At 43.2% G+C, this 144,179-nt stretch overlaps 2 protein-coding genes across 5 annotated transcripts; both read right to left on the reverse strand.

Annotated features, from left to right (window-relative positions):
- Positions 1–3,842: 3,842 nt before the first annotated feature.
- Positions 3,843–36,960, reverse strand: fastkd2 (FAST kinase domains 2). Of its 4 annotated transcripts, none has more exons than XM_048535141.2 (12): positions 36,901–36,960; positions 35,047–35,841; positions 31,003–31,106; positions 26,917–27,025; positions 25,107–25,230; positions 20,978–21,117; positions 15,708–15,883; positions 12,400–12,563; positions 10,736–10,960; positions 7,919–8,012; positions 7,308–7,422; positions 3,843–5,035 (listed from the first exon to the last, which is right to left on the reverse strand). In XM_048535141.2, the coding sequence occupies exons 2-12, from the start codon at positions 35,779–35,781 to the stop codon at positions 4,958–4,960; spliced, it is 2,064 nt and encodes a 687-aa protein (XP_048391098.1). In that variant the 5' UTR covers positions 35,782–35,841; positions 36,901–36,960; the 3' UTR covers positions 3,843–4,957. The 4 variants fall into 4 exon arrangements, with proteins under 4 accessions (XP_048391098.1, XP_059503045.1, XP_059503046.1 ...); XM_059647062.1 differs by having other exon boundaries at positions 36,816–36,921; XM_059647063.1 differs by lacking the exon at positions 36,901–36,960 and adding an exon at positions 35,926–36,231 and having other exon boundaries at positions 7,919–7,994.
- A 7,842-nt stretch (positions 36,961–44,802) lies between these two features.
- Positions 44,803–107,430, reverse strand: tspearb (thrombospondin-type laminin G domain and EAR repeats b). Its single transcript, XM_048533827.1, has 12 exons — positions 106,838–107,430; positions 100,125–100,345; positions 94,918–95,156; positions 92,905–92,995; positions 86,283–86,439; positions 78,687–78,818; positions 73,753–73,985; positions 72,272–72,458; positions 63,679–63,908; positions 54,527–54,714; positions 46,238–46,339; positions 44,803–45,703 (listed from the first exon to the last, which is right to left on the reverse strand). Exons 1-12 carry the CDS (start codon positions 106,920–106,922, stop codon positions 45,550–45,552), a joined length of 2,019 nt encoding a protein of 672 aa, XP_048389784.1. The 5' UTR covers positions 106,923–107,430; the 3' UTR covers positions 44,803–45,549.
- Positions 107,431–144,179: the final 36,749 nt, after the last annotated feature.

The raw sequence follows: 144,179 nt of genomic DNA on the forward strand, positions 1-144,179 counted from the left end.
AAATAGGCAGTTATAAGCAAGTAATTAAGAAAGCTAATAGGATTTTATTATTTATTGTGAGACAAATGGAAAATAAAGTTGGGAGGCTATGCCTTAGTTCTACAGGACATTAGTGAGACCATATCTGGATTATTGCTAAGAATATAGGTCTCCTTTTTTGAGGAAGGATTTATATGCATTGGAAGAGCTCGTAGGCAGTTTACCAAACTAATACTAGGAACCAGAGTTGGGTTTTGAGGGAAGATTGGAGAGGTAACGCTTGTATCCATTGCAGTTCAAACAAATAAGAGGCAACTTGATTAAAACATAGGAGATCCTGAGGGGTCTTGGCATAGTAAATGTGGAGAGCATGTTCCCCCCTGTGGGTCAATCTAGACCTAGGAGTCACTGTTTAAAAATAAGGGATGGCCATTTAGATACAGATTAGAAGAATTTGTTTCTCAAAGGTCACAAATCTTTAGAACATTCTACCTCAAAATGTAGCGGAAGCGGAATCTTTGAATATGTTTTAAGATAGTTTTATTGATAAACATGGTGGTGAAAGATTATTGGGGTAGGCAGGAATCAGATCAACCATGATCCTACTGAATGACAGAGCAGGGGCAAAGGGTTTTCTGTCCAATTATCTACTGTCTAGATTACATCAAACTTCAGATCCCTGCCTCAGTGATGTGACAGGCTTTCGGATACTGGCTCTCATATCTTGTTCACGAAGAAATGGTTAGATCTTTTGATTCTCTTCAGGTCCAGATTCTTCCCTTAAAGTAGCTGTGGCTTATTTGGCAATGAGTCAGAAGATTATGAGTTCAAGTCCAAAAGCCTTGAGTTCAGAATTGAGGTTGTCATTCCAGGGCCAGGGCTGAGGCAGTTCTGTTTACTGTTGGAGGTTCCGCCTTGGACATGAAACATTAAAGCCAACGGCCCTTCTGCTGTCCGAGTACAAGCAAAACAACATCATGACACCATCTCAAAATAGAAGAAATCTCCTAGTCAATATACATTCCTGAACCAATATTGCTAAATCCCAGGTAATATGGTCAAAATCAATGACCTGGCAAACTGATTCCCAAATTTTTTACACTCTAACAGAGTTAGCATTTCAGAACGACGAAACCGGGTGCAATGCATTTTGTGAAATCCTGAAAGGTGGGTTAAATTTCTTTCATTTACTTGCATTGATTAGCATTTACACAATTTGCATTTGTTACTGCTAATTTATCAAAAGTTCATTATATTTTTAAAACAAGTGTGCATTTAATCCACCTTCTTCTTATTCCAGGAGTAAAGGAATATGGAAATGAAATTAGCTCCCAGGGAACACAGTAATGAACAATTTTTATTGGATTGGAGATAGACTTGTAAGGGAGTTCCTTAGGGGTCAGTGTTAGGACTCTTGCTCTCCCTGATATATATTAATGAATTAAACCTTGGAGAATAGGGTACAACTTCAAAATTTGCAGATGAAACACCAAATTGGAAATGATATCGCCTTACTGTTACTGAAAACTGGGACAGCTCATCAGCACAGGAGAAGGTGCTGCAGACTATCTGCACGGTCAACTATTACTCCAGTCATGTTGAATTATCAAGCCACTGGAAACAAGACTGGGGTTGGACAAGGTCATTCCATCTCCATTGTAATCAAGAGAGACACATTTTTTTTGTGTGTACACACCACCCCAACTCCTTCACATTCAACTTTATCTCAACTAAAAGAAAGAAAACGTACTTGTTTAAGAAAGAATGCAGGGATAATCCAGGAAACTGTAGGCTGGTGAACTTGGCGCCTGTGCTGGGGAAGTGCGTGGAAAAGATAGAGAGACAAGATATTTGCATGTTTGGAGGAAAATGGACTGGTTAGTGACAAGCAACGTGGTTTTGCCAGGGAAAGGCCATGTCTCAACAATCTGATTGAATTTTTTTAAGGGGTAACGATAATTGATGAGGGAAAGGCTGAGGATATATTTTATATGGACTTTGGTAAGGTTATTTGATAAAGTCCCACATGTCAGGTTGGTACAAAAACTAAATTCACACGGGAATCAGAATGGCTTAGCTAGATGCATAGAAAACTGGCTTGGTCATAGAAAACAGAGGATAGTGGTGGAAGCAAGTTTTTCAGAATGGAGACTGGTAACTAGTGATTTTCCACTGGGGTCAGTCTTAAGTCCTTTGCTGTTTGTAGTGTATATAAATGACCTGGAGGAAAATGTGTTTCAGAGATAGTAGGAACTGCAGACGCTGGAGAATCTGAGATAACAAGGTATAGAGCTGGATCCATCTTCTATCCACCTCCCCCTCTCTGCCTATTTACTTCAGAACCCCCTTCCCCTCCACCATTTCTGAAGGATCTTCTATCCACCTCCCCCTCTCTGCCTATTTACTTCAGAACCCCCTTCCCCTCCACCATTTCTGAAGGAGGGTCCAGGCTCAAAACGTCAGCCTTCCTGCTCCTCTGATGCTGCTTGATCTGCTGTGTTCATCCAGCTCCACACCTTGTTATCTTGGAGGAAAATGTGGGTGGCCTGATTAGTAAGTTTGCTGATGATACGCAGATTGGAGGAGTTGCTGACAGTGCCAAAGATTGTGCAAGTATACAACAGGATATAGATAGATTTGCAACTTGGGCACAGAAATGGCGGATGGAGTTTAATCTAGACAAATGCAAGGTGATGCATTTTGGAGGTTCAAATTTAAGTGTGAATTATATGATAAATAGCAGAACCCTTAGGAACACTAACATTCAGACTGATCTGGGCATGCAGGTCCACAGTTCCCTGAAAGTGGCAACACAGATAGCCGAGGTGATTAAGAAGGCACATGGCATGCTTGCCTTCATCAGCCAGAGCATGGAGTACAAGAGCTGACAAAACATGTTGCAGCTATACAAAACCCTTGTTAGGCTGCATCTGGAGTACTGTGTGCGGATTTGGTCACCACAATATCAGAAGGACGTGTAAGCTTTGGAGAGAGTACAGAGAATGTTCACCAGGAAGTTGCTCGGTCTCCAGGGCATTGACTATGAGGAAGGAATTAGAAATGTTTTCACTGGAGAGTCAGTGGCTGACAGGTGACCTGATAGAGGTCCACAAAATTATGAGAAACATAGATAGGGTGGATAGTCAGAGGCTTTTTTCCAGGGTTGAAGTTTCAAATACAAGGTGGCATAGGTTCAAGGTCAGAGGGGGAAAGTTTAAGGGAGTTGCGCAAGGGACGTTTTTCATGCAGAGAGTGGCAGCAGCCTGGAATGCACTACCAGAACATGTAGTGGAAGTGGGCACATGGAAGACAGTCAAGAGGCACCTAGGTGGGTACACAAATAGGGAGGGAATATAGGGATACTGATCGAAAAATGGCAGGTTTGTTTTTAAGATTAGTTGGGGCACGATGGTCAGCACAGGCTTGGAGGGCTGCAGGGCCTAACGGCCTGTTCCTGCGCTGTAAGTTTTCATTTGTTCACTCTTTACTATTCAGCTACAAAAAGAGATAGGAACAGCCATCTGGAACATATAAGCTGCACTAGGTATGAGAGCAGTTCTGGAATCATCCCAGCGCAGAACTGCCTTGCCTTGGTTGTCAGAGACTTATGGCGATACAATAATCAACACTGAGGCTTTCACAGAAAGTCAATTAGCAGAAAGGCATCAGCTCACAGGGCTATCAGCAGCTTACACACAATTCCAATTAAGGAAGCCAAAGTGTCAGGTGAAAGACAGGTACTGGCATTTCAAACAGCTTAGCTACGTTCCGTAGGAGCGAACACAATTGCCTCATGGCTATATGACTACCTTTGTAAACAACACATTTGGCACAGCTGCAATGAAACTGAGAGACGTAAACTATTATATTTTAATATTGTTTATTGCAAGTTTGTTTTCTTGGGATTTAAGTTGAACAAATGCATTTGTCTGTGTGTTTGGCGTGAACATTCCCTGTTTAAAAACAATACAATCCCAAGCAAGAGTTCCTCAGGAACTACCTGGAGGGGAATTGGGGAAAACTTTCCAGATTCTGACTTTCATTGTCAATCCATGCTGAAAAGCACTCTTAACTTGTGTTGTTAACTAACTTTTGTTTGGCTTTATTTTTTAAAACAAAGACTGCAACATTGCATGCTTATACTATAGTAAACGATCACTTTGGTCATAAAAATACAAAAAAATTACAATCTATCCAGCTAGGTTCCTGTTGAGATTCAGACTAGTCTGGTGTTAACCTCCTGTAACAACTGGGGTGATCAGATCATAATACAATCGTCCATACATAAGCTCCAGCAGCAAGTAGTCCTGAGAGAATCAGAGACAAATTCTTGAAGGAACTGGACACACTACAAAAGGAGGACAAGCTCACTATGTTGGCGATCTTCGACACATGGCTTAAGAGCTGACTCTTGGGCATGGGATGGTGTTTCGGGATTTGAAATTTGGCTAAATGCAACAGCAACGCAACATGCTTCTCCCAAGTCCTTACAATCATGTAAATACATCAATCACCAACAGCATCTTTACGCAGCTGGTGAAGTATAATAACACTTGGATGTACACAAGGTCCAAACAGTGGCTTCAGACTAGACTTTATCATTACTCTACACAGCAACATAAAAAGTGTTACGATCAAAAGGATTCTGTGCAGTGCAGTGTTCTACAGACCACGTGATGCTATGCTCCCAGATGAAATTTACTATCTCACCAAAAAGAAGTTCAGCTGATTCACTAAATCTGTCTCACACATGATTATAAAAGTAAGTGGAGTATATCCCTTCACATTTCGGTCTGAACTGGAGATCAATGCGAATCCACAGTTTCAGGATAAGCAACAATTTAGTTCAATTTTGGAATATCTGTTCTCGCAGGCGCAATAGCAGCACAGACCAGTTGAAAGGAGCAGAGCCTCCAGGAGCAATCAATTCCTTTGTTTTGTTCCCTCGATGCTAGTGGCACTGATTCTCACCACCCACTCATTCAGTGAAGATGGCATTCTTCAGGAACCCAACTCGTTCGTCTTCAGATAGCTTCCCGAACTCGTGTTCTGAGACCTAGAATAAACAAACAGAAATTGGTGAAAGAAAATCCAAGTCAAAATACTGAAGGAAGACAGCGTGCATAGATGGAGGCATTTCGGCCCAATGAGTCTGTGCTGGCTGTTTTGAAGAGATGTCTAGTTAGTCCCACTCTTTTCCCATGTCCCTGCAACTTTTATCCATCAAGTACATGGTCCCCAAAGGCAGCCAGTAGATAAGTGAGAAGGTGCAAAAATATTTTAATGTGAAAGATTTTTTTCTTTAGATCCTGCTGTTTTCTTTACACAGTACTCTCAGCATCCGTATACCCTCATTTTAAGGGGAGGCGATGGCCTGGTGGTATTATCGTTAGCCTATTAATCCAGAGACCCAGGTAATGTTCTGGGGACCTGGGTTCAAATCCTGCCATGGCAGATGGTGAAATCTGAATTCAACGTGCAAAAAAAAAATCTGGTATTAAGAATCTATTGATGATCACGAAACCTTTGCGGATTGTCGGGAAAACCCATCTAACTCACTAGTGTCCCTCAGGAACATCCTTGCCTGGTCTGACCTACATGTGACCCCGGAGTCACAACAATGTGGCTGACTTCCCTCTCACATGGTCTAACTAGCCACTCAGTTCAAGGGCAGCTAGGGACGGTAATAAACGCTGGCCAACTAGCAACACCCACATCCTATGAGTGAATGAAGAAAAAGAAGTTTCGAAGTTCAGTGGTTTAGGTTATCAAGCCACTCGTACTAAAAAGGAAAGTGAAGTGTAATCACTGATGTAGGAACATGGTGTCACACTTCATGCACAGGCAACTCCCACAACTGCAGTGAGATAAATGACTAGATAATGTGTTCCAGTAACACTGGTCAAGGGATGAATGTTGGCCACATCATGGTAGAGATAATTTCCCCGTTATTCTTGAAAAAGAGTGCCACAGGATATTTTATGTGCATCTACCATCTGATCGGCTCAACTGCAAGATGGTATCTCTGGTGGTTCAGTGATCCCTCAGTACCGCACTGCAGTGTCAACCTGGATTTTATGCTGAATTTGCCGAAATGGCAGTTAGAGAATTTGAAGTCAACTAATGCAAAATGTGTCCGGAAATAAAATGGCAACATTAGTAAATACGAACGTGGAGCTATTCGCTTGGGGTAAGAAAGCCCCATCGGATTCACTGGTGTTCTTTAAAGAAGGAAACATGCCCTGCCTCCTTACCTGGTCTTGTCTACACACGACTCCAGTCCTAAATTCGATGTTCTCCAAGTAGCCTAAAGAGGCACTTGGTTGTGTCAAACCATTTCAAAGGCAGCAGTGCACTGTCACTTTCTCAGGGCAACTGAAAATGTAGCCTTGCCTGTATTGCCTCCAATAATAGAATTTTTAAACAATTTGCATTAATGACCCGGTTGAGATCGCTGTGCGAACAGTTGTTCTTTTGTCAGAAATATTAAACCAAAGTGGGGGTTCTTCTGGCAGACTCCTTTGGTCCATCTGAGCAAGCTGGGCATATGAAATGAAGGAGTTAGATACAGTTCTCATGGCTAAAGGGATCAAAGCAGGAACTGGATGATCAGCCCTGATCGCACTGAATGGTGGAGCAGGCTCGAAGGGCTGAACGGCCTATTCCTGCTCCTCTCTTCTACGTTTTGCATGTTTCTAAATATAACCGGTCAATTGCTGGATGTCAGGAAGCAATTCTTCTTAAGAGGGTAATGAAAATCTGGGGTTCTTGCCTTCCCCACAAAAAAGCTATAGGGTCTGAGTCAATTGTAAAACTGATATTAATAGTTTTTTTTAATTGGGTAAGGGTATTAAGAATTAGGGAACCCCGGTGGACAGTTGATGCGGAGGGATAGGCCAGTCATGACTTGACTGAATTGTGGACCAGGCTCAAAGACTGAATAACCTCCCATGGTTCTGCAAATCAAGTAAAATCAGAAAAGGCTTACAGGCTCCATTCCCTAATTTCCTCAGGGGTCCGAGCTCAGCAGCACCTGGAGAAATGGGACATGAATATGTGGGCACACTGATCAGCATGCGTGGGCACTTGGATCAGCTGTGCAGCTACACAGCTTAGAGGGAATGTTGGTTACAGATAAGAGAGGGCTTTTAACTACTCATCTATATTAATTGGCAGATGACATCCAAGGCAATAATTCCACACAACATGGAAAATTCTTTTACTTGGAGAGTTATTGCTACAATCGGAACATCAGAAAGTGGAATTTTTTTTGAGTTTTACACAGATGAGACAGGCCACAACTCAAAGAGGCCATTATAAATACTCACCAATACCACATGGTACCCGAGCACCTTGAGATGTCGAATCTTCATTGCCAACCTGTCTTTGGGGTGAGACGTGCCAAAGCAAAAGGCAGATACTGGAGCACAAAGCACAGCCACTCTGCAAGGTACAAAATGATAATTATTACTGACCGAAATATTTCAATGATGTGACAGGTTGATGCTAATACAGTGGACTTTGTTTGAAATAATTACCTCTTTTGCTTAAATCAAAATCTTTCATTTTTCTTTCCCCATGACATTCCCCACCCTATCAGTTACTGATTTGCTTTGTAATCCCTCTTTCTAAATGAAAGAATAAAGGTGAAATCTGTTGTTCTCCCCAGTCTTCAAGATAGTGTCTAGACAGATGAGAATTACCACAGTAATGTACTAGGAAGCCAGAGCACTGGATTGCACCTTTAACCAAGATTTGAATCAATTGTTTGAAACTTTGAATTACAAGCATTTTTTGTGACAATGGCATAGAAAATGTTGCATATGCAAGTATTTGCGACAATCCAATCAAAAGGCATTTCAAACCCAATTGTATGTGACCAGGTAACAGGTTCACCAATACAACTGCATCAATAGATTTACAAGACAGTAATCCTTACCGCTGTATGTCACTGTCACTGTCACTGCCAATCTCATCATCCTGAGGAATGGGGACCACATTCTTACTCTTTTGGTCTAAAGCAATCACATAATCTTGATGGGAACACAGGAAACAGAGATTATCTTGGTAGAAAGCAGTTTGGAAGAGTTTTCATATAGTTTGTGTATTTGACAAAAAGAAACGTTATTTACATTTCTACTCCTAGTCCATTCTTTTCCATTGAGATTTGAACACTCCTGTAATGCACTGCTTGCTTTCGTTATTTACATTTCTACTCCTAGTCCATTCTTTTCCATTGAGATTTGAACACTCCTGTAATGCACTGCTTGCTTTTAATATATGATAAAGTCTCATATCCTCTCCATAATCAAGACCGTCCATTTGCAAATCCATAAAATCGCTCACCTCTTCTCCAGCCTCAACCTCTCTGCTGCCAAAACTTTCATACAAGCTTCTGCTCCACCCAGAATTGACTCTGCCATGTGACAAGATTTCTGCTGACTTCTGCACCCTTTCTCAATGGTTATCCTGACCAGCAGTGAAAATTTCTTCAAGCGCCACACTTCTGGACTGCGCTTGCATTGGCTCTGTGGAAGAGGAAGCCGCTTAGCCCTACAGGCCTGATGTTTGCCACAGATGTGCAAATCTTACCCTTTCAACTACATATTCAAATTCCTTTTGCAAAAACATTTTGCACCTGCCTCCAACTCACTGTGGATTCCAGACTGTAACTTACTGCATTAAAGAAACCTCGTCTCCCCTTTGATTCTTATTGCCAACTACTCTAAATTGGTTTCGGTGATAGTAGAAATTAATCTAGTCCCTTTTACCAGCATTTGTAGATAGTAGGGCTGGATGAACACAGCAGGCCAAGCAGCACCAGAGGAGCAGGAACATTGATGTTTCAGGCCTAGACCCTTCTTCAAAAATGGGGGAGGGGAAGGGGGTTCTGAAACAAATAGGGAGAGAGGGGGAGGCAGATAGAAGATGGATAGAGGAGAAGATAGGGGGACAGGAGACAGATAGGTCAAAGAGGCGGGGATGGAGCTGGTAAAGGTGAGTATAGGTGGGGAGTTAGGGACGGGATAGGTCAGTCCAGGGAGGACTGACAGGTCAAGGAGGTGGGATGAGATCAATAGGTAGGAGATGAGGATGGGGCTTGAGTTGGGAGGAAGCACATGTTAGGGAGGCAGGGATGGTCTGGGCTGGTTTTGGGATGCAGTGGGGGACAGGAGATTTTGAAGCTTGTGAAGTCCACATTGATACCATTGGGCTGCAGGGTTCCCAAGCGGAATATCCTACCTATTAAACTCATCCCACCCCCTTGACCTGTCCGTCCTCCCTGGACTGACCTATCTCCTCCCTAAATCCCCACCTACACTCACCTTTACTGGCTCCATCCTGCCTCTTTGACCTGTCTGTTTCCTCTCCACCGATCTTCTCCTCTACCCATCTTCTTTCCGCCTCCCCCTCTCCCTATTTATTTCAGAACCCCCTTCCCCTCCCCCACTTCCGAAGAAGGGTTTAGGTCTGAAACGTCAGACTTCCTGCTCCTCTGATGCTGCTTGGCCTGCTGTGTTCATCCAGCTCTACACCTTGTATTCTGAATCTGTATCCTTTATTATTGATCTGTTACCAAAGAGTCATAGAGATGTGCAGCATGGAAATAGACCTTTTGATCCAACTCATCCATGCTGACCAGATATCCTAAATTAATCTAGTCCCTTTTACCAGCATTTGGCCCATATTCCTGTTCGTATATCTATCCAGATGCCTTTTAAATGTTGCAATTGTACCAGCCTCCACCACTTCCTCTGGCAGCTCATTCCATATAAGCACAAATATCTGCATGAAGTTGCCACCCCTTAGGTCCTTTTTAAATCATCCTGTCTCACCTTAAATCTATGCCCTCTATTGGACTCCCCTATCCTTAGCTATTCACCCTATCCATGTCCCTCATAATTTATAAATTTCTGTGAGGTCACCCTTCAACCCCTGATTGCTCCAGAGAAAATAGCCCCAGCCTATGCAGCCTCTCCCTATAGCTCAAACCCCTCAACTCTGGCAACATCCTTGTAAATCTTCTCTGAACCCTTTCAAGTTTCACAACATCTTTCCTATAGCAGGTGACCAGTGTCCTGTACTGCTGCAACGTGACATCCCAAATCCAATACTCAATGCACTGACCAATAAAGGCAAGTGTACCAAAGCCTTCTTCAACACCCTGTCTACCTGCGACTCCACTTTCAAGAAAATAAAGGCAGTTCTGCTATAATGCGTGTTTGATTAACATGAATTAGCTGTAATGTGATTGATGAATGGTGGATGCTGTTTGAATAACACAAACTTTCCGCTGTACAGCCAAAGCGATTTCCCTATAGTGTGATTTTCTACGGAGATTTTCTATAATGTGAAGTCATGAAAGAAAGCAACAATCATGTAATATGAGACCTACCTGTACACACTCACACCCCAAGGTCTCTTTGCTCTGGAACACTCCCCAGGACCTTATCATTAAGTGTATAAGTCCTGCCCAGTTGGAAGCATTTTCTACTTATTTGCTCGATCAAAACTCCTCATTTTTGAAAAAGCCTGTGAAGTCTACTTTAATCTTTTCTGTTTAAAGGAGAAAGATCTCAAGCTCTTTTGTCTCCCCACCTGAATCCAGTTCCATATCCTTGTCTCATTCTGACAAGCCAGCTCTCCTCCCACTACAAGTCCTAATATCCCATTAGCAAAGATTGGTGGAGACTTTCTGAGCCACAGTAAGAGAGTTCTCAAGTAGGTGCTCACGTTTTAAAAAAAGTTCAAATACCTATAAAAAGGAAGTTTTTCAACATCAAGCCCTGCTGGTACAGGCTGCTGTCGCCCAAAATGGTGTCCATTGTTTTCTGCAGCTCTGCATTTACCGAATGACTGGACAATGAGGGATTGACAACTGTGGTATTTACCGGCGGCCTGATGAAGGATGGATTTTCTAACTCCAAGCACAGATTGATGCACTGAAGCATCTGCTCGTTCACTTCACAGTAGGCACTGGCTAGAACAGATAAAATTAGAGAGTGTCTAGAAGCATTGATGAGTAATTTTCATCGCGGTTTACTTATACCTCAACAGAAATGATCGAGGTTGTTACAACTAGAAAGCCAAGTGGTGAAAATATTTTCTCTCAGAGGATCATGTGCCTTTGGAATTTTCTTCCTGAAAAGGTGGCAAAAGCAGATTCCTCCAATGTTTCGAAAGCAGAGGAAGAGAGACTTGTTAAGCAGGGGACAATTGGTAATCGAAGATAAGTGAGAATGTGGATCTGAGGTTATACCCAGATCAACCACCATTTTGTCAGATGGTGGAGCAGGCTTAATGGGCTGAATGGCCTATGTCTACTCCTTGTTTGTACAACAGAACTGGATCTAATCTTTACACACCGAAAGTGATATGTATTTCAAACATGCATCTCCTAACCTAAACAGCACAATTTCAATTTATAGGAACACGAGTGAATTTGCAATGAAATGTCCAGTGATACATTTAATAATTAACCCAGGTGAGCATTCTCTTTCACCCAAAATAATCCTCTACTGGATATTATTACCATTACAAATGTGCTAAGGTTGTGTTAATGCTAGCAAGTTGAGCATGGAAGTGGTTAGGGGTTAGAGCAGAGGCAGCGAGTTTGTTCTCCAACGTGTGAGGAAACTGGGCAGTTGCACACCCAGATTTACAGTTTGCACAAAGCTGTGTGGCATAGTAAGAAATATGATTGAAAGCAGAACGTTGCAAACGGACACAGAATTTAAGTGAGCCGGCTTGATGGCGAAAGATGGAGTTCAATGTGGGAAATGTCTGCGATCATCAACTTTGTTCCCAAGGAGATTATGGAAAAGGTAGTGGACAAGTACAATGCATGACCAACTGCAAATTGAGCTGAAGTCATGCTACATTTACATAAAGTCCTTATTAGACCATGTTCAGTGTGCTATGTATAGGTCGAGACATGACATCATACCTCAGGAAAAACTGGGGGCAATCAAAAGTGTCAAAATGAGGGCTGACAGATTTTTGTTGCGTAAGAACAGAAAGGCAACAACAAACAGCCGCGGTCAAGATCAACCATGATCTAATTCAACGGTACAACAGAATAGAGGGTGTGAAAGCACTCAGCTTGTTCCTCATAATTCGAAAGATTAAAGTCATTCTAGTTGCAGAGAACACGTGGGGCTGCTCTCTCATGACAGCGAGAGAGAGAGCGAGAAAGAGAAAGCGAGAGAGAGAAAGCGAGAGAGAGAAAGCGAGAGAGAAAGCGAGAGCGCGCGAGACAACTGATGGTGAGTTTAACCTGAGGGTCACCCTATATTGGGTGAGGTTGAGGAGTTGGGTCCTTCGTAGTACTCCAGCTGGCAAGGGAACTGAACTCACGCTGCTGGCATCACTCTGCATTACAAATCAGCCATCTAGCCAACTGAGCTAATAATCACTCACCTGATGAGCAAAGTTCATTTAGAACGTCATCCTGGAACAGTTGGTTCAGAGCAACCTGGGGATAGTGGCGCATCAGACACAAAGAATAAACACCACGGAGAAGATCCTGCGAAGAGCACTTCGACAAATACAACTCAAACACATCACTTAAAGTCTGTAGGAATCTGTGGAGGGGTAAGGAGACACAGAAAAAAATTCATCTTCCAAAACCAGTCAAACTGCCAGGGCCAAGTCTGACAGTGACCGTGAGACAGCAAAGCAGAGATAAACAGTGCTTCCATGTACCTAAATACACATTCAAAGTTTACTTTCTCTCCACATTTTATTTTTGAGGTTTCCCTACTTATTACCTAAAAACGGTTGCACAAGAACAGGTCACTGCACCCAAATGGTCTTCTCCCAGGGATTAAAGGGGTAACATGGATACTTTTGAGCTGAGAGACACAGAGAAGGAAGTAGCTGCTGGTGGCTGTTTTTCAGGCTGGACAGCTGTGTGTGCAGAACTATTCTGCCAGGGCTTTGCAGTGGGAACAACATCTTCATTAATATATATGTATTAATCACCTGGAATTGGGTAAACAAGATATCATTTCTAGGTCTTCAGACAGCACCAAACTGAATTGCGGAAGCAGTGAGCAGGACAGAGCTCAGGAGGCACACAAATGTAAAGTGGTTTATTTGAGCGGGAAGAATGATCGTAAATCATAGAATCCCTACAGCGTGGAAACAGGCCCTTCAGCCCAACAAGTTCACACTGGCCCTCAGATCATCCCACCTAGACCCATTCCCCTAATCTACACATCCCTGAATACTATGGGCAATTTAGCACGGCCAATCTACCAAGTCTGCATATCTTTTGGAATGTGGGAGGAAACCGGAGTACCCAGAGGAAACCCGCGCAGACACAGAGAGAATGTGCAAACTCCACAAAGACAGTTGCCCGAAGGTGAAATTCAACCCAGGTCCCTGGCGCTGTGAGGCAGCAGTGCTAACCACTGAGCCACCATGCCAATGAGAAGTGATGTAAATCTAATGGCATAATTTTGAGAGAGGCACAGAACCAAGGCGTTACCTCTGCAATACCCTGGTTCACTTCTCTATCACCCCCAACACTTCATCCCCCTTTCATGGCAGTTTCTTTGCAATCGTAAGTGGTGTAACACTTCCCCTTTTAAACCCCCTCCCTCCTCACTATCCATGGTCCGAATGCCCCTTCATGGTAATTTACTTGTACAAAAACAGAGAAAAGCTCTGCAGGTCTGGTAGCATCTGTGAAGAAAACAAAATCAGAGTTAATGTTTCAGGTCTGCTGACCCTTCCTCACCAGACCTGAAACATTAACTTTGTTTTCTTCACAGATTTCTGCCAGACCTGTTGAGCTTTTCCAGCAACTACTGTTTTTCATCCTGATTTACAGCATCCACAGTTCTTTTGATTTTTATTCAGTAATTTACTTGTGCTTCTTTCAATTTAACCTATTGTACTCACCGTCGCAAATGTGGACTCTGCTACATTGAGGAAACTAAATGCAGGCTCAGTGGCCACTTCGTGAAATATCTCTGCTCATTTTGCAAGCATGATCCTGACTTTCTGGTCACCTTTCACTTTAATACATCACCTTTGTCTCACAGTCGGATTTCTCTCCTGGACCTGCTACAGCACTCCATGAAGCTCAATGCAAACTGGAGGAACAACACCTCGTTTTCTGTTAAGGCACTTTACAGCCTTCAGGACTCAATAGTGAGTTCAACAACTTCAGACTATGAACTCTGTCTTCAGTTTTGTTTCCCCTGCCTCTCACCAACACTAGCAATAATCACTGGGGTCAGGCTTTCTTGATTTTGCTTTCTGACATTAACACCTAGCCTGGACCTCTCTCATGTCCCAAAACCATTACCACTCATTTTGTTTTTATGATGCACGTGAACTCTAAATTCTCTCATCCTCCAGCCTTCCCTTGATCAGGCTACTACCAACCACTTGAAACGAGAGATGATGGCCTAATGGTAGCTTCACCAGACTAGTAATTCAATCTAATCCTCCGGGTTCAAATCCCACTACGGAGATTTAAATTCCTTCATAATAGCTGTAATTGGAAACTAGTCCATTGTGGCTATGAAACTAACAGCAACTGCTTTAAAGACCATTTGGTTCACAAATATCCCCTAACATCAATACCCTGTCTGGCCAACATTAGACTCCAAACTGAAAGCAATGTGAGTGACCTTAACAACCCTCTGAAATGGCCTAGCACAACACTCAGTTCAAGCATCTGCAAGACATCCAATGAAACAGCAACATTTTATGAAATGAGAAGGATTTTAAACTATCCAGGACCAAATATCTAAGAAGCAGATGTGGCCTTAAATAGTTCAAATAGGTTTGTGTGTGTAATTACCAGACATCAAAATTTACTTCAACAATACTACTTTTATATAATGAATGTAAGGAGGTACCAGTCAGATTCCCTCATGCTGAAGATGATCATTGGCTGGCACTTAAGTGTGCAAATTTATTTGCTGCTTGTCAGCCCAAGCCTGGACATTGTCCAGATCTTGCTGCTGCTGCATTTGGATGTGGAAGGCCGCAGCATCTGAGGAGTCATGAATGGTGCTGAACATTGTACAATCATCAGAGACTGTGCCCACTTCTGATCTTATGATGGAGGGAAGGTCATTGATGAAGCAGCTGAAGATGGTTGGGCCTAGATACTACCCTGAGGTAGTCCTGCAGAGTTATCCTGTAGCTGAGAAGACTGACCCCCAGCAGCCATGACCATCTTCCATGTACCAGGTACGGAACCGATGGAGCGTTTTCACCTAGAGGTTCTTGTCCACATTAGCCAAAATGCGTACAGGAATACATGAAGATGCTAATATTTTAAATTATCATAAATTATTCAGCTCGCCTCGTTCAAGGCACTTATTTCAGGGGCAATTAAGAATGGGCAACAAATGCCTTGCCAGTGACACCCACATCCTATGAATGTCTAAAAAATGACCTCCACCAACTAGTCTACAACAGGTATACAGAAACAAAATCTGTATGTTGGTTATGTTTTCAGCTGCAAAGCTTAGCATTCTCCCTGCAGACCTCTTGGCCTCTTCACCTCTATCTTCGTTTGAGACACACCTCATTACCTATTTTTTGATTAATTTTGCTCACTTTCCCTCGTGGTACCATGGTGATAACACACCCATGATGCACCTTGGGATGCTTGGTTATATTAGATGATATAGGAAAATAGCTGCTGTGGTGTTAGTGCATAGAAGACTTGAACAGACGTCACATAAAGCACCAAGACTCACTGCTTGATCCAACCCTCATCTGGTCGATGGTTCAGGAAGGAATACACACGAAGCACTGACAGCACATCCTTCAAAGTTAGGGATTCAGACTTTGCCAGTATAATTTGTGCAAATGCATTCATCAACTCGATATGGCGAAAGCCGAGCTCCGAAAACAGCACTAGGAACAGAATTAGCTAGAACAGAGAACATCAAAATAATGGTGAAGGTATGTACGTTCATCAAGGTATGAATTACATTGAGGAGCAGTGGAGCATTGGTCCACTCTCGGTGTAAGCCAGTTCTTAGTCAGAGGGCTCCTGATTTCATTATCTTTAGTATGATTGAGTCTTTCTTGATATTAGTCCTGAATGGCCGAACTCTTAACTTTAAGGTTACGCTCATGCTCTGAAGTTGGGCACCAGAATAAATAGATTCTCTCCATCTAACCTATCAATTCCTTTTCAGATTTCAAATAGCTTGATTAGACCCCCTATCAATCTCCTGTGGGGCTGGGTCTGGATGGAATGCTCTTTGCAGAGTCAGTGTGGACTCAATGGGCCAAAAGGCCTGCTTCTACACTGTAGGGGTTCCATGCCTTTATACTCAAGAGAATGCAAATCACATTGTACAAACCTTTTTTTCATCAGTTAACCCTTTATGACCTGGTTTTGCACAAACATGAGGTGCTTTGGAAAAATCTACCAGGTGAAGGGTGTTTCAGTGAAGCACACAGGACTCCAAGAGTTTTTTTTTACTGCACCTCAAACATTACTTCAACATGTAGTTTCTCAAATGACGAAGGGATTAGATTATGTGCGAGTGGACAATTTATTTCCATTAAATAGACTAGGGACGATTAGGAGGTCACAATCTAAAGGTGTATAAAATCAGATCTTGGGTTTAACATGAGTTAGTGGTCGTGGAGAAGAGCAAATCTTTCAAACAGGCTGTTGACTTGGTGAGTCTACGCTGCCACTGAATTCCTTCAAGCAACAGCTGGACCTATATGGTGATAGTAATCTTGTTCGAGGTACAGCGTAACGCTAATCTGGTCCACAGTGATCTTCTGGATGAGTTGTGATTGTATAATGGCATGGGAGGGAAATTCCTTCAACTCAACCCTCAACCTGCCACTGGCCTAACTTCATCTGGTTTCTTGTCTCTCCTAGAGCATTGCATGGGTTCAGACAAGGTGGAGCACAATTAATGTGGGGCCAGGCTGGACGAAGCCTTGAGTCTTTTGTGCACCACTGTACATCTGAGAACTCACCACAAAAATGGATTTAATTGATATTACACTTAAATATAAACATCTGCTCATTTTGCCCATTTCTCACTGTTCAAATTCAAACAGGTCTCTGCTTTCCCCAAAGAGGGCAAGGAGAAGGCAGAGCATGGGAAAGAAAAGGAAATCATGACTACTGAAGAGTGGCTATCTTAGTCTGAGACTTTGGAGACAGAGCAAGAGACAGTCAGATGAGAGTCAATTGATAATGAAATCCAATCTCTGAGAGAGGTGCAGGGACAGAAAGATAAAGTCAGAATTCAATAGTGCATTGCAACTACTCTCGTTTATTAATTGATCTTGTCTTGTAACCCGAAAGCTAAAAGAGTCAAGAGATTAAGGTAAAATTTTACAGTCACAAAAAGAAAGTTGGGTTTATTTGAACCACAACACCAGGGTGAGCACTTGCTGCACAGTTTCAGTGTCAGGCTATTTGGAATGAGAGATGCCTTTGAACAATGGTCTGTTTTCTGCCGAGATAGTAGGTACTGCCAGTGCTGGAGAATCGGAGATAACACGGTGTGAAGCTGGACGAACACAGCAGGCCAAGCAGCAGAGGAGCAGGAAAATTGATGTTTCAGGTCAAGACCCTTCTTCAGAAATCGTGGAAGGGAAGGGGATTCTGAAATAAATAGGGAGACGGGGGAGGCGGATAGAAGATGGATAAAGGAGAAGATAGAGTGAGAGGAGACAGACAGGTCAAAGAGGCGGGGATACAGCCGGTAAAGGTGAATGCAGATGGGCAGTTAGGGAGGGGACAGGTCGGTCCAGGGAGGATGGGCAGGTCAAGGAGGTGGGATGAGGTTAGTGGGTAGGAGATGAGGGTGGGGCTTGAGATGGGAGGAGAGGTTAGGGAGGTGGGGACTAGCTGGGCTGGTTTTGGGATGAGATCAGGGGAGGCGAGATTTTGAAGCTTGTGAAGTCCACATTGATACCCTTGGGATGCAGGATTCCCAAGCAAAATATGAGATGCTGTCCCTGCATCTTTCGTGTGGTGTCACTGTGGCAATGCAGGAGGCCCAGGATGGACATGTTGTCTGAGGAGTGGGGTTGGGGGTGGAGAGGAGTTGAAATGGTTTGCGACTGGGAGGTGTAGTTGTTTGTTGTGAACTGAGCGTAGGTGTTCCGCAAAGTGGTCCCCAAACTTCTGCTTGGTTTCCCCAATGTGGAGGAGGCCACAACAGGAACAGCGGATACAGTATATCACCTTAACAGATGTGCAGTTGAACATCTGTTTGATGTGAAAAGTCATCTTAGGGTCTGCGAAGGGGGTGAGGGGAGGTATAGGGGCAGGTGTAGCACTTGCTTCAGTTGTAGGGAAAAGTGCCGGGGATGGTGGGGCTGGAGGGGAGCGTGGAGCGGACAAAGGAGTCATGGAGAGAGTGGTCCCTCCGGAAAGCACTTAAGGGTGGGGAGGGAAAAATGTCTTTGGTAGTGGGGTCAGTTTGCAGATGGCAGAAATATCGGAGGATGATGCGCTGGATTTGGAGGTTGGTGGGGTGGTACGTGAGGACTTCTGTTTCGGTTATTATTGCGGATGGGGGTGTGAGGGATGAGTTGCGGGAAATGCAGAAGACATGGTCGAGGGCATTTTTGATCACTGTGGAGGGGAAGTTGCAGTCCTTGAAAGAAAGAGGGCATCTGAGATGTTCGGGAGTGGAATGTCTCATCTTGGGAGCAGGTGCGGCAAAGGCAAAGGAATTGGGAATAGGGGGTGGCCTTTTACAGGAAGGTGGATGAGAGGAGGAATATTCTAGATAGTTGTGGGAGTCGTTAGGCTGAAAATGGATATCGATTTCCAGGTGGATGCCAGAGATGGAGACAGAGAGGTCCCAAGAGGAGAGAGAGGTGTCAGAGATGATCCAGGTGAACTTAAGGTTGGTGTGGAAGGTGTTCGTCAAGTGAATGAACTGTTTGAGCTCTTCGTGGGAGCACAAGGCGCCGCCGAAACAGTCATCAATGTAATGAAAGAAGAGGTGGGAGATAGGGTCAGTGTGGCTTTGGAAGAGGGATTGTCCCACGTATCCTACAAAGAGGCAGGCATAGCTTAGGCCCACGCGGGAACCCATGGCCACCCCCTACGTCTGTAGGAAGTGGGTGGAAATTGAAGGAGAAGTTGTTGAGGGGGAGGACAAGTTCGGCTAAACAGATGAGGGTGTCAGTGGAGGGGAACACCTATGCTCAGTTCACAAAAAACAAGTACACCTCCCAGTCGCGAACCATCTTAACTTCCCCACCCATTCCTCAAACAACATGTCCATCCTGGGCCTCCTGCAGTGCCACAACGATGCTACTCGAAGGTTGCAGGAACAGCACCTCATATTCTGCTTGGGAACACTGCTGCCCAACGGTATCAATGAGGGCATCACAAGCTTCAAAATCTGCCTCCCCCAACCGCATCCCAAAACCAGCACAGCTAGTCCCTGCCTTCCTAACCATTCCTCCCATCTCAAGCCACACCCCCATCTCCTACCCACTAACCTCATCCCACCTCCTTGACCAGTCCCATCCTCCCCGGACCGACCTATCCCCCCCTTAACTCCCCACCTACATTCATCTTTACTGGCTCCATCCCCATCTCTGTGACCTGTCTGTCTCCTCTCATCCTATCTTCTCCTTTATCCATCTTCTATCTGCCTCCCCCTGTCTCTCTATTTCAGAATCCCCTTCCCCTCACCCATTTCTGAAGAAGGGTCTCAACCCGAAACATCAACTTTCCTGCTCCTCTGATGCTGCTTGGCCTGCTGTGTTCATCCAGCTTCACACTGTGTTATGTCTGTTTTCTGCCATTGAGTTCTGTACAAGCTGGTGTCTAATAACTGTCTCCCTTTAAAACCAGGTCAGTCGACGGGAAAACTTCCTCCTCTTCAAGCAGCAATCATTTTAAAACCATGGACAGGCCATACCTGGGCAACAACAACTAGACTTATTTTCCCCACGACCAAACAGTATGTTTTTAACTGTGGAGAATCACCTCTGGGAAACATCAATAAGAAGTGGATTTTGAATAAAATATTTAAAGATCAAATATAATCACATGATTTGGGATTCAAAAGCATGGACCTGGGATTGGGAATCCCAGATCAATACACTGGGCTGGGCTGTGTCGAAACCTGCTGCACAAGCCTTTAAAAGTTGATCACTTGTTCCAATAAATCAAAAGGAAACATCATTCAGTGGTTACGACTGCAGTGCTAAAATGACCTTTGTGCAATAGTAAAAACTTCAGTTGCACTTAATTTTCACTTAGGCTTTGCTCTCTTTAAATTTACTCCAGTAGATAATCCAAAATATATGACACTTGGCAGTCTTCTAGTACAACACTGTATCGTACAAAGCTTCCATTTGTGTAGAGTAACAATATTTCATTCTAATGGCTGAAAATCGATTTGAGCTTCTCCCAACATGACCAGTTATTCATGTCGTATATTTCAATTTGTGGTGTACAGTGAAAGCTCCATCAGAGAATCTGTGACCAGGCAAACAGGGGGATGTGGCCACAGGGAGATATAGACGATGACTTGCAGGCCAGAAGCAATGTTTCAAAAAAAAAATCTGGTCAAATATGAAATAAAAACAACCCATGCTGAAAACAGACTGCAGGTCTGTCTGGGGAACTGAAAGAGATGAGGACAGTGCTACATTCCGTGTAGGTTAGTCTTCATCAGAGCTCTCGTTTATTCAGCCTCTTTTCTTTCAACCTCTGGCTTTGACAATGATCGGTGGGATTGTAATCACTTACCTTCTTAACTGCTGGAGGACCTGCAGCCGTCGGTCCCTGCAGCCCAGGTAAGGTACATCACAAAATGATGCAGCACGACATCGTGGGCCAAAGGGCCTGTGCTGTGCCCGGCCATTCTATGTTCTATCCCTGCCATAGTGTTGACAGTGCTAACCACTCCCCCGCTCTTTCCCTGCAGCCCAGCACATTTGTCCCTTGCACAAGCTGTCCAGACGAACGCAAAAGGTGGGTCCTCAGACTCAGTTCTTGAAGTCATCTCACCTGTTTAACCTGCCAGATCGCCAGGCTGGCTGCCACATGGTTGCCAATAGCACTCAGTAGAGCGGGGCTGCGGTACTGGAGATCCTTGCACGACTGCAAAATGTGCACAAGACGCCAAAACGGGATGCTGTGGATATTCTCTGGGGGAACAATATGGGACAAACACGGCAAAGTGAAGTGCCCTTTGTTTTTCTCTTTTCAAGAGGTCAAAGACAAGCTATTTGGTTTGCTGGAATTACTCTCTTTTCTCCATCACAGCCCTGGCACATGGGAGTCTTTTGCGCATTACCTATGTCTCACGCTTCCCTCTTCTTCTGATCTCCTGGAGATGCATATTTTGTTTCCTTCCTTGCCTTGTCTGTTTACTTATTCTGTGAACACGAGTCCCTGGTTTCAAGTGACAGCCTCCTCATTTGCTGAGTGAAGGGGTTTCAGTCTGCCACTTAGCCTACAGTGGGGAGACTCTTCACTGTTTGTGTCTCTCCACAATAGGGTTTGTGCTGAAGCCCTGGCTTATCCTGAACCTGTTTAGCAACTAACATTCTTACCATGGTAGAAGCACAACGCTGGCCATTTGACAGATTGGAGTTTGTCACAAGGAAGTAGCTCATGACTTCCTATGACTTATCAGATGTGCAGGGGAGTAATATTTGTGAGAACAGGAAGACAGAGGAGTGTTCTTGGGCTGAGGGTTTTTTTTGAGCGTCCACAAGATGTGCGCCATATGCCAGCTATGCCTTTGCTCTTCAGACGCACAATACAAGTTTAATCGGAAAAGTGCTGCATTATCATGATCCCAGCCTCTCTTTTCTTGCACTGACAAGCCCTTATTCATTTAATCTCTCTGGCCTTCCACCTTAACACACACACTTCCCCTTTGCCACTACTCTAGACTTGCTTTAAATTGGTTCATCTATGCTGGGAGATCATCGATCAGGAAGGTTAACTTTGCTTCTGGGATTTTTGCCTGACCTCTTGAGTATTTCCAGCAATTCCTGTTTTTATTTTGGAAATCAGCTGGTGACAACAACCACATGGTAAAAACAATCAAAACTTAACCCTCCACTGAAACAAGTAACAAACTGCATTAATATAACACCTTTACTCCAGGAAGGCATCCCAAGTCGCTTGCCACAGATAAAATCTCACAGCAAGAAACACAAAAAATTTTTGGACAAGTTGATAGATTTTGAGGTGCAAGGAAGAAAGGAGCAAGACATGGAGATGGAGAAAGTGAAGGAGGGATTTCAAGAGTTTATAACCGCCGACAGTATGTACAGCCACTAATGGTGGGTCAAAGAAAATTGGAGATGCAAAACAGATCAGAATTGGAGGCAGGCAGGGATCTTAGAGGGTCTTGGGGCTAAGTGAGCTTAAGGAGATAGGGATGCCTTCCTGGGGTAAAGGTGTTATATTCATGCAGTTTGTTACTCGCCTCAGTGGAGGGTCAAGTTTTGATTGTTTTTGCCATGTGGTTGTTATCACCAGTATGGCACCTCTAAACTCCCGCGGGCCCAAGTGTACCCTGTCCAACCAGTCTCCTCAGCCAACCTGCCTATTCTAAATGTTAGCCTGAAAAATTTTCTTTGAACCTGCATTGAATCCTGCAGCATAGCACTCACTACCTCTCCCAACTGTTTATTCCCACTCTCAGTCTCTTATTAGCTATCCATCTTTTATCCATGCCACATGTTACCCTCAACATTATCAGCTTTTATTTTCCACAGCAGCAACCTTGAATGTGACATCTTATCAAATGCCTTCTGTAAATCTAAGTACAGCACACCCACAGATTATCCTTTATGCACAATGAGCACTAATAATTTGGTTAAACATGACTTCCCTTTCAACGTGTTGACTCTGTTGATTACCTTGCATTTTTTTTTCTTAGAAGTGCTCCAAATCTTTACTGATACCTGCTAACATCTTCCCTCTGATGGATGTTAAGAACTGCCCTCTCACTTCCGGCTATTTGCCTGCCTCCCTTCTTGAGTAAAGAGGTAACACATTTGCCACCTTCCAATCTAACAGAACATTGCCCAATCTAGAAAATTTTGGAAAATTAGACCCAATGCATTGCAATGGAACCTGTCAGCTCACCATTTGTCACTGCGACTTACTTAGGGTTAAGAGTTTTCTTTAATCCCTCCTTTCTTGTCACTTCCTGAATGACAGCTATTTGTGAGATGTCACTTACATCTCTACAGTGAAGACTGATGCAAAATACATTTTCATTTCAGCTATCATGTGCATATTTTCCATTATCAACTCTCACCCTATCAGAGTGACATCTACTTTGTTCATTCATTTCCTTTTCAAATATCTATAAAAACTCTTGCTATCAATTTTTACATTTTTACCATTTCTCGTTCATTGTGATGTTACATTCTTCATTTACCATTTAGTCACTCTTTCTGATTTTAATACTTTATCCAGTATGTCGATTTGCCACAATCTTATGCTTTTTCTTGAAGTTTGATACTGTCTTTAACTTTTGCTGAGTTAATCACAGACGATGGGTCCAACTTTTGGAAAGTTTCTCTCTTTTCAGACTGCATTGATTCCGTGAAATATCTCCTTAAATAACTGCCACTGTATCTCTACTAACCTAGGTCCTATCCTAATTTGCCAATTCACTTCGTCTATCCACATTTTCATGCTCACATAATCATCCACGTTTAAGTTTAAAATACTAGTTTTAGATCCATTCCACTATTCATCAAATCGAAGGAAAAATTAAATTACATTATGTTACTGTGACCTAGGTATGCTTTTACCTTGAGATCATTAATGAATTAATTCTATCTTGTCGCACAACACTAGGTCTAGTGTAGCCTAATCTCAGGTCAGCTGCAGAATGTACTGCTTTAAGAAAATGACCTGAAAAACATTCAATGAACTCCTTCTCTCAGCTATCTTTGTCCACCTGATTTTTCCAGTCTACTTGTAGACAAGACTTTACCAGTCGGGATTGGGAATAGAGTGGGCCTGAGCATTCTCAAACATGGGAAGCGCTGAAGAAGAATTCTTGCCAAACATCTGAAAGCCATTCAAACCAAAGGAGCGGAGGCTTGGGGACTGCTTTGCAGAACACCTACACTCGGTTCGCACTAAACAACTGCACCTCCCAGTCGCGAACCATTTCAACTCCCCCTCCCATTCCTCAGACATGTCCATCCTGGGCCTCCTGCAGTGCCACAACGATGCCAGCCAAAGGTTGCAGAAACAGCAACTCATATTCCGCTTGGGAACTGTGCAGCCCAATGGGATCAATGTGGACTTCACAAACTTCAAAATCTCCCCTCCCCCAAAACCAGCCCAGCTGGTCCCCACCTCCCTAACCTGTCCTTCCTCCCACCTATCCTCTCCTCCCACCTCAATTCCCACCCCATCTCCTACCTGTTAGCCTCATCCCACCCCCTTGACCTGTCCGTTCTCCCTGGACTGATGTATCTCCTCCCTAACTCCTCATCTACACTCACCTCTACTGGCTCCATCCCCTCCTCTTTGACCTGTCTGTCTCCTCTCCACCTATCTTCTCTATCCATCTTCTATTCGGCTCTCCCTCTCTCCCTATTTATTTCAGAACCCCCTTTCCCTCTCCCATTTCTGATGAAGGGTCTAGGCCCGAAATGTCAGCCTTCCTGCTCCTCTGATGCTGCTTGCCCTGCTGTGTTCGTTCAGCTCTATACCTTGTTATCTCAGATTCTCCAGTATCTGCAGTTCCTACTGTCTCTCCCAAACCAAAAGAACCTTTTTTTAAAAAATATGTATAATGCCTTTAATGTGGTAGAGCTATCCCAGGGTGCTTCATAGGAATGGCAAACAAAACCTGGCAGCAAGCTGCAGAAGAAGCAGGAAGTGACCCCAAACACTGAGTCAAAGAGGGACGTTTCACAGAATAGCTGCAAGGAGTACACGGGGGTTAAGGGAGGGCTTCTGGGGTCCCCAGCCTCGGCAGTTGAAAGTGTGGCTGCCAGTGAAGAGCAATGAAAATCAGGGCTGTGCAAAAGGCCAGAACTGGGAGCGTGCAGAAATCTTGAGCAGTTGTGGACTGGAAGTGGTTATAGTGGGGCAATGGAGGCCACTGGAAACAAGGATGAGAATTTTAAACTCAAGGATCACTTACCAATAATCCTGTTGCTGCAGGTCTCTAGGAGTGGAAGTGACCGGTGGTCCATGGCTGCCAAAGTGACGAACATGTATTGACAATTGGGAAGGGTGAACTCATTCAGCAAAGAGATTGCTTTGTTCTGTCAATGGGAGAGCAACAACCTTTAAATAACCTCTCAGCAGCCTGAGACAAGATTGTGTCTTAAAAGAAAATACTGTCACGTATCTGAATTGCAGCCTTCAAATTGCATTAATGATATGCATAGTATTTACAGTGAAACAAATGCAGCACCCACTTTGCATTCTGTGCTGTCCACCACACAGCATCAATACACGTGCACCATCACTGGAACACTCCTCGACCAGTTAACTGCTCCAGGCAGTTCTGCCATTTAGCTAAACATTAAGGTTCTATTCCTTGCTCTGCCCCTGTCAGATGGAACAGATTCTCCCCATTCAGCCTCTCAACTCCTTTAATCATCTTAAAACAACCCCATTAAACCACCCCTTCACCTTACAGATTCAAGTGAACAGAAACCTATGCAACGCGACTTCTCTTGAAGACCTAATCCTTCAAACCCTGTTAAGATTCTGGTCATCCCCGAAAGGGCAATATATTCTTCTTGAGATGCAGTGCCTAGAACTGTACACCATGCTGTAGGTTGGTTTTTACCAGAGCTCTAAACAGTTTTGTGGCCTGTTTTATTTCTTGTGCCCCGTTTTTTAACTTGCAAAGCTCTTGAATGAGATGTCCCCTGGCAATATTAATATTTCTGGAAGACAAGACGGCACAGTGGTAATGTCACGAGATTTTTAACCGGGGCCTAGCTAATTGTTCAAATTCCACGCCAGTAGATGGTGGAATTTAAAATTAATTCAGAAATCTGGGATATAAAGCTGTTTATCAATTATTTGTTTGACCATGTGGTTCACTTTAGGAATTTGCCGTTCTTACCCAGTCTGGCCTACATGACCCACAACAACGTGAATGGCTCTGAACTACGCTCTGAAATGACCTAGTATTTGTGGGCGGGCAACAAATGCTGGCCTTGCTAGTGACATCCGCAGCCCATGACAGATGCCAGTGCCTGAACCCGTGAAATGGGACATGACTGCCAATGAAAAGCATTCCCAAATCCAATTCTGCAAACTGCCACAGGCCTGGCTCTCAGTTTCTTGTTGAAAATGGTCCACCCCCACCCAGCAGAATAGAACAGATATTTCTTCGAACAAGTCCTTGCCTGACCCAACAGTTTCTGTTCAGATTTATGGTCGTTTTCTACAATTCCCTCTCTGATCGAAGAGGGAGTGGTATGGATGGTACAGGGTGCCCACCAATTCTGTGCCTCCATGGGGGGGGGGGGGGGGGGGGGGGGGGGGCGGCGGCATCATACAGAAAGGCCATATCTCAAACAATGATATAGCACAGAAACAGACCCTTTGGTCCAACTTGGCCATGCCGACCAGATATCCTAAAGTAATCTTGTCCCATTTGCCAACATCTGGCCTACATCCCTCCAAACCCTGCCTATTCATAAACCCATCCAGATGCCTTTTAAGTGTTTAAATTGTGCAAGCCTCCACTACTCCATCACCAAAACATGGTTCTGCTCCATTCCACAAAAGGCCAGTCTCCACAACAGTGACCATGGTGCTGTTGGATTGTTGGAGACGGGTCCTATATATGACTTCACACCAACGTAGTTTCCTCTTTAGTGCCCTGCGGAGTACACCACTGCCTTCTCAAAAGGCTAGCAGGCAGGCACATGCAGCAAATGTTAGCCTCGCAGGTGACACCGAAAACCCAAGAATTACATAAAACTTACTTCCAGCTTTTTCTTAAGAGGCAGTGGGGCGTCTTGACCAATACATCTCATCATGGTCTGCAGGGCCATCACTCTCTTGATCACTGGAATGCGTAGCTCTACAAGAAGCCTATCAAGACACAAACACCAAACGTTGTTTCCCTCTCTTTATAGCAACAGAGAAAAGATCAGAATTAGGCAGTTTGGCCCCTCAAGCCTGCCTCAACATTCAATGAGGCCATGACTTATCGTCTATCTCAACATCTTCTCCCCACAGTATCCAGATATCCTTTGATGTCTTTAACCCCCGGAAATATATCCATCCTTGTCCTAAACATATTCAAACACTAAAGGTTTACTACCGCTGATTGAAGGAATTTCATCTGATCTCAATCCCAAATAGCCTACCACTTATTCTTGGATTATGTTACCAGGTTCCAGATCTCGGCATACTTCCTGCATCTACCCTGTTGAGTCCTGCAAGACTTTAGCATGCTTCTATGAGCCAACCCCTGTATTCTTCTAAACTTTACAGAATACAAGCTCAGTTTCCACAATCGCTCCTCGCAGGATAATCCCATCCTCTCTGGGATCATCTACTGCACCCCATATACAGTGATTTTATCTTTTAGCTAAGGAGATGAAATGAAAAGTAAAAGGCCCTAAATTTTATTCCTTCAGAATTTCATTTCATGCCATTTCAGTATATTATATTGTCTGGCAGGCAGAAGGATCTGGAAGTAGTGTTGGGCAAAAACTATTGCAAGACACTCTCTGGAATCAGGCAGTGCACAACAGCTAAACTATATTCTCCCAAGCCCTCAACTTCCATCATTAATATAAAACAAACGCACTACAAGTGTCAGTTACTAATGTGGAATTTTTCAAACTCACTGCATTTGTCAGGGGTAACAGAACAGGATTTTAAAATCTATCATTAGGATATCAGCTGATTTTTCCACTGGATAAGTCAGATCCCAAATTAAATTCGGCTTGAGAATTTTTATGTTAATTTCAAGCCTTTTTATTTTTCACTGAAGCATAAACACACAAAGCTGTGGATTTGTATAACAAACTAATTCCTCAAAATATACTTTAAAAATGAAATTAAACAAACTAAGCTAACTCAATATAACAGCTTGAAAGATTTCAGAAAACAAGCAAAGAAACCATTTACTACCCAACACTATTACTTCACTCTTAATTATAATCTAGATAAATTTTCCTTCCCTATTAAATCTGTAGGTTTGACTTAACTGCTTCTTCTCATATCCTGCCTTGTGAGCTGCAAAGTTTTTTTTTCTTGAATACTCACACAATTTAGCTTATTACTTTCTCAAGTCTGAATGGCCAACGTAAATTTGTAACTCAACACTCCTGGTCTGGAAGTTTCACAAATTACACTCTTTCACTGAGGTAACTTCTTTCCCTAACTGCTATGAACAATCTCCCTTTTTACCGAAAGATGATACTTGCATCTGACTTTAGTCAGTTGGTTTTTAAATGAACCAAATATTCTTCAATTATTTTTTTCTTTAAAATTTATTGTCAGACTCTGCTAAAGCTAATGGCTTAATGTTTTAACTGTCCTGTTGTAAACCCACCCAGGAGGTCAATAAACTTCCATTCACACTCCAGGGGTCCTTGCAATCACCTGCTTTCAGGCACATTCTGGTTTTAAAATCATACTGCCATAAAAACTGACCTCATTATTTTTTAAATGCATTTACAAAAAATAAACCAATAGCCATCTACCAGTTTGAAAAAAACATACGCAAATCATACACTCTCATCGCACCAGTCAAAAGATAAGAGTACACCACAATCCTTGTGCTGAATCCGTATTATAAAGGGAATATTGCAAGTCAAGGAGCACAAAGTTAAACAAACGGTAGCATTCTCATCTCGAGGTGGAATTGCGCGTTACCGTTAAAATGAAAAATATTTTTAAAACAGCTCAATTTCCTACTGTTAAATTGTGCCTGAGTTTTAAAATATATCTTTCTATATGAAGCAATTGTAAGAACTCTGGAGAAAGTGAGGGGGCAAAAAAGACAAGGGTGAGACAAAAACTGAGAGGTACAACTCTCAGAAAATGGCTAAACAGGGTGGGTCACTTCTCTTTCAAAAAGAGGCAGCATGCTGAGAACTGATAGATGCCTTCAAAATTACAGGAGAATTTAGAGTCATAGAACTGTACAGTACGGAAACAAACCCTTCAGTCCAACTCTTGCAGGCCAAACAGATATCCTAAATTAATCTAGTCCCATTTGCCAGCATTTGGCCCATATCCCTCTAATCCCTTCCTATTCATATACCCATCCAGGTGCCTTTTAAATATTGTAAATGTACCAGCCTCCTCCACTTCTTCTGGTAGCTCATCGCATACACACACCACCCTCTGTGTGAAAAAGTAGCCCCTTCGGTCCCTTTTATACTTTCCCCCCCCCTCACCTTAAACCTATGCCCTCTAGTTTTGGACCCCACTACCCTGGGGAAAAGACTTTGGCTATTCACCCTATCTACACCCCTCATGATTTTATAAACTTCTATAAGATCACCCATCAGCCTCCAACACTCCGTGGAAAATAGCCCCAGCTTATTCAGCCTCTCCCTGTAGCTCAAACCTTCCAACCCCGGCAACATCTTTGTTAATCTTTTCTGAACCCTTTCAAGTTTCACAAAACCCTTCACAAAACCAGAATTGAACACAGTATTCCCAAAGTCGCCTAACCAATGTGCTGTACAGTTGCAACATGACCTTCCAACTCCTATACTCAAGCATACCAAATACCTTCTTCACTATCCTGTCCAACTCAGACTCTTACTTTCAAGGAACCACGAACCTGCACTGCAAGGTCTCTTTGCTCAGCAATACTCCCCAGGACCTTACAATTAATTGTATAAGTCCTGCCCTGATTTGCCTTTCCAAAATGCAGCTCCTCACATTTATCTAAAATAAATCTATCTGCCATTCTTCAGCCCATCGGCCCATCTGATAAAGGCCCTGTTGTACTCTATGGTAAACTTCTTGGCTGTCCACTGCACCTTCAATTACCATACCTCCTATGTTCACATCCAAATCATTTACATAAATGACCAAAAGCAGTGGACCCAACACTGATTCTTGTGGCACACTGCTGGTCACAGGCCTCCAATCTGAAAAACAACTCTTCCCCACTACCCTCTGGTCTTCTACCTTCGAGCCAGTTCTGTATCCAACTGACTAGTTTTCCTTGTTTTCCATGTGATCTAACCTGGCTAACCAGTCTACCTTGCAGAACCTTGTTAAACGCCTTTCTGATGTCCATATTCATCTCATCCACCACTCTGCCATCATCAATCCTCTTTGTTACTTCTTTAGGTAGATGAAGTGAAGATATTATCACTTGTGTAGGAGTCCAAAAATATGGGCTATAATCACAGAAGAGCCTCTAATAAACTGAACACAGAATTCCGCAGGGCGGCACAGCGGCTCAGTGGTTAGCACTGCTGCCTCACAGCTCAGGGACCTGGGTTTGAATCCAGCCGTGGGCGACTGTCTGTTGTGGAGTTTGCACATTCGCCCCGGGTCTGCGCGGGTTTCCAACGGGAGCTCTAGTTTCCTCCCACAGTCCAAAGATGCGCAGGTTAGGTGGAAGGGCCATGTTAAATAAACCCTAATGTCCAGGGATGTGTAAATTAGGTGGATTAGCTGTGGGAAATGCAGGACTACAGGGATAGTGTAAGGTGGTGAGTCTGGGTGAGATGTTCCTTGCAGAGTCGGTGTAAACTTGTTGGGGAGAATGCCCTGTTTCCACACTGTAGGGATTCTATCAATTCAGGGAATAAATCCTTCATGATAGAGATGTGAGAATGTGAAACTTACCACCATAGTGGGCTGTCGAGGTGAACAGCATCGATTCATTCAGGCAGAAGTTAGAAAAACACGAAGGAGAAAGGAATGGAAAGAATTACTGACAGGGTGCTTTATCTGGATGAGTTGGGCTGAGTGGCTTGTTTCTGCAGTGTAAAGGTTCCACAGAATTAAGGCAACGTTTCTAAAACATGAATTGGGCATGCGTGCAGTACAGGTTGAGATAGTAGATTCATGTGCCACGGCCTTACCTCAGGCCTACTCGCAATGCATTTACACTCTTGTTGTCTTCCATGTTCTTCACACAACTAGACAGCACTGAGAGAGACCTCTCATCAAATTCATTCAGACGCTCCTAAAAGACCACAGACAGATCAGACACTGCAAATTCAAGGTTAAGAAAACTTCTCTGTTTTGCAATTCTAGCTCCCAGAAATAAAAACCTAGTGCTTGGTTTCCACTCTCACAGGCCCTATTGACCTGTGTCACTAATTCTAGTTATTTGTCTATTTGAAATCCCAGACCCCTCGGTTCCTTGAACCTATTTAGATACTTATTTTCTAAGTAACATTTAATCTCCTCATTATTATTACCAATGTGCAATACTGCTTGCAAGTACATGGTGAATTTAATATGCCAATTATATTCTCTAAGCAAAATGTTCAGAAATGTTATTACATACCTCTGGAGCAAGTGGGGCTTGAACCTGGCCCTCCCTGTCTGGAGATATGGACACCACCACTACACGACAAGAGCCCATCATTTACAGATTATATGCCAATTACATCCCTAACTTCTTGTAAATTAGAGCTGGCCTGCTCAGTATTGACTGTCTCAATCCTACTATCATAATGTCTCCTGACTATTCTGATGTTATTTGAAATTTAAAAATTGTGTCTTTGATTCCAAAGTGAAAATTATTAATTGAGGTTGTGAACAACAGTGATGCCACTCCTCATCCTTACGGGACCTAATGCTCCCCGAGCCACTCTGAACATCGACATTTTATCTCTGCTTGCTGCCAGTTAGCTGTCCAGTCTGCAATGTATCTCCAAACCCCATACACTAATCTTATTAATCAGTCCATTATATAATGTTTTATCAAATAAAAACCAAAAGAACTGCTGATGCTGTAAATCAGGAATAACGTTTTATCGATGGCTTTTAAAAATCTAGATACATTGAATCAACTGCATTCTCATTAACCTTCTCTGTTGACTCTTCAAAGAATTCAACGTGACTAATCAAATGAGCCTTTTCATTTTGCAAGCCCTGCTCACTTTTCATTGTTTGGGTTTCCAGGTGATACTCTATTATCTTCGTTAATAAGGGTTTTGTTATCTTTTGTATTAACAATGTTAATTCAACTGGTCTATAGATCTCAGAACATGCTGTAAATATTCTATAAATAATTCTGCTGCCTTCACATTCTGAGCTACTGTCCCAAACACTAAATCAATAGCTATAAATGTTCATCTGAAATGTGAAGAAAAAGCAGCCTCTGCTTCTACCTGAAGCAGTAGGCATAGATATTTCAAAAGTGACTGTTCAGGGAGTTAGATACCTTTCCTTATCAGAAAAGTAACTGATTAAATTCTACACAGTTTCTTCAACGGATTTCTGCAATTATCCTGTTAAAGAAATGGACTATCCGTGGCAGAGCAGGAACAGGTGAAACTTCCTCTCTATCACCACCTCACATGTTCCCTTCGAGGCTACATACTATCTCTCCGTCTTCGGTCCACCTCCCCCTGTCTCCCTATTTATTTCAGAACCCTCTCCCCATCCCCCTCTCTGATGAAGGGTCTAGGCCCGATAAGTCAGCTTTTGTGCTCCTGAGATGCTTCTTGGCCTGCTGTGTTCATCGAGATAACACTTTGTTATCTAGGAACTATATTATTGTTCCTTTACTATCACTGGATCTAAATCCTAAATCTCCCTTCCCATCTATACCATGATAGCACCTGCAAAAGGTAGTAGTGGTTCAAGAAGCTGACTCACCATCACTTTCTCAAGGGAAATTAGAAATAGGCAACAAATACTAGTCTAGCCCACATTCTATGAAAAATCCAACTGTCCCAATCTAATTTTAAAAAGTGAACTAGTTCAGATTCTTTTGAGGGAAAGAATTCCACACTTACATTAGCCTTTATGTCGATAACATGCTTTCCGTCTTGACTTTAAAATGACCTCCGTTCGAATTTTAAGACAGTGCCCCTGAGGACTGGATTGCATTCCTCCAAAGGAAATAGTTTCCCCTGTCTACTTTATTGCCATTATCATTTTAGACATTTGTAATCAGATCTCATAGGGCTTCAAAGTAGGAATACATTAGGAATCTCACGACAGAATGTCGGTATAAGAACAAAAAACTTGCATAATGACTTTAAAGTAATGTAACACTCCAAGGTGCTGCACAAGGCCATTAATAGAACAAAGTACGATACTAAAGCACAGAAGGTGTCATTGGGTTAGATGATCAAAAGACTGATCAAATAGGTAGGTTTTAACAAACAGAGCCAGGAACACTAGAGCTTCAGCCCAGGCAATTGAAAGCATGGCTACCCATGCTGCAGCAATGATGATTGGAAATGCACAGCGTACAGGAGTGCAATTATTTTGGAAGGTCATGGGATTGGAAGAGATTACAGAGATAGGAGTGAGGCAAGGACATGAGATTTGAAAATAAAGATCAATATTTTACAATCAAAATGCTGTTTTAAATGAGAGCCAATTTAGGTCAGCGAACACATGGATTATAAGGAAGCTGGACCTGCCACCAATTAATAGTTAGAGATTTGGGTGAAGTTTACAGTGTGCCTAGCAGCAGGAGGAGCCAATTTGGCACCTCAAGCCAGCTCCACCATTCAATAGAGTCATCTGGTGGTAGTCGCAGACCCACTTTCCTGTCTGCCAATTCGATAACCTCCGCTTCCTTGTTGATCAAACATCCAACTAACTCCACCTTGAATGAATGCAATAAACTAGCCTTCACAGTTTTCAGAAATGGGAAGTCTACATGCTCAAATAAAAATCTGATCTCATTGACAGTTATTGTTTTAAGTTCCTTCCTCACAATTACCTCTTGATTTTCAATTATCATTTGAAAGTTTTCTTTGCATTCTGCAGTGAAGAGACAAATATCTGTTCAATGCCTCCACCTTTTTCATTACCAATTCCTCAGACTCTCTCTCTAGAGGACCAAAGCTAACTTTAGTTATTCTTTTCCACTTTGAAACATGGAAACCAATACTATCTGCAGTTTTATTTCTTCCTAGCTTTCTCACATACTCCTTTTATAATTTTTTGCTGCTTCTTAGAATCTGACTACCACTATTCTTTGTACACTTGTGCCATGTTTCATTCTCTTTGATACTATTTTTATTTATTTAGAGACAGATGATGCATCCTTCTCAAAGAATCATTCACTTTCACTTTAGTAAATCTTTACTGAGTTATTAACTATCTCCACAAAAGTCTGTCACTGCATCTCCACTGTCCTTTCTTGTAATCTAATCTCTTAGATCACTTTAACTAGCTCTGCCTTCAAACTCTTATAACTATTTTATTTAGATTTGAAACAATTGCACCCATATTTGTCCCCTTCAAACTGAGATTTGAAATTTGATCAGATTATGACTGTCACCTTTAGTCTCCTCTACCATTATCATCCAGAATAGCCTGCTCTATGGTTGGCTGTAGAAAGTACTGCTGAAAGAAACTGTCCGAAATACAATCTACGAATGCATTTCCGATCTATCCACGCTGATCTAAATTCCTATTTCCATATAGAAAGGAAGTCACCCATGGTTACTGTGTGATTTTTTTACATATTGTATTCTGTACACTCTGTCTTACACTGTACCTGCTTGTTAGGGAGCTTGTACAGTATTCCCAAATGGTTGGGAGGCCAGCTAGAAGTGCATTGGAAATAGTCAAGTCTGTAAGTAATGAAGGTATAGATGAGCAAGTGAGCTGTGAATGAATCCCTATTTGCTATTAATACTTAAGTAATACAAGAATTTAAAATGTCTTATTTAAATAAGAATTTTGGGTTCATACTGAGTGGAAAACTCGTTATGTTTACAGTAACAGGATGGAAGATCACACAAAAATGGAGCATAGACCACTTTTATTTTTCAGCCAATCACCAGCGTTTTTGAGACCTTCCTGTTTGTTATATGCTTCAGTTTGTCAACCAGAAGAACTAAATTACGGATGCTAAGAGAGTTTCCCAATGAGCTACTACGCCAATTCTCACCAGCAATGCATTGTAAGGCATTAATTGTATCTACCTGGATCACTCTCAGCAGGGTATGAATGAGCCGGCTATTCTGCGACACTCCAATCTTTACCAAGGCGAAGAGACTATATGACAAGTCACTGCAACTCATTAACTGAGCTTCCTTTAGTGTCTGCTGGCAGATCTTCTCAAAGACAGGATGCTCAAACATCAGCTTCTGCTCATATCGCTTTTGATCCTCTGACATCTTTTTGGTAGTCTTCCACATGGTCATCAGGCAATTGCTGACCTGTTTCCAGGTCATTGTGGATTCTTTATATAGGTCTAGCACATCGCTGGGGGAGGTGCACATCTGAAGCCTGTCAAAGAATTTTTCCAAAGGTTTTATCCTTTCAGCTGATGAAAGGTTTTTCTGTTCAGTAACAAATTCCTCTTCAAGAGGCTCCAGATTTTGTATGATTGCCCTTTTTGATAAATGACCATCAGAAGGACGAGATACACCATTAATCTCGCTGCTGTAGATATTCCCATCTTCTGGCTCTCTTTCTATTACTGCTGCAGGAATGTGATATTCTGTCTTTTCAGATGAATGGAATCGGTCTGATTTTAAATCCAAACAATTTCCTAGACAGTAGAGAAAGCCATTTTGTCTCCTCACTGGTGCAAACCTGTATGTTTGGATGCAAGTCACATGGCTTCGAACACCAGTTAACACACATCTATGGGAGAAAAAGCTGCACAGTCTTAAGATTCTGACAAGCTGATTTCCAGCTGAGTGGATAGTCATGGTAAGGAAGTAAGGTCACAAAGGTTGAACTCAGCAGTTGGTTTTTCTATAAAATACTAGCTGCAAACAAGAATAAAAATACGTTAAAAACAGCCAAAATTGTAGCAATTTTAAAAATTGAAAAACAGTATAAACAGCATATACCAATGTTCTGCTCTGAACATTTACAGGTCCACACGTTCTTGCTGACCTGGATACAAGCATTTTCAGCTTCAGGAGATTCTGTTAAAGTAGATTCAAGGTTGCACACACTGCTGCCACTATGCGCTGGTACAGGAGTACACTTTAAGATAGCGATTGCCAGCAATTTGAGGGCTGCTTTATTTGACATGGCATTGAGCTTGAATATTGTTAGTGCTGTACCCATCCAGGCAAATGGAGGGCATTCAAAGAACAAAGAATAGTAGATACACAGGAGCAGATCCTTCAGACTATCAAGCATCCATTACACTCTCCTCACCTTGTAGATGGTGGAGAGGGGACTCAGAATTCCTAGCATTTGGCCCGCTCTGCAGCCCCTTGATTCACATGGCTGGTTTATGGGACCCCCCCCCCCCCAACCCCGCCCAGGAATGTGGATCAGTGGTTAGCGATTCCAGTCCGGGACACATTCCCCCACCGTGACTGCGCGGGTTTTCCGCCGGGTGCTCCGGATTCCTCCCACAGTCCAAAGATGTGCAGGTTAGATGGATCGGCCATTGGCGGTTACAGGGATAGAGTAGGGTGTGTGGGTCTGGGTGGGATGCTCTTCGGCGGGGCGGGGCGGGGGAGGTGGCTGTGGACTCGATGGGCCGAATGGCCTACTTCCACACTGTATTGATTCTAATGCCAAGTCGAAACACGCACTGTTGTTGGCGGTAGGGGGGAAATTCTGTATCCTATCAATCAACATCGGACTCCCGAAAATGCAATGTGGTGACATATCTGAAGATGGGGGGAAAAGGTCGATACCAAGGTGGGGGTGAATGTGAAAATCATCACCGATTCACTGAAGAAGCGGCTTAAAGGTCGAGCTTCCATTGCCCCGTGTCTACCTTATTCCACTCCTCTCTTTAATTTTTTTCCTGCTACTCGATGAAGGCGGCCAGGAGTCTAATCTTCTCTCATTGTGCACCTTACCTCACCACGGACCGACTATAGGGGCGCAGCCATCTTGGAAACCCAGAAGTATCGCGAGATTCCAGCCGCAATGAAAGTGATAGAGCAGTTTCACGCCGCGTCACCAGCGGAAGTGCCGACACAGCACCAACCAGCGCGTGCGCGGAATGGCACTTCCGAGCCAGTGTAAAATTTCTCATCTCTCTCAGCGCCGATGTCGGGGGAGCTTCTGCGGTTTAACTTCTCATTAAACAAAATTTAAAACTTAAAGAGCGATCACTTCTGGCGTGACTTATTAAAAAATATATATAACTCACCTGCACAAAGGGCAACAAAAATCTGTAACCATTTCTCAAAGCTGAGGTGACAGCTTTTGGAACTGAGAATGACATATTTTTGCTCCGTGTGAGCGTAGAAGGATATGCATCAAAGTTGGGTGAATGGCATAGAGTCAGAGATCAGTCTTTACCACGTCCGAGAGGCTGAATGACCTGCTCTGTTCCAAAATCCTGAGTAAACTGATTGACCTAATGATGTGGGGATGCCGATGTTGGACTGGGGTGTAGAAAGTCAAAAGTCACACGACACCAGGGTATAGCCCAACCGGTTTATTTAAAATCACAAGCTTTCCTAAAGCTGCTCCTTTGTCATGTAATCCTTTTTACATTGACAGTAACAACACTTTAATCGTTTGGAGCGGTGAAATTAAACTCAAACTCTCCTGCACACATCCCAACTTGCACCGACTCCAATTCAAACATGAGTTCAGTGCTCACCGACCGACATGGCTCCTTCAGCAACTCAGATCTCTCCTCTAACTGAAATGTGATCCAGGTCTACAACTGTCTGAGATGTCTGCGCTTCTCAATAATTGGTCCCTTGCAAACACCCAATTTTTACCGCTCCACCATTGATGTCTAATCCTCAGATAGCAAGACCCCAAGCTCTCGAATTACCTCATTAGCCAGCTTCCCCTCTCCACTTTTGTCTTTCAACACATTCTCTTTTTTCACCTGTCATAATGCACCTTGGAAAATTTAACTGTCTGGCCACGGCCCATGGCCCATGATCAGGCACTCAACAAGAGGGGCTGTAAAGTTAGGCACTTGCTTTATTTCTTCATTTTTCTGCTTTTATATTCGATGTTTTGATTTACTCTTCTGGCGTTTAAAATGGCACTGGTGAATGGTCACAGCATACAACAAATATCACTTTATTTTGTAACAAGATAGATGTGACAGTAAATAAATCAAAGCAAATCCCACTCCCACCATGAGATAATTCACAAAATTAATCACCAATCTGTCATTTATGAGCTGCTGGAGGTGGGGGGGAGGGTTTCTCCATGAACCATCAGCCTTGTTAGTGAAGTCCAATGCCACCAGAAACTGTCAGCCAATCAGAGACCAGCAATTCTGGGTCTTGGAGATGGTCACTGGAATCACAGTCTTTAAGGGAAACTGGAAGGCGTTTTGGGGGCGTGGAAGTGCATTTTGATCAGGGTCACGAGGACAGAGGGCCTAAGGAAAGGGCAGAGTATGCCTTCAGCATTACCCACTTGCACCCATCCTTAACCACAAATAGCTCCTGATTGAAGCAAATGGAAGTCACCTAACCCAGCAGGCAGGTCGTCCTAGTTTCCCAGTTGGGAAACAAACCATTTTTCTTGCATGTGAGGTGGCAGTTAAGGCTTTTTACATGGCTTTAATTGAGCAACATACATTCTAACCCAGCTCAGCGAGCAAGTCAACAACCTCACTTCTCACCCATTCTGTGATAATGAAAAGGGGGTCAGTGGCTGCCTTGGTCAATTCATCCAATCACTTACTTTTCTTGCCACCTTACTCACCCCCAACAATGAAGGGGTAATCATGCCTGGTGATTCAAATTGATAGCCTGGTTATGATATGGATTCCATTGAAAACTTCCCATCATTTTCTGTTTTTAATTATGGCAATGTGATATGAACCACATAATTTTTGTTTGTGATGTTATTTGAGGGATAATTATTGGATAGGATGTGAGGGATAACTGCTGTGCTCTTCTTTGAGTAGTATCATGAGATAGTTTACATCTTCCTGAAAGAACATATAGGGCCCTAGTTTAACACTTTGCCAGAAAGCAATTCCTTTAATACTAACTGAGATTCACTAGCCTTAATCTTGTGCTCAAGGCTCAGGAGTGGGACTGTGGAACCTACAACTTTTGGCCTCAGAAAGCTATCCAGAAAACCACTACTGACAATGTATTACTCAAGAACTGCCACCATACAGAAGATATTGACATATTTTACTTGTTAATCTGGACAAAACACCAGTAATTATTATTGTATGCTTTATTAAACATATATTAATAGAGAGTGAGGGATATCTCTTAGAAAAATAGTATAATTCTAACAAATCTAAACAAAACTTACCAAATAACCAATCCAAATTGTGTTACAAAAGAATGTGTCAATATACCATTGTACATGATTGTGGTAATAGTTTCATAGAATATGTACTTTTAAAAGAAATACACAGTCACATGTACAGACTAATATTTATAAATACATTAAACAGTATATTGTGTGTATTTTATTAGTTATTAAAATATTAAAGACTGACAGGATGAGGCAACAGCCATTGGGAGGTTGTCTGACAAGCTCTACAGATATGTCCAATCATAATCAACTCATGAAAGTTATGTATGTAATTATTGGTTATCAAAATAATGGACATGGACAAAAGACTATTTGATAGACCATCAAGAATCATCCAATCAGATAATAAAATGTAAATTACAAGAGACAATTGGGTAGGAATTTATCCAACTACAGTTGAGAACCCTCGTGAGGATGTACTAGTAATTGTTCAGGTTTGCATATGATGAATGGTGACCATTGTGGATGTGATATTGGGGAGCATTCAGGAATCATGGCCCAGCTAAGGCAAGGCTGTGGAAGTTGGGGAAAAATTGAGAATTTAATTTATTACAGTTGGTGATATGTTTTGTGATGTTGTGCAATTGGAAAATTTCCTGTTCGTCACCCTAGTAAAATCAGAAAAGCTTACAGCCCAGAAGGGAATCATTCAATCCCACTTTCTTGGGGTAACTATTTGTAAGAACTTTCCAATTAGACTCACTCTCTTGCTGACCCCCATACCACCATGTCTGCTATTAATCCTTCTCAATGTATTGTGGACTTCCACATTCTACTCTCTGAATGTTTGAAGAGGTTGAAAATTCTGCTGCCTGCGCTTAACTCACGTTATGTTCTGTTCGTCTCTCATGTTGATGCTCATTGACTGACCTTAGCTTCTAATTAGGCAAAGCATCATTTTTAAAATTCACATCCTTGTCTTTAAATCTCTCCATGGCTTTCCCCATAGATGTAATCGCCTTCAACCCCAGGATTCTGTGCCCTTCTAATTCTGGCCTCTTGAGCATCACAAATGTTAATCTTTCTGCCATGGCCTCCACTTCCACTTGCTGTCTGGGCCCCAAGCTCAAGAATATCTTCCATATGCCTTTCTGCCTGTTTACTTCAGTTTCCTCTTTTAAGACACTCTTTAAAGTATATACTTTTAACCCTGTTTTCGGTCATCCGACCTAGTGCCGCATTTAGATCATGTCTAACTTTGCAGCTGTGAAGTGCTTTTGAATGCTTTGCAGCACTATATAAATATGACTTCTTGCTGTATATATTCAGTTCCAATTTGAAAGTTACTACTAATCTGCTGCCAATGGCTTGTCAGGCTTCCTATGTCAGATCATAATAATTCACTGCCTAAAATGTTTAAGTTGTCTTCTGGCTCTTTTGTTTATTACTTTAAATCTGTATCCTCTGGCTTGTGGAAACAGTTTCTCTTAGCTACACTTATCAAAATTCTTCATAATCTTGAACACCTCTATTAAATCTCCTCTTAGTCTTCTCTGCTATAAAAGTGATTACACTTCTAAACTACCTCACTGGCTGTAAAGTGCTTTGGGATTTCATTGTTGACATCATACAAAGTGTTACATAAAGTATTCACTATTTCTTTAAACATTTCCAAAGCACTTCACTGGTGTGTTACTAGGCTGTGTACGAGGCAGAAACATTAAGGAATTTGGGAGGGTCATTTTGGAGCTTGGAACCTATTCAGCTGAATGACAGAGGTAGAGGAAGACAGAGGTGGACAAGAGGTTAGAGACAGAGGAACACTGATCTCAAGAGAATTGTGCAGCTGGACGATTCTAAAGAGATAGGAAGGAGTGAGGACATTGAGGATTTTGAAAAAAAAAAGGGAATTTTAACATTAAGAGCTGGAACCAAAGCAGGACACAGTACTGGGGTGATGAGTGAATGGGACTTCATGCAGATTAAAATATAGACAGCAGAATTTTGGATGAGTTCAAGTTTACAGAGGCTGTGTTAGAATAGTACCACTTTGGAAAGAGATACTAAGTGGGAGCAATGAGAGCATCAGCTGTACAAATGTCTGACTGATCTAAGGGTTAGACGTGATGTAGGAGGCGATTGCTGGAAGATTAAATGATCTGGAGGCATTCTGGAGTTCCCTGTTCAGTCATGATCCTAGCAAGGTCCTTCCTCCCAACAATGGTTTTGAGGATTAGGGAGAGGATACTCCCATCCATACATAAATACAATGGCCAAAAGACAATGTATTGTTGTCTGTGTGAACCATATCATAGGTAAGCTATTACATCAGACCAGATTTTCAGCAGAAAGCCCCAGGGTGTGAGAATATTTTCTTTGTGAAATGATTGGCTTAGGAAGACAATTATTGATTGAAAAGCCAGCATGTTCTTTAACAATGGACAGACATTGCGATTCTGAAATATAGCCAGCTAATCTTTCAGTTTAAAGACTGGAAGCTTCTTGTTGCTTTTTGAGCATTGACGTAGCGCTGTAAACATCTGGATGTCAAAATTTCAGCAGCAAGTCACCTGCAATGCACAGACCAGAGAGTGCAACAAAGGGCATACCATCATCTTGATTTTTTCTTGCCTCACCCACTGTAACCCTTGTCAGAGGGCACCTTAATACTACCAGATTTTAAAATATAGACAAACTGATGTAAATACAGTAGAAATAACAGCATACAAGTCTCAATTATGATGGATGACTGACCAGTCACTGTGAGTGTCAACATGAGATAGTTCTAAAATCATACAGGCACACCCATGAAGGATTTGTATTGTTTATAAATGGTGTCCGTAAGAACATAATAAATGTCCTCCTGTGAAAAGGCAACAGTTCTGTAAACTAGTGAATGTTGTGGGATAAACAGCAGATAAGTTAATATGTGATTACCATAACCAAATGGTGCCATAATCAAGTCAGCTTTAAGTTTTAATCCCATAAACTTTAAAGTAAATATACTATATAAATAAATACCTTGCTTTTTCTGATGCAAGTACCATATTGTATAGTCCATTCAGGCCATCATAGTTCTTTGAAAGAGCTATTCTGCTTTCTCCCCATTAGCCTGAAAATACTTGGTTCAAAAAGGCAGCTCACCACCACCTTCTCACGAACAAATGCTGGCTTGGCCAGTGACAGCCACATCCCATGAATAAAAATAATACAAAGATCTTTTGTACGACACAATGCAAATCATGAACTTTGCCCCACAACTGTACAGCATTTCAATATGGTCACAGCATAATGACTGACATTTCCATTCATCAAAGCTTGAATCTGGCAGTCACTGGTATTACCACTCACAAAGGCAGGATGAAAATCTATTGAGTAAACTCCACTGAAACTCCACTCCTGTGATTATTTTTGAAGAAGGCAGACATGTTTGCCCTGTACTGCAATGCAAAACAGCATGGGTAATTTCAAATAAAATAGATGCATCAGTTCTGAGGAAGCGCTACCGGATCCAAAACATTAACTTTGACTTTTTTCTTCCCAGGTGCAGCCAGACCTGCTGAGCTTTTCCAGTTATTTCTGTTCTTGTTCCTGATTTACAGTATCCACAGTTCTTTTGGTTATTTTTTAGATGCATCAGTGTCCACTCTTGAGGTTCAGATGATCTTGAGTCGTTGTGATAGGAGCATCCTTTTCACATCAATGAATTATCACAATAAGACATTACTCAACAGTCTTAGGATAAATTTGAAAATTATGAATTAACCCTCATGCAAAGCAAAGAGGATTGAAATTAAAGAGTAAAACTGAATGGTTGAATTATGTCAACATTCTTATTGTAATTTTAAGGCCCTGAAAAAAGGAGAAACTAATGTTCAACATAGATCATAATAACCTATAAAAGCAAGCTGACAAAACTCATATAGTTGTTGTATAACATTGAATGTGATGTCTGTTACCAACATAGGGAGTGGATTATCATAAAACTGTCAGCTTTAAAACAGGCCTTACATTTGGGGCTTCATGTCCAATGTTTTGTTGCCTCTTTATTTTACTTGATTCTAAACAGTGCAAATCAAATGCTCTATTTTAGTCCTATGTCCTCTATTTTTTTTTTGAAGCTACAGGGTTCAAACCTGGCTTTGTGATCTCTTGGTGAGTGAAGGTCAGAGCTGAACTTCTGTACACACGTCACCATCCCAGGTGAGTACTTGGATCCAGTGAGTGTGGGTGTTTGAGGCACTTCGGGTGTAAGTGGGTTGTAAGGAAACTTTGCTGCCATTCCGAAACCATCCTGAAAAATCAGTGTAAAATTGGAAGCAGTGTACACACTGTGGCCATCAGACTGTTGATCAGCATCCTAATCTTTTCACTACTGTTGTCCAGATAGAGTGTGGAAACAACAATGTGAGGTATTTCTTATCATCTCAAATTAATCTGATGAATGACTATTAGTAAACTGTTGAAATATAAGGAATATTCTGAACCTTGTGCCTCATTGTTGCAGAGAAGATCTGCTTGCAATTGCAAAACCTGCCTTTGTTTGTCTTTCTGGGATATTTTGTCCTCTACACTGGCTCAGAAGTACCTTGCACACATTGGCAACCTCAGAAAAGGAAAAATGTCTGCACATAATCTAAACATTGGAATGCTGGCTCAAACATTTGATCATTCTTTTATATGAGGATTGAATCCTCTTTAAATAAATAAATCAGAAATTAACTCTCTACTTGCAGATAAAGAGGCAACCAGAACATGGATAGTGTTCTCATGGTATGGATGATCAAGATTTCTGAACATTATATTCATACTCTAGAAAAAAAATAAATCCAGATGCAATTTAAACAGAAAATACACATATAAACCATTCTTCATTTGAATTAAATAAAATGTTTTCATCATTAACATACCAGAGTAAACCTATTGCTTTCTGAGGTTCTGTACAATTCCAGATACCCTGTACAAAGACTTTTCGAGAAGGTTCCTTGTGAGGAAGACAAATGTTCTTCTTGTCGAACTGAATTGTGAATCTGATCTCAAAGCTTCAGCTTAGGTCATGTTTTATGTACCAATGTAGGCACAGCTAGAAATTCCAGGCCAGTTGCATTTAGGTTTGTGTAGTTTCCTGTTGTATTCCAGGTGCAGGGTGATACTCCAGTCAAACTACAGTATAGTTTCCTCTTCCCAAGGCAAGCTTGGTTTCCCATCCCAGGTAGACATAAACAGGCTTCCTGTTCTTCCCAGTATGGAGCAGCAGTTTCAAACAAATTAAAAACACTGATAGGATGGAAGGACTCACAGAAGTCAAAGGAATCAGGAATGTTCCTTATCTCCTAGCCCCTCCTTACTACAGTATTTCTATCAGGCTGAGGTTCTAAGCAGTGGGTACCAATCCATGGTCTCCCAATTTGCTCAGAATTTGCCATGTAACACTTCGAGGTACACCTGCACTCTGAGTGAAGATGAGATAATTGTTGGTTTTTAAGGGGTCCTCCTATATTTTGCCTTGCACAACCACCACCCCACCACCCCCATGGAAAGCTGAAGACAGATCCTGTAAAACCATTAGATATTGCTACCTTTTGTAAAGGTTCCTCACCAAACTTATTTCCCCTTGGCTTTTCTGTCTGAGGTTTTCAACTGTTTTCATTTAGCTCAGCTAGGCGAAGAAATGAAAATGGTTCCAATTAGCACAGAGTAAGATGAGCCATAGGAATGAGATCTGAGCAGTAACAGTAGGGAGGGAGGCCCGCTCCCCCATTCTGGCCAAGAAATTTGTCTAAATGGAACAACAAATTCATGCAGCAGTTTGGATGCTAGGGGGAGTATTGTGTGCATATGTATACACAGCTATTATATATCTATCCTGTATATAGATTTATATAAATAAATAAAAATTATTTATAGCTCAAAGTCTCTGCCCATCCAAGAATGGCACACATCGTGGCTCATTCATCTTCACTTCTTATCACCCCAATATAGCATCTTCCAGCTTTTCCAATCACTTGTTCATGGTAGTATGGGGGAAATAACTGAGCAGCAAATTCATAAAGATTCCTAAAGAAAATAATCCAATGGTGTCTTCTCTTCATTGCTCACAATGTAATGTCCTGATCCCAGGAGTGAAAAGCAACTCTTAAAACAACGTAAGCAGGATTGTCCATTCTGCTAATAAAAAACTTGGTTAGCAAGGGAAACTACTCTCTGTAAGAAAGACCTTTTGAGTGACTGCTGATTTCAATGAGCTTAAGGACATCGAATTGAATCCAATTCCTTTTCTGTAAAGTATTGACTGAATTGCCCCTTAGTCAATAAGTCTTCAGTTTGAGCACCTTGGAAATGCGTTCCTTTGCACTGGAATAGATGAGGTATGAGCCATCTGCTGTGTGGAACTTTTCCCAGTCTGTGCATCCGTATGTTGGGAGCTGATGGACTGGAACAAAACTTTCGTAACCCTGCCACCTGCAAGAAAAAAAGGTCCATCAGCAACTGTTAGGTCAAATTTTGATATTTCAGAATGTACTTATGTTCAGTCCCTAACAGAAATGATGCACAATTACATAGCGATTTTACCATAATAAAGCATCCTGCACCATTATCCAGTGAAATTTGACACCAACATGTAAAGAGATATTAGGAGAAGCAGTAATGAGATGGAGTTAAAGCAGCACCTTAAAGGAGGAAACTGAGGTGGTGAGATAGGATTTTTCAGGAGGATCAAGACAGTTGACGGAACAGCCACCAATGGTGAAGCGATCCCAACAGTGGATGCTCAAGACATCAGAATTGCAGCTGGTTCCAGGAATTACAGACCGAGACAGAGAGGAACCAAAGCTGTGGAAGGATTTAAATGCAAGGTAGAAAATTTTAAAATTGAGGTATTGCCAGGCTGCTAGTTACTGCAGCTCAGTAAGCACAGTGAGAATGAATGAATAGGACTTTGCACAAGATACATTCAGCCCTGACATTCTCTCCTGTATGAGATAGTGCACTCACCTGTATATAACACTGTTTAAAAAAAACTTGGAGCCATCAAACGAGTTGGCCACAACCAGAAAACTGTCATCACCCACAGTGAAGAACTCCCAGTCAACTGCACTGTGAAGAAAATGAGATTAGCGCCTATGAGGCCATAGCACAATCTGTATTCTCTATTGGAAGTTGTCATATTCTACAAAGTCCTAGTTCTTACAGGATTCCTTCCACAAAAGCTTGTATTCATAAAGAGGATGAAGGCTTGATCGAGGTGTTTGAGATATTCCAAGAGGAACAACCCCTCCAAGTGCCCCTCCAAGCCATATACCATTCTGACTTCGAGCAAGATCACTATTCCTTCAGTCTTGCCAGTCAATATCCTGGAACTCCCTCCCTAACTGCACTGTGAGTGTCCTGCACCTGCAGCAGTTCAAGAAGGCACCTCACCACTGCCTCCTCAAGGGCAATTAAAAATGGGCAATAAATGCTGCATTTATCAAAGCTGCTCATTCTCTGTGACAAAATAAAAAAGTGAAAAGATTTGAATGAGTAAGAAATGAGAAATTATTTTACCTAAGCGTAGGATGTTGAGAGATGACCTTTTAGAGGTTTATAAAGTCATGATGGGTACAGGTAAGGTAAATGGCAGGTGGTTTTTCCCTAGAGTTTCCAGGCTAGGGGGCATATTTTTAAGGTGAGAGGGGAAAGATGTAAAAAACAAATGAGGGACTATTTTCTGAACAAAGAGAGTAGTTTGCATTTGGAATGAACTTCCAGAATGCAGGTACAGTTACAATGTTTAAAAAACATTCAGATGAGTACATGAATAAACGAGGGCAGTTTAATTGGGGATAATGGTTGGCATTTACTGATTGGATCAAATTGTCTGTTTCCACACTGTGTGACTCCTTGACTCTTCGGTGGTGCAGTCCAAAAACAAAGGGGGTAGAACCTTAAAGCTAGGACTAGGCCATTCAGGGTGATGTCAGGAAGCACTTCTGCATGCAAAGGAGAGTGAAAATTTGAAACATCTTCCCACAAAAACCTGCTAAGTGGATATAAACAGCTTATTTCTATACCCATATGTTTTCTTTGGAACTGACATACCAAGGGGAAAAGTGTTTATGGTGTATAAAATTGTAAGGGGTCTAGCTAAAATAGAAAAGCCCTATTCCTATCAGTTAAGGCATTCATTGTAGGGTGTGTGGGGAAGAGGTGCTTGGATTCAGGGTAAGAGTTTAAAGGGATTCTCCAGAAAATATTTTCATCCAGAAGATGGAGAGATTCTGGAACTCACTGTTTGAAAACATGTTCAAACCTGTACTCCTCAAAAAATTTGGAAGCTCTGGATATTCACTTGAAGTGCTGTAACCACAATGCTATGGGCCAACTGCTGGCAAGTTGGTTTGAACCTGGATAGTACTTTTTTTGAATATTACAACTTAGAGCTAGGCCCAGCGGCCTCCCTCTAAGCCTTAAAGTTTGAATAATACGCAAATAGATTCAAGAACAGCTTCTTCTCTGCTGTTATCAAACTTTTGAATGGACCTCTTAAATGTTAATTCTGATCTCTCTCTCTCTCTCTGTGCACCTTCTCTGCGGCTGTAACACTGTATTCTATACTCTGTTCTGCGACCCTGAGACACCTTGTGTGGTACAATCTGCCTGTGTAACACAACAAACAATTCTCACTGAATCTCAGTGCATGTGACAATAATAAATCAATTAATTAAATTTCTTCAATTCCACCAAGATTCGACAGAGAGCAATAAAGTCAAGATGATGTGGAGATTGCTCGTGTTGGACTGGGATGGACAAGGTCAAAAATCACACAACAGCTTTATTTGAAAACACAAGGCTTGGGAGCTCAGCTCCTTCCTCAGGTATAATGCGAGAGAGGGTATAAGACAGAATTTATAAGCAGAAAGCTAACAACTAGGTGTTTTCAAATGGACTCAAGACGGAAAAAGAACAGATGAGGCTGAGCCACTAGGTGGTGCTGTTGATAGGCAAACTCCACATAGATTCCAGTGAAGCTGCACAGGAACAGCACCTGAACTTCCAATTAGACACTTTACAGCCTTCAGGATTCAGCACAGAATAGACCCCAAATTCAGACCATCGTCTTTGATCCCCTTCCAATTTTCTTTCCTTTCCCTTTGCTTGTTTTGGTTTCATTTTCAGTCAGCAGCAGTGACTGGGCACACCTTTCATTCCTTGAAAAACTCAGCAAGTCTGATAGACATCTGCGAGACGAAGCACAGTTAATGATTTGGGTCCAGAACTTCTGAAGGAGGGTCATTGGACCCAAAACTTTAACTCTGCCCTCCACAGATGCTGCCAGACCTGCTGAGTTTCTCCAGCAATTTCTGCTTTTGTTTCTGATTTCCAGCATCTACAGTTCTTTAGGTTTTTTTTCTCTTTCATATATTTGTTAATATTCTTGGCTTGTCACCATCCCTGGAGGATCAACTCTGTCATTCTATTTCTTCTGTATTCCACTCTTTCACTGACATTCTGTTTGCGCTTGTCTCTCACCTCGTCCCGAATCAAAACCTAGTACATAAAGGAAAGGAAACAGACCAAACAGCCTAGCCAGTCCATGCCAATCATAATCTCAAATTAAGCTAGTCCCACCTGCCTGCTCCTGGCCCATGTCCCTCCAGACCTTTCCTATTCATGTACTCAACTAAATGTATCTTAAACATTGTAACTGTGCCCCCACATCTACCACTTCCTCAGGAAGTTCATTCCATGCATGCATCACCCAATGTGCAAACAAATTGCCCCTCATGCCTTTTTAAAATCTCTCCTGTCACCTTAAAAATGTGCCCCCTCATCTTGAGCTCCCCATCTGAAGGAAAAGACACCTACAATTAACCATACCTATACCCCTCATGATTTTATAAATCTCTATAAAGTCACCTCTCAACCTCCCACACTCCAGTGAATAAAGTCCCAGCCTTTCCAACCTTTCTTTATAACTCAAACCTGCCATACCCAGCAACATCCTGGTAAATCTCTTCTGAACACTCTCCACCTTAATAATATCCTTCCTGTAACAGGGTGGCCAGAATTGAACACAGTATCCCTGAAGATCTCTAACTTTCTCCTAGGTTCTAAGGGATAGTCACAGAGTTGAGATATAAACTTTGTTTTTGCATCTCTCTGTAGGTGCTACCATGACCTGATGGGTTTCTCCAGCCTTCTCTGCTCTTTTTTTTCAGATTTCCAGCATTCTGATTTTCCAAGTTGTGATTCTCAGTTGTGTTAAATACTACATTTGCCCCCACCTCACCTGCCTTCCCCAGTCCCATGGTCAAGTCTCCCTTGTTTCACTTACTAAGATCGGTCACCCTGGATACGGGTATAACATGACCACTTGTGTATACAGTTGATGGTATTGTTTGCACATAGATTTCTTATAACTGCCTTTAAAATTTGCTTGAATACTCATATAAATCAGAGGGTTTTTTAATTAAAAAAACACAATACTGTTGCTGGTAGTAACCTAAAGTCAACTGAAACATATTTGGTGCTGGTGGATCTAAATGATTTATTTAACGTGCATTGTTACTTTTATTTTGAACGGTGTGTTAATGTAGCACCATTAAAATTCTTTGTTCTTAAAACGCCAAACCTTGTCTTATTTGGTATTTAATTGCAAGTCTCACATCTCTACATGTTGTCATTAGTTTCAGGGTGTACACCAGCATTTTGCCCCTGGGCAACGGGAGGCCTAGCCGTGCCTGAGACAGACGAACAGCACTCCCAGACATTCAGGCACAGAAAAATCGATGGGTCAATACTTCCCAAATGTGCTGCATTTGCCCTGGCAAGAAAACAAAGCAGCTGCCTCTTTATAGGCAGCTGTGATATGAGCAGCAATGGGCCTTCCAGAACAGATAATTAAGGCATACCTACCAATGGGGGTGGGGAGTAAAGGACCTGAGGTCATTTAAAGGGGCCTTGCAGTTTGCAGAAAAGCCCAGTCAGAGCTCCATTGCTGTTTCAAATTTCCTGACCTTGTGCCACGACCCCTCCATTGGGTGTCAAAACGGCCCAGTTTGGGAACCCCTCATCTAAAATGACACTAACAGTGTAGTGCTGAGGACACAACAGACTGTCAGAGATAATGGGAACTGCAGATGCTGGAGATTCCAAGATAATGAAATGTGAGGCTGGATGAACACAGCAGGCCAAGCAGCATCTCAGGAGCACAAAAGCTGACGTTTCGGGCCTAGACCCTTCATCAGAGAGGGGGATGGGGGGAGGGAACTGGAATAAATAGGGAGAGAGGGGGAGGCGGACCGAGGATGGAGAGTAAAGAAGATAGGTGGAGAGGGTGTAGGTGGGGAGGTAGGGAGGGGATAGGTCAGTCCAGGGAAGACGGACAGGTCAAGGAGGTGGGATGAGGTTAGTAGGTAGCTGGGGGTGCGGCTTGGGGTGGGAGGAAGGGATGGGTGAGAGGAAGAACCGGTTAGGGAGGCAGAGACAGGTTGGACTGGTTTTGGGATGCAGTGGGTGGGGGGGAAGAGCTGGGCTGGTTGTGTGATGCAGTGGGGGGAGGGGATGAACTGGGCTGGTTTAGGGATGCAGTGGGGGAAGGGGAGATTTTGAAACTGGTGAAGTCCACATTGATACCATATGGCTGCAGGGTTCCCAGGCGGAATATGAGTTGCTGTTCCTGCAACCTTCGGGTGGCATCATTGTGGCAGTGCAGGAGGCCCATGATGGACATGTCATCAAGAGAGTGGGAGGGGGAGTGGAAATGGTTTGCGATTGGGAGGTGCAGTTGTTTGTTGCGAACTGAGCAGAGGTGTTCTGCAAAGCGGTCCCCAAGCCTCCGCTTGGTTTCCCCAATGTAGAGGAAGCCGCACCGGGTACAGTGGATGCAGTATACCACATTGGCAGATGTGCAGGTGAACCTCTGCTTAATGTGGAATGTCATCTTGGTGCCTGGGATGGGGGTGAGGGAGGAGGTGTGGGGACAAGTGTAGCATTTCCTGCGGTTGCAGGGGAAGGTGCCGGGTGTGGTGGGGTTGGAGGGCAGTGTGGAGCGAACAAGGGAGTCACGGAGAGAGTGGTCTCTCCGGAAAGCAGACAGGGGAGGGGATGGAAAAATGTCTTGGGTGGTGGGGTCGGATTGTAGATGGCGGAAGTGTCGGAGGATAATGCGTTGTATCCGGAGGTTGGTAGGGTGGTGTGTGAGAACGAGGGGGATCCTCTTGGGGCGGTTGTGGCGGGGGCGGGGTGTGAGGGATGTGTCGCGGGAGATGCGGGAGACGCGGTCAAGGGCGTTCTCAATCACCGTGGGGGAAAGTTGCGGTCCTTAAAGAACTTGGACATCTGGGATGTGCGGGAGTGGAATGTCTGATCGTGGGAGCAGATGCCAGAGATGCCACCTTTCGGAGGCACATTCAGATGAAATGTTAAATGAAGCCCAATCTCAGCTGCACACAAGAGATCGCCATAACATTTCTCCAAAAACAGCAGGGTGGAATCTTGGTGGTCCCTTCATTGATATATGTGGGAATTTACTGGCTGGTGTACAGCCTGCATTACAACAGTGAGTACCCTTCAAAAGCACTTTATGGGCTGGATGGCGCTTTGGGGTATCCCAGGCAAAAAAGGTGCTACATAGATGTAAGACTTAGTTTCTTTCCACACCACTTTTCCAAGACAGCTGGTCCTTGGCTCCTCTGCCGCCTGCTCCAAATCAAAGTTAACCTACTTCACAGAGCAAAAAGCAACTTATTGAAATACTTCAACAACACGTCTTGCATTCAGTGAAATCCAGGTTTAGGTAAGTCGGGAACCAGAGGATCAAAAACAGGCCATTCATCCCGATGAGATTGTTCCACAATTCAATTTGATTGTCACTGATCAGTACCTGAATTTTACCTTCTGTCTTGGTGATCAGAGCCAACAAAAACCAATCAACTTCCGTTTTGAAGTTTCTGATTGATTCCTAGATTCAAAAGCTTTTTGGGGATAGACATCCAGGATTCCACACCTTTATTGTGTGAGAAGAGTTGAAAGATGTCTCATGTTGCTGTGTTCCTACAGGGGCTTTCCTGATATTGTCCTTAAGCGTCCTGACTCTAATTTTAACGTTGTGCTTTCTTGTTCTGGACTCCTCTACCAGAAGAACTAGTTTTTCTTGGCCTACCCAGCGTATCTTTTAATCAACTTCAGCATGTCAATTAAATTATGCATGAATGAACAGAAGTCCAGTCTGTGAAACCCGCCCCTATAGTTTAAACTTATTAGTCACCATTGGGTTTGGTGTGGTACTGCAACCCCTTCATATCATTCCTAATGGGATGGCCATGGCCAGACCTGACTACAGTTAGACAAGATTCCACAATTGAATAGCACTTGCTGTGTAATCTTGAGTGTGCTATTAGCTACACTAATGACTAACTTAAGATAATCAGTTAAGCTTTTAGGAGTGGCACACACACATATTCAGGGACCCACTGCCTTCAAACAAAAGGAACATGTTCAAGACTTGCAACCTTTCTGACTTACTGAAGAACATAAGACCACATAAGAACTAACAGCTGGAGTAGGCAATTTGGCCCCTCGAGCCCTGTCCACCGTTTGATACGATCATGGCCGATCTCAACTTGGCCTCAACTCCACTTTCTTTCCCACTCTTCATAACCCTACACCCTCTGTCTATTTCCTCCTTAAATTTACTCAATGTCCCTGCATCCACTGCACTCTGGGATAGTGAATTTCACAGATTTACAACTCTTTGAGAAAAGTAATTTCTCCTTAGTTCTGTTTTAAACTTGCTACCCCTCATCCTATACCTATGGTGTCTCATTTGAGATTGCCTCAGATTAGAAAACATCCTTTCTATGTCTACTTACTTAATCCGCTTTAGCATCTTATATACCTGAATTAGACCACCCCTCATTCTTCTAAACTCCAGCAAGTATAAGCTTAAACTACTCAATCTTTCTTCATAAGACTTTGTTGCTGAAATAAATCAAGAGCAACGCCTCTGAACTGCCTCCAACCCAACACTCCTCCCTTGAGTAGGGTGACCAAAACTGTAAGCAATACTCCAGATGTGGTCTCACTAATGCCTTGTATAGTTGCAGCAACACTTTCCGACTTTTATATCCTATACCCTTAGCAATAAATGACAAAATTCCATTTGCATTCCCTATCACCTGCTGTACCTGCTAGTTTTCTGTGATTCATGTACAAGACACCCAGATACCTCTGCAGCAATGCACTCTGAAGTTTCTCTCCATTTAGGTAAGAAGTTGCTTTTCTGTCCCTCTGAACCAAAATGGATAACCTCACACTTGTCCATAACAAACTTCCTCTGCCAAATTTTTGGCCATTCACCAAACTCATCCATAGTCATTTGTACATGTCTTATTTCTTCATTGAAATGTGACACTCCTAGAAGCTTAGCTGATTATCTTAAATTAGTCATTAGTGTAGCTAATAGCACACTCAAGATTATTCAGTGAGTGCTATTCAGTTGTGGAATCAAGTCTAACTACAGTCAGTTCTGGCAATAGCCATTACATTAGGAAAGATATGAAGTGGTTGCAATACTATACTTTCCCGTATATTTTAGAGTTAAATGTACATTTGACGATAATAATTTCTACCCTTGCATCCAAGTCAGTAATACAGATTGTAAATAGTTGGGCTCTGAGGACCCAACCCTGTGGCACTCAACTAGTTACATCTTGCAAACCAGAAAAAGAACCATTTATTCTGACTCTCTGCTTTCAATGTTGGTTAGCCAATCCTCTATCCAAGCAAATAAACTATCCTTAACCCCAGGTGATCTTACCTCCTGGGGGTTTGGGATGTTAATAGTACCCTGCTTTCTCCATGACGATGCCTTGGCCAATCAGATTCAAGGGAAATCAATGGTTAAATGTTGTTAATTACTTGGTTAACTGGTTAACCAATCAGTATCCTTTTTAGTGTGCAGTATAAATTGTTGTGATTTTTAAAAATTTGGCATTTTTGAGTTTGTCCAGATGGTTGCAAGACAAAAGTCATCAGCAACCTTTAGCAATGGATAAACAGCTAGAGTGAGGTTTGGCCAGGACCATATTCAATTATGCAATCATTTGCACCACTTCATATTCCAGGGATTGAATATCAAGCTCCCATCGCTGAGGATCTGTTAACTGCCATTCTGCACGCCAAACTTCTTTGTTGTGCCTGACAGTTGAATGCTGAATAAGGGATCAGAATGAACAAAAGGAAGGTTCTATATTAGTGGGAGCCCCCCCCCTCAACCATAGACGCCCATTAAATAGCTACCTGTTTGTTGGAATGTCTTGAAACTTGACAAACATTTGAGCTGTGATGTTGAGTTCGTAGATGGTAGAATTAATATTGAAGGCATTGACTCTATTCACTGCCCCTGTCTCGTAGCTTTGGCTATTTGCAACTGCCAGAAAAACTCTCTCTTGAACACGGAAAACCTCCCAGTCAGTCGCACCATATGTCTGGAAAAGGAAGATAGAATTATTGTTCCTCCGATTATGAACAATTCTGATGACATACAAGCAAAAGACAAAAGCATCATCGACACTGTAATCAGCAGTACTCACTCAGCCGTAACCTGCTCACTGATGTTTAGTTTGGGTACCTCCAGGGCCATTCAGCTCATGGCCCTGTTATAACCTCTGTCTAAACATGGACTTAAGAAAGAACAGAAAGGACCGTCTTTGACATCAAGACAGGAGTCAATAAGAATCAAGAGGTCAGGGGAGTTCCCCATTGGTTAGTCATACTTTGCAGGAAAGAAAGATGGTTGTGGTTGTTGGCGATCAACCATCCCAGTGCAAGGGCATCTCTGCAGCAGTTCCTCAGAGAAATGTCCTACACGCAACCTTCCTCAGCTGCTTCACCAATGGCGTTCTCTCCATAAGATCAGAATTCGAGAACAAAAACAAAGTTGCTGGAAAAGCTCAGCAGGTCTGGCAGCATCTGTGGAGGAGAAAACAGAGTTAACATTTCAGGTCCGGTGATCCTTCCTCAGAACGCTAAGTTCTGAGAAAGGCTCATCGGACCCGAAACATTAACTCTGTTTTCTCCTCAACAGATGCTGCCAGGCCTGCTGAGCTTTTCCAGCAACATTGTTTTTGTTCCCGATTTACAGCATCCACAGTTCTTTTGGTTTTTATTCAGAATGCGAGATATTTGCTGATGATTGCACTTCTCTGACACTGAAACAATATCCAGATGTGGCCAGATAAGTGACAGGTAACATTGATGCCATGCACGTGCCAGGCAATGACCACCTGCAGAGAGATTGGACCATCACCCTTTGACATTCAATGGCATTGCCATTACTGAATCCCCCAGTATCAAAATCCTCATGAGTACAAAAGCAGGTCAGAAAGTGGGAATTCTGAGATAAGTAGCCCACCTCTTCTCTCCCAAAAGCCTGTCCATCATGTACAGTTGACAAGTCAGGAATGTGATCAAACTTGCCTGGATGAGGGTGGCTCCAACAACACTCAAGAAGCTTCCAGCCACATTAGCACTACACGTCTACCACCTACTAGCAGTGATTCAACTTTGCCAGGTTCCTTTGTTCCCAAGAGGGATTTTTAGAATGCCTCAGTAGATATTGAGACAATCCGCTATTATCTGCTCTGTCAGTTTAGTGTTTAAAAATGCACATTTGTTGCTCTTGTTAAGGCATCAACTAACAAAGCGATCTATCGCTTCCTGTGGCTTTTGCCTGTAGGACATCAATTCTGAGAAAAGAATTTCAAAACTTACCCTCACATCCAGCTGATCTCCGAGCATTTTGCATACCTCTACAGCATAATTTTGGTCCTCATCTGTTAAGCCCAAGTCTGAGTCTAGGTAACAGTCATTACTAACTGCTATTAGTATTTTCACAGCTCGCTTAACCAACCCTGTAACTACTTAGTCAAGGATCCATCACAGAATTCTTTGTTTAAAAGGCTGGAGTTTTGACAACAGATCCATGGCTTTTGATTTCATAGTGGAGAATTGGGTATGCATCCTTCTGTGCTTACAGCACTAAGTGCACCACTGTACCTTGTGTTCCTTTTCTATTTTTTGGCTTGAAACCTTCTTTCGGGATTGTTATGCTGGGCACCTTGCTGTTCCTGAATGCAAGCCACTTTGTTTTGTTATTGTACAAACTTAGACATGATTTTTCTCACGGTTCAACTTGGGGCTGACTCCCAACAGCTGTCAAGTTTGAAATGATATTTCACTGGGGTGGGGTTTGAATCAGCTGGCTGCCTGCATAAGTGCAGACAACTTGAAGATACCCTCAGTTTGTGAAGAAATCTTATTTTGTATTCTATTCAGAACCAACATCTAGACTGACAATATACATTGCTAGTTGCTATTCACCTCCAAATTTTTAAGGCTTGTCTCTTTGTTTTGTTTCTTTGAAAGAAAAGCATCCCAGCTGCAAATCATGTATTGCTATTTTTGTGTTATCTAAATGGAACACAAATTAGGTAGATGGATTCCATTTGCTTGAAGACCTCAGGTGGGTTTGTTTACAGCTAAAACAAAATATACAGTGCAGTGCAATCCCCCAGTCACAATCTGTGCTTTGAGTGCTGCAGAGCAGAAAGCCTGTGGTCATGCAACAACGCCTGGGCAGTTGACTTATTTGCATATTCAGCTGTTAATAGGACTTCACCCCAACTGTTGTCAAAGGTTTAGTCAAAAAGTAAGCTTTTTAAAGAGCATCTTAAAGTCGAGAGTCAGGTAGGGGTTGAATGGGAGAAGGAAAGCCTTGGAGGTATGAAAAAACCAACATGGAGAGGCTATTAACAAGTGTAATTAACTGTTCAGAGGAGCTCAGTCAGGAGAACGAAGCTCTGAAAGAAGAGAAGCAGGAGGAGAAACATAAACAACTCACTGGAGGATGAGACTCGACAAATATCCCCATCATCAATGATGGAAGAGACTAACACAACAGCAAAAACTATCAGGTTGAAGAATTTGCAGCAATCTTCAGCAAGAAGTGTCAAGTGGATGATCCATCCCGGCCTCCTCCAGTGGCCCCAAGCATCATGGATGCCAGTCTTCAGCCAATTTGATTCACTCATGTGATATCAAGAACAGTTGGGAGCACTGGGCCCTGACAACACTGTGGTAATAGTACTGAAGACTTGTGCTTCAGAACCAGTGCCCCCCTAGCCAAGCTAGCGCCAAAGGGTGGTACAGTGGTTAGCACTGCTGCCTCACAGTGCCAGAGACCTGGTTTTATTCTAGCCTCAGGTGGCTGTGTGGGGTTTGCACATTCTCCCTGCGTCTGCGTGGGTTTCCTCCGGGTGTTTCCATTTCCTCCCACAGTCCAAAGATGTACGGGTTAGGTGGATTGGCCATGCTGAAGTGTCCATAGTGTCCTGGGATGTGCAGAGTAGGCGGATTAGCTGTGGAAAGTGCACGATTACAGGGATGAGGTAGAGGGATTGGTCTGGGTGGGATGCTCTTCAGAGAGTCAACGTGGGCTGGATGGGCCAAGTGGCCTGCTTTCACACTGTAGGGATTCTATGATTGTACTTGCAGTTAGCAGAGCCACCATGAGTGAGCTGAAGGAAGAAAGGGGAAGTTAACAGTTGGTGTAGCTGCTTCAGCCACAGTTGGAGGAGTAGGCTGTAGAGGTGAAGAAACTGGTCATCATTCTCCTCCGTGCAGGAACATCCAGCAGTGCTTGAGTTGAAAGTGGTCATATCGATAAAGGAAGTAGAGCAGGGGCTCTATGCCACTGTACCCAAGTGTGAAAATCTGCGGCATAATGCCAGTATCATGAGAAACATAGAAGACGTGGGAAAGAGTGGCCAAACTGTCAAGATACCTCGTTGAAACTGAACAGAGATTGTGGGCATCAATCATCTGTCAAGAAAGCCATGGGTCCCTCACAAGTCAAGCAAGACCAACTCCTGGCTGGCTAGGTGGATTAGCTGTGAGGATGCAGGATTACAGGGATAGGGTGGGTCTGGATAGGATTCTCTTTAGGATGAATGCTTAGACTCGATGGGCTGAATGGCCTGCTTCCACACTGTAGGGATTCTACACCTTAGGAACAAATTTTTACTTTAATTAGGACACAGCACAGATCCATCTGACTGATTCGGGAATGGGGGTTGCGGATTCAAGATTTAAGTTATGAAGATAGGTTGATCGGATTGGCTTGAGTTCAGAAAGCTGAAGGGTAATCTGTTTGAGGTGTTTAAATTGATGCAAGAATTTAAAGGATAGATGGAGACCAGGACAAATGCGTATCTATTTCTCTAAATTTGCTCAAGGCCACAATGGTGTGGAATTAGAACATTCTTTTCTTTACACAAAGAATTGTGGAAAAGTGGAATATCCCCCAGCCCCTTCCCTGGACAGTCTGCTGGGGCTGTGAGCCAATTGAAATTTCTAAGACTGAGATTAATTGTTTTCTATTAGGTGATGGCATTAAAGCAATATCTAACCCGAGGCAGGTAGATGGAGATACAACCCAGTGAATACTGGAGCAGGCCTGAGGAACTGAATGGCATCCTTCCATTTTCAAAGAGAATGGAAGTGAGGCTTTTCAATTAGAAAGATGCATGAGGAAAAGGGAATTTGACAAGACAATTCCTGTCAGCTGTCACAGCAACATCTTATCATTTACTTGTGTCAGCTGCTTGCATCTCTCAGTCTATCCCCAGGGATATTTCTGTACCCTCAATCAGAGTTGTCATCTCAAAGCGAAGCTATTCCAAAAGAATTCTTTTCTCCAAACAAGATGACGTCAACAAGTTAACTCACGTTTCCAAATACAGATATATTTTCTTATATGACTGTATTTTCTTTTTTAAAACTGCATTAATAACTATTAAAACTGTTGGGGACATTCTCAAAGTGTATATTGATAAAACTTCACTTTACATCGAATTAACCTCAGCTCGAGTCTTGGAGACTGGGATTTCTCCAGGAGATCTATGTATAACGGGCTGTTGTTTCTCTGGGAGATATCTATATTGTGACTGGGATTTATCCAGGGAACACCTGTACACTGACTGGGATTTCTCTGAGGTATCTGTGCATTGCATGAGATATTTCTGAGGGGTATCTTGTGATGATGCTGTCACTTTAAAAGGTTATTTTGTCCTGGGTCTTTTTTTTGAAGAGAGATTGTACGGCAGAGGTACCAAACTGGCTACTTTGAGACAACTTAAGTAAACAACTTTGGAGGCCATGTGCTTTTTTCTACAGCCTGAATGGATGTGGCCACCTCTCACAGATCGGGATTTCTAGGTATTGGTTCCTTCAGTAGCATCAGAAGCTGTTTGGGATCTCAGAAAAATTGGAAGCTTTGGTGAAAGATTCCTAGCTTCTACTTTCTCAGAAATTTCTCTTGATGTCTCTTCCTCCTGGATTGGAGAACTGCATATGTGTCTGAATACGCCTTTTTGCCAAGGGGTGTGTTTATGGGATGTTACTATATTGGAGCAGTTAATTAGTAATAGTTACTGCATCTATTATTTGGTTAGGTTTTCCAGTAGTTAAATTATTCTAAATTCCTTTATCTTGTTTGTATTTTCACATATGTGTTTAAGTAAACTGTGTTTTGTTTAACGGTGAGTAGTTTGACCAGTCACATCACATCTGGAACACACACTTCATATCCACCTCTAAAATAAGAGGGTCTAAACTACCTTCTTAAAATTGGTAAAATTGCACTGAGATCTTTCTGGGAGACATCTATACACTAGCTCAGGGAGGTGGCTGTACACTAATTGATGTCTCTCAGTCTTTCCATCAGGAAGCCATTACACACTAAACTGGAGAGCCTGCAATAGGGCTCCTTCATCAGGCATTGTGGGCAAGATTGGCCAATTATCTTTTATCGTTAATGAGATCGCTGTTGCTTCCAAGGCTGGAGAGAAAAAAATTGGTTAATTATGAAGAGCTGAGATGGCACTTGCGAACTGATGTTGTTCCAGGAGATGTAACATCGAATCGTTAGCAACATGCAGTTGACAAGGAGGAAAGATCTATGATGAAGCCTGCCTGTCAGCTCTGCTCCTTGATACTGCCACATGGTGACTATCCTGTATGTCCTTGAAATGAATACAAAGCACGAGCGGCCTTGATACCTCCCTCTGCTCAGATTGTGAAACCAGCTGGCTCGGAAAATGAAATTTGATTTGCTTGGAACAAGGTGTAACTAATCCTGCAAGTCCTGAGGATTAAGAAATGTAAATATTTTGTACACACAGCACCTTCAGGATTGTGCTGAGTTGTCAGTCATTTGTAACCAGTGCCCTCAAGATGACGCTTATTTGGAGATCAATTCTGTTTTAATTGTAAAATCTTCCCTATCCTATAGCTACGTCATTAGAGATAGAGAGAAATGATTGGTGCTGGTTTAACCTGAGGGTCACCATGCCTCAGGTAAGGGGAGAAGTTGAGAACACTGGACCTTCGTGGTAACCTCAGCCAGTGTGGGAATTGAGCCCGTGTTGTTGTTGGCATCACTCTGCACTGTAAACCAACATGTCCAGCCGACCAGTTTAACTAACACCCAGCACTGGAAATGCATTCCTCTGAAAACCCACCACCGATAATAGCTTGAGTTTATATATAGCCTTGAACGCAGTAAAATGTCCCCAAGCTTCTTTACTGGAGCACAGCCAGAGAAAATTTGATGTTGAGTCTCTTAAGGTGATCAAAAGGAGTACACAGGGAGAGGTTTGGAGAGAGAATTCCAGAGTTTGGCATCTAGATAGTTGAAGCAGCAGTGTGGGCAGCAACGCTGGGAAAGTTAAAATCGAGAATGCGCAACAAGTCAAAATTGCAGGAACACAGATGTCTGAAAAAGCTACAGGGCAATTACAGTTTTGGCAGAAGCTGGTATGGTTGTGTATGGACCTTTTTCGGAGAAGGAAATGTATTGTTAGGGTACTGGCTGGCTTCCCATAGACACGTGACTGTTAACTCTGTTGCAAGTGCCTTCGGGTGCCATCATCTGGGTGCTGACATTAAACACTTGTGAAAAAAAGTGATGTCAGGAATGGTACAGCTGAAAATGTGTGGAATTTCAGAGCTGTAACAGAGCCAGCAGTTACAAGGAAGGCAGTAAGGAATATCCAGTCGAAAACGTGTGGCATTTTTAGAGCTGTTAAAAGAGGCTATTGCTAGAAGAAACAGCAAGGGTGCAAAGTAAATGCAACAGCCTACAACTCGGAGTTGTTGGCCAATTCAAAATGGCTGTGCATTTTCCAATCTCCACGGTAGTGGAAATAGGAGGAAATTTGAGGTGCAATTGGATTTTTTTTCCACTATTGGTAGCAAAACATGAAATAGCTACGGAATTATTTTTTAAAAAGATGAGCAAATCAGATTGTAGTCATCGTATCAGTGAAAGCTGGTGAAAATGTGCAATAAAGCTTGTAGCAGCCTTGATCTCATGGCAAGGCAGAAGAGCCAGAAAGGGGAGATTTTGAAAGCTTTGAAGATGCACTTTTTAACCCATATTAATGTTGTGTATGAACAGTACGCTGTAGGCGAAAGTAAGACAATTGATCCGGACATGATTACTTTGGCACATCCCGCTGGATCTGTAAGTTTGGATAAGTGAAAGGGGAATTCATTAGAAATAAGATTGTCTTAGGCATGTGGGACCCTGCTGTGAAAGCACATCTGCAGGGAGCGGAGAAAACTACACTCAAGAAGGCTACTGGCATGTGCAGAAGCTCTGAGATTGTCAATCATCAGCTAAAGCATGTTAATCGAAAAACCTGGTGAGGCTTTCCATGCAACTGAATCTAGGCTGAATGAAAACAATTGATTAGAAGAAAGAGGAAAAAAAATTTGCAGAAAAGTCAGGAGAAAGTTTAAGGTTAGAGGGCAGTATGTACATATTATGGAGAATAAATATTATGCAGCTGTGAAGGAAAGGCAATAGAGTGAACTGTAAATAATTTAACACATTAAATGGAGGGCTGCGGTCTCCCAGAGCATGAGATAATTGGAGAACTCATCAAAGATTGTTGAACTTTTAGCTTATTCCTTCATTTTCCTTGTTTAAACTACGAAAGACTTCAATGTAAACTATAACCAATTATTTTCCTACTATTCTATGAAATAATGCTTAACTTTTCAATTCTCATTTCTCTAACTACTTTGTACTTAAGCTTTTTTTGTATCTAGGTACTTTGGTATAAATTATACACTTTTCATTGTACTTCTGTGCTTGAGTACACTTCACAAAAAAATCTAAAACCTGAAAAATCTAAATCTAAATTGAGAGAGGAAAAAGGTGGAGAACTTCATATCAATTTCACACTGCAATGTTGTCTTAATGTTTACAGAGATACAAACAGAAGCCATATTTTCAAAATTCATCCGCATTGCTATGAAGTTAGATTCTATCCAAACGTGATTTTGGTGAGCAGTAGTCACTGTGTAATTGCAGGGAATTCTCTTGTCAGTCAATTATGTGAGAGTTGACAATGAGACTATAGAGAGCTCATTGACATGATATATGTGTACTCAATGAGTACCCATGGAGGGGTGGAGTTTGGATTCAGTTAGTCATCAAATCTGAAATAAAATGCTAATCTCGTCAATAGTCATGAAACTACTGAATTGTAAAAACCCATCCAGTTCCCTCTATGAGAGGAAGTTTGCCAACATTGTAGAGTCTGGCCTGAAAGTGATATCCAGGCCCACAGCAATGAGGTTGACTCACATCTGCTCTCCAAAACAACCTATTAAGCTGCTAAACTGTATCCAACCCCTGCAGGGAAAACCATTCATATACTGTCCTGGTTTGTTCACAGTACAGTGGTTACAGTGGTACCTGTGGAATCTTGTTGTGTATTACACAGATTTTTTTTTTGTTTTGGTCATGTAAGAGTGGAGACGCCGTTTCAAAATAATTCATTTCCTGTGATAGTTTTTGATGTGTTCCCAAGTAACACTTATAGATGGAGTTTAGACGCAGATCACCTATAATCTCATTAAATGATGGAACAGCTTTGAGGGGCTGAACGACCTTTTCCTGTTCCTATTTCCCATAACGTGTTAGGATGCTTTTTATAAATGCAGACACATGCCCCTCTCTCCTCATCTAGTGGGGTCTTTTGCCTACTTAGGAACTTGGCAGAAATATAAAGAGAAAATGCTGAAGAAAACAGCAGGTCCAGCAGCATCTGTGGAAAGAGAAATCGAGTTAACATTTTGAATCTGTTTTGACTCTTAAGAACTGAGAGGGAATAGGAAATGATGGAGTTTATGCTGTTAACAGAGGGAAAGGAGGGTGTGGAGCAGATTAAAGTTGTTAACTGCATAAAAAACACCATTTTCTATTCTGAAGAGACATATTGGACTCGAAACATTGCCTCTGTTTCTCTCTCCACAGATGCTGCCGGACCTGCTGAGTTTCCCTGTTCTCAGATTCCCAGTGTTTCCACCTGGGCACTTACCGGGATTGACTGGAAAAGTCGGAACATTCCTCCCAGCCGGATGTAAATCCTGGAGTAGATCCGGGTTGATGTCCCATTGAAGGTATTCGCCACGACTAAGAAGGAGTAGGGTCCGATCGTAAAGAATTCCCAGTCATAGGCTCCCGAGGTTGGAATGGTCTGGTTCCTTTCAAACAGACGGGTGTTGGGGTTCCACTTATAAATGATGCTGTCAATATTATGATTGTCTCCTTAAAAGGTAGAAATAAACCCAGTCAGATACCAGGACATAACCCCCAGCCCCCGCTGAGCAAACTAACAGGCTCCTGTCCACAGACACTCTCAGCTGAGCAATAAAACAGTGACTACATTCCCCTGACTGACTAACAGGCTGCGGCCAGAGAGAAAGAAATGAGCTTGTGTCTCAACTCCTGCCAACACTTTAAAGCCAACAACGTACTTTCAAAGTATAGTCACTGTTATATAATGTGGGAAATACAGGAGCCAATTTGAGAACAACAAAAGATCCCACAAACAGCAATGAAAGAAATGACCAAACCATCCACGTAATTTTTCACACCAAGATAACAAAGTGTGAAGCTGGATGAACACACAGCAGGACAAGCAGCATCTCAGGAGCACAAAAGCTGACGTTTCAGGCCTAGACCGTTCATCAGAGAGGGAGATGGGGAGAGGGTTCTGAAATAAATAGGAAGAGAGGGGGAGGCGGACAGAAGATGGATAGAGAGATTCCCTGAGGTTGGTCCGGAGGGAGGAGGGTAACTTCTTCAGGTTAGGCATCCCTGGAAGAGGCTTCGCAGTGAGGTTACAACTGTGATCAGAGATAATGGGAACTGCAGATGCTGGAGAATCCAAGATAAGAAAGTGTGAAGCTGGATGAACACAGCAGGCCAAGCAGCATCTCAGGAGCACATCCAGCTTCACACTTTCTTATCTTGGATTCTCCAGCATCCGCAGTTCCCATTATCTCTGATCATGTAATTTTTCACACCGGCTGGTTTAAGGGATAAACATTGGCAGGACACCAATGATAACTCCCCTGCTCAGTTTCAATGAGGGCCATAGGATCTTTTAAGAGGGGAAGCAGCGTCTCAGTTTATCCTGTCTTATCCAGAAGACTGCCTTTCTGGGCAGTGCAGAGCTCCCCCAGCACCACATTAGGAGGAAAAGTCTGGATTCCGTGCATGTGTCTTGAAGTGGGGCATGAATGCTGAGCCACAACTGATAGCATACAACAGAAGCTGGTGATTGCTGAATACAGGCATGTGAGTTTGTATATTGCTCTATGTACAAATATGGCTCTGAGTATCTCATCCCATGTGAGAATCGAGTGGATATATTATAATGTAATCCCAATGTCTAGCTAACAAATTGTTGCTGTCTGTTTTGCCTTTGCTCATCCAACTTTCAATATAAAGTTAAAAAGTTGGTTTGACTTGATTCTTCCCCCGCTTGACACTGCGGAGTGACAAGATTAATTTAATTATAGTTACTTGGTGGTACAAAACATGAATCTTGCTAAAAAGACAAACTTTGCTGGAGCTTTCACTCTGCACTCATCAGGACAGACACATGAATACCAAATAAATTATTGTCATCTGAATTTTGGCATTCTTGCATTTGTCCTGATGAATGAAAGGCAGAAGGCTGTCACAGCATGTCTTTCCTTGCAGTAGTATTGATTTAATTATTTAAGCTCCTCAGCCCAAACCTGAAATTCAGATTGACTGTGATTTGCTTGCACGTCCATCTCTGAAATTACCCTGTCTGCTTGTCTTGTCAACAGTTTTAATATCTATTTCAAAAGAATACCAATGAAGGCTGATCCCCCACTGCCTCCATAGACCACCTCATTGCCTTTCTAACTGTATCAATAAAAGCAACACAAAGAACACTGAGGGTTGGCATAAACAAAGCATTCAAAGACTTTTCCAGCTTTTGTTCGGACTTGCTGCTTTGCAGCGGTTTGTCTCGTGTGCAATGGAATGAAACTATTTCTCTGAAAGGTTAGCATATATTTTGGATGTTCTGTATTGTTGTGTCATGTCATCCAAACTCTGGAATTCATTTAATGGTCCCAGGCAGCATGGGTTCAACAGTCAGATTCAAAGCTTTTAATGCCCCGCGCTCTCGTTCCAAAGTCCAACTTAATTCGATCATAATCAAAGCCTGACGTTTTTGAGCATTTATTTCAAAAACGGTAAGCTTATATTTCTGCAGCATCATAATGTTACTTAAAGGTGTCACAAAGGGTGAGCAATGAAGTCACAGAGTGATACACATGGAAACAGACCCTTCGGCCCAACCAGTCCATGTCGAACATAATCCCAAACTAAATTAGTCCCACCTGCCTGCTCCTTACCCATACCCCTCCAAACCTTTCCTACTCATGTACATATCCTAATGGCTTTTAAATTGTAATTATACCCACATCCACTACTTCCTTAGGAAGTTCATTCCACATGCAAACCACCCTCCGTGTAAAAAATTTACCCCTCATGTGTTTTTAAAATCTCTCTCCTTCAAAATGCGCCCCCTAGTCTTGAAATTCCTCATCCTAGGGAAAAGACAACTACAATTAACTCAGTATCTGCATTATTTTATAAACTTCTATCAGGTTACCCCCCAACCTCCTGTGCTTCACTGAAAAAAATTCCAGCCTATCCAGCCTTTTTAACACAAATGTTCCAACCAGGCAACAATCCTGGTAAATTTCTACTGAACCCTCTCTTAATAAGATCCTTCCTATAACTGAGTGACCAGAATTGGACACAGTAGTAATTATTTTGAAGTGCAGTCACTGTTATAACGTGGGAAATGTAGTAGCCAATTTTCACACAGCAAGGTGCCACACAACAGCATTGTGCTGGTGACTAGATGAACTGTTTTCTGGATGTTGCTTGAGAGATAATTATTGACCAGAGAGATCAGGAAAAAATCCCCGGCTTTTCTGTGGGAGAAAACGATTCAGTAGTAATGTTAGTGGACTAATAAGCCAGAGACCCAAGCTAATTCTATAGGTACACATGGCTTCAAATCGCATCCCAGCAACTGGAAGAATTTAAGCTAAATTAATCAATCTGGAATTGAAAGCTAACATCATTCATGGGGGTAACAATGAAACTATCACTGATTGTTGTAAAAATCCATTTAATTCACAAACGTCATTTAGTGAAGAAAATCTACTGTCCTTACCTGGTCTGGCCTATATGTGACTCCAGGCAGACAGCAATGTGATTGCCCTCTTACAGGGCCTACTAGGCCACTAGCCCCATGTTCCATTGGTTTGGGCAACAAATGCTTGCCTAACCAGTGACACTTGCACCTCATGAACGAATAAGTTAAATGTAACTGAATTCTGCACCTACTTTATTAGCAAATATTTAAAACCATACATTCAAGCACATGGAGATGCAAAAATCCAGAGTGGTGAAATCACTCATAACTGCACTACAGTCTGTGTTTTGAACAAAAAAAAATGTCAGCCCACAGCACATGGTGTGATGGAGAAACAAACGTAACTAATGGAAGCCACAAGACACCTGAATTAAAAGCAGAGGTAAATCATCAGCCTCACAAGCCTGCTCCACACCCAATAAGATCACGGCAGATCTGATTATAACCTCAAAACTGCATTCCTACCTGGCCCTGATAACCTTTCATCACCTCCCCCCTCACCCTACCTATTAAGGATCTACCCATGTTTGGCTCAAAAATATTCAAGGTCTCTTCTCCTACCTTTTCAGGAAGACCATTCAAAAGACTCATGTCTTTTGGATAAAGAAATTGTTGCACCTCTATGTTTAAAGGACCAATACTGATTTGTAAACAGTGCCCCCTGCGTTCTGGATTGTCCCACTGAGAAACATCTGATCGGCATCTACACTGTCAAGACCACTCAAGGTTATAAATGTTTCAACCAATTTGCCTCTTACTTTTCTAAACACCAGAAAACACAAGCAATTCACAGCCTGCCCCATCCAGGTATTAGTCACTTCTCTGAACCATGTCCAACATATTTACATGCTTCATTAAGTAAGGTGACAAATACTGTACACTGTAGTCCAGATGAGACTCACCAATGCCTTTTATGACTAAAGCATAATGTCCCTACTTCTGGATTTAACTGGCTTCATGATAAATGTTAACATTTTATTTAACTTTCCTAAATCTGGCTGTACCAGCATATTAACCTTTTGTGATTCATACACTAGGGCACCCAGATCCTCTGTATGGCAACACTATGCAACCTCTCACTATTTAAGGAATATCCTTTCTTTTCGTTCTTCATGCCAAAGTGGGCAAGTTCACATTTCCCACATTATACAGGAGGCCCCTGATTATTGAATGTCTAAGTTATGAACAGTTGTACTTACGTTGGTGATTCATGTAAGGGTATAATTTTAAAAATCCACCATATTAACATTTCCTGTACTTACAAACAGATCTTTGATACTGTCATGCATTGTGTTCCAACTAGTGTCCAAATCAACCCACAACGTACTCAAGAATGGGACTCCATTTGCCAAATCTCTACCACATTATGTTCTTTACACAATTTACTCATCGGCACAAATCGCAGAAACTTTTAGTTATTTTCCAGATGCTCAAACAAATGATTTTTTTTTATCCTACAGCTGAGTTCCTGAGACTGAACTCCTAAATTCCTGAGTCTGGGATTTTTTGGAAAAGCAAAAGCAACAGAACACCTCTTTCCCAAGTCACTTAACTCTACTGCAAAGCAAGCGCTGAAAATGGATGGTGCTGAAGAGATGGAAATAGGTAGCTTTGGTGATGGAGAGGTTATCATGTCAAAAGCTTAGCTCAAGACCAAACAGGATGTCAAGATATTGGACATTCTGATTCAGTCACAAATTGTGGCTGAGGCAAGGATAGGAGTCAGTGGCTGAGGAGACCGAAGACAATTGTCTTGGATTATCTAATGTCAAGTTTGTGCAAATTTCTCTTCATCCTGTACTGGATGTTGGGAACGCAATGGGGCATGTCAAACGGAGTGGAGTGATTGAGCGAGCTGGTAGTGAAGTAGCAGTGGGTGGCAAGAGCGTGCAAGTTTCACCTGACAGTTTCTTTTAGCTTGGTGTTGTTAAGGAGTAGCATCAACAAACAGCAGAAAGAACGAGACATACTAAATTGATCAACAGCACGCCAGTAGATTCTACAATGAATCAACAATTGGGTTAGGTGGGCCCTCTTACTTTCTGAATAATGCATTCACGACCCACTTTGGAGTCACAGAGTCATACGGCATAGAAACAGACCTTTCAGTCCAAACAGTCCATGCTGACCATAATTCCAAACTAAACTAGTCCCACCTGCCTGCACTTGGCCCATATCCCTCCAAACGTTTCTTATTCCCGTACTTAGCCAAGTGTCTTTTAAATGTTGTAACCGTGCTCCTATCCACCACTTCTTCTGGAAGTTCATTCCACACATGAGCTAATCTCTATGTAAAACAAAATGATCCTCATGAGCTTTTTAAATTATTTCTCCTCTCACCGTAATAATACGCCCCTTAGTCTTGAAATCCCCCACCCTAGGGAAAAGACACCTTCTATTCACCTTATTTATACCCCTCATGATTGTATAAACCTCTATAAGGCCACCCCTCCAAAGATCATTGTATAATTCACCTTAGGACATTTAACTACATTGAACGTACCACATAGGTACAAATTATATGTACATCACCTTTGCACCTCATGCCCTGAATTTTTTGGTGAGTCGACCAGAAATATACGTAATATTCTGGGGAAAAATACGGAGCACCAGATTGTCTCTCAGGCTGAGGCAACACCCTTTCAAAACATCAAACCACCAACAATGGAACAGGCTTGAGGGTAGTGGCTAACCCTTGCTCCCAGTTCATAGGTCTTTATACATGAAAATACCAAATGGAAAGGACAAACTCCAGGTAACATCGGCACTTCCAAGGGATTTTGGTGAGCCTCCCTTTCACTCTTTACTTGGAAATTGTGGCATTCACGTTGATCAAACTCAAGAATTGGGTGTGACTCCTGCTCACTTTGGGATACTCTAAATGTTCTACATAAAATTATTCCTTTCTCTGCCTCATGAATGTATAATTTGACATTTCCCTTCCGGATTATTCCGCTGATCTCCAAAGTAGGTCAAGAACCAACTTCAATGTAACCAAAATAGGCTGTGAACCTGCTACCATAGAATCATAGAATTCCCGAAGCACAGAAAGAGGCCATTTGGCCCATTGATCTGCTCCAAAAAGCGTCCCACTCCTGGATCCAAGCCCCCAGCCAACCTCTGTAACCATACATTTCCCATGGCTAATCCACCTAGCTGCACATCTGTAGAGATGTGGGAGGAAACCCACACAGACACAGGGAGAACGTGTGCAAACTCCATACAGACTGTTGCCTGAGGGTGGAATTGAATCCAGGTCCCTGGCGCTGTGAAGCAGCAGTGCTAACTACTGAGCCACCATCCAACCTCAAGCTAGGTAAAATTGTGATTCAGGAGGAGGATGTAAAGAGGCTTCAGTATGACTTGGACAAGTTAAATGAATGGGCAAATGCAGTAGCTCTACAAGACCGTAGAGGTACAGTCTCATTACAGAGATTTGAGGAGAAAAATACTTCATGGTAACGTCAGCTGGTGGGTGTTAACTCTACCTTGTAATCCAACTACCTAGTCCTTCTGGCAGCTACCCGACAGCCAGGGCTGACATAGGGTTTTTCTTTGCATCAGCAGCTTCTTGTTGGGAGACAGGGGTGATCTGAAAGACCCGAGGAAAACCAGCATATTCCATGTTAATAAAATGTGAGGCTGGATGAACACAGCAGGCCAAGCAGCATCTCAGGAGCACAATGTGGCGCTTTCAACAGGCAGAATAAAGCTGGATCTACAGCCAACAAAAGCACTCCCGTTGGCTTTCCCGCCTTCCAGGTAATTCGATCACCGAGCAGCTGTGAAGGGGCACATGCGCAGAAAGGATCTCAGTGACTCCCTCAAGGGTCCCCTCCGCAGGGACTGAGGAAGGATGCACGTAATGTTCAAATCCCAACTCAAATCATGTCAACAAATGCTGACACTGGGCTCTTACGGGTGGTCTCGCAAGGGAAGATCGCTGTGAGAATGCCTGTCCTGACAGATGCACACCAATTATTACAAGCACGCACGCAAAACTGAAAGATGATTCAACATGTTCCAGGTAGGGAAACCCTGTGGGGGTGATATCCTGCAGTTTACAACCTTCACGACCCTTTCGGTCGGTGGGAGAGAAATCAAACTAGCTACTAGCTGTTGGCATTTAGGAGGCTTTGGCTCGAGCGCCTTTGCGAAAAGCGTTAGGAAGGCTAGCTTACAGCTCCAGCAAGTCACATGCATAGTCTGAACCAGGCCCTCACCACCCTGGACCCATGCCAGACCTTGCAGGTGTATGCCTTTCTGTGTCAATATATCGAGTCATGTTCAAGGCTGCTCCGTCCCTCCTCCAACCTCTCGCATTGCACCGCCCGAGAATCTGATTGTACATGTGAATCCATTGCCTTTATCGAACGGTGAGTGCAAGGAGAATTGGCCTCCTTCCGACATCAGTCACTCCCCCTTTGAGAAGACAGCTTCTTCGAATGTATTTTGTACATCCAGTACGTCGCAGGAAGAGGCTAACCAGGCCTTCTCATTCGGTTTACACGGAGGCTGATCTGCATCTCAGCTTTAGTCATTTGGCTTGGTCCTATTTCCCCCAGCATCCTAGTCAAACAAAAATCCACTGATCTCAGTTCACTCTCTTCCCCTCCAAGCTTCGCCAGCTTTTTAGGGGAGAGCGCTCCAGACTTCAACTACCTTGAGTGAAGGAGTGTTTCCCGACATCAACCCCCTGAATGAGCTGGCTCTAATGTTAAAGGTATTTTTTCCTTATTGTGGATGCATCAACGGCAAAAGGAATAGTTTCTCCTTATCTCCTCTATCAAATCCTTTAATCAGCTTTGGAACAGGAGTAGGCCATTCAGCCCCTTGAGCCTGTCCCACCATTCAATGAGATTATGGCTCATCTGTGGCATAACTCTACAAACCCATCTCTGGCCTATGAACTGAAACAACTTTGCTAACAAAAAATTATGTGTCTCTGATTTAAAATTAACAATAACAACTTCTTAACTGTTCAATTTGAGCACTTTTTTATCTCCCACCCTTAATGGAGACTCTTCTGGCGTAGTCGTAGTGTCCCTACCTCTGTGCCAGGAGGCTGGGGTTCAAGTCCTACTTACTTCAGAGGTGTATATTAACATCTCTGAACAGGGTGATTAGAAAATGTTTCTGTACTCAAGGGAATACAAAGCTGTGCAAACTGTAGGCACTATTTAACCTCTCAATATCATTCTGGGGGATTTTCCTTTGCCCAAACAAGGTCAGCGTATCATTCCTGTGGTGTGGAGCCCGAAACCAGACACAAGAGCAGCAAATACAGGGTTTAATTAGATATTTATACAACTGTAACACAACTTCCATCTCTGTACTCCTCCACTGATAAGTCCATCATCACATTCCAGGGAGACAGAAGATGGCAGCTAGCAACACATGATTCTGAACAGTGTACCTTCACGATGATTGGCTACAGCAAGGAATGTCTCCCCATTGATCTGAAAGGCCTCCCAGTCACGGGCACTGTGAGTTGCTAGTCTCTGGTACAGAACAAACCGCAGCCTCCTCTGGCTCCATCTGTAGATGACTGAATACTCCTGGTTCCGTTCATTCTTTTCAAAATTGGCTACGGCCAGGAAAACCTAAGAGGACACAGAGGATCAATAGTGCGCAAGATAGGGGCATGGGTCTCTTTGAGATTCTGGTGCTCACTTCCATTCCCAGAGTCAAAAGGCAAACCTTGTTAAAGTCTTTATTAGAAAGTCTCCATGTTAATCAGAGATTTGTCCCTGCATAACCCTTGCCCTTCTTTTATTCTGTGTCTTTGCAATGATAGAGCGAATCTAAGTGCGTACTCATTGAAACAGCAGTGCTTTGATCAGGGATGGTTAGGGTTGAGCAATAAATGTTGGGTTAGCCAGCAAAATCTACATCTAGTGAACAAACACAAAGTAAATTCCAACCTAAGAATTTGACACAGTTCAGAATTAACCCAATCCATAACCGAGGATGAGGTAGAGGCAGATTCAACCAACTAAGAGTCATACAGCATGGAAACAGACCCTTCAGTCCAGCCAGTCCATGCCGAACATAATCCCAAACTAAACTAGGCCCATCTGCTTGTTCCTGGCCCATATCCCTCCAAACCTCTCTTATTCATGTAACTATCCAAATGTCTTTTAAACATTGTAATTGTACCCACATCCACCACTTCCTCAGTAAGTTCATTCGACACTCGAACCACCCTCCGTGTAAAAAAATTGCTCCTCTTGTCTTTTTTAAATCTTTCTCCTCTCACCTTAAAAATGTGCCCTCAAGTCTTTAAATCCCCCATCTTAGGGAAAAGACACCTACCATTAACTCTATCTATACCTCTTATTAATTTATAAACTTCTTTCAGTTTGCTTCTCAACCACCTACGCTCCAGTGGAAAAAGTCCCAGCCTTTCCAGCCTTTCTGTATAACTCAAAATTTCCATATCCAGCAGCATCATGGTAAATCTCTTCTGAACCCTCTCCAGCTGAATAATACCCTCCCCATAACTGGACAACCAGAATTAGACACAGCACTCCAGAGGAGGCCTCACCAATGCCCTGTACAACCTCAACATGACATCTCAACTCCTATACCCAAAGGACTGAACATCAAAGGAGAATGTAAAGGAAGAATTTGCAGTAAGTAGGAGTTGCTCATGCAGAGAACTCGCACTGACAGCAAGGACTGAATGGCCTCCTGCTGACTTACATCCGTTCTAAGATTGCACCAAGATCTGTCCTAACATTGTGGCCAGGTTAAATTAATGAAATGAAGTCAGTTAACACTCAAGTGCAGAAAAGTGTATCACAAGCACATTAAGCACCAACAGTTGAAGTTTGTCACCATGCCTACAGTTTCTGAAATCTTTAAACGCACTCATTTCCCATTTCCGCAGCCTACCTCAGGGCCAATGGAGAAGTATTTCCAGGCTTGAGCTTCATAAGTTGTGATGTTCTGATATGGCTCGAACTTCCCATCCAACCACTTAAAGATCGTCGAACCTGGCTGGGGCTTCCTATTGGCTGTGGCAGCAAAGAGTCCAATGTTTGGGATTTCAAAGATCTCCACATCTAGTGTTTCTGAGTTGGTCACCAGATTTTGATAGTTCTCGACATAGTCGAGTCTTTCCTTAGCTGGGAAATGAAAGAAGAAAACATGGGGCAAGATGTCAAATTGTCAATGAGTCCAGCACTAACTGCCCTGTATCACTTGGCCAATTCAGGGTGTAGAATGTACTGATGAGTGGAAACAAGGAATGTGATGGTGCTCTTGACTAACATTAGACACTATTTTCAGGGACGATCCAAAGCATGACAGAATGATTTGTGGTTGGACAACTTTTCATGACCGCAGGGGCCCTAAAAGCACTTTGCAGCCAATAAAGCACCTTTTACTTTGTGTTGCTTTTGTACCGCCAGAAGCATGGTGGTCGTATTGCACACAGCAAGATCCCACAAAGAGTAATGTGTTAGTGGTCAGAAAATCCAGTCTTCAGGAAATGGGCAGAGGGATGAATGTTGGAATATCAGTGACGACTCATCTTTATTTCTTCGTTACAGCAACCTGAGATATTTTATATTCAAGTGGGAGGAGAAATGGGAGTTTCATCTGACAGCTTGCATCCCTAAGCGTGCCACATACTGAGTTACCACAGCGAAGGGTCAGCCTGGATTAATGTGGTGCAACCTCTGGTATGAGATTTGATCCCACAACTTGCGGGGGGATCAGGGGGATGAATTTTAAGCAGGGTTAAGGTGACTCTGGTTCCTCAGTTGGTGACTCAGCGGGCTAACCTGCCACCTCTGGCCTGGGACACCATGACCCAGGTGTGTGACTCAGGTTCAGCCAATTGGATTCCTGAGGTTCTGGTATCTGCCCTTGAGGATATGTCCTACCTCCAAGAGATGCCAGCAAACCGATGACCCTCCAGTCCCAGTGGCGCCACCATTGGCTGTGGACACTGCTGGGACTGCGGGCATTCAGCAGGAGTGGCATGGAGAACAGATTGTGAAGTCAGTGCAGCTGCCTCAGGTGGACCACTCAGATAGATCCCTTAAAGCTGGTGGGGAGGGGAGGCATGAGGGGAATGGAGGTATGTGTGTGTTCAGGAAGCCAGGTTGGGGAGGTATGTCTTCAGTCAGATCCAGCCCTTCCCACAGAGCCAGACTACCAGAACATGCCTGGCTGCCCCACAATGTGGCACTGCAGCCCCCTACAACTGGTGAAATAGTAACAGCACAAAGGATCATATACAAAAAAGCCAGAGACGTGATACAACCTGACACCTAACTCTTGGCATTTATTACACCAAGGGAGGTGGATTGGCGATGAGCAATGCCCCTTGCTTTCCATCCCATTTTACACCAATCCACCTGCCAGCCTGCAATTGGAGGTTAAAGTGAGGCTTTGTTATTCTGACCACTGAGCTGAAATGGGCACCATTAAAGATGAGTAAAACAATTACAAAAGGTCCAATTTAAGATGGCTCTTTATTCTGTTCCTGAAAGATGAAATATTGGCCATTACAGCAATAGACTGATATAAGCTTCACACTTCACTTACATGGCTGCAATGGCCCAGACTGCTCTGAAGCAGACAAACACCACTCTCTCATCAAAATATCCTCATTCTTTCCACAGATGAAATATTTTGCTTTTGAACCCAAGTTTTTAAGCCACAATAACAATTCACTGCTGCTTCTGCTTGTACGGTGGAGTTTTATGGCCATTTCAAAGTGAAGGCGAATTACAACATCTTAAGTTCCACAGGCTGTTTTCTGAAATCATTTAACAATCTAAAACTAACTACTCTCAGGCTTTGGCAGACTGCCCAATTTGTGCCAATCTCTTCACTCATTGTTAGTAACCTACATTGACATAGATGAGTAAATAAAGGTAGATCTGTCTTGACATGCTATTAACCATGTTACCAGTTTTGTAAGCATGTCTACTGCTTCGTAATAGAGACTGGGGAGAGATTGCATTGTGGTTCCTGCTGACTGTATACATGCCAGTCATGATTTCGTTTGATGTGCAATTTGTAGCTGTACTTTTCAGAATGATTTTCTGTGTCAATGTTTTGAAGTCTTTTCCTTAAACCATGAATTGCCTTAAGACAGTTCACCTATCATTGACCCATTCCACCTCCTGGTAGGGGTATGTTTCACCATTAAAATGTTGCTTGCTGTCTTCAATTTGGTCCTTGGCTTCAGACTGCTCCATCCCCGTTAACGTCCGCAGTTCTGAGATTCTGCATTTCTTCAATTCTGACCTGTTCCACTTTCCACACTTCCCATGGCCTATCATTGCTATCCGTGCCTCTAGCTGTCTGAAGTTCTATCCCTAAAATGTTTTGCCTGTCCACATGCCTGTCCTCCCTAAAGATTCTCTTTAAGTCTTGCTTCTCTGATCAAGCTTTTGGCCACTTGTCTCAAAATCTCCTTAAAGTTAACTTTTGTGTGATAACACTCCAGCGAAACACCTTGGGATATTTTACAATATTAAAGATGCTATAGCTATGAAAAGTGTTGTTGCTATCTGTGTTTTTTAAGGGAGTGCCACACTGAATTCAATATGAACATCAAACTGCAGTCCACAAATTCAACATTTGTAAGGCTTCAATCAAGTTTGAGGAAGTCAAGAAGCTTTTTTTCTTATAAGACTAGCCTAAGGAAAAGCCCAGAGCAAAAATAAACAATGTGACATCGATTGGTTCATTAAAATGGCAACTGGCTTAAATATTGGAGAGGTACGTGACTGATGGTTCTGGAGTGTATATTTCTAATCAACCTGTTCAAATGTGTTTTGATGTATCTCTGGAGCAGATGGGACTTGAACCTAGGCCTTCTGACCCAGAGATAGGAACACTACCAGTGTGCTGTAAAAATCCATGCAATTATGGGGAACCAAAGATAAAGAAACATAAACAGATATAAATAATCAAACAATCCATGGAACAAATTGCTTCCTCTCCTGTAACAACGAAAGATCAATTGAAACAAATTAGACTTGAGTTATAGACACATGAAATTGAATGTTTTGGAGATTTAAGGATTAGAAGATGATTCTATTGATCTTCATGGGGGAATAGATGGATATGTTTGAGCTCAAGATGGGAGTGTGCCTCTTGATTTGAATAGTCTTTCCCCTGTTCCACTATGTGTACCATTACTTTTATTTTTAAAAATTCATTCATAGGCCAGTATGTATTGCCCATCCCAGAAGGCAGTTAAGGATCACTACATTGCTGTGGGTCAGGAGTCAATTGTAGGCCAGAGAAAGATAGCAGTTTCCTCCCTAAAGGAAAATGGGGAACCAGACGGGTTTTTCGGACAATCAACAATGGTTTTATGGCCATCATTGGACTCTTAATTCCAGATATTTATTGAACTCAATTTCCACCATTGGAAATTTGTTTAATTTTGGCTTATTAAAAACCTCATAAATGAAAGATATTAACGTATTTTTGAAATATTGTTTTTGGCAAGATCACAAATGATCATTTGTTTTATATCAAAAGACAGTTGCGTTTACATAGCATCTTTCAGCCAATTATGTACTTTTGAAATATAGTTAATGTTGTGATATAGGAAATGTAAATTAAATACAACTAGATCCAACAAACAGCAATATGATCATGAGAAGATCATCTGTCTTTTCTGATTTTGGCTGAGGGATCAACATTAGTTTGGACTTGGAGGGCAATCCCCTGCCCTCTTTTGCAATAGTGCCATGCAATCTTTTACATCCACCCACGCAGACAGACGGGGTTTCAATTTATCATCTCATCCAAAAGTCGGCATCTCTGACCTTGCAATACTGTACTCGGGTATCAGTCTTGAATTTTTTACTCATGCACTTGATTGGAACCTTGAAACTTATAACTCAGAGGTCAGAGTGCATTGAACTGAACCACAGGTGACAAAGAAGGTATGATAGCAAATGCACACTGTAGTGAGATTTATTAAAAATTTGTTTGTGAGTTTATGGATGTTGTTAGTGAGGCTAAAGTTTGTTGCCCATCCATAATTGTCCTTGGGAGCTGCTTTCTTGAACCATTGCAATCTTTGGGTTTATGCATACATCCACAGTTCTTTTAGACAGCGAGTTCTTGGACTTTGACTCAATGACAGTGAAGGGAAAGTGATATAGTTCTAAATCAGGATGGTGAATGAGTTAGAGGGGAGCTAGTTGTTGGTTCCCTGTTCCTGTGTGCGTGTGTGTGTGTGAAAGTGAGTGAGTGTGTGTGTTGTTCGGGGAGTGGATCATTTACTCAATGCTCTAGGGCATTAGGGATCCTTATCTGACTATTGTGCACGTGGAAGACAATAATGTTCAACACTGATGCACTCCGCACCACTTGAACTCTTAATGCTGAGTTACAATATAGTGGATCAAAGAGTCTCTGCAAAAATGTAAAGTCTGGGCTGACACTCCAATGTAATCACGAGGCAGAGATGTATGGTCAGAGATGAGATGTTTAAAAAAAAGCAGTCCCATCTATCCTCTCAGGCGGAGGCAGAAGATAATACAGCACAATTTTGAAGAACGGTAAGGGATTTTAACCTGGAGTCCTGGCCAATATTTATCTGCCAATCAACAATGAAAAAGCAGGTTACTTGGTGATTGTCGCATCACTGTTTGTGGGAGCTTACTGTGCCTCGTTTCAAATGGCTCAATAATAGGTATTTCATTGACAGGAACAAGTCATGTTGGGTTCGTACAAATGTGACTCCTTTCATTATGTATTTTCATTTATAAATATTCATTAACAACCACACTAAGGGGTAGCACTACAAACAATCGACCTCTACCGTAATTATATTTTCGCATTACCTTGTAAGATTGACACCCAAGTCTTCCCATCACAGATATAGAGGTCTTTATTGAAAACATCAAACCAGAGACGGCTGGCTTCAGTCTCGGTGCAGGACGGGTGGCTCCCAATCGTCACCTTTACATCTGTTTCTGATTTCAACAACAAGAGGAGGTCAGCAACATTCACATTTACCAGAGATAAATCATGGAGCTAGACACTGGGTCTAGCTCTAGCTGTGACCATCTCTGGGTCAAAATCCTGGAATTCACTCCCTAACGGTATTGTGAGTCAACCCACAGCAGGTGGACTGCAACGGTTCAAGAAGGCAGCGCACCATCTTAAGGGCAATTGGGGATGGCCAATAATTGCTGCTAAGCCAGTGATGCTCATATCCCCAAATGAATTTTTAAAAGTCTGCAAAGAGTACCTTGTATTCTATTTTGTTCAATAGTCATACTTCCCCATCGGTAACAACAACTTCCATTCAATAGTGTCTTTAACATAATAAATTGTCCCAAAGTGTTTCCAAGGAGACCTCTGACTAAATGTGGCCATGAGTCACATAGAGAAATATCAGAACTAAAGCTTCAAGCTTCGTCAGGGAAACTTATTTTTAAGAAGCATGTTAGAGGCAAAAGAGATAGAGAAATAGAGATGCTTTCAAATATATTCTTTGTTGTCAATGTGAAGGCCAGTGTTTACTGTCCATCTCTAATTGTACTTGTGAAGGTAATGATGAGTTGCTTTCTTGAACCAATGCTGTTCATTCAGTGTATATAGGCATGTACAGTGCTGTTATGGAGGAAGTTCAAGGTTTTTGACCCAGTGACACTGGAGGAACAGCAATATATTTCCAAGTGGCTTCAAGTCATACAGGCTTGGAGGGGTCCTTGCAGTTGGTGATGCTACCAATACTTACTTCAATAGGACTATCCATTAACTACTCACACTTAAATATATCAACACTATTTCTATCGCAAAGAAAAGGAGAAACAGCGTCATATACACACTGCTATATAAGTGCTAATCACTGCAGTGTGAAGACAGGACTTCACCTTCACTGGGACTGTTCATAGGGCTGTGCTACCAATGAAAATTGACTAGAATCATTTGTAACAGGTAAATTGGTTAAGAGGAGGTCAGGAAAGTTTTTTCCTTCATATTGGTAATCTCACCACAAGTTGTAGATTTCATCTGGCAGCTTTGGGACTCACCCAGCTTCCTCAGTAATGGTGCTACTCTTGGTAATGTACAATATAAAGCAACTACATCTGTTCCCACGATCCCCTTGGTGCTTCTCCCAGGCGGTGTTACATGGAGTATAAGTCTGTCAGTTGAGGAAGGGTGGAAAGTGATGATCAGCAGGAGGTTTCTTTACCTATATTTGAATTAATTACACAAGACTTCATGGGAAATGATTGGCACTGGCCAGAAGATATGATTTAATGGATGTGACCATGTTGGACTGTTGTTTGACTAGTCTGTGAAACAGCTCTCCCAGTTTTGGCAAATATTCCCAGATATTTCACAGAGTTGACTGAGCAGGGTGTACCTTTGTTGTATCCAGCATCACGATCAAGGCTGGGGGCTTCATCTGGTTGTAATCTTCTTAAGTTTTTTCTTTGTAATAGTTTGATAGAACTGAGTGGCTTGCTAGGGCAGTTAAGAGTCAAACACATTGTTAAGACCACATTTGCCCAGTTGGGGTTTTAGGTCCATCCAATAGCTTCATGATTATGATCATGGACACCAGCTTTTAAAATCTGGACTTATTTAATTAAGTGAATTCAACTACAATAAATAGCCATGGATTCACATCCCTGGATTATTCACATTCACATGGGCACTATGCCACCATATTCATATTGGGAACTTTAGCGTTTAGCGGCTTAATGAGCTGAAGGCATGGATGGAAAAATTAAAGCACGAGAGACTAGAAGTAAAAGTGAAGAGAGATCACAATGACTGAAGAGGTTGCTGATGATGGGAGAGGCGTGGTCCTGGAGGAATTTGCAAACAAGGATCAGAATTTTTAAATGGAGGTTTTTTTCAGACTGGGAGCCAACTAGATACATCCACGGGGTCAGAAATTGCAATGATTCATAACTCATCCTCAGTTATCCTGAAGGCAGTGACTCACATTCTGTGGGTGTCCCCATTCTTCCAATTCCACACCCAATATAACTTCTGTTCATTTCTAATATCTAGGCAACAATTTATTTTGATATAACACCTTAACCATAATAGCAGCAACTGGATCTTCATGAGGGGGGCTTGAAAGGAATGAGAGAAAGCTTGGTAGATGAGATGATCTTAAGATGTCTTTTAAAGGTGAATGGATAATAGGAGGGGTTTAGGAAGACAGTTCCTAAGGAAGACCCTCAAGGTCCTACAAGAAAAATGGAGTGAAAAGCTACTACAATTCAGCTACAGAGGATTACAGGTATTGAGAGGGAGGATGTAAGGTTTGCACGTGCCGAGTCAGATCAGATGTGGAGGGATTGTAAGTGAGCACAGGTGACCTGCAACTCGGAATGGGTCCACACAGTCTTATTCTCAAAGCGAAGCCTTCCTGCCAGGAGGAACGGCTGAAGTTATCTTGAGCAGTAACCTTAGCTGAACTTTCTCATTTCTTCACTCAGGCCACTTAGTTGCCCACAGTAATCTCATCTAAATTCAGATCAGAGCCAGGGCCAAACACAGGATCTTCCCTGCCTCTGTGTGTTGATACCAGACTGTGAAGTAAGTGCTACAGGTGTGAGGAGTGGCATCTTTCAGATGGATTGGTAAAACCAAGATAGCATTTACCCTCTCAGATGGATATGAAAGATGCCGTGGCATTGTTTTGAGAACAGCACAGGAGACATACCAAGCATCCAGGCCTATGTTTTAATTTCATGGTCACACTATTGTTAATGAGAACTTGTGAGCAAATTGGCTGGCGTACTTTCTGTAATAATCTTCCTGTGTTATCTAAATGTAACACAAATTAAATAAATTTATTCTGTTTGTTAGAACATTGTCAGTGTGTTTTATTTGCAGCTAAACTAAATATATACAGAGTAGTGCTACCTCTGGGTACAGCTTGCACCTTGAGTGTTACAGTGCAGAGAGCCTGTTGCTTGTGGTCATGTGACAACATTCCAGTACTTGGCTTATTTGCGTGCTGAGTTCTGAAGGAGACATCACTACAAAGGTGATAATACAAAACTTCCTACGTCGCAACAGTGACCACACTTCAATAGGAGCACCTCAATTGATTGCAAAGTACTTTAAGGCACTAGAGAAATCGTCCTTTCTCTCCCTGTAAAAGGTTGGATGAACTGAAAGCAGAAAGGAAGGTTTACATTGGCAGGGTCCAAACAATCGGAGGTGTAAAACCTTCAGGCTTATTCTGGAAACTCCATGAATTAAAGATTAGTCTCGAGAATGTTTGAAAGGCATTAAAAGTAGCTGAAGTGTTTTCCTTCTTTGTCATGAGCATTTTTGATTACTTGTTATACAAATGGCTTGGGGGAGGACGATGCTGTTTGACTAAACATTAGGAATCAATTGGTGGCAATGAAGTCTTTAAATTTTCCAGCTGGGTGGGAAAATGGAATAAATGGATGATGGACATGTTGGGTGATCAATTAGAGGAGGGTGTGATGATAGAAGCTGGGAAGTCCTGTGATGAAACATCTAGGTATACCACCAGCCAATTGGCAACCTTATCTATGTGCTCCACCTCCTTGAAAATTAATGATTTACTCAGTAAGGTGAGTCAGGTTATAGCCCTGCAGCATACTGGCAGTAATCTTCTAATGTCAGCTATATTCAACCAGCAGTTAAAACTCAAACTCAGGCATGCTAAGAGATGTTAAGGGGAGTAGTAATGGAAGGGCTCCAAATTAGGAGAGATTTTAGTAGAGAAGGTTGGGGGGCCCTGTTCCCACTCACGAGAGGATCAGTAACCAGCTGATACATTTAAAAGATTGGTGAAAAAGTGTTGAGGGAGATGAGGATACTTTTACGCAGTGCATTGCTGTGATCTGGAATGTGAAACCTGAAAGGGAAGAGTCAACAATGACTTTCAAAAGGGAACTGAGTATATAATTGAAAAGGAAAATGTGCAGGACTGTGGGGCAAGAGCAAGGAATGGGACCAATTGGACAGCTCTTTCGAATATCTGGTACCCCGCAAAAAGATAAAAGGTGTCCTTCATTACTGATAATTTTCGTATTGATTAATAGTGAGCTCTTGTAAATATTAATCATGTTATTCTCATATCTGGTATAGTCAGGCCCTAGCAATCTTATAGGAGTACACTTATATAATAAACAAACAGTTTGGTTTTACTCATAGTTACAGTCATACAGCACAGAAACAGACCCTTCGGTCCAACTCCTCCATGCTGACCAGATATCCTAAACTAATCTAGTCCCATTTGCCAGCATTTGTCATGTATCCCTCTAAACCCTCCCTATTTATGCATCCATCCAGGTGCCTTTCAAATGTTTTAACTATATCAGCCTCTACTATGTTCTGCAGCTCATTCCATGCATGCACCACCTTCTGTGTAAAAACATTGCCCCCTAGGTCCCTTTTATATCTTTCCCCTATTACCTTAAACATATGCCCTCTCATTTTTGACTCCCCTGGGAAAAAGACCTTATCTAACCACCCTATCCATGCCCCTCATGATTTTATAAACCTCTATATGGTCGCCCCTCAGCCTCATATGCTCCCAGAAAATAGCTCCAGCTTATTCAGCCTCTCCCTATAGCTCAAACCCTCCAACACTGGCAACATTTGTAAAAAAATAAAATACTCCAAGACACTTCACAGAAGCATTATCAAACAAAATTTCACTCAGATCGGATTAACCTCATGCACAGAACTGGGGACAAAAAAAGTCTTCAGTAAACCCCTGGTGCTTGGGTGGAAAGGGGCCTCTTTTTGGGACATTTAGCCCCTGCCATTGGTCTGCATATTTCTTGACAAATTTGAAGATTGACCTGGAGTGCCCAGAATATTGTGTTCTTCGTCAGTCCAGGGAAGTATGTATGGGAGAGGCCGTGGAAGGGAGTCAAACACCATTAAGATAGCATTTGCACACCCGAAACTGCCTCTCCCAAATACTTGAGGCAGCTCCACCCAACATCATCATAGCAAAATAAAAGCAAAATATTGTAGATGCTGGCAAGCTGAAATTAACACCAGAAATTCTGGAAATACTCAGCAGGTCTGGCAGCATCGGTGGAGAGAGAAACTAAGTTAATTATTCGATCCTGTACAACTTCTCAGAATTGGCAAGTCTGAGGTTCAAAAGGTTCACGTCAACTCAAAACATTAATTCCATTTCTCTCTCCATTGACGCAGCCAGACCTGCTGACCATTTCCAGAATTACCTGTTTTTCAATCATTATAGTAAGGTTTGTTTTCATGAAAACTGTCAGTATGAAGATTCAGTTCCGCTTTTGTAGCTGAATAGTGTATTTAGCTCCAATGCAACGCACAGACAGCCACGTCTTCAAGTCTGCCAACCACATTAAGTTGCAAGGCGCATCTCATGGGAGCAGAATGGTACAAAAGGGACGGTGGGCAAAATCATGACGGATGGAGTTCTGTGGGGGAGATGTGGAGTCATGCAAAGAAAGATACATCAGAGTAGGAATTAGCGTTAAACAGGGAGACTTCGGGAACCCAAATCACTGAAAACTAATAGACAGGTATAAGTAGAAACTATCATGGGATGTTGGTTCTTATCTCGAGAGTTCTGGATTCAAAGAGATCTAAGTTTCAGCCACACAGAGCTCTGGTCAGACCCCTGTTTGTAGAACTGCATTAAGTTTGACAGCCACGCCTCAGCAAGGACTTACTGACCCTTCGGAGATGCACTAGATCTGCCAGAATGATTGTAGGCTAAAAGGGTTAGACTAGAATTCAATTTGGCAGCATCTGCGAAGAACACAATCAAGAGTTAACATTTCGGGTCTGGTCACCGATGGAGTTGGGATGTCATGTTGAGGTTGTACAGGACGTTGGTGAGGCTTCTTCTGGAGCACTGCATCCACATCTGGTGGTCACATTATAAGAAGGATATTATTTAGCTGGAGAGGGTTCAGAAAAGATTTACTTGGATGTTGCCAGGAGTGGAGGGTTTGAGTTGTAAGGAGAGGCTGGATAAGCTGAGACTTCTTTCACCGGTGCTTGAGGGGTGACCTTGTAGAGGTTTTATAAAATCACAAGGGGTGTAGATAAGGTGAATTGCAGCTATGTTTTCCTGACGGTGGGGGTTTTCAAGACTAAAGGGCAAATTTTTAACATGAGAGAAGTAAGATTTAAAAAAGACCTGGGGGCAACTTTTTTTACAGAGCGTGTGTTTGGCATGTGAAATGAACTTTCAAGGGAAGTGGTGGATGCAGGTACGGTTGCTACACTGAAAAGGCATTTGGATAAGTATGAATAAGAAATGTTTGGAGGGATATGAAACAAGCGTAGGCAGGTGGGACTTGTTGAGTTTGGGATTGTGTTCGGCAAAAATCGTTTGGACTGAAGGGTCCGTTTCTGTGCTGTATGATTCTACGACTCTATAAGGCCCTAGCCTCCGGAATTCTTTCCCTACTTCTCTTTCCTCCTTTATAATGCTCCTCAAAACCCACCCAATTGATCTAATTTTTGGTCATCTGATCTAGTATCTTCTTGAATGACTCCATGACAATGTTTTTGGTTGATGATGCTCCCTTGCACCTTTAGACGTTTCGCTCTGTTAAAGACTTATGTAAATGCAAGCTGTCATTGTTTGTATCCTGCTGCAGACAAATGTGATATAACACAAGAATTCAAAAACATAAGAAATAGGAGCAGGAGTAGACTATCTGGCTCCTCGAGCCTGCTCTGCCATTCTGTAAGATCACGGCTGATCTTTGTGTGGACTCAACTCCACTTGCCCGCTCACTCACCATCACCCTTAATTCCTTTACTGTTCAAAAATCTATCTTTGCCTTAAAAACATTGCCTCAACTATTTCACTGGGCAGGCAATTCCACAGATGGACAAACCTTTGGGTGAAGAAGTTCCACCTCAACTCAGTCCTAAATTTCCACTTCCTTATTTTGAGGCTATGCCCATTAGCTCCAGTTTCACCTGCCAGTGGAAACAACCTCTCTGCTTCAATCTTATCTGTTCGCCTCATAATTTTACGTGTTTCTACAAAAGCCCCCCCTCATTCTTCTCAATTCCAAGGAGTGTAGTCCTAGGCTTCTCAATCTCTCTTCATAAATCACTCCTGTCAAATCTGGATCCAGCCTAGTGAATCTCCTCTGCTCCCACTTAGTGCCAGTGCATCTTTTCTCAAGTAAGGGGACCAAAATTGTACACGGTTCTCCAGGTGTATATACAGAGAGAGAGAGATCACGTGTGGACACAGTGCGCTCTGTGTGCTACTGATGCTTTTTCCCAATATTGACCACAGGCAGACAACCCTGCTCATGAAAATGTACCGCAGCGAAAGTCATTTTCCGTGAGAAGGCAGAGCAAACAGATGGAAGAAGAGTTTTAAACATTCACCATCAAACCCGACTCATCTCGCTCCACATAGCTGAGGAACCTGAGACGAGCTGCTGTCTTACCGTACGGGTGCTTCACGATATCAGTCTCCGACGGCTTGAGCGGAAGCTCCATCAAGATTTTTGGGATTGAGAGAGCAGCTAATCTGGGATTGGGATTTGGGCAGATTTGTTGAGTAGCATCAGATCCCGGTAACAGTACCAGCTGTCTCAGTAACCCCTGCAGTGCAACAGAAGGAGCATATTAAGATTTTTTAAATTTTGCCTCTCCCTCTTCCTCTCCTACTTGCCATACTATTTATTCATTTATGGGATGAGGGTGTCGCTGGCTAGGCAGCTATTTATTGCCCATCCCTAATTGCCCAGAGGCAGTTAAGAGTCAACCACATTGCTGTGGCTTTGGAGTCACTTGTAGGCCAGACCAGGTAAGGATGGCAGTTGCTTTCCCTAAAGGACATCAGTGAACCGGACAGATTTTTCAACAAGTGAATCTAAAACTCCTAATTCCAGATTTTTTTAGTGAATTCAAATTCCATTATCTGCTGTGGTGGGATTCGAACTTGGGATCCCATCACATTACCACACTGGAATAACAGTCCAGCAATAGGACCACTCAGCCATCACCTCCTCTATCTTTTTCTACTGATGCCCCATTTGGTTTGGTGTACATTGCACCTTGGATCAAGGAGCAGCTCCCCTTCCATGCTGACCTCCCCCAAACTTCCACTGCACGCATAACAAGGACAAACCTTTTCTTATTTGTTATAGACCTCTGAGTGTCATTGTTAAATCTGGCGTTTGTTGTCAATCCCTACTTGCCCTTAAGAAAGTGATGGTAAGCTGCCTTCTTTGTCAGATACTTTACAGACTTTTAAGTGACTCTTGGATAGGCACATGGATGAAAGTATAATGTAGGGTATGCAGGGTAGATTGATTTTAGTAGCATAATAGGTTGGCACAGCATCATGGGCTGAAAGGCCTGTACTGTTCTATGTTCTTGAGTCATTTCAGTATTTGGAGTATAAGAACAGAGTGCTGTTAGAGAGAGAAACCCAGGAGTGTGACGCAGCAACACTGAAGGTCCAGCAATGTATTTCCAAGTCAGGATGGTGCATGATTTGGAGAGGAACTTGCAGGGGCTGATGTTTCTGTGCATCTTGTGCTGTTGTTCTTCTAAATGGTGAAAGTCAATGAGTTACATGGTTCAAAGACTCCTCAGTGAGCTACTGCTCTGCACCTGTGCATCTGTAGTGAAAGAAATGAAAGTTGAAGGTGATGGATGCGAAGCCAATCAACCAGACTCTGTTATCCTGGATGTTGTTGTGATTGGAATTGCACTCATCCAGACTGGTCCATCATACAGTAATCCATCACACTCCTACTAAAGCACAATTGTGCTTTGCAAAGGCTTTGGGAGTCGAGACGTGAGGTACTTTCTGCAGAGTTCTCAACCAATTTGGGGCGGCACCATGGTTAGCACTGCTGCCTCACAGTGTCTGGGACCTGGGTTCAATTCCAGTCTTGGGTAACCGTTTGTTTGCGTGGGTTTCCTCTGCGTGCACTGGTTTCCTCCCATCGTCCAAAGATGTGCAAATTAGGTGGATTGGCCATGCTAAATTGCCCCATAGTGTCCAGGAATGTGCAGGTTAGGTGGATTAGCCATGGGGGATTCAGGGAAAGGGAAGTGTGGGTTTTCAGAGAGTCGGTGTGGACTTGTTGGGCTGTAGGAAAGATATGATATCCCATTTACACTTCTTGAAGTCCTCATACACTCCTGGACAATGGAGCAGTGTTAATTCATATCCAATACTAACTGGCTGTTTCTGAGGGAATAACACTTTGGGATGTTGATCCTGTGAAAAGAAAGAGCCAGGTACTTCTCCCCAGAAAAGAGGAAGCTAAGAGCAGACCTCATTGCGATCTTTAAAATTATGCAAGCTTGGCTGTCAAGAGTATATTTCCACTTGTGGGGCAAGTGGAAAACTGAGGCCATCAAGAGATGAATGTCACCAATAATCCAAAAAGAAAATGCCTTTTCCAGGAAAGTGGTGAGGTGTGGAATTTGCTACCATTTATAGATAGGATGGATATATTAAAAGGGAGCTAGTTGAGTGCATGAGGGAGAAAGGAACATAAGGCAATGTTGATAGGACACGATGCAAAGTACACAATTTATCTGTCCAATAGCCTGAGATGAACAGAAAACATTGACCAGGTTTTTGTGTGGGGTTGGTACAGTGGCTCACTGGCTAGCACTGCTGTCTTACAACAACAGATACCCAAGTTTGATTCCACGCTTAGGCGACTGTCAGTGTGGCGTTTACATATTCTCCCTGTGTCGGCATGGGTTTCTTCCCACAGTCCAGAGACATGCAGGTTAGGTGGATTGGCCACACTAAATTGTCCATAGTGTCCAGGGATATGCAGGCTAGGAGGGTTAGGCATGGGAAATGCAGGATTACATGAATCTGCCGTTGGGTCTGGGTGAGATGCTTTTCAAGGAACAGTGTGGACTTGATGGGCTGAATGACCTGCTCCCACATTGTAGAGATGCTATAAATCTACCATAGATGGGGCTTGTGTTGTGCACAGACACAGGTGGGGAGCATTTTGGCCAAATGGCCTGTTTCAGAGCCACAAAATTCTATGCTCACCCATTTTCATCTGTGATGATATGGAGAAAACGAATACCCAGCTTAATCTCCCTGATTGTCCTCAAAGAAGCGAAAATTGGGCAAGTTCTATAAAAGAATATCAGTTATACGATAAAGATAAAACATTTACCTGTTTAAGCCTGAACTGCAAATCCTGTGGATCAAAAGCTTCAAAGCTCTTCCAGCATGTGCCTGCATATTTACTTTTGCACAGTCAGTCAGATGTTTTATATTTCCAGATTATCAGCAGTCCACCCACACCCCTATCTTAAACGTTAACTCCCTCCACCACCAATGTGCAGAAGTGCCATCCATTCACAGGAGGCATTATAGCAATTCACTGAGTTATCTTCCAAACACATAGCCTCTACCACAATGAAGACAAGGGCAGCAGACGTGTGGAAACGCCACCACGTGTAAGTTCTTCACAAAGCCACGCACCATCCTGATGTGGAACTATGGGCAGAATTTTCTGACTACAGTTAAATTGTTTTGTTGGGACAAATTCATGGCACGCAGTCTGCCACAGTTTGGAGTGACTTTTCTCATGTGGCTGTCAGCTCCTGAACTCATGAACTATGAAACAAGGCTCTAGGATACCCTTCCCGGGGAAATCCATGACCAGAGAGGCAGAAGCACTTGCCACTGTTGGGCCACCACTGGTGCCATATTTAAAGCCCAGCCACTCAGCACTTCAGATGCTGCAAACCAGGCACTGGCCCTCACTCCGTGTTGCTCTTCATGATTACTCAACACTTGGCTCAGAGGAAAGGAAAACTCACTCCCCACCTCACAGACAGGGACCTGGAGGTCTTGGCGTACAGGCTGGTGGACAGGAGGTCGGTCCTTTTTTGAAAGCCAGTCATTTTCTGTGCTGTGCGATATTGGTGCTACCATCTTTTCTCTGCCACCCCACAGGGCTAGCTCTCCCTCAACCTCTGGCACTGTAAATGCCTGTTTAAAGGTTCATGGACAGCATTTCTCACTACTTCAGCTGCACATCCATTCAGTGGTTACCCTTCCTGCCTTCAACACTTCCTGCTCACTCACTGGGGGCAGCTCAGTATCTCTCCTGCATGACCACAAACTTCCATCATACTCAATCCCTCCCATCGCTATATGGCAGGAAAATGTGGCTCGCCCCTCAAACTGATGTCTTAATAACATTCAGATGGTCCTACCTGTTATCTGTGGACAGCTGGCATAGCCAGTGGTACTGCCCATGGCCCAGTCACTAGACTGCAAGGGCATGGATTCCTGGTTTCTGGAAAGGCTACATGCCTGACGAAAGGCAGCCAACCGCCTGTTGTGAAACTAAACAAGGTCCTTGACTGACTGTGATGGCTCTCCCGACTAAAGGGAGTCCCACTTCATCTAATGTAAAGACTGGTCCCTTTTAACATTTACACATGGTCATTTGTGTGAAGCACATGCATTGTGTTGTGACATATGCTGCTGGATATGTTGGAGGTGAGACATTGGCATAACACGGTACCATACAGTGACCTGACCAGCCCTTTGACTGCTCAGTGCTCTGAACCATGATGAGTTGCCTGCTTCTCCATCAGTGCTAAAAAGCAATGCAAAGCCATAGAGGTTGACAGCACTTTGAGGACCAGCCTGCTCACTAAGAAAGCAATATGACCCACACAGGGATCAGTAGTCTGTAAGCCAGTGCTGACCTCAGTGACTGCGCTCGGAGAGCAATCTGAGATATAGAGAGGCAGGAAGCCTCCAAGTTTGCATGAAATGAGTGAACCCAGCAAAAGCAAGCAAAGATTCATAAGATGCGCGCCGTGCAAATACAAATGTTCCTGCACACAAAGCAACCTAACAGAAGCCTGCAAGTTGTAGATGTCCCTGAGTCACAAAGTGCTGAAGGTCTGAGGTGGCGTCTCAAGGTTGTCTGAGAGCAGGAGCGCGGTGAGGTTGGTGGTTTTCTGATGCTGGCTTGGTGGATGAAAGGTTCAAGGAGGATGTTGGCCTGTAGGGAAAACTGGGAAAGTGTTTCTTGACGCCGAGAATCAAATCTTTTTATTCATACTGTATTTTCCAAACTTCACAATACTCATGCTAGGCAGAGGAAAGTTCTGCTATGCTGCTGTTCATTCCATGTCTTTGGGTTAAAATCTTGGAGCACCTTCCCTAACAGTATAGATGCATGCTTTGGGGACTGCAGCGGTTCAAGGAGGCCCCTTATCACCACCTTCTCAAGGTCAGTTCACCGTGGGGAAATAGGACTACATCTCGAAGCTATTTTAAAACTCTGAACAACAGGCCAGAACTGGTACCAGCAAGTCTGGTATGGTAATTGGCAAGACATCAGATTGCAGGAAATTCTTAAATGCGCAGACTTCATAGAAAACGGAAGCATGTCCAACTTTTCGGCTTTGCTGCAACATCCATAATTTTTTTTGTTAATTATTGTTTTCATTTGGGGAGACTGGGTTTCATAGTAAATTTTGTTTGTAGGAATCATTGTTTGGTGGATTTAATTGGTATGTAACGTTTTATCTGTAAAATTGGGTCCAGTTGTCTCTGGGGCACCAGATCAAATGCTGAACAGTTTCCTTTATGACGCAGGGTGGCCAGAATCACCTTTGCTCCTGTTCAGAGTGGACAAGAAACTAGCCCTCGGCCTGAATTTAGTGAAAAATACTCAGGTAATGTAGAGGACAGCTGTATGGCCTGCACTAACACAGAGGAACAGAGGTGCGCTCCAACATGGAGGAACCTTTTCAAAACTTAAATGAAGAAGAGATCCTTACAGTCAGACTGCTGTTTTTGGGTGCTGGCGGGGAGTTGGTGCCCAGGAGAACCTCTCTACAGGGCAGCTCTTGCTCCCAAGCGGGGTGGGAGGGTCTAGGAACGTGGGACCTGGAAGCAGGAGTAGACCATTCAGCCCGTAGAACCTGCTGTGCCATTTGATGAGATCATGATTTGTGGTTTCAGCTCTACTTCCCTGTCAAACGCCTGCCATAGCCCTCGCTTTCTTTGTCTACCAAAACTCTACCTCAACTCCGTCTTGAGTAAATTTAAAGAACCAGCCTTCATCACTCTGAGGACAAAACCATGTTTTAAAAACAAAGTCAATAATACTTGGAAATAAACATATTGGATGCACTGGAGTTCTATTTTGAGACATACAAGATGAGCCGCACCAGTTTGTCACATCCTCAAGTTTTACTGGATTTTCCTACTGGGTAACTGCTCCTGAAATGATTCCACCCTCTGATAATCATTTGAGAGAAAGGTTTCTCTTCCTCCCAGTCTGAAAAGGGAGATGACTTATTTTTAAACTATGTTGTCTAAGCCTGCCCGGAGCACTAGGCCTCTCCTTGAGTCTGTTACTCAATGGCTACTTCCAAGGAGTCAAACTGCCCTTGACTGGTATAGAAAACTGGAGACTAATCTGAAAATCCCACCCTATGTATTGGCACACAAAACAACATTCAAAATTATGCATTTAAAAATCATTGTAAAGTTTGCTACATGCCACGTGTTTGACTTACTCCAATATCTCAAAAAAAGGCAACCTCATCCACAACCTTATGCAATTTATAGCCATGGTTAACAATATATTAAAATGTTTGGAAATCTGCAGTTTAAATCAATGTTTGAATTGTTTTAAACTGAGGCTTGTAAAACAGATCTTCCCAGTGTGACATTGTGTTTGTGAGGTGCCTGCTACATTGTCCTAGTCCCTGTTTCTGTCTCTCCCCCTCTCTCTATCTCTCCTGTGATTTCTATCATCTGAGAGGAGACTAAGATATCTTATCCAAATAACAGTCAGACTGAAAGACGGAAACTGTTGGAAATATGCAACATATTTCAATATCTTTCCAATGCATTCCTTGAACGAAGTTGTAAGTTATAGCCCAAGACAGGACTCTGATTATTCTTTGTATCCCAGTATAGCATCTGTTTTTATTTCAGATTTCCAACATTCCTCTCCTTTGATTTTTGCAATTCACAGTCAGGAAGGTTTCTCCACTTTGACTTTGATGAGTACAACTGCCCCATACACCTACTGAAAACAGTCCTTTCTGCCTCCTCCTGCTCCCAATGTAGAATCGAGACTTGGCAGTGTTCAGCTGTTCAGGAAATAAAACATCCAGGAACCTGTGGAGAGTATAGTTCAATTTTAGACACATGGTCAAATCTTAGCAATATCTTAGAAAGTAAGTGGGAAAGAGCGATAGAGGAAAGGGGAAGAGAGAGGAATAGAGAGGGGTGAGGGGGGGACAGAGAGAAAACAAGTGTGGAAAGGGGAGAGGGAGGGTGAGACGGAGGAACAGAGAGAGAAGAGAGAGAGGATTGGAGAGAGAGAGAGACAGAGGAAAAGAGAGCAGTTGAGAAAGGGTAGAAAGGAGTGAGGGCGAGGAAGAATGACAGAAAATTAGAGAGAGGAAGAAAGGAAATGAGAGACAGTTATAGAGAGGGGAAAGAGAGATAGAAAGAGCGTGCAGACATACAAAAGTAGCAATATCCCACAGAGTGAGCAGATAGGCAATCTGAAGTACGACACCAGAGGCATAATTAGTCATAGAGTCATACAATACGGAAACAGACCCGCTCAGTCCATGCTGAACAAAATCCCAAATTAAACTAGTTCCACTTGCCTGTCCCTGGTCCATAACCCTCCAAACATTTCTTATTCATGTACTTATCTAAATGCCTTTTAAACTTTGTAACTGTACCCGTAACCTTTTCTGGAACTTCACTCCAAACACGAACCACTCTCTGGGTAAAAAAAAAATTGCTCCTCATGTCATTTTTAAATCTTTCTCTTATCACCTTAAAAAATATCCACAAGTCTTGAAATCTCCCACTCTAGGAAAAAGACACCTGCCATTCACCTTATCTACACCCCTCATGATTTTATAAACATCTATAAGGTCACACCTCAACCTCTATACTCTCCAGTGTATAAGGAGAACTGCTGGTTCAGTTTGATCAGAAATCAGTATTAGGGAAGCAGGTTGAAGTCAGTTCAAATGTATATATTGAGAAAGATGTTTTGGATCCAAGGGTAGCTCCAGCAGCCACTGACACAGATGTTCTGCAGCTCTCTAACTCAGAAAGTCTCTCGGCCTTTCTCAAGTGAGACTGACTATGATGGCTAGACCGTGCTGTTAGAATGAGTGGTGGTAGCTGACCAAAAGGCCTACTGTATAGAGACCCTGATAGTGCCAGGGTTGGCCAAGGTTAGGATGCAATCAACAAACCGTTTCTTGCCAGGTTGACTTTAATTACTAGGAGCAGTTTGCACATGAGCAAAGAACTTGGCACTGAAGTCTCCACACTAAGCACAGAAATTTGAAGAGCTACATTGTCGTAATGCCTAAGAAAAACACCATCTTAGGAGGGAGCACACAGCAGTAATTCCCGTATCAGTGATCCATGACCTAAAATGTCTCCACTCCAGCTGACAGTACTTATGGAGAATTGCCCAAAACATCTACCTGAACATTCTGAGCAATGGATGTGAAATACTGACAATGAAGTAAAATCAAAGAGAAATCCTCTGTGATCAAGGGTTGCCAAGTCCCAATCTACAATGTATCTCCATGTAAAAGACATGCAGAGAAGGAGGTCACTTGCGCCACAATGCCCATGCCAGATCTTTGGGAGGACTATCTCTTCACTGCCAGCCTCTTGCCCTTTACCCCCAAGCCCGGAAATATTTTCCCATTTCAAGCATATGTCCAAATCCCATTTGAAAATAATTATCGAACCAGCTTCCACCAGGCTGTCAGGAAGGACATTCAGATCATAACAGCTCACTGCCCATCAAAACTCTGGTTCTTCTCTTAAATCTGTGCCCACTAGTTACCAACGCGCCTACCACAAGATACAATAGCTCCTTATGTTCTTGGACGAAACCTTTCATGACTTGAAAAAGCCCACGCTTGTCCTTCTCAGCATCACGGGGAGTCACCCTGCTTCAGTCTATGACCCTGGCATGTGATTGATAAAACATTCAACCAAACCTGATGCCAACTGTACCTCTGTTGGAAGGAGAGATTTTGTAAATTACTTACATGTCTATAGGTGGGCAACAGTCTATGGTGAGAGACACAATGTTGGCTGTTACAGCCAGCACCAGGGTGTGCCAGCGCCTATCAGCTAGGCGGAGGTCTCGAAAGGTGGCCCTCTTTGTGTGGCTGTAGGGGTGGTCACCGTGGGAGAACTCAAGGTGGAGCTTGTCAGACGAGACCCTCAGCCCCAGCAACATGTGGTTCGAACTCTCCTGGAGCAAAGTGAAGATGTATTCATTTTTCTGGAAAGGAAATGGAATTTGCTCAATAGGCGGGAAGAGCAGGCTAACCCCATAGGGCCATTATGCACAGTCAATCCCAGCTACCTACTGGCCACCACACCACCATACTTGCTGTAGCACAGAGGTCACCCCACTCACTCTGAGTTCAAAGCTCATGGGATCAGGTCCCACTCCATATATTTATACAACAGAAACAGGCCATTCAGCCCAAAACAGCCACGCTAGTGATAATGCTCCTCACGAGCCTCCTCCATCCTCACTTCATCTAACCATATCAACACATCACTGTATTCCTTTCTCCATCATGTTGGGCAAGCTTCCCTTTAAAGTATTCTGCGGTATTTGACCCAACTGCTCCTCATGGTAATGAACTGCAGTCTCACCACCCTCTGAGTGACAAAGCATCCCCTGAATTCCCTGTTGGATTTGTTAGTGATAAGCTTATATTGATGACCTTCAGTACTACACTCTCCCATGAGTGAAAACATCTGCTCTACGTCTATGTTGTCAAAGAAAGGACTTTGTAGCTTGATAGGTGCGTATGTGCCTCTGAGCCAGGACTCCTGGTTCAAATCCCATTTGAGAACCTGTTGACCATGGAAACAGTGTTCATTAAGCAGTTCAATCAGTTGGAAGCAATTCTTATGTTTTTCTGCTTTTCTCCAAAGTGGAAAGTATAGATGAAGAGACCTGCAAACCCTTTCCTGACCTGAAAAACATGCATCTTCTCGGCTTTCTCTTCTCAACAGAGAAGAACTCCAGTCTGTTCAAACTTCCCTGATAGGTATGACCTTCCTGGCGTCATCCTGGTATCATCCTTGTAAATCTATTTTGCACCTTCCTCATAATTATTTTCATAATATCAAGATGGGACTAGAAATATTGACAGTAATTTAAGTGTGGATCCAAGAACTAACCAAAGTCTACACAACGTGCAGATTAGAGTCAAGAGTAGGCTATTGAGTCTGCTTTTCCTTTCAATATGATCATGGCTACTCTGATGCATCCTCAACTCCACATTCCTACTTACCTCAAAATGACTCCCTTGTTAGTCAAAAAAATTGACTACCTTTGTTTTCAGTTCTATCTGACTCAAAATTGAACCAAAGTGCTTTCTGAACCTTTTTTATTTAATCACTGTCTCTATTTTAAGCAACTTGTGTACCTCTGCCCTGAGATATTCATCCTCATTTAGACAGTTAAATTCCAGGCAGTATATATTCTTCCATCAAAATATAACACCACAGTTTTGGTTTATATACCTCTTCACACTTAACTGGAGAAATTAACCTGCCAGCCATTGATTAAAGAAGAGAAACATAGAAAACAGGAGCATGAGTAGGCCATTGGACCCATCAAGCCCATTCACATGATCATGGTTGAACCCCTGTTTCAATTCCCACTCTCTCCCTAAACCACTTTACTTCTAGAATCTATTTCTTTCTTAAGCACATTCAGTGACTTGACTTTCCTGGCTTTATGTGGTAGAGAATTCCACAGGTTCATCACTCTCCGAGTGAAGAAATTTCTCCTTACCACAGTCTAAAATGGCCTACCATGTGTCTTCAGGCTGTGACCATTTGTTCTGGAGCCCAGAGTAGGGGAAACATTCATTTCAATGAGAACCTCGCACATTCTTCTTCAGTTTATAAATCACATAACCATTCTGCAATTTATTAAATTATTCCTGCATTTTGCTGGAGGCCTCTTCTGCATTAACAACATCCCCCTATTTGGTGTCATCAGCAAATTTTTGAAATTGGAACGCACAATTCATTCTACTCCTCCGCACAGTGCTGAGCTACAAGCTTTTGGATGAATCATTGAAGGGTGCCCTCATCTGGCCTTTCTGGTGTCTGTAAAAGATCCTTGGAATTTTGAAGAACAACACATGGTACGGTGGCTCAGTGGTTAGCACTGCTACCTCACAGCACCAGGGACCTGCGTTCAATTCCAGACTTGAACGTGTGTGGATTTTGTGTGTTCTCCCTTTGTCTGTGTGGGTTTCCTCCATGTGCTCTGGTTTCCTTCCACAATCCAAACATATGCAGATTAGGTTGACTGGCCATGGGAAATACAGGGATAGAGCAAGGACCTGGGTCTGGGTGGGATGCTGTTTGGAGGGGTTAGTGCAGACTCAATGGGCCAAATGGCCTCTTTCTACACTTAGCGATTCTATGATTCTGAGAAGATTTCACTAGTGTCCTGGCCTATATTTAGCTCTCAACCAACATCACTAAAACAAGGCAATTTGGCCATTTCTAAGCTTTATTATTTGGCCCATCAGTTCACTACAAGACTAGCTCACTTAGTCCTCTCCACTGCCCTTTGCTCATAACTCTTCACACAATTGGACAACTCCTTTCGAAAGCCATAATTAAATGTGCCTTTGTCTTATTGTCAGGCAATGCATAACCACAAAATCATATAAACAAGATTTCTCTCGCCATAAATCATTGTCTGCTGATTCTTGACCATTCCTCTAATTGGAGCAGTTTCTCCTTATCTACTCTGCCCAGCTTCCTCACAATATTGAACACTTGAGTTGAATCTCCTTGCAACCTTCACTTCTGTAAGGAGAGCACTACCAGTTTTCCCAACCTATCCACATAACCCATAGCCCTCATTCTTGAAGAAATTCACACAAATTTTCTCTGTAATCCCTTTTAATATCTTCACACCCTTCTGGAGTGTGGTGTCCAAAACTGCACGCAGCACTCCAGTTGAGGCCAAACCAGTGTTTTATAAATGCACATCATAATCTCTTTGCTTTCGTGTCTGCCTGTATTTATAAAGTCCAGGATCCCATATGGCTTTCTCAAACTGAACCTGCTCCCTTGAACAATTTATGGCAAACATACCCCAGGTCACCCTTCTTCTGCACTCTTTAAATTTGTATCCTTTGCTTTACACTGCTTTTCCTTTTTCTTCCTGTGACAAAATAGAAACAATCTATTGCTTTTCTTCACATAGTTTGCAATACTTGCAAGTTTATGCCATGTGCATATCTTAAAGTTCTACCTACACTCCAAGTGCAAATTGGGTACCCCATTTCCAAAAGTTCCCACACTGTGTTAGGGCTATTCCTACATCATGAAAGACAGTTTACAAATGCAAATCCCTTGTCTTTCTTCTACTGTTAACTCCCACTTTCTCTAAACACTTATTGTTTGAAGAATTAAGTCATAGATTCCCCTCAGTGTGGAAAGAGGCCCTTCAGCCCAACAAATCCACACTGGACCTCAGACATCCCACCTAGACCCATCAAATCTACATATCCCTGAACACGACGGGCAATTTAGCATGGCCAATCATCTAGCCTGCGCATCTTTGGGCAGTGGGAAGAAACTGGAGCACCGGGAAGAAACCCACGCAGACACGGGGAGAATGTGCAAACTCCACACAGACAATTGCCTGCGGCTGGTATCGAACCCAGGTCCCTGGTGCTGTGAGGCAGCAGTGCTAACCACTGAGCCACAATGCCACCCCAAATTAATTTACATTGACTGTACAGATGGCCTCCATCATAATCTGGTAATCTCATTGATTAGTGAATTTTGCAGGTCTTATACACTTCTTTCCAGTTCACTTAAATCCTTCCTATAATCAGGATGCTACACAATACTTGAAATGGCATTTTATTTTATAGTGACAGAAGATTTTCTCAACTTGGAATTTTGCATCTATTCTTCTCCTTTGCCTGATGTAGCCTAACATGCATAAATGCCTCTGCCACTCAGGCACCAGAGGCAAGAGTCAAAACCACAAGCTCACCCAATTGGCTGCAGCCATTCAAAAAGGCAGTTCCCAAACCATCTCTTCAGGACAATTACAAGTGGGTAATAGACGCTAGCCAAGCCAGTGTTGCCCACGTTCCCTGAGTGAGTAAAAGAAAATGTGGAAATGGGATTTAAGAAAGGGAGACTTTACAACTACTCACCAAGACAGCTAAAAGGACCCAGTTTACCCCTCCAAACCCAGGGCCTCTGAGCTTGAAGGTTCATCACCACCAGATATTCCATTTTGCAATGATGTCAGAAGCTGTAGCTCCAGTGACCACCAATCACATTGAGCAGAATCTTAGGTCAACAAGAAGAAAGAGTCTGGCATTTCTACGGCACCTTAGTACATCACAAGCTTTTTGCAACTGATTGCATGTTTTGAAGCACAGTCACAAGCCACATTGTGGACAGCAAGCTTCCACAGCAAGGTGATAATGACCCCGTAATTTTTTTGTTAGTTGTGTTGGATGATAGAGACTTTTTGGCTCAGCGATGTGAGGGAACTCTCTGATTCCTCCTTGGTGTTGTACCTAGGTATGTCCTACTCTCTGAAAGAGCAGCCAGAACTTTCAGTTGATGTGTGAAAGAAAAGGCAGCTCCGACTGACCACGCAGCATCTCCGATGAGATGGGACTCAGACATGTGACCTTCTGATTCAGAAGTGAGTGCTATCACTCAGCTGTGAAATTCTTTATTCATTCACAGGATGAGGGTGTCGCTGACCAGGCAGCATTTATTCCCCATCCCTAATTGCCCCGAGGACAGTTAAGGGTCAACCACTTTGATGTGGGTCACTTGTAGGCCAGATGAAGTAAGGATGACAGTTTCCTTCCTGAGAGGGCATTAGTGAATCAGATGGGTTTTCCCCCTGACAATTGACACCAGATTCATGGTAAATCTTTAGACTCGTAATTCCAGATAGTTTATTAAATTCAAATTCCACCATCTGCGTGGCAGGATTCGAAGCTGGGTCCACAGAACATTTTCTAGGTCTCTGGGTTAACAGTCCAGCGACGACACCACTAGGCCATTGCCTCCCAAATGTCTCTTTAATGCCACAATTGTTGCATCCTTAAACAATACCGATTACCATCTCTTTTAATAAAAGACTAACAAGACCCACGGAAGTGTCACCACCAGTGGAACTCATCAATACCCCGTTAGTTGTGGTCAATTTTGACAGTACCTTCAGTGGCAGGTAGGTCACTTTCAGTGTGATAACAATGGAGAATTCGACTGGGAAGTAGCTACAGATCTTGAAGATGCGAGAAGCAGGGAAGCTAGCTGCTTTCACATTCTGACTGAGTCGCAGGCCACGGGCTCCATGCTCCTGAACCATCCTGACCCCATTCACTAGTGGCCAAGGCCCTTCAATAATTTCAGACAGGAGATCCTGTGGTTGCAAATCTGAAACAAGGCATTAGTGTTAACAATGGTAACAGCTATATATGTCCAGCTATATATGGCTACCTCACAAACACCAAACAAACACAGAATAAACTGCTGATATTTTCTAATCAACCTGCTCTGAGATGTTTGACACACCACAGGAGAAGGTCTAGACTTGAACTCAGGCCTCCTGACTCAGAGAGAAGGATACTACCACTGCACTTTAAGAGCCCCACAATAAACCATGTCCTACCCATAAAGAGCAATAAAACCCATTGAATAGTTGTGTTTAACTATATTTAAAATCCTCATTAATTGTTGTGAAGTCCAAACATGGTCTCAGAGAGAATTACAATACTTTACTTGATCATACCGCCGCTAACAATCAGCAATATTCAGGCATTAAGCTGAATGCTGAATGTTAATTGTTTTTTTCCACTTCTCTTTTCAAGCACGGATGTTAAAACATTCAAAATTCATGGTCAGATTCTTTGCAGCATTCTGCAGTTACCAACAGCTTGAGATAACTGCGTTCATGTGGATAAAAAAGCAGAATTCAGTGCCTTTTATCCACTTCTCTGTCCCTCAATAAAGTTTCTCTTCTTGTAAGAAGCAACAAAAAAAGACAGGAGACATTTTGGAAAAGAATAATGAGAAAATTTACATCACGAACCTTTCCCAGGTTTCTCTGTTGAAGGTCATCACCACAGCTTAATACAAAAAAAGGAAGTGCTCAGAAATACTTCAATCGATGCTTTGAACCAGAGAGTAGATTGGTTTCTCTGCTTCTTTAAACAGGGTTTGGGTGTTTCCACACATCTAATCTGTCATTGCCATGTGTTTTCTGGTATTACCACTTAACATTGTCATGTGTTTTCTGGTATTATTACTTAACATTCAGGCAGTTGGAAGCTTACATGTAGCATACTTTAAATGCAGACTATCACCTTTTATTTCATTGAACTGATGTTCATTGCAGCTACAGCTCTGTTATTTTACTTCTGATTTTACCCAACTTGTTGACCCACTGAAATCCTGCTTAGACTATGCTCTGTATTGGTATCCTTTCCTCGATAAAAATTCAATGCAATGAGAGGACACATTCTCTTGCCACAGGTACCAGGCCCTCAGAAGGCATGGTAATTGTAGACTTCATATGCTGGTACATAAGTATGCTTGGCAAAGTTCGATTCGCTGTTACCTTCTGGCTGATCAGGAGACACTCCTGTTCTTATTACCAGCTATAGTTGGACTGCAAGGATTTTCAGATTTAAAACAAAGTTGACCTGTTTGGCCACTTTCATGATCAGAATATCTCAAATTGAACATAGAAATACTGGCTCAGAGATAAGTGCACTGTCACTTCATCACAAAATCTCCCAAATTACACATTACTGTGTTTGTTTTTCAGTGATGACCATTGTTTTCATAATAAATGGACATTAATTGTCTTCAGCTGGCTCGGTCCTTTAAAGGTTTGTGGTGAATTTGACCAAAAGTCTGTGATAATTTATTGGAAACCTTTAGAAGCGTCAACAGAAACTTACATAGAACGGACAACATTACAGCACAGTACAGGCCCTTCAGCCCTTGATGTTGTGCCGAGCTGTCATACCAATCTGAAGCCCATTTAACCTACACTATTCCACGTACGTCCGTATGCTTGTCCAATGATGACTTAAATGTACCTAAAGTTGGTGAATCTACTACCGCTGCAGGCAAAGTGTTCCATTCCCTTACTACTCTCTGAGTAAGGAAACTACCTCTGACATCTGTCCTATATCTTTCACCCCTCAATTTAAAGCTACCACAAACTTCACAAATTCCTAATGATTGAGACAACTTTTCTGAGTTTATGTATCATGTTAATATTCCCCTTCTGTTGTCTGTGGTTGAACTGAACAAATCAGAACATTGACATTCAATTTGATGCTGAACTGTGTTTCTGACCTCATATCCAGTCCTTCATTAAGACCTGTCACATCTATCTCTGTAAGTTGCCCATCTTCACCCTGAAGCAAATCTGCAGCTGAAAACTCATTCCACCTTTGTTCCTTTGAACTTAACTGGTCAAAAGGGACCAAGGTTTGCCTTCTGTAAACTTGAGTTAATCCACAGCTTTGTCACCCCTAAATTGTAGCAAATCCTGGTCACCCATCAGTCCAGTTATTGTTGAGTTACTCTGGCTGCATTGTAAAATTCTCATACTTGTGATCAAATCTCTCAGTAGCCTCTTTCTTTAACTTCCTCCAGCACCAACAACCCTCCAAGATCTCTTCCCTCCATAAATTCCAGCTTCTTGGCCATCCCCAAGTTTTCAGTAGCTGCAGTATTAGCAGATGTTCCTTCAGTTGTCTAGGCCCTATGTTTTGGAATTCCTTTTCTAAACCTTTCTACAATTCTTCTTCTCTCAAATATGCCAATTTTAAAAATAACCTCTCTGATAAAGCTTATAGCAATCCATCCTAATATTTCAGTGACAAAATCAGAAGTTGATGGAAAAACTCAGCAGGTCTGAAAGCATCTATGCTTTCAAAAGCAGAGTTAACAGTTTGGATCCAGCGACCTTCCTTCAGAACAGAACTAATACTTTGGTGTCAAATTGTTTTTGTCAAATTGGTGTCAATCAAACTCAGTGGTAGTATGGCGCACTGACCTCTACATCGCCGAGGCCAGACGCCAACTCTCCGACCAGTGGTAGTATGGCGCACTGACCTCTACATCGCCGAGGCCAGACGCCAACTCTCCGACACCACCTCCTACCGCCCCCTCGATCATGACCCCACACCCGAGCACCAAACCATCATCTCCAATACCATTCACGACCTCATCACCTCAGGGGACCTCCCAACCACAGCCTCCATCCTCATTGTTCCCCAACCCCGCACGGCCCGTTTCTATCTCCTTCCCAAAATCCACAAACCTGCCTGCCCTGGTCGACCCATCGTCTCAGCCTGCTCCTGCCCCACCGAACTCATCTCCACCTATCTGGACTCCATTTTCTCCCCTTTGGTCCAGGAACTCCCCACCTACGTCCGTGACACCACCCACGCCCTCCACCTCCTCCAGGACTTCCAATTCCCTGGCTCCCAACACCTCATATTCACCATGGACGTCCAGTCCCTGTACACCTGCATTCCGCATGGAGATGGCCTCAAGGCCCTCCGCTTCTTCCTGTCCCGCAGGCCCGACCAGTCCCCCTCCACCGACACTCTCATCCGCCTAGCTGAACTCGTCCTCACACTCAACAACTTCTCTTTTGACTCCTCTCACTTCCTACAGACTAAAGGGGTGGCCATGGGCACCCGCATGGGCCCCAGCTATGCCTGCCTCTTTGTAGGTTATGTGGAACAGTCCCTCTTCCGCACCTACACAGGCCCCAAACCCCACCTCTTCCTCCAGTACATTGATGACTGTATCGGCGCCGCCTCTTGCTCCCCAGAGGAGCTCGAACAGTTCATCCACTTCACCAACACCTTCCACCCCAACCTTCAGTTCACCTAGTCCATCTCCAGCACATCCCTCACCTTCCTGGACCTCTCAGTCTCCATCTCAGGCAACCAGCTTGTAACTGATGTCCATTTCAAGCCCACCGACTCCCACAGCTACCTAGAATACACCTCCTCCCACCCACCCTCCTGCAAAAATTCCATCCCCTATTCCCAATTCCTCCGCCTCCGCCGCATCTGCTCCCACGATAAGACATTCCACTGCCGCACATCCCAGATGTCCAAGTTCTTTAAGGACCGCAACTTTCCCCCCACAGTGATCGAGAACGCCCTTGACCGCGTCTCCCGTATTTCCCGCGACACATCCCTCACACCCCGCCCCCGTCACAACCGCCCTAAGAGGATCCCCCTCGTTCTCACACACCACCCTACCAACCTCCGGATACAACGCATCATCCTCCGACACTTCCGCCATTTACAATCCGACCCCACCACCCAAGACATTTTTCCATCCCCACCCCTGTCTGCTTTCCGGAGAGACCACTCTCTCTGTGACTCCCTTGTTCGCTCTACACTGCCCTCCAACCCCACCACACTCGGCACCTTCCCCTGCAACCGCAGGAAATGCTACACTTGCCCCCACACCTCCTCCCTCACCCCTATCCCAGGCCCGAAGATGACATTCCACATTAAGCAGAGGTTCACCTGCACATCTGCCAATGTGGTATACTGCATCCACTGTACCTGGTGCGGCTTCCTCTACATTGGGGAAACCAAGCGGAGGCTTGGGGACCGCTTTGCAGAACACCTCTGCTCAGTTTGCAACAAACAACTGCACCTCCCAGTCGCAAACCATTTCCACTCCCCCTCCCATTCTCTTGATGACATGTCCATCATGGGCCTCCTGCACTGCCACAATGATGCCACCCGAAGGTTGCAGGAACAGCAACTCATATTCCGCCTGGGAACCCTGCAGCCATATGGTATCAATGTGGACTTCACCAGTTTCAAAATCTCCCCTTCCCCTACTGCATCCCTAAACCAGCCCAGTTCATCCCCTACCCCCACTGCACCACACAACCAGCCCAGCTCTTCCCCCCCACCCACTGCATCCCAAAACCAGTCCAACCTGTCTCTGCCTCCCTAACCGGTTCTTCCTCTCACCCATCCCTTCCTCCCACCCCAAGCTGCACCCCCATCTACCTACTAACCTCATCCCATCTCCTTGACCTGTCCGTCTTCCCTGGACTGACCTATCCCCTCCCTACCTCCCCACCTATACTCTCTCCACCTATCTTCTTTACTCTCCATCTTCGGTCCGCCTCCCCCTCTCTCCCTATTTATTCCAGTTCCCTCTCCCCATCCCCCTCTCTGATGAAGGGTCTAGGCCCGAAACGTCAGCTTTTGTGCTCCTGAGATGCTGCTTGGCCTGCTGTGTTCATCCAGCCTCACATTTTATTATCTTGGAATTCTCCAGCATCTGCAGTTCCCATTATCTCTAATACTTTGGTGTCAACTTTTATCTGCTAATGTTCCCTTGAAACGGATTGAAATGTCTCATATAGTCTGCAAGTTGTTGTTATTTCTGCATTTTTACTTGTATAGTCCTTTATACATAGTTTTACAGGAAGCGAAGCGGCTTGCCTGAAGACTACTCATGGAGCAGACAGGAATCATACACCTTCAGCCAATGCAAGCCATTTACTTTTATCAATTTAAAATAATCTCCTGTTCCTTGAGTTAGCAGTGGTCACCTTCGTGTTAAGGATAGTGGGGAAAAAAACCTCTTGATATAACACAACTCAAACAGTAATCTTTATATCAATTCAATAATTAAACATTTAGATTTTATTTCCTTTTTCAATCTGACCCTAAATTTTGACATTCTTCATTCCCTTATCGCTATGCTGGATTATTTACCTATCTCATTATTCTGTTTCTAAAACATATTTGTTTTTCACTTCCTTCCTTCATTGCACTTTGTTTAATCATCAATCGATTGATATTTATTCACACACAGTTACTCCTTTGAATGTTATTTTCTCCGACAGTATGTCAAGTTCTAATTCTTGCCTCACCTGATTAATCCAATGTATCCTCAAGCCTACAAACTATCCCTTTGTTTCCCCCCTTTTTTCATCCTATGTTGTTGGAGAGCATCTTTAATCTCCACAAACCCTTTCTCACATTTCCAATAATGGCTTACAATTAGATTCCATTTAATGCAGAAATAAACTGCGACAGGTTGCTTCAGGGAAGTACGTGGCTGACAGATTGTCCCATTTCCTCCTCTCGCGCTGTTTATTATTGCATTCGTTGCTGTCACTCGCTGTTTATTGCCCTGCTCATGGCTCTCAGTGAAGCTGTCACTTCTAACCTGTTGCACTGCGCATTTTCCCATGCTTACCCGCCACGGTGAGCCCTCCTGCACTGTATAGTATATGTTCTGAAGAAGGGTGACTGAACCCGAAACTCTGCCCTCTCTTCACAGATGCTGCCGTACCTGTTTGAGTTCTTCCAGCAATTTCCGTTTCTTCTTTTGCTTTGGCATTGTATATTATCCTATTAACCCCTACATATTGTCCCATTCTCATTTGTCGTAATGTACATTGTCATATTCTACCCGTCACACGCTGCCTATTATCTCAATCTCCCTTGTTGATCTATAGCTTTCTCAGATTCCCTGGTTGCTCCATTTTCTCAATCTCCTTTGTCGCTCTGTATATGTTCCCATTCTCACCCGTCACTGCACATTTCTCAGTTTCCCTCGCGGCCCCATATATTTCTCAGTCTCCTTTGTGACTCTAATTTCTCTCTCTCTCTCTCTGTCGCACGATTATATTCCCGTTCTCACCTGCCGCTATACATTTCTCGTTCTGCCTTGCCGCTGTATTTGCTCCGTCTCCCCTGTCACTCTACAGATGTCTCAGTCCTCTGTCGCTCTGCGCGTATTCCCGTCCTCAACTGTCGCTCTCGGTCTCCCTGTGTCTTGTCCCATTCTCTGCCGTCCCTCTGCGCATTTGTCCCTGTTTCTCTGCGCATTCGGACCTAGAGGCCTTACCTGTGCACGGGCTGTATGATGATGTGACCAAACTGCAGTGGGATCCCAGGTGCACGATTGCACAGAGCAGCAGGAGAGTAGACATTGGGACCACCGCAGTCACATCTCTAGACAGGAAGCTTCCTTCCGGACGCCCCGCGCCGTGCCACCATCTCCCTGAGCGGCCCCTGAGCGGTACACAGAGCTGGACCCGGTCTCCTTCATCTCAGGAAGCCCTGTGGCCCCCCGCGACTGGCTGGGGTCGCGGGCAGGTCAGGCTGCTCCAGCGTGCCTGTCTGGATCCCAGCGGAAGGACAGTCCAATGTTCTGTGAATACCAGGTCCTCAGGAAATCATTAGAGCTCCCTCAGGGGGAGGACAGGAGCAGGATCTCTGGTCTGTTTGGAATCCCCTGTTGTCTTGCCTTGGGAGAGCGGAGCTCCAGTCAAAATGGACCGAGCCTGCTGTGTTCATCCAGCTCTACACTTTGTCATCTGAGATTCCTTTTCGCTCACCACGCACCAGTTCTGTGTGTGTGTGTGTTTGTAGAGAGACAGACAAGAGTATATGAGACTTGCGTCAACTCATCTCCTTTGCCCAGCCCCTTTAAACACACCGGTGATACCCGAGCTCTCGGGGGCCACTAACTGGCAGAGAAAGAGAGAATACCCGCTCTCTGCAGCTTTCATCTGATTGCCAAGTCTGGTAATAGAAAGGTAGAGTAAATTCCTCCGCGGCAAAGTCCTGGCAAAACCAGCGTTTAGCAACAGGCAAGCGACCGCAAAAAACAGCGAGCGAACGAAACCGAAGGGTCCGGACCCGAAACGTCAGCTTTCCTGCTCCTCTGATGCTTCGTGGCCTGCTGCACACCTCGTTATCTCAGATTCTCCAGCATCGGCAGTTCCCCAAAATGAAAACGATGCGCGCTCCTGTTCAGCTCCGACTCGCCGAGTTTCACTCGCCAGCGAACCTTCCGAGCAACCAAAGCGAAACACTTCTCAAAATGTAGGCAGAGAATGCTGGCGAAGCTCAGCAGATCTTGTGCAGAGAGAGAGAGGTGAACTCTGTGGAAACTGAGTGAAAAAAAACCAAACAACTGCGGGCGGTAGAAATCGGAAACGAACAGGAATTAATGGAGAAACACAGCAAGTCTCTATGGACTGGGATGAAATAATTCTGTTACTTCGTCTGTGTTTTTCTCTCTCTCCCTTTCTCCGCAGAAGCTGCTGAGTTTCTCCATGAATTTCTGTGTTTGTTTCGGATTTCGCAACAAGTTGCCCTTTACCCTAAAAAAATTGGCTATATCCCAGGAGAGGGCCATCAACGGAGCTGGTGGGTTTTTACCTTCACAGCAGCTTGGCTTCTTTCCAGTTCTTTATTCAGTCTCCTATTGCACTTTACCATTAAATCTGCCTCAATCGCCCTTCCAGGCGGTAGTTCCAGAGCTTAACTGACTCTGTTCAGAATCATAGAATCCCTACAGTAGAGAAACAGGCCATTCAGCCCATCAAGTCCACATCAACCCATCTGAAGAGTGTCCCACTCAGACTCACTCCCTGCTCTATCCCTGTAACCCTGCATTTCCCACAGCTAACCCACCCAGCCTGCGCATCCCTGGCCTCCATGGGGCAATTTAGCATGGCTCATCCACCGAAGCTGCACATTTTTGGACTCGGGGAGGAAACCAGAGCACCCGGAGGAAAGCCACACAGAGAAGGGGAGAATGTGCAAACTCCACACGGTCTCCATTAACTTGCAACTTTCCTTCATCGTTTCCTCCCAACCATTTAGTGGTTTATGAATGATGTCCATCTATCCTCTGCTTCTCTATCTGTGGAACCAGTCTCTCTGTTAAAAGGGTGTTATGTTCTATTGCCCATACTGTGATTCATTAAAAAAAAGAGGCTGGTTGATGTCAGTTTCGCTAATTCAATGTAAAAGGAAAGACTGCCATTATACACCACCTTATCCCCCAACTTTGGGATGTCAGAAGCTACTTTAAGTCCTCCTAATGTGGTTAAGTGAGCAACTCTGAATGACGTATTTTTGAAATGTATCTTGTCGTGCAGAATTCTGCACAGCAAGCCCCTGCTCCAAGATGCTCTGATAATGAGAAAATAATCAGCTGTAGTAGTGATCTTGGTTGAGGGACAAATATAGGTCCAGAACACTGAGGCGAACTCCCCTACTTTTCTCAGAAGCAACATTGTGCGAGCTTTTATATCTACCTTAAAAGAACGGTCAAGGTTTCAGTCAGACATATCATGCAAAAGATGGCAGCTCCTACTCTGTGGTGCTCCACTAGTACTGTAGTGGAGTGTCAGCCTGGATCTACTTCCCTAAGATGAGAGTGCTAGGTATCTGTGTGGATTCCACAGTTAGTTAAGAAGCGGGGAGCAGTTGGGGGAGCTGGTTGGAGTTTGTATGAGATAGTTGTAACCAGCAACAACAATGTGGATTTATATATACTCCCAATATATTGAGAAGGTGGGCAGTATTACAGTCGCCATTGAACATGCAACATTTCATTAGGAAGGAATTTGCCTTGAGCCTGAGGGAGTAGGCCATTAGGTGTTCTGTTTCTCCCACCACAGATGCTGCCTGACCTGCAGAGTTTCTCCAGCATTTGTTTGTGTTTGTTTCAGATTAGTAGGTAGACTGGATTAGGAAAAGTCCTCCTAATGTGGTTAAGTGAGCAACTCTGAATTCCTGGATTTGCTTGTTTGCCTCATAGGAACGGGAGACAGATTTGTCAGTAGATTTTGTTTCTGAAAATGGATGTATTGTCTTTTGAACCTTCTCCACTGTGATTATTGCCATTAGAGTACACTGACTGTCCAGACTAGTGGCTTTGATGAGATCATTTTGGCCACATTTACTATACTCTGTAGCAAAAAAAAGTCTTGTGCACAAAACAGATGAATGTGTTTCACTCGTATACTTACTTAAAAATGTCATTCAGAACAAAATTCTCTTTCTCATCAAATCTTGTAATTCTGAGTTGAGGGTAATCAGACGTAGAACATTTGCTCAAATTCCAGGCCATTGACTTTCAATGCCTCCATTTGTGTCAAAATGGTGGCAAGAGCCATTTGAAAATGGCTGGCAGTGCCTGATTTTGGAATTCCCACCTTTATTGCTTTTGTGGGGATGTTTATAATTCCCCAGGATGAGGGTAAGATAGAACGAACCCACATTCAGCAAGGCAGTCCTTGTTGAGACTATTGTAGGGCTGAGCATTTCAAAACTGCCCCTACACCTCAAACTATTTTGATGGAGTTGGACCTGTTTTGATAGAAGATGTGGACCACTGAGGAACCCCTGACCCAACTGGACAACTGTCCCCGCTACAAAAATGTACCTGCTTCAGTGGTTCTTTCCTTGGCTGGCTTTGAAATATGCAAGAAAATTTTCCATTGAAACATTGAATTGAATTAAATTGAATTGCATTAGTGTTATTGACACGTATCAAATGAGTGCTGTGAAATGTTTTTATGTCACCACTTACAGTACCATCTTAGGTACAAATGTAGATACAAAACTCGGTTATAGAATGGACAAATAAAAAAAGAGTTACATTACAGCTGTACGCAGTGCGACCATAGGTCGGAAAAAAGCAAGAATTCCCACACCGGGCCACTATCAACCCTCCGCACTGGGCTACTGACCCCATTCCCGCACCAAGCCACAATCCCCATTCCCGCACCGGGCCACTATCCCTGCTCCACACTGGGCCACTGCCTCCATTCTGACACCAGGCCACTATCCCCACTCTGCACTGGGCCACTGTCCCCATTCCCACACCAGGCCACTATCCCAACTCCACACTGGGCCACTGTCCCCATTCCCACACCAGGCCACTATCCCCAATCTGCACTGGGCTACCGTCCCCAGTCCCTCACCAGATCACTCTATCCACTCAGCACTGGGCCACTGTCCACATTCCCACACCAGGCCACTACGTCCACTCCACACTGGGCCACCATCCCCATTCCCACACCAGGCCACTACGTCCACTCCACACTGGGCCACCATCCTCATTCCTGCACCAGGCCACTATCCACACTCCGCACTGGGCCAATATCCCTGCTCCACTCTCGGCCACTGTCCACATTCCCACGCCAGGCCACTATCCCCACTCCACACTGGCCACTGTCCCCATTCCCACACCAGGCCACTATCCCACTCTGCACTGGGCCACTGGTCACTGGTGCTCCCCTGGTAGTCCCTGGTGACTGGTATCCTTTCTTTGGGTCATTTGTCACCAGTGGCTCTGTTTTGGAGACTGGGAGTCAGAAGCCAGGACTATGTGTCCTAGACCACGAGAAGAGAGGAGAGAGGGAGACAAAAAACAGAAGACAAAGAAGGCCATTAGGCCCATCAGGTCCACACCAAATCTTCAAAGAGCATCCTGTCTAGATCCACCACCCTACCCATATGCCCGTATCTCCTATGGCTAATCTATCTAGCCTACACATCCCTGGACACTATGGGAAATTTAGCATGGCCAGTCCACCTAATCTGCACATCCTTGGGTCATGGGAAGAAACTGGAGCAGCCGGAGGAAACCCGCACAGACACAAGGAGAATGTGCAAATTCCTCACAGACAGATACATATTGAATCTGATGGAACTGAACCCAGGTTCCTGGCACTGTGAGGCAATAGTGCTAACCACTGAGCCACCATGTCGCCATAATCATTACGATTTTTAAAAAGTTCTGCCTCAGCAATTTACCACTCTGGCACCAAATTAGCAAAAAATGTTCTGAGCAAGAGGCACTTGATCCAAAACTTTAACTCTGATTTCTCCCCATAGATGCTGCCAGGCTTGCTGAGCTGCTCCAGCAATTTCTGTTTTTATTTCTGACTTCCAGCATCTGCAATTCTTTCAGTTCTTAGAAATTAAAACCTACTCTTTTATCAACTGTATTGAATAGGAGACTGTACAAGGTCATGCATTTCTTGATAATAGATTCAGCAAAAGGATTTATTCCAAAGAAATAGAATGCAAAAATACAACAGGTACATTACAAGGAAATTAACACATTTGGTGTTTTGCAAATGCATTTTTCTGAGACCATTTCAGATGTGGGGACAAAAAGCCCAAAACATTAATCTGCAAGGCTTTTCACAGATTTGCTTTGCTGTTCTCTCCGGAATTCTCCACCTTAATTTCTATTTTGCTGTCTCTTTTTAACAACCTCTGATGCAAGTTATATGGACCATGTACTCAATCACACATAGCATCACTGTATAACAGCAATAGAGGGTCACCTTACACTGAGAAGAAGCATTGTGATGATTTGTATGAAAAGCTGTAGGAAGCACAGGTACTCACGTGGTTCAACCTATTGATCCCAACCACCATACCTGACTGCAGCACATTTCATGCATCTGACAGACACAGGCTGTTTGGCCCAAATGTTCTGTGTTGGTGTTTCAGCTTCGTTCGAAACATCCTTCACCCTACTCTCATTTCACTCTGTCAGCACATTCCTTTCTCTTTTATTGATAATTTCTAATCAATTTATAGAGTCATGGAGTTGTACAGCATGGAAACAGATGCTTTGATCCAACCCATCCATGCCAACCAGATATCCTAAATTAATCTAGTCCCAATTACCAGCATCTGGCCCATATCCTTCTAAACCCTTCCGTTCATATACCCACCCAAATGCCTTTTAAATGTTGTAATTGTACCAGCCTTCATTTCCTCCTCTGGCAGCTCGTTCCATACACGCACCACCCTCTGCATGAAAATGTTGCTCCTTAGGTCCCTTTTAAATCTTTCCCTTCTCACCTTAAACCCATGCACTCCAGTTCTGACCTCCCCTACCCTGGGGGAAAGACCTTGGTTATTCACCCTATCCATGCCCCTCTCATGGTTTTATAAACCTTTATAAGGTCGTTCATCAGCTTCCAACTCTCCAGGGAAAATTGCCCCTGTTGAGAGATGTTATGACACACCACTGAAGCAGGTGGGACTAGAACTGGGTCTCTTCGCTCAATGGTAGGGGCACTACTACTGTACCACAAGACCCTCCCCACCCCACTTTTTCCTCATTTACTTAGTTGGCTTCCCCTTAATTGATCTATGCTATTTTCCTCAACTATGTCATGAAGTTGTGTGTTCCACATTCTTACTACTCTCTGGGTAAAGAAGTTTCGCCTGAATTCCTTATTGGATTAATTAGTGACTGCATTGTATTTTAGCCTCCCCATACATGGCAGAACCTTCTCTATGCCAACCTCCTCAAACCCCTTCATAATTCAAGGCCCCTCTATTAGATTACCACTTGGCCGCCTGCTTTTCTGAAAAAAGAACCCCAGTGTGTTCGGTCTTTCCCAGCAGTTATAACCTATCTGTCCTGGTATCATCCTTCGAAGTTTTGTTTACACTTTCTGCTGTGCTTCTCTTTTATCAAATAGTCTACAAATGCCACCCAACCAATTTTCTATATATCATTGAATTCAAAAGTTCAAATTAGGATGGCATGGTGGCTCAGTGTTTAGCACTACTAGCTCACAGCACAAAGGGATGTGTGTTCAATTCCAGCCTTGGGTGACTGTCCATGCAAAGCTTGCACCTTCACCCTGTGGCTTTGCTCCAGTTTCCTTCCACAGCCCAAAGATGTGCAGGTTAGGTGGATTGGCTGTGCTAAATTGCCCATAGTATCCAGGGATGTGTGGGTTAGCCATGGGAAATGCAGGGAAAGGGTGGGGAGATGTGTCTGCATGGGATGCTCTTCGGCAAGTTGGTGCAGACTTGTTGGGCCGAATGGCCTGTTTCTACACTCTAGGGATTCTGTAGTTGTAAGGGTAACTTGGGAGCTGATGGAAAAACTGATCTAGTTCATCAATTTCATTTAGGAAAGGAAATCTGCCATCCTTATGTGGTCTGGCCTGTATGTGACTCCAGTCCCACACCGGCCTAGCTGCTCTTTCCTGTGACCTAGGAAATTCAGGACTTGAATCAGAAATCGTTACATTGTATTCATTCAAGAACAAAACCATGCAACATCTTCCCTTAGGCAGAAATGGACAATCAGTGCAAAACCTCGCTTATCATGTCCACATTCTGCGAGTGAATAAGTGTTAATTTGTAACTGGGAAATGTACCCTTTAGGCTGCAACCCTGTATCATTCTGCCTTCTCAGGCACCATTGAAGAGGGACAGGGAAGTTCTCTCAGATGACCTGGCCAATATTTGTCATTCAACCAGCATCAGCAAAAAAAACGCCTTAACAGCTGAAAAGAGAAAACGTTTCTTGTTAAGGCATCGAGTTAAACAAAGAACTGGTGTCCAGGATAGATGTGAGAAAATGAGGGCCGGTGCTAATGGAGAGGGAGGCCAAGAGTGCGCGAATGGCAATGTAGAGGAACTCAGGATGCAGCGGATAACAGTTCATTGAGGAGTGCTGTATGTCATGATGTTCCATGTAAATTCGCACTATGAAGGAGTAAGTACTTGGGGTAAGTTGGAGCGGGGGGCAGTCACAGAGGAAGGAGATGTGGCCGTCAAAGCGACTTTTAGTAAACGTCTTATGAAACACTCTGGAAGAAATAGAAAGCACTGAAGGTGAACAAGCTGAAAGGTTCAAACTGAAATCCTGTCAAACAGCAGAACCTCCCCAAAGGAGGTAAACCTGAAAGACAAAAGACGGTGAATCAAACGCTCAAATAAAAGTAAAATTCTGGAACTGCTGGAGATCTGTAAGGAAAGGGAAAGTGCTGAGGAAAGTGAGCAGGTCTGGCTGCTGAGAGGAGAACAGTTCAATTTTCAAATACGATCATGAAACTTTGAAGAATGGTCACAGAATGTTAACTTTGTTTCTCTCCCCACGGATGCTGACAAATGCACTGAGTTCCTTCAGCACTTTATGCTTTTACTTCGGACCTCAAACATCCACAGCATTTCGCTTTAGTTTCACCAAAATGAGGGGGTAATTGCATTAGTGGGAGCTTACTGTGTAGAGAGAGGTAAGTAGCACTTCCTACAATGCATCCGTGAATAGACTTCAAAAATAATTTAGTTGCTATAAAACACTTGGAACTCTCTGAGACCATGAAAGGCGCTATGTTAATTTAAGGCTTTCTTTCCGTTGTTATCAACAAATTTGACACAGGCACTGGGCGCACGTCACGTCCCCTGGCATCCTTCCTACTTCATCAGTACAAAGAAGAGAAGTCTTTGAACGCTGAACTGAGGAGGGGTAGGTGTGCTCAATGCAATGGGATCCCTGTGCAGCACGCAGTGGAGGGAGGAATGAACCTCAATGAAAATGTTCAAATAAAATCTGAGGGATTCTGAGGAAGGTCGGGGTGGGGAACACGGCGTGGGGTTGGTGGTCCAGGCTAAAGACAAAAACGCTCAGACGGAAGTCAACATCAAACAGAACTTCGCAGCAGCTGAAAGCCAGTCCCAGAGACTTGATGAGCAAGCAAAATTTCAGCATGAATCAGACGTAGCCCTTTTTCTTCCAAACTTCAGTAAACACCTGACACCTGACAGACATCAAACTCTGAGCGAATCCGGGCACAGGTAGCACCTTACCTCAAAATGGGTGTGGTCCCTGACTCCGAGCCCAGAGAGTCACAAGCTTGGCTTGTCAAATAGCCCAAGGGCAGAGACAGAGCCAGGCAGTAGCTGAGTTATATCAGGCCATGAAAAAAAAACATCTTCAGGTAAAATATTTATAAGCGCTGACGGGAGACATTTCACGCTCCACCCAGCGGCATTGTGATACTTAGCATACTGAGCAAATTTAATCAGGAGGTAACCAGTAGCCGTAAGAAATGAAGGGTGGAATATTATTAGGGCGTGAATGACGTGAGCTATGGTGAGGTTTGTTGCAGAATTGTACCAAGAGGTCCGGTGACTCATATCTCGTCTTCTATGGCGAGGTGGGTTTCTCACTAGTGAGTTTTGCCAATTGACGGGCATTATTATTGTTAAACAGCACCTTAAAGTTCAGCTCCCTATCCTGTGAGACTGCTGAACAAGCTAGACATCCATTTGGATCCATCTGGGGCTGCGGGGAGCCACCTTGCTGTTTGGCACACAAAGCCATCAATGTAGCATCTACAGTAAGTGCCTGCATACTGCACATTTATTCAACCAAGCATCATGTCAGAAGCTGGCAAGGGCAGCTAGAGTTCAGTCCAGTCAAGCCAAGTGGAGGAGTTGTCAGTGGGGGGTGGGGGGGAGGGGTGTGGGGTGTTTCCTTGTACCATCTGACACAGTCACAGACCGTACACTTTACGGGTTTGACCAAAGCCAGTCATCCACTTGCACTCTTCGACGTAAGGGGATATGTCCAAATACAGTCTGAACAATGGTGAGTCCCATTCCAGTTAGACAAGTTGTATAGGGAACTGCAAAGACAGTTGTCAGGGACCTGGTTAATCATGTCCGGAAGCTACTCATCAAAGACATTTTGCAGAGTAAAGGAAAAGTGCAGTCTTAGAGGGTCTGTGTGCTGATCATTGAGAAGGATGCATAGGTGGGAGGGGAGATAGTTTGGTACTAGAGGTTGGTGGTGCAGTGAGTAGGATGAAATTCAGCCTCAGAATGTGACAGCATATGAGATACCATTGGAATTCTTCTGGCCTTGCTGCCAGGCTTTTTGAGTGCAGAATTGGAGATTTGAGCTCCCTGGCCAGCAGCAGCCAATCCCTTCCGAATCCTCCTGGCCCCTGCAGCATCTCAGTGTCTGCCTTCTGTCCATCTCCACCATTAAGGCCTTCAGCGCTGTATTTGTAACCTGAGAGCCCTTATTTTACCCTGGTGTCCCAATGCCTTTCGTTAAGAATTGCAGCAATGGCTTTTAGCAGCAGCTTCCCATTGTCCATGGCTGCTTTTTCCAAGGGGCAGGCTGTTTTTAAGAACATAAATCTGGGACCTCCGTGTAAATTGAGGGAATGCAAACGGAGTCCCTGCTGAGTAGAATCCACTTTGAAACTCTATGAATGAGAGTCCAGCACCAAAGATGCCCAGCTTCACCAGAAAGCTGTGCCAGAAAATGGCATGCACAAGTTTATAGTCTGTAACATTTTAAAATATCTAAATTTTAAAATAATTTCCTTTGTCTCTTTTTTCTCTCCTCATCTAGTCTTATTCTCCCATTATTTCCTTCTCTGTATCTGACTTAACTAATTCAGCAAAACTGTTTTTCTCTTGTTCCTCTGTTTATTTCTCAATATTCAAATCTCGTGGTTGGGAAGGTTCTGTCCATTCTCAAAGGTCGCAGATGCTGTGTAATCTTCGCTGTTCCTTTATCACTCCTTGGTTCCAGCAATATACAGAGCAAAAAGAAAATTTAGCTGAAGATTGAGGAGAGACATCAGCCAGGGTATATGAAGATCTGTTTGATTAAGCTGTATGTTCCCTCAATTCTCAGGATCTATTGGAAGAAAATCATAGAATCACTACAGTGTGAAAAATCCCATTCAGCCCATCAAATCCACACCAAACAGCATCCCAGCCAAACCTATCCCTGTATACCTGCATGGTTAATCCACCTAGCTTGTACACTCCTGGATAACATGGGCAATTTAGCATTGCCAATCCACCTAACCTGCACATTTTTGGACTACAGGAGGAAACCAGAGCACCTGGCAGAAACCCACACAGACGGGGGGAGAGCATGCACACTCTACACAGAATGCCTGAGGCTGGAATCAAACCCAGGTCCTTGATGCTATGAGGCACCTATGCTAACCACTGAGCCACCATATGCTGTTGCTTTCAAGGAGCACAGAGGAATCCAGTTCCAACTTGACAGGGGCCAAACATAGGGATTTCCCCCTCTGGAACCTCTGTTTCATCATCCTGTAGACCTTTAGACATTTCCCTACTGCCCCCTTACCTGCTGCATTCTTTGTACAAACAGATCCTGCAAGCACCTGCTGTCTCTATGAGGATGTGGCAATGCTTATCACCAAACACCTCACAACACCCACAAAAACACTCCAGGCTACCTCCTGACATTTGTCAGAAGCAGACATTCTTCAGAATTACTTTATCAACCAGTTGGGAGCCTGGAACTTTAGATAATGCAAGTGCGGGGCCTCCTTATGGATGAACATCTGACCCTTGGTGAGTGATGTGCAGATTTGTCACATGGGCCTGCATAGTGCAAATTTGGAAAGTGGGCATCGCATTAGTTGGTAGGACAGTTTGATACCCTAGTACCATCAACTCCGTTGCTTCCAGTATTGTGCCAGATGGCATTGGAAGTAGCTGACACTACACAGGAGACACGATCTACACCCAACTCCATGTCAATATGGAAATCAACTTCCATGACATTGTTTTTTTCAATCCAAATTTTGCACTCAGTGAGTTTCTCACATTTCACCAGCTGTGGACATGAGGCTCCATGTTTTCAATTGTTCCATCTCTGGCCTGGAGGGATCCCAATGGCATTGCTGGATCATGAATCTCCTCTTTTTCTCCTTTTTTTCCTTTTCTGACAAGACTCTTTGAATCTCCTCAGAGATAGTAAGAACTGCCGATGCTGGAGTCAGAGATAACACAGTGTGGAGCTGGAGGAACACAGCAGGCCAGGCAGCATCAGAGAAGTAAGAAAGTTGACATTTCGGGTGTCGATAATCTCTGAAGAAGGGTCCTGACCCAAAACGTCAACTTTCCAGCTCCTCTGATGCTGCCTGGCCTGCTGTGTTTGTCCAGCTCCACACTGTATTCTCTCTGAATCTCCTGTTTTTCTCCCCTACAGCACCTGCATTGTGTGTGTGTAAGTGCAGTGATTCAGTGAAGTAAAAAACTTTTTATTCAATAATTCCACCATCAAGAAAAATACCTATAGAAACAGAAGTTGCTGCAAAAGCTCAACAGGCCTGCCAGCACTTGTGAGGAGAAATCAGAGTTTCAGGTCCGGTGACCCTTCCTCAGAATTGTTTTTTTCTTCTGATTTACAGCATCCACCGTTCTTTCAGTTTATACTTAGGCAAAACGCTCGCGTGGCCGGGGAACCAGTAACAAGCAAAGCCCATCAAGAGCAATGCTTACATGGAGAGAGTGAAGGAGAACGGTCAGGATTAAATCAAAATTGAATCCTCCATAGTGCCCACCTCTCTCTAAAGGCATCAACACACGTGCTCCCTCTCCAATGAGACTCCAACTCAAACATAAACATGGCAGTCAACAGAAATGACCCCCTCCACAGCCCGCTGCCTGGACCTGTTTATTGTCCTCCTGGCTAGGCCCAAGAGCAGACCCATGAGGAGATCCTCCAATCTGTCTGCACCCCTCCCATCAGGTGCCCAAAGATCAGGAGTGTGGGGCTAAAGTGTGACCAAAAACATAGCCAAAGGTTCTTTAGGTAACTTAAAAGCGAGTGCAAATGCCAATCTCTTTAGGTACTAGCTTAATGTTCTGTGGTGACTTTTAATTGTCAATTAATCTGCAATTGCACCAATTTCCTGAAAGTCACTGGGAAGTTCTTCAAAGCTGATGGCAAAGCAACACAAACTGTCCAATAACTTAGAGCTCTGACTGTGTATTTTCCTCGCCTCTAGTTGTTCTCCAACGTATAACTCAGAACAGTGTTGACATAAAAACACACTATTACCTTTTACGCAAAATCTCGGCAATAGTGTTTAAACTGGGGTAACAAGCAAGAGGAAACTTGGCTCTAGGGGAGAGATAATCCATACAACACGGGCGGAGGAGATGTAATGCAATGTAAATAATTTTGTAATCACTGTACATATCAAAGTCACTCGTTATGACTAATTAAAAAGCTTAGATTAATAAAATGAAACTGTGATTCATGATCCACCCCTTTTCCTGAAAGTTTTCCAGTGTAACGTGTGTACTGTTGCCAGGTGCTCATATTGCAATGAACATGGAGAGGTCATTCATGAAACCCAATCTACAACATTAGAGGAACTGAAAATGAGAGCTACTGCCTCCAAAAATTGTCTTTATGCTTGGCTTTTGAGCCGTTACTTGTCAGGGCCTCACTTCACACATGGGACCCAGTCGAATGAGAGACCCCAATTACAATCAAAGTCAGGGAGCAGAAGCAATATCCTGAGATGCAGAAAAGGACAAACTACAATTAAAAGCACAGGTCTGAACAGTGCCACAGAAGGTAAACTGATTGTAATGTTTGAAGTGTGCTCTTTCAAAGTGCCGAATTCAACAGGAACACAAAGACCTATAATTAAACCCTGAGCCTGAAACCTCTGTATTGGGTGTGATCAAGGAGCCTCATTAAATGAGCCTCTCTATTTATCTAGCAGTCTTTCGGAAGAAAGCAGCTATTTTACAGTCCCATAGTTCCAATTATATTAATATTCCCTTTGATCTGAAACCCATAAGGAGTACAGAGAAAACGTAAAGTGCTCCACTCCTCTGCTCAGGCATACCCACATGTAGGCAGTTCACATCCATCAGCTGGGGGTGCTTTGTTGACCAACATTGGTGATATTCCTTTATGCTGGTGTCTGTGATCTGCTAAAGAGCTTCAAAAATACAAACAAGACGTGCTTCCTATCACATTTTTAACAAGAAGCAATTCTTGATTGCAACCTTGGCCCAAGGGATTGAGTACAGATTAAAGTAAGCGGGAAGTTCAAAGCAAATTATTTCACTGGACCACCAGTGCATGTGGTGGCCATTCAGCCGATTGAACTTTTGCTTATTCATTGTAAGAGCTATCAAGTTCATCCCCACTCTCCAGCTCTTGCCCTGTAATTCTGAAAATGTTTCCTTTTCACATAAATATGCAATCGCCTTTTGAAAGGAATTATTGAGTCTCTTTGCGCCACCTTTTCAAACGCTGAGTTCTCAGGGAACTTGGTGGGACCGTTATGAAACAAAATTTGACACTGAGCCCTGTAGAGTGATATTGATACAGATGACCAAAAGAATAGTCAAAGAGGTAAGTTTTCAAAAGGATTTAAAAAGACGAAAGGTGGAGATACTAAAAGTTTAGGCATTAAATTCCAAGGCATACATCCAGGTTCATTGACTCAGCCTGAACACTCCTCAAATTTGAAATTCTTCTCTTTGTTTTCAAATCCATGGCTTCACTGCACTCTCTACCTCCGTCACCTCCTCCAGCCAAACAATCCTCCATGGTCTCCCAGCTCTGCCCTGTTTTGCAACCATCATCCCACCATTAACAGTTATGTCTTCAGTATAAATTGTGTGATTAGAATGACAATCTCACATAAAGTAATTTTGTTTTCCTTTCTCTTTGCAATTACACTCAAGCCTGATTTAGTCCCAGTGTCATTTATTTTCCCTCTGTGGTTTGTCTGGCATTGTTGTGGGTTTTAGAGTGGGTTGCACTCTTGATTAGGACCAATAGGTATTGCGTGAGGGAAGCCTGTTAGTAAACATTATCTTTTATTGAACATTGCCTTCTAACTATATGGATATCAAGGCCTAGAACAAGGCATCCAAACAGCCATTCCTCAGTAGATACTGTTGATATGTGATCTACATTAGTAAAACCATCTACTTACACATTTGATATTAAACCAGTCTGAGACGTTATACAGCGATACTCGGTCAGCTTCCTCAGCCCCAAATGACCTGATATGGGACTTTAAAGATCAGATACCAGGTTCAATCCCTTGCCTTGCTAAGTCAGAAGCGAAAGGGGAAAGAACTGACAAAATGTTTAAGAATCACTGAAAACACCAACTGTCTGCTTCTGTCATGATTCTCCCGTCATTAAGAATCTAAGTCCACATAAAGCCATCAACACACTAGGTACACCCTGCCGTCCTGGTAGTAATGGGAGGTGGGAGGGTAGTGGGAAGGAATTCTAGCCCAAGAACCTGGAAGTATGAATTTCCTGACGTCCTGTCAAAATTATCAGGCTGCCTGTTACATTTTTCACTGGGTTTCACACCCACCAGACAGGCTGGTTTGACAGGTTGTATGGTAGGTTAATTGATGGCCTTGTTGACAGATTGACTAACAGGATGATTGACAGATCAATTGACAAGGTGACTGACTAGCTTCCTTCTTGTTGGGAGGGCTAGCATGCTGTGCATGGCCGTAACTTGGGAGCAGAGAGAGAGACTGTGGTCAGAGGGAAGGTTGTGGTCTGAAAGGAGAACTGTGATTGGGTGAGATTGCAGACAGTGGAATTCCTAATTGGTTACGATTAATCCTGTTAATTCCTTCTCCAAACCTAAATACACACTCTGCACAAACCTCTAAAAGAAATTGGCACATTTTATATTCAAGAGAATTCTTTAACAAAAAGAGTTTTTGGTCCAAACTCAACAAATCAAATCATTTTGTTAAAAAATGAACAGCCACAAACAGCAGCAAGCAGAAATACCATCAACACATTGCAACATAACTAGTTTTGACATGAAGAAAACAAAACATGATTGCAATGAAAGCGTGGATTACATAACGTTACATTGTCAGCAAGATGAACAAATTCGTAGTTGGACTCAAAACATTTATTAACTCTCTGAACTCTTCTCACAGATTCTGCCAGACCTGCTGAGTACATTTTTCTTACTCGTTCATGGGTTATGGACATTGCTGGCTAGGCCAACATTTATTGCCCATCCCTAGTTGCCCTGGGGGAGGCGGTGGTGAGCTGCCTTCTTGAACTGTTGCAGCCAGTGCCATTAGAACATAGAACATAGAACATTACAGCACAGTACAGGCCCTTCAGCCCTCGATGTTGTGCCAACCTGTCATACCGATCTCAAGCCCATCTAACCTACACTATTCCACGTACGTCCATATGCTTGTCCAATGACGACTTAAACGTACCTAAAGTTGGCGAATCTACTACTGTTGCAAGAAAAGCATTCCATTCCCTTACTACTCTCTGAGTAAAGAAACTACTTCTGACATCTGTCCTATATCTTTCACCCCTCAATTTAAAGCTATGCCCCCTTGTGCTCGCCGTCACCATCCTAGGAAAAAGGCTCTCCCTATCCACCCTATCTAACCCTCTGATTATTTTATATGTTTCAATTAAGTCACCTCTCAACCTTCTTCTCTCTAATGAAAACAGCCTCAAGTCCCTCAGCCTTAGGGAGAGAATTTCAGGGCTTTGACCCTGTAGTGAAGGAATGGCGATGTATTTCCAGGTCAGGATGTTGAGTGGTTTGAATAGGAATTTTAAGGTGGTGGTGTTTCCATATATCTACTGCTCTTGTTCTTCTAGGCAGAAGTAGTTTTGGGTTGTGAAGAAGCTGTCTAAGGAACCTTGGTGAATTTGTACAGTGCATCTTATAGATGGTACACAATGCTGCTGCTGAGCATCAGTGATGGACGGAGCAGATGTTTGTATATGTGGTGCCAATCAAATGGGCTGTGTTTCCTGGATGGTGTCAAGCTTCTTGAGTGTTGTTGGGGCTGCACTCATCTAGGCAAGTGGGGAGTATTCCATCACACCCCTAACTTGTGCCTTGTAGTTGGTGCACAGGCTTTGAGGAGCCAGGAGGTGAGTTACTCACTATTGTATTCCTAGCCTCTGACCTGCTCTCAAAGATGCAGTACCAATATGGCTGGTCCAGTTCAGTTTCTGGTCAGATATTGATAGTGGGAAGTTCGGTGATGGTAATATTAATGAATGTCAAGTACCGATAGATTCTCTGTTGTTGCTCATTGCCATTTTCTGGCCTTTGTGCAGTGCAAATATTATTTGCCACTTGTCAGCCCAAGCCTGGATATAGTCCAGCTCTCGTTGCATTTGGACATGGACTGTTTCCATAGCTGAAGAGTCACAAATGGTGCAGCCACCAGCGAACATCCTCATTTCTGACCTTAGGCTGGAGGGATGGTCATTGATGGAGCAGTTCAATATGGTTGGGCCTGGGACACTCCCCTAAGGAACTTGTGCAGAGATGTCCTGGAGCTGAGATGACTGACCTCCAACAACCACAACTATCTTCCTTTGTGCTGGGTATGACTCTCACCCAGCGGAGAATTTCCCCCGATTCCCATTCAGTCCAGCTTTGCTGGTGCTCCTTAGTGCCTCACTTGGTCGAATGCAGCCTTGATATTAAGGGATGTCACTCGCGCCTCACCTCTGGAATTCAGCTCTTTTGTCCATGTTTGAAACAAGGCTGTAATGAGGTCAGAAGCTGAGCAGTCCTGGCAGAACCCAAATTGGGCGTCAGTGAGCAGGTTATTGCTGAGCAAGAATATCTAGATAACACTATCGATGACACCTTCCATCATTTGACTGATGACCAAGAGTAGCATTTAGTGTTCTTACTTCAGGTTTCCAGCATCTGCAATTTAATATTGATTTAATTCCAGCATAATACATGAAAATGTTGCGAAGCAGTAATAATATGCGATATTTTGTCAAAAAATAAGATGATGGGAAGGAACCCAACTACAAAATTCAAATATGGGTGTTAGTTCAAATATACTGAATTAGCAGATCCCTTAGAATTACCAACTATTTTAATTCTGCTGTGTCAAAGTTAATAATGACAGTAATTACCAGCCATCTTTTACTACTTTCCATATCATCAAATTAAAATGTTCAACAGGATCTATAACATGTTCTGTTTGTGTATAATTGCTCTCATCTCAGGGATCTAGGTAGAGACTTAATTATCTAAAATTAATAACATACAGAATTATTTTGAATTTACAACATTGAACATACCATTCATCACAATTAATCTCTACTCCATATGATCCTCCTCCAGTCTTGCTTCATCTCACCCTGTCAATATATCTTGCTTGCTCATATGTTTATCAGTCTCCTTTGTACATGCATTTATGCTATTTGCCTCAACCACATTATGTGGTAGTATGTTCCACATTCCCACCACTTTCTGAATAAAGAGATCTCTCCTGAATTCCATATTGTATCTATTAGTTATTTTGGATCTTACGTTTATGCCCTTTCATTCTGGTTTCTTGCATGATGTAAATCATTTTCTCCACATCTACTCTATTAACCCCTTCAGAATTTTAAAGACCTCAATCAGGCCATGCACATTATTCAAGAAAACAGCCCCAGCTTGTTTAAACTTTCCAGAAAGTTGTACCCTCTCAGTTCTTCTATCATCCCGACAAATTCTTCTCACACCCTCTCCAGTGCTGCTGCTGTTAGTCATTCAATTTCACCGACCGTCTCCCCTCACCAAACCCTCGGCCCACCTATTGTTTGTTCGCTATATCCCTCGTAATCCACTCAGCAGAAGCACTTGCCAACTTGATTAATACATCTCTACTGAGTTTGTGGTCCATAGTCAGAGAAGCTTCCAGTCAGTCAGTCAGTCATGTGGGAGCTAATGGCTGCCACAAAATCAACATCAGATGGTAAACAGCCATGTTAAATCCTGACCATTTATCACAGGGACGATAAAATGCTTGGAAGTGGTAAAACTCATCTTGGGTGGCAGACGAAAGCTGACGATATCTTTAAGAAGTATTTTTTTCACCACCAGCATTCGTTGCTCTTGTGGTTTGCGCAGCCATTTCAGAGGGTGGTCATTGACATAGCTGAGGGCCTGGAGTCAAGCGGAGGCTTGATCCTGATTGGGTAAGGATGGCAAATTTCCTTCCCTGAAGTGGCATTCATGAATCGGATGGGTTTTCACAATGTTTGATGGCAGTTGTCATGGTTACTATTATTGAAAACATCTTTCAACATTGGATTTATAAATTCAGTTCAGCCGTTGCTATATGGGATTCAGACCCATGTCCTTACTGCATTAGCCTAGGCCACTGATTATTGGTGCAGCTACCATCACCCTTTCATAAAAATTTACCATCAACATAACAGTTTGTTTTTTCCTGGCATAGTATTTCACTGATTGCCCATGAGCTTACTCCCATATTGGGGGATGTTGCTGCCATTAGCAGCCTTGGAACCCTATAAAAATGTCACAGAACCCCCACAAAGTGGAAACAGGCCATTCAGCTCATTGAGTCTGAAGAGCATCACCACCCCCCACGCCCCCTACCCATAACCCTGCATTTCTTATGGCTAACCCACCTAGCCTGCACATCCCTGGACACGATGGGGCAATTTAGCATGGCCAATCCTTGCACATCTTTGGACTGTGGGAGGAAACCACAGCACCTGGAAGAAACATACACGGTGCAGACATCACACAGACAGTCACCCGAGGGTGGAAATCGAACCTGGGTCCTTGGTGCTGTGAAGCAGCAGTGCTAACCACTGAGCCACCATGCTGGGTGCCATCCAACCTTTTAGCCAGGAGGGTAGGAGCTGCAACATCACATAATATGCAAGCACAAAAATAGCCATTTGATGTAATGAATCCATGCTAGCTCACTGAAGAGCAAGCCTGATTCTACTCCTCCACCTTACTTGAGTACCCAGCTAATTTATTTTCACTATCATTACAGGTGGTTCAGCTATAACGTATGTTTTGGTAACGCGAATTAGCTGCAAAACAATTGATGGATAGTGGATGCTGTTTAGATAATGTGAACTTTCTGCTGCACAGGTACAATGATTTTCTATAGCGATTTCCCTAGAACATGCTTTTCAATAGCGCAAGGTCACAGAAGAGTGCAATGATCACATTGTAGGAGAACTATCCGCGTTGCTGCCTGGATTTCATTTTTTTTTAACACACTCACAATACATTTCAGTTATTGTTTTGAAGATTCTAAACTGTCAAGCAAAGATGAAGATTGTAAAATAAAAAAAATCTGTCTCTGTTGGCAGCATGAAACTCACCGAAGAAAATTTGCAACCGTAGTTTCAGTAAAAATACTGGTTTTGGCTTCAGTAAGAATCATCACTTAGCAAAGGCAGTGCCTAATTCAGTGGACATTGTGGCTTTAAAATCTATAAAGTCATCAGCAGAATATTCAAGATAATGGGAACTGCAGATGCTAGAGAATCCAAGGTAATAAAGTGTGAAGCTGGATGAACACAACAGGCCAAGCAGCATCTCAGGGAGGCAGAGACAGGCTGGGCTGGTTTTGGGATGCAGTGGGGGGAGGGGAAGAGCTGGGCTGGTTCTGTGGTGCAGTGGGGGGAAGGGACGAACTGGGCTGGTTTTGGGATACGGTGGGGGAACGGGAGATTTTGAAGCTGGTGAAGTCTACATTGATACCATTGGGCTGCAGGGTTCCCAAGCGGAATATGAGTTGCTGTTCCTGCAACCTTCGGGTGGCATCATTGTGGCACTGCAGGAGGCCCATGATGGGCATGTCATCTGAGGAATGGGAGGGGGAGTAGAAATATCACCCTCATTCTCACACACCACACCACCCACCTCCGGATACAACACATCATCCTCCGACTCTTCTGCCATCTACAATCCAACCCCACCAGCCAAGACATTTTTCCATCCCCACCCTTGTCTGCTTTCCGTAGAGACCACTCTCTCCGTGACTCCCTTGTTCGCTCCACACTGCCCTCCAACCCCACCACACTCGGCACCTTCCCCTGCAACCGCAGGAAGTGCTACACTTGCCCCCACACCTCCTCACTCACCCATATCCCAGGCCCCAAGATGACTTTCCATATTAAGCAGAGGTTCACCTGCACATCTGCCAATGTGGTATACTGTATCCATTGTACCTGGTGTGGCTTCCTCTACATTGGGGAAACCAAGCAGAGGCTTGGGGACCGCTTTGTAGAACACCTCCGCTCGGTTCTCAATAAACAACTGCACCTCCTGGTCGCGAACCATTTCAACTCCCCCTCCCATTTTTTAGATGACATGTCCATCATGGGCCTCCTGCAGTGCCACAATGATGCCACCCGAAGGTTGCAGGAACAGCAACTCATATTCTGTTTGGGAACCCTGCAGCCCAATGGTATCAATGTGGGCTTCACCAGCTTCAAAATCTTCCCTTCCCCCACCGCATCCCAAAACCAGCCCAGTTTGTCCCTTCCCCCCAATGCATCACAGAACCAGCCCAGCTCTTCCCCTCCACCCACTGCATCCCAAAACCAGTCCAACCTGTCTCTGCCTCCCTAACCTGTTCTTCCTCTCACCCATCCCTTCCTCCCACCCCAAGCTGCACCTCCATTTCCTACCTACTAACTTCATCCCACCTCCTTGACCTGTCTGTCTTCCCTGGACTGACCTACCCCCTCCCTACCTCCCCACCTATACTCTCCTCTCCACCTATCTTCTTTTCTCTCCATCTTCGGTCCGCCTCCCCCTCTCTCCCTATTTATTCCAGAACCCTCACCCCATCCCCCTCTCTGATGAAGGGTCTAGGCCTGAAACGTCAGCTTTTGTGCTCCTGAGATGCTGCTTGGCCTGCTGTGTTCATCCAGCTTCACACTTTATTATCTTATAGCAGAATATTCCCTTTCTGATTCTGCCCTGTTATTTCTGTCTTTTCATCCATCCTTGTTTCTGAAATAGGGTGATAGATGTCCACTGGATTGGTCTATGCTAATGGTTTGGTTTTCAACTGTGTTCTGCAGGATGGTTGTCCAGGGAACTCTCCCAAACTTATTGCTTGCCTTCCAACGTGTTGGAACAATTTACAGATAAACTGATAATCAAGCTGTTTGGCTTCACTACAAACACACCAAGTCCTGAGGTGGGACACAAGCCTAGAGCTTTTGACCTGGAGGTAGGGATCACCCACTGCAGCATAAGACCTTTTCCTGTGACCATGCCAACTGAAACATACCATGCCAAATTTTTCTAGACCATTACCATCACTGGCTATCTGTTAAAAAGATCCTACAAAGTTGGTTTGTTAAATAAATTGGGAAAAACATTTGAATTTAACCTAGAGCAGATTGTGAAATTGAATTTACTGGCAGTAATTTTAGAGTTGGCCGTCAGTGAAAGCAGTGTACTTTCTGCCTCAAATTCTCACACAAGGATTGAAAATCTTTCCCCCTCATTGTCCAAGTTTAAACACCAGTTGAGCTATGGAAATGGTGGGGTTCAACAGCAGATGATGAAAATTATGAATAATATAAAGTGCTGAATCAATATTTCAGAGCCGGAAAGAGGGGAGAAATCTGGAATGCTAATGGGCCAACTCTGTAGTCAGACCACATCAGTCCCGAACCACATCAGCTCCTGTCTCCATTTGCACAAGAACAGCTATTAAGGGCAAACCAGGAACAGGTTGTTTCCACCTCAGTCTGTTTCTAATTTTATGCGAAGTGTGACAGTGAAATCAAATTCACTGTCAAGGATTTAACATTTCTGTTAAAGCAGGGAAGGACATGCAAAAACTTTTCAACCACCATTTGGGCCTTGGCTAGAGTGTTGTGTTGTGTTTTGGATCCCACATTTTACGAGGATGGCAAGGCCTTACACAGAGTAAAGAGGAGATTTAGAAACATTAAGAAGCATAGAATATAAGAGCACGAGTAGGCCATTTGACCCCACCAGCACACATTGCCATACACCATGACTGTGGTTCACTCTCTATCTCGACGTCATACTTCCACTCTCTCCCCGCTCCTTGTGACATCTTTAGTCTCTAGAAATCTATTTCTTTCTTTAAATATATTCAGTGACTTCACCTCCACTGCCTTCTGCAGTAGAGAATTCCACAGGTTCACCATCCTCTGAGTGAGAAAGTTTCCCCTCATCTCAGTCTGAAATGGCCTATTGCATGTCCTGACAGTGTGATCCCTTATTCCCCGAGCCAGGGAAACATCATTCCTCATCCAGTTGTTCTGAATTTTATGTTTTAATGAAATGCCCTCTCGTTCTTGAAAACTCCAGTGAATATAGGCCCAGTCAACCTTATATCTCAATTCCCTAAGTATCACCAGGAATGAAGGACATTGATTAGATGGAGAGATAAGAGAAGCTGAAATGTTTCTGCTCACAGAACAGGAGGCTAAGGGGAAATTGAATAGAGCTGTTCAAAATTATGACTGTTTTGGTAGAATCTGGGTGGTGGGTCAGTAACTAGAGATAAAAAGATAATAGATGATTGCCAAAAAGACCGGAGGGGAGAAATGACTGAATGCTAAAAGTTATGATGGGCAGGACTGCACTGTCTGAAAGGAAGGTGGAAGCAGATTCAATCATAAACTTTCAAAAGAAGTTTGGATATACAGTTGAAAAGGCTAAGGGCCAAAGGCTTGGGAGTGGGGCTAATTGAATAGTTCTTGCAATAAACTAGCACAAGAGCGCAATGGCCTCTTTCCACATTGTGTGATTCTATGATTATTCTATCTTTACAAAGGATGGACAATTGGACCAGAAACTGGCGAGGTGCCAGGACCTGTGAAACTACATCTTAGTGTGAATCGGCATGATCCCGAAGGAGGGGAAACTCGACAAGATTCAGAACGATTTTCTGGACAAAATCTTTGTATCATTGCCACAATTTGAAGTGTTCTCAATCTATGTCATCTTCTGTACAATATGTTACAGTATACTCACTGTAGAGATGTTTGACAGGACATTGTTCCTTTCCACTGCCATATGTTGCTTTGTCCTTCTCACGTTATTGCATTTTGACAAAATGTCTGGATCATGTAATACAAGGGATTAAAAGCAGGTGGGATTTTCCTTTATTGTTTTGTCGTAGGAGCTTACCACAATCCTTTGGCCTACCCTGGGGGTTTGTAAATAAAACCTTCACAAACTCTCAGCAAAAGTTTGAAACTTGCAGACGACACAAAAGTTGAGAGTGTACTAAATGATGAGAAAGCTTGTAATAGATGTTAAGAGAATATCAGTCAATTGAAAGGGTGGATGGATGACACACAAAATTCAATGCAGACGTGTGAGATAACACATTTTTGCAGGAGGCATAGGGAGAGACAATGCTGACTAAATGGTACAATTTTAAAGCGGCTGCAAGAACAGAGAGACATGGGGATGTTTGGGCATAGATTTTTGACAGTGGCAGAATAGGTTAGCAAGGTAGTTTGTAAAACATATAGAAACTTGGGCTGTGTACATAGAGGCAGTGAGTACCAAAGCAAGGGAATAATGCTAAGTAATCCACCAGCCCTGTCTAGAGTATTGCATTCAATCCTGCACATTTTGGAAAGGAAATGAAGACTTCAGAGAGTGTGGAGAGAAGATTTTCCGGAATGATTCTAGATGGAAGGGATGACTGTGGCATAGAGGGACTGGTGAAGTTGGGTTTCCCTAAGAGCACTGAAGACTAAGAGAGAATCTGATGGAGCTATTGAGAATCATAAAGCGTTTTTGATGGAGTAAATAAACAGAACTCTCTCTAATGAATGAATGGCCAGTTTCCAGAAAGCACAGATTTAAGGTGATTGGCATGAAAAGCAGAAGCAGTCGAGGAAAAACACTGCCACGACTTGTTGGGATTTGGAATTATGGTCCAATGAGCTGACAGACACAGGCTCAATGGTAATCTTCAGGAGATAGATGCCTTGAAGGCGAGAAAACAAAATTGCAGGGAATTGCAGAGAAATGAGGATTGGGACTAACTGGATTACTTGTTCTTCAAAAGAGCCGGCACAGAGTCAATGCGAATATCTGCTCTCTCTGGTAGACCGCTCGGAGGGTATTTAGTTAGGTCAGTGGGGTGTTGGTGTAAACATAACTTGCCGACTTCCTCCCTCTACCAGAACAAAGTTCCGAGTACAAAGGACCTTGCTTGACCTTCTCAACCCGCTGCTAATTGAGGCCCTTAAATAGGGCAACTCATGACTGGGTATGGGCCTCTGTCACCATCACTGTAGACTGTTGTCATGCAACATATACGCCAGCTAAAACCGTGCAGTCACCTTGTTGCCTATTCACAATCCACAAGACACAAGTCACGAGTACGATGGAATATGTCCCACGTGCAGCTCTAACAACATCCAGGACAAAGCAGCCCACTTGATTGGCCTCTTATTTTGAAACTATGCCCCCAGTTCTAACACATCCTCTCAGCATCTACTCCACCAAGCACTCTCAGATCTTACATTTTTCAGTAATATCTCAAATAAATTCCGACATCAAGCTTGTCATTATTATATACAGCTCTCTAACTCTTAAGCAAAACTCTACATCAGTTAAAGAAGCTCCAAACTCATAGAGGTGGTGTGCCTAATTAGTTACAGAGAACCAACAGCACTTTTCCCACTTAATTATGTCCCAGAACAATAAGTGGTCAACATGGTGGTTAGCACTGCTGCCTCACAGAGCCAGGGACATGGGTTCGATTCCACCTTCGGGTGACTGTCTTTGTGGAGTTTGCACATTCTCCCCCTGTCTGTGTGGGTTTCTGCACGCAGTCCAAAGATGTTCAGGATTGATAGAATGGGCATACTAAATTACCCATTGCCTCCAGGGATGTGCAGGCTAGGTGGATTGGCCATGGGAAATGCAGGGTTATGGTGATGGGTTGGCTCTGAGTGGGATGCTCTTTAGAGGGTCGGTGCCGACTCTCTGTGCTGAATGGTGTCTATCTGCACTGTTGGGATTCTATGAATTCAGGCAACATCTGTGTAGAGAAGCAATTAAGACAAGGGGCTGTCCTTTAAGCTTGCATTGAGCCTCACTGAAACAGTGTGCAGCCCAGGTACAGAAAGGTCAGCAGTTAAAATGAGATGGTGAATAAAAAGGTGAAGAGTCAGCTGGAAATCCCTCACATGGTGAGCATTTACAGCTTCCTTTATTTATTTTTGAAACTATAGGCTGAGAACTGCATTAAACAGTGAACTTGGCCCCAGACAGCCAGCTTATTTCTTTGTCTTTCCTCGTGGGATTGGATGACTATTAATTGAAACTTGCATGATCTGTCACAGTGTAATTGATAGCACACTCCTCTGAGGGAAAGCTGCACAGCTGGGGGTGTCTTCTTTCAGTTGAGAGGTTAAAGGCTTCTCCAACCTCTCAGGCAAATGCAAGAGATCCCTTGGCACCTTTCTGAATATTTCCAAGGCCCATACTTATCCCTTAATCGACGTCAGTAGAAATCAAAACCGAAAGAACTGCAGATGCCATAAGTCAGTTCTGAGGAAGGGTCACTCAACCCAAAACACTAACTCTCGCTTCTCTCCACAGATGCTGCCAGACCTGCTGAGGTTTTCCAGCAATTTCTGTTTTTGCCTATCGCTAAAAATCAGATGGCTCAGTGATCGCTACACCAGCGGGCAAATGGATACAGCATTACCTCCTAAGGCAATGATTGAGCAATTCAAACTCACATGCGGGAGGGGAAAGGATGTGATTTGACGGTTTTTTAAAATTTAGAAACCTGGCAATTGCATAGTGGGTGTATGGGTTTCCCATGCAGTATCACTCTAAGACAAGCTCAATTGCTGTCAATAGGATTTTACTGTGCACATGTAGGTTGCCAAGTTTCCTACATGACAACAGTGACTACACTTCAAAAAGCATTTCACTGACTGTAAAGCACTTTGGAACATCTTGAGGTTGAGAAATCTGTGTAAATGCAAGTTCATCCTTTCTATTAAAGGGCACGGAAAATCCTGCAGTGCCTTTTCGAGGTGGGGAAGGAACGCAGATTAGACAAGTATAAAGAGCTCCATATCTGCAGGGGATATCAAGTACCAAGACTATTTATAACAGCAACTTTGAAATGCAGTCAAGAGAAATAAAGCAGAAATTAAACTCCGTACATCGCCCACATGCCGCTCTTAAACTATGATAATGATCAAAATTAAAAAAAATAAAAACATTAGGATTCACATTGTATTTCAGCCTAAAGAAAGCACCACAGTTTGACTGAGCTTCACAGGGGGAGGTGCCAATATGGTGGCTATTAAAATACTTTGTGGTTTTGCAGGGCCTTTGAGTTTGCCTTCGGCTAAGTATGTTACTTAACTTTATTTGAAGGCAGACTTGTAAACCAACGTGATGCTATTAGGAGCAGATTGGTCCCATTCTAAGCCATTAGCATGAATTTAACTGTCAACAGAGTTTGTAGCTAAACACTGTACGGAACCCATTTAGTTAAAATGTGGCCCTGTAGGCTAGGAACATGTCCGAGGGGAGACTGATGTTACATTTTGAAACAGGTTGTTAGGGACAGCAGTAATTCAACTAATGCCATTGATTGTTACGAGCTCAACTCATTAACTCTTTCAATGCTGAGTGTGTCCTTGACACTTTTGAAAATACCGGCTTCCAATCCTTGAGGAATGTGAGTTGCCATGACTTGTTGTGCCTATGAGACTTCTCACTTATTGCGTTCACTGCCATTTTCTTGCCAAACTCAAGGATTTTGCAACCAGTGTCCCTGGAGCTACATAAATTCTGAGGGGAACTGAGTAATTTCAAATTACTTACCCTTATAAAATCCAAGGAAGCATTCTGTCATGAAATGTAAACCTTGCCAGAAATGTTGACGAACAAAGGGACCTAAGGGAGCAGGTTTATAGTTTCTTGAAAGTGGAATCACAGGTAGATAGGCTAGTGATTAAGGCATTTGGTATGTTTGCCTTTATTGGTCAGTGCACTGAGTATAGGAGTTCACGCTGCATTTGTACAGGACATTGGTTCGGCCAATTCTGGAGTATTGCATGCAATTCTAGTCTCCCTGCTATAGGAAGGATGTTGTGAAACTATAGAGGGTTCAGAAAAGATTTATGAGGATGTTGCCAGGGTTGGAGGGTTTGAGTTGTCGGGAGAGGCTGAACAGACTGAGGCTATTTTCCCTGGAGCGTCAGAGGTTGAAGGGTGACCTCATAGATGTTTATAAATTCATGAGGGGCATGGACGGGGTGAATGGCCAAGGTCTTTAACCCGGAGTGGGGGAGTCAAAGACTAGAGGGCAGAGCTTTAAGGTGAGAGGGAAAAGATATAAAAGGAACTGAAGAGGCAACTTTTTTCTCGCAGAGGGTGGTGCATATATGGAATGACCTGCCAGAGGAAGTGGTGGAGGCTGGTACATTTACAACATTTAAAAGGCATCTGGATGGGTATACGAATAGGAAGGGTTTAGAGGGATATGGGCCAAATGCTGGCAAATGGGATGAGATTTAGACAGGCGATCTGGTCCACATGGACAAGTTGGACTGAAGGGTCTGTTTCCGTGCTGTATATCTCTGTGACTCTATACGTCTAATTAGCTTTGAACAAATATTGTTAAACACAAAACCTTGCTCTTCTTCCACATATTTTCATGCATAGTAGGATTGTTAAGATTTGTTCTGAATTTTTGGAAGTTTCTCTTCTCTCCGCATTTTCTAAATCAAAACAATAAAATTTGATCATAACACATGTTAATATTAAAATGAATGTGTTCCTACAATGCAATGTGTGAAAAGAGTATTTTGTAAAGAAAGACAGACCTGCATTTTAAGAAGACCTTTCACAACCTCAGAACACACCTAAATCACTCTACACTCAATGAAGTGCTTTTCAAATGCTGTCACTCTTATAATGTAATAAACACAGCTGCCAATTTGCACATAGGACACTGAGATAACTCTCTTGTTCCTCTTTAAGTAGTGCTATCAGATCTTTCATTTCTGCCTGAGAGAGCAAATGAGCTGTCAGTTTATATTGCCATCTGAGAAAACGGCACCTTGAAGCACAGCAGGGGGCATCAGTCTGGAGTTCTGTGCTCTCAAATCTCTGGACAGGGTCTTGAAAACGTAATGTCTGACCAATGTTCCCACTAATGCGTCTTTGTTGTATGCAGCCTGCTTGTTCCCTTGCCATGACATCCAATGTTGCTGCATGAAGCTCATCCCTATGGAATCTCGCTAACTTAACTTGGGAAATTTGGTGAGTGAGGGAATTTGGTGCACTGAGGGAAAAGATGCCAATGCAGCCTTTCACAGAATGGGAATGGTCCAAGGTAAGAGGCACAAGACAGTGAGAGCTGAGAACTGCAGTCCAAAGGTGATGACCAGGTGGGAAGACAATAAAGTAATTGGTTTGTGATTTTTAAGCTGTGTTTCTGTAAAGTGTTTTAAACAAGTGCCAGGGAGCTATAGGTTTTGTACAAACATTATATTGTACAGTAAAACCATTTAACCTTAGTACAAATAGTCCTTGAGTGGTGCTACTAAACTTAATTAGGTGAACAAAATATAATAAATGTAGCATGTGGAGGCTGGTGGATATGGATTGTTCTATTGCAACTACATCTGTAATAAGTAACTAGCAACCAGGAAGGTAGTGGTCAAGTGGCATTGTGACTGGCCTAGTGATCCAGTACTCCAGGCCAATGCTCTTGAGGTATCGGTTCAAATCCCACTATGGCAACTGGTGAAATTTGAGTTTATTAAAATCCAGAGCAAAGACATAGACTAATAGCAGCCATGTAATTGGCTGCTGTCAATTGTTGTGAAAACCCATCTGCTTCATCACTGCCTTATAGGGAAGGATCCATCTGACATACTTACTTGGTCTGGTGATTCCCGACCCAAAGGAATGTGATTGATCCTTAACTGCCCTCTGGGCAATTCGGGATCAGCAATAAATGCTGCCTCAGCCAGTGGCACAAACATCCTGTGATCAAATTTATGAAAATAAACTTGAGGAATCTCAGCTCGGAGTTGATTAGCTCAAGGCCAAGCTTTGAGTAGACATCAGGCCAGGAGAGAGTTGCCTCTACACTTTGTTCCAGGGGTCACTCTCCATAGCGAGGCACTTCAGATTTAGCCCATGCTCAGGGACGGGAGGGTATGTTTACTGGTGAAGCAGGTCAGAAGGTAGCAATGGAGGAGCCTCAGCCCTCGCAATAGTCCAACAGGTTTGACGTTCTTGCAACATGCATGGATGAAAGAATGGACTGCACTGTAAATGAGCAAATGGACCTTTTGACCAGTGGTGCAGCACACCGTTCGAGTAGGGAGAGTAAAAGGAGCGTCACTCTAGTTGGCGGCAATATTGGAAGGGAATTAGATGCTGTTCTCTGTAGCTGAAAGCATGAGTCCCAAAGGCTGTGATATCTGCCCAGTGCCAAACTTAAAAATAATTCTCAGGTCTGGAGAGTCACATTAAATGACAGTGGAAGAATCCAGCAGTCCTGGTCCACTTGGGTACCCATGACAGAGTGCTTGACTGGCAATTAATGCAGCCAGGCGTCTTTAATGGAGGCAATGGGGGTTTTCACTGACTGTCTAGCCAGCTTGCATTGCCTGCATTGAATACAATTCATTGTGTGCAGCAGGGTCAAATTGAGATCTATTATATTTTACAACAATACATTATCATTTTTCAAAAAGGACATGAAAATAACTATAGCAAGATTGAGGCCTCAAGGGTGTTATTAGCTTACATCCCAATCCCCATTAAATATATATTTCCTACACATTTTACAATGATACCGAAACAACCTTTGAAACCATTGTTTGGCTCGGGTCCATTCTCAAATTATATGAGTAAGCCCTGTCACTTCAAGTAGCAAAGATAAGTATTACATGCGCATTTTCGAAATTGTGGACATATTTTGAATTAGTGCTACTCTAAAGGTATGGAGAATTCTTAACTAATAAATAGATTGCTACTGACTTCTTCATTAGTGTCACATTACATAAAGAATCAAAACTAACTTCACTTACTGTATTCATATTCATGCAGTTCCTTTTTATTTATAATTAGTCTGGAAAAAGGGATATGATGCAGGGGCCTAAGAAACTGAATTCATATACAAGCATTATCTGGGCTCTGTTCAAACAAGTGTTGGATATTTTGATCTTAGCAGACAGTTATTTAAATTATGTCAGGTAGAAAGAACCTTTCTGAAGGTCTTATCAATTACACTTTTTGAAATCTCAGGTGCCTTTTCTAGATGGTCTCTGTGAGACTTCCCATTAAAGCATAGAATTTCTAGAACTGGCAAGAAAAGGAAAAACAGCCAAACTTGTAAGAAAATGATTTACAGTATGGTTTAGCACATTTTGAGAGACATTTATTTCTTATTCTGGGGAACTAGCAAAACCTCTGTGAAAATATACAGTATGTTGGGTTGCCACTTAGACTATTGAGACCTATGCCTTTCTTAAGCTGCAGACATATCTTTTCCAGTGCCATCCTGGTCATTTTGCAATTTCAGTAAACCCGAGCTCATTCTAACTCTTAGGTTCATCATTTCCTCATCATTTTTCCTGTTGTTCTGTCTTGTCTGATCCAATCCATCCTCCAAGTAACATTCCAGACTTCGTACCAACCATCTCCCCAACCTTTCATTGTTAGCATCTATTCCACTACTGAAGTCTAAGACTGCTCACAGGAACTGCAAATGAGCGGCTCACAATGGTCATTCGGTTCAACGCTTCTAATTTCATAACCGTCCTCATAATTGGCCACCTTTGGTAAAAAGCTGACCAGGACTGCATCAATCATTGGTGTGGAGTTCAGTCTCACTTTCAAGTTTAGGCACGCAACTTCTCAGCTGATGGTAAATTCCAGCTGGTGATTTCTGATGTGTGCAATGTGGTTCCTGCATCTGGCTATATGATAGTGCTCGCTTCATTTCCAAGTAATGCAGCGCACATGGTGTGGTTTCAGATATTTCTAAGATGTGATAAGAAGCTGTATTAGTGCAATTTATTTCATTTTCTATGGTGTCATTTATTTTCAAAGGGCTGGCAATATGAAGTGAGGGATATACAGCTAATTAATTTAAAATAGCCCAAAGTTTGTCACTGAGTTTTTTCATGACTCAATTCTCATTATATGAAATCTTGCGCTGGAACATGATATTCTGTCACATCAGGACTCTGAGGAACAGATAGCATCCCACACCATAACAGATCAGGAATTTTCAACCATGGCTTAAGGGGTCTTCTGGTGCAATGATAGTGTCCCTACCTTTGGCCCAGGAGACCTAGGTTCAAGTCCAACTTGGTCCAGAGGTGTGCTATAACATTTCTGAGCAGGTTGATTGGGGGGAAACTATCTCTCAAGCATGGTTTAGGATTCTATGAGTCCTGCACACCATTGGTGGATGTTTTTCTGAATAAAACTTTGCCAGTTCTATACTCTTTGGTGTCAGAGTCTAATAAATTTCAGTTCTGTCAGTGTAGAAATGATAACAGGGAGAGGATGAGCAGAGGAACCCTAAATGGATAAGGCAAGGCTGCGGTGAACAGATTTTGGAGGAGTTTCATGAAGCTAATAGATCAGCACCTCAGCTGATTTTGACTGAAAGCTCTAATGCTAGTGCTGGTAAGCCTAGCAATTTAGGACATGAACAGGGGCCTGCAAATGGCTTAGCTGTGACAGGATAATTAGACTCAGGTGAACATGAGCCCAACGCCATTACACCTTTACAAATGCCTGTTAAACAAGCTACATTTATCATTGTGTGCTTACAGTAACATAACGCCTCTAGTTTGAACTGACTCAGAGTTCAAGCATTCTTTGGAATCCTGCATTCACTCTGCGATCTCCTGTGATTAAGAGCTAGGAAAAGACAACAACTAAAATAGCATCGAAACGCAAAGCAGCTTAACGCTTTAAATAATTTTATTTCAAATTTCCAGTGTTTTTAATTTGCTTAACAGTTAGTTTTTTCCGTGTTATTTGGATATATTTGTCAATCTTTGAGTACTTTTCCTTTAAATACCTTGAGCTTATAAGTTTGGTCCCACTCCAGAGCTATAATGCAGGCTGACGCTCCTGCTGCTGTCAGAGGCAGGGCCCAGGATAAAAGGGTACATCAGGGCCTAAAATGTTAAACTGAGGCCTCAACTCCATCTCTTGGCTGGAAGAGGTGGTGGCATGGTGTTATCTGTGAATTTGTAATTCTAAAGCTCAGGCTAAAGTTCTAGGAACATGTGTTAAAATTCAATAAATATCTGGAGTAAGAAAATGGTAACCATGTAATCATTGCTGATTGTTGTAAAAACCCATCTGGTTCATTCTAATGCTCTTCAGGGAAGGAAATCTGCTGTCCTTACCTAGTCTGGCCTACATGTGACTCCAGACAATGTAACTGGCCCTTGAGTGCCTTCTAGGCAATTAGGAACAGGCATTGAATTCAGGTCTAGGCTGTGACATCCCACAGCCCGTGAATAAAAAATCAAAAACATTCCATGGCACCGTTTCATTAAAAAAAAAGGGAATTCTCCATCACATCCAGGCCACTATTTATCTTTCAAACGCTGTGTATAAAAATAGACTTTCTGATCATTATCACATTGCTGTTTGTGGTATTTTGATCTGTGTTGTCTTTACCACATTACACCAGTGGCTACACCAAAATCATTTATACAGTTCTGAAGAAGTCACTGGACTCGAAACATTAACTCTGTTTCTCTCTCCACATTTCCTCCAGCAATTTCAGATTTCTAGCACCTTCCGTTCTTTGTTTTATTGCTTCATTCCCTTTTGAGCCAGCTGAGGTCACCAAAAAAAAAGTCTTTCTTTGCCCAGAGATAGTAGGAACTGCAGATGCTGGAGAATCTGAGATAACAAGGTGTAGAGCTGGATGAACACAGCAGGCCAAGCAGCATCAGAGGAGCAGGAAAGCTGACGTTTCAGGCCTAGACCCTTCTTCAGAAAAAAATTTTTCTTTGCCCATTCCTGTTTAAAAGCTGCTGTTGAGACTTTTGCAATCTTGGTTACAGTTCAATCTTCACACAGTAATAAAAGTTTCTTTCGCATGGATTACAGTCTTTATCCTGTCAGCTTTAATGAAAATGTTGATCCTGTAACCCTGGTAACATGGTTAACCAACATGTCCATTCTAACGATGTACCGTCCTCCCCACCGACTGGGTGATTCTTGTTTGACCAGATAACACTGTAAATTCCACTTCTCTGAAAAGTCATGACTCACAATGAAAAGAGCACAATAGAAGCCAATAAACAGACACGCTGAACTTAGGTTATTTCTGCTCAGTACGAGTGCATCGTGTTTTTCAGAGGGATTTCCTCCATTAGATTCCTCGCTGTATCTTACCCAACTCACTTAATCGATTACCTCCACCAGTCTCATGACATCGCCTCTTGCCCGATTCTGGCCCTGCTTTCACCCGCGTCATTCGTGGAACAGCTCGCCGCTCACTGGATATCATGGAATTGGCTGGCATCGCTGACTTATGCACTATCCCCAAAGCTCGTTGTGAACCCTGACCAACAATGCCAGTCCAGAGCTGCCCTGCAACCCTCCTGATGCTAACCCCAGACACAGACGACAAGGGGGTTTAGGCACTCCACTTTGTGCTGGATGGGCTGGTGCACAGAGTGGGCATCCTCTTCCCCAGGTTCAGGAGTAGAGGCTATAGCACCAGACCTGGTGTGTGTTTGGCGTCTGGGTCAGTGGACCCTGGAGGAATGTACAGCATTGTAGGAAAAAGGTTAATGACCTTTTCCATTTCATCAGCATAAATCTCACTGTCCTCTCTCCAAGACCTCATACTCACTTTATCTTTGCTACTGTACCGACCTCCCACTAAGGCTCACGGCTGGCCATACCAGCTTTCTGTCACTCGCTGTGACCTCCGTGAATACTCCAACTCTAACCCTGCATTGCCCTCTGTGCTGCCTACTCACTTGCTTGGGGCACCCGAAAAAAATCAAGCCATGCCACCCACTTTCATCTCCCTTAATGCCTGCCTCACTCTCATTCCAGAAGGAAAACCGCCCATACCAGGACAGAAAGAGTTGAGGCAGGATGCAGCTTGACAATGCCCCCTAGCTGCCACCAAGTCCCCAACTGACCGTTTCCAAGCCCCTGGACCGCTATCGGGATGTCCCCTGGACTTGCTGTCCTGGCGCCCCCTGGGCGATAGGTATCTCCCTGACCTTGTATGACACCTGCTGACAACCATGGCAAACCTCCTGCCTTTGTGCCTACACAAATACAGCTCAGCAAGTCTAGACAGACATAACGTGACCCTGGTATCTCTGGCTGAGGGGGAAAAGCACAAAAAGGCAAGGTTCTGGAGTATTGCATCCAGTTCTGGCTGCCCTGTTATAAGAAGAATATTTTTAAACTAGAGAGGCTCAAAAGAGATTTGCGGGATGTTGCTGAGTACAGAAGGTTTGAGTGGGAGGTTTCACTGGAGTGTAGGAAGTTAAGAGATAACTTTATGGAGGTTTATAAAGTTTTGAGGGGTATAGATAGGGTTAATAGTAGGTATCTTTTCTCTCGCAGGGGGAATTTCAAGACTAGGGGGAGCATTTTTATAGTGAAAGGAGAAAGATTTTATAAAAGACATGATGGGCCAATATTTTACGTATAGGGTGGTTCGCTTGTGGAATGAACTTCCTGAGGAAGTGGTGGATGCAGATATAGTTACGCCATTTAAAAGACACTTAAATAAGTACATGAACAGGAAAGGTTGAGAGGGAGATAACAAAGTGTGGAGCTGGATGAGCACAGCAGGCCAACCAGCATCTTAGGAGCACAAAAGTTGACGTTTCGGGCCTAGATCCTTCATCAGAAAAGGATTCTTTTTGTCAACTTTTGTGCTCCTGAGATGCTGCTTGGCCTGCTGTGTTCATCCAGCTCCACACTTTGTTATCTTGGATTCTCCAGCATCTGCAGTTCCCATTATCTCTGATCACAAAGGTTTAAAGGGATATGGGCCAGGAGCAGAAGCTTAGAACTAGCTTCATTTGGGATGGACTGGTTGGACCAAAAGGTCTGTTTCCATGCTGTATGACTCTATGACTATGGCAGGCAGAGAGGTGGGCATCTGGGTTGACTCAGAGTGAGTGAGTACTATGACAGTGAATGAAAAGCCCATTATGCAGCCTGGTCCAGTCCATGTGTTCCCCTGACCACACAGTGTTCTTGCTGCAGCATTACAATGACAGTTGCTGGTATGGCAATGAAGTGCTAAAGCATACTGTCAGTGACTTGGAGATGTGCCATGAGTGTTCTTAGAGGCTGGCACATCTGAGAAGCCAATATCAGTGGATGAGGGTGTGTGTGTGTAGCTGGAGCCCACAGCACGTGCCCTGAAATGTTAGTGCTCAGTGTCCAAGATGGATATCGTTTGAATGAAGAAGCCATGATTTGGAATCACCAGGCATCACGCTTACTCCATTATCAAGAAATCTCAGTGTTCACCATGGTTGGTAAGGGAGGAAGCTGAATATTAGCATTGCCAGTTGGGCCATTAATGAGACATATTAAAAAACATTAATCCCCTTAATTGGCAACTCACTGCTGCCTAGTGAGAAGTTCACCTTTCCTCTCAGCAAGTACACAAAAGATGCCTTCAAGATGGACATGCTGCATATCTCGTGCGATTCTACCACAAATCTCTCCATCGCTCACATTGCTGAGGCCCTTATAAGAGTCTGCCCACTATTTCTTAAACGAGTTTTCCATCATATTTCTTCCAAAAACACCCCACAGTCTAATCTTCAACTCCATGGTGTCCCCAGGACAATGTTACCAGTTCAGAACCCAGCCAGGGCCTCTGAGCAACCATGAATCAGTTTGAGCTACGTCCAAGCGACAAATGGCTCACACTGAAATTAGATCTAAACTATCAAACCCATCCTTGCCGTCCCCTATCAACAACCTGCTTTCAACTGAAGCCAACTTTCAATTGTCTCCACTCAACCACACAGGGAGATGGCAGGCCTGCTCTGTAATCACAATACAATTGGCCTCAGTTTTCCCTGGCATTTTCTGACAATGAAATGCTTTGGAAGTGTACGTGGGAGCTGTCCCTGAGCAAAACCCAGTAAAGCGATCCTGCTCAGCCAGATAACAAGTAACAAAAGGAAATGAAAGCAGACACCTGACTTAAAGGATGATGAGTAATTTGTGGAATAATTATTATGGTGCATCACCAGGGGAGGGGTCAACTGTGACTCATTTCTCAATAAAACCATAAGAAGTAGGTAGAGAAGCAGGTCATCTGGCCTATCAAGCTGCTACACCATTCAATAAAATTGAGTCTTATCTGATTTGACCTTTATTCCATTTTCCTGCCCGTCCATCTTCCACCCCTTCCTCTCCCCGTAAACATCAATTTCCCCATATTTCAGGAATCTGTCCAATTCATTCTGAATATATCCAACCTCCACTGATCTCCAGGGAAAAGAACTCCAAATATGAACAGCCCTCTGAGAGAAAAAAAATCCTTTTCATCTCCATCTCGAATGTGCGATCCCTTTTCTTCAGAAACTGTGCCCCTTGGTTTATACTCCTGCACAAGGGGGAGTATCCTCCCAGCATTTATCCTATCGAACCCCGGCAGAATCATGCGTGTTTCAATAAGATCGTGTCTCATTTTTCAAAGCTTCAGTGCTTGCAGGCCCAGCCCTCTCAATCTTTCCTCCTATGACAGCCCCTTCACCCCAGGAAAAACAGCCTGGCCTACCTGCTCTGAACTGCCTTGAAAACAATTAAATCATGCCTTAACCAAGGAGACCAACACTGTTCACTGTACTCCAGGTACAGTTTCACCAATGGCCTGTACAGCTGTAAAAATCTTACGGTGATGATAGTACATTAACGCTCCAAAATCAACATGCCCCAAAGCCAATAAGCATGTTGACAGACACTGACATGCAAGAGAACAGAACTAAATCACTTCAT

Source organism: Stegostoma tigrinum, chromosome 7 (assembly GCF_030684315.1).
Source record: "Stegostoma tigrinum isolate sSteTig4 chromosome 7, sSteTig4.hap1, whole genome shotgun sequence".
Lineage (NCBI taxonomy): Eukaryota > Metazoa > Chordata > Chondrichthyes > Orectolobiformes > Stegostomatidae > Stegostoma > Stegostoma tigrinum.

Coding starts and splice junctions, on each gene's coding strand:
- fastkd2 (XM_048535141.2), bottom strand. CDS start 35,781: ATGACTATCCACTCAGCTGGAAATCAGCTTGTCAGAATCTTAAGACTG. Junction 15,884..20,977: donor CGATCTGGCAGGTTAAACAG/GTGAGATGACTT, acceptor TCTCTGTTCTAG/CTAATTCTGTTCCTAGTGCT. Junction 7,423..7,918: donor AGTGACAGTGACATACAGCG/GTAAGGATTACT, acceptor TGTACCTTGCAG/AGTGGCTGTGCTTTGTGCTC.
- tspearb (XM_048533827.1), bottom strand. CDS start 106,922: ATGTCTACTCTCCTGCTGCTCTGTGCAATCGTGCACCTGGGATCCCAC. Junction 95,157..100,124: donor TGACCTACCTGCCACTGAAG/GTACTGTCAAAA, acceptor TTTCCTTTCCAG/AAAAATGAATACATCTTCAC. Junction 63,909..72,271: donor TGTAGCCAATCATCGTGAAG/GTACACTGTTCA, acceptor CTACCTTTTAAG/GAGACAATCATAATATTGAC.